General features: G+C 46.1%; 2 pseudogenes; both read right to left on the bottom strand.

Moving 5' to 3' along the window:
* Positions 1 to 794: 794 nt before the first annotated feature.
* On the bottom strand, positions 795 to 63752 carry LOC135536788 (cytoplasmic dynein 1 intermediate chain 1-like; annotated as a pseudogene).
* A 100-nt stretch (positions 63753 to 63852) lies between these two features.
* LOC135536790 (protein tyrosine phosphatase type IVA 3-like) lies at positions 63853 to 94880 on the bottom strand (annotated as a pseudogene).
* Between the last annotated feature and the right edge of the window lie 27116 nt (positions 94881 to 121996).

Raw genomic sequence — 121996 nt, 5'->3', positions numbered from 1 at the left:
ACCAATAACAAATAAATAACCCTGGTAAGAATAGTTGTTGCCCCGGGCAAATCGCCATTTACTTACTTTGATCTATGGAGCATAAGGTTGGAGTCCGTCTAATTCCAATGACTTGAATCTCACTGAAGCATGCATGCTGCTGTTGTTTTACGTCAGTAAATGATGGTTTGTTATCTGTAAATGTCTGTTATCAGGCTGTCAGTCCTGAAACGTTGCATCCATTGATGAGAGGGTGAGAAGGTTTCAGGCTGGCAGCTCCACGGCCCCCTCCTCTCCATCCCCGCGGTTGGCACGGATCTCGACGAGGGTGCGGGGCGAAGTGGCTCCAGTCCTCAGGGTGTGGCACTGCCAGCTACAGGAGACAAAACACGGTCAGTCACATATCAAATCAAATCTAATGTTATTGGTCACATACACATGGTTAGCAGATGTTATTGCGTAGCGTAGCAAAATGCTTATGCTTCTAGATCTGATGCAGCAATATCTAACAGGTAATATCTAACAAATTCCACAACGAAACCTAATACACACAATCTAGTAAAAGGGAATGGGACAAGAATATATAAGTATAAAATATATGGATGAGCATATATATGAAGAAAAAAACTGAAAACAATTGGATAGAAAACAACAGTAGGCTAACTAATGTATCACATTTCAGCAAAGAAGAATAAGAATCAAGGCACAACAACAAGGGCCACGAGTTCCATCTTGTTTCAGCAGCACCCATTCTCTCATCGTTCGAACCCTTTAAATGATGGACTTAATTATTTCACCTCTCCCACATCGTAGATTCAGACACGTCCCTCCGAAGTCACCCACGGCAACCTCTCTGCCTCCCGACGCCCATCTCACACGGTTCAGAGCACACGCCCTCGATCGTCACACTCGCTGTGGGCACCTTAAAAAGAAAAAGCGTCATATTATCTTACAACCACATACCAACAACAGATAGCTATGTAGAATATGATCAAATCCTATTCTGCATCATACACATCCAGACCAGGATAAAAGAAAGTTGTACAGTGGTAAACAATTAACTAATAAAAACCGTCATGGAGAAGAACGAGCTGGAGGAGACCGCCCAGAACAGAGTGTGATGGAGAGGAACGAGCTGGAGGAGACTGTCCAGAACATAGTGTGATGGAGAGGAACGAGCTGGAGGAGACCGCCCAGAACAGAGTGTGATGGAGAGGAACGAGCTGGAGGACACCACCCAGAACAGAGTGTGATGGAGAGGAACGAGCTGGAGGAGACCGCCCAGAACAGAGTGTGATGAGAGGAACGAGCTGGAGGAGACCGCCCAGACCCTAGTGTGATGGAGAGGAACGAGCTGGAGGAGACTGCCCAGAACAGGATGTGATGGAGAGGAACGAGCTGGAGGAGACTGCCCAGAACAGTGTGATGGACAGGAGTTGTCGATGACCTATACTCCCAAAGGAACGATGGGCCATTTGTAAGTAAAGTAACCAATGAGATTGTGTGACTCACCTCAGTGTCATTGATGAGGTTCCACAGGTCCAAACGACCCATCCCATCCACGGAGGCAAAGAGAGCCGGATGCACAGGGGACCAACTGACATCATAGACATAATCTGCATTATCCTCAAAGGAGTACAGTGGCTTGTTGTGCTGGAGAGAGACAGACACAGAAAGAACAACAAAATTCAAATTCTATTCTACGAGAATTTCATTCCCATTCTAATTCTACAGAGACAGACACAGAAAGAACAACAAATTCAAATTCTATTCTACGAGAATTCTATTCCATTCTAATTCTACAGAGACACCACAAAGAATGCTGCTACTGCTGCTGAGGGTTCTTTTGGGGCCTTAGGTGGCAGTTATAACTGTCTTGTAATTGCTAGTTTAAAATGTAGATCAGGGAACAGGGGCAACACCCTGAGTAGAGTAATGTGACTTGTCTTACCTTGATTGACCACAGTTTTACAGTCCAGTCAAAGGAGGACGTGATGAAGAGGTGTGAGAAGTCGAGCAGTGCCCACAGCGTTATGGCAGCTGATCCCAGTCACTGGGCCCTGGTGCCCCCTCAAAACATCTCAGCTATACCTGCTTTACTGCACACAACAACATAATAAGGCATTCACCTAAGTACATTCAATGAGCTTTAAGATAAAGCTATCATTCCAGGTACCGTAGGTTGGCTGGTCGAAGGACACACACATATTGCAAACATCTTGCGCTGTTTTCATCGGAAACATAAATAACATCAACTTCATGAGGTTGCATTCATTTGTAACAATAAAAAACATTGTAAAATATAGATAATGTGAGAGACTGACATTACACACATCCCCCAGTGTCGTGTGCTGTTTCTATGGAAACGTGAAGACACATTCATGTTATAAATAAGTGTCCCTGTTGAGCCTCAGCTCACTAACCTGCCGTGGCGGGAGGCAGAGTACACCATCCCTTCTCGCTTCCCACCACGTAGTTGTTAACATCTCCGGCAGGGAAGGCCATTCCTGTTACTGCTACGGGCTTGGACTTATTGTAGACCAGCTCCATACTCTCCTGTTAAATGCAGGCTCATAGTTTACCTCAATAAACATGGAACAAAGACAAATACTAGTCCTTTTCTTTATGGATAAAAAAATAATTTATTTAGATAAATTCTCTGAGGAGAATTAATAGGAGTTTATTGCGATACATATGTCTCAAATGGCACCCTATTCCCTTTAGAGTGCACTACTACCCAATGGACCCTGGACAAAAGTAGTGCACTACTACCCAATGGACCCTGGACAAAAGTAGTGCACTACTACCCAATGGACCCTGGTCAAAAGTAGTGCACTACTACCCAATGGATCCTGGTCAAAAGTAGTGCACTACTACCCAATGGACCCTGGTCAAAAGTAGTGCACTACTACCCAATGGACCCTGGTCAAAAGTAGTGCACTACTACCAATGGACCCTGGTCAAAAGTAGTGCACTACTACCCAATGGACCCTGGTCAAAAGTAGTGCACTACTACCCAATGGACCCTGGTCAAAAGTAGTGCACTACTACCCAATGGACCCTGGTCAAAAGTAGTGCACTACTACCCAATGGACCCAAAAGTAGTGCACTACTACCCAATGGACCCTGGACAAAAGTAGTGCACTACTACCCAATGGACCCTGGACAAATGTAGTGCACTACTACCCAATGGACCCTGGTCAAAAGTAGTGCACTATAACGGGAATAGGGGGTCATTTAGGAAGCAGCCTTATGCCCCTCTGCTCACCTGTGGCTGAGAGAGCATGTCTAGACTCCAGGAGCACATCTTCCCATCAGTAGACACTGTTATCAGGTTGTTGGCGTTCTGGGTACCCACCACATTCACACAGTACACTGGATGCTAGAGGAAAAAACAGTAGGTCGGTTCTTAGATATGTTACCACAAATCTAACGTTGTTCCCCAGACACTTCTTCCCAACGATTCTTATATGCAATTGGCCTGGGGACGAGGTTAACACAAATCTGTTTGACATCTTTTAGAATTTGTTTAAAAAAGAAAAGCCAAACAAACAAGCTTGAATCAGAGATCAGGGGGAGATCAGTGTCTGTTAGCTTACAGTGTGTGGAGGGAGGTGTCTGTTGCCTTACAGTGTGTGGAGGGAGGTGTCTGTTAACTTACAGTGTGTGGAAGGAGGTGTCTGTTAGTTTACAGTGTGTGGAGGGAGGTGTCTGTTAGTTTACAGTGTGTGGAGGGAGGTGTCTGTTAACTTACAGTGTGTGGAGGGAGGTGTCTGTTAGTTTATAGTGTGTGGAGGGAGGTGTCTGTTAACTTACAGTGTGTGGAGGGAGGTGTCTGCTAGTTTACAGTGTGTGGAGGGAGGTGTCTGTTAACTTAGTGTGTGGTGGGAGGTGTCTGTTAGTTTACAGTGTGTAGAGGGAGGTGTCTGTTAGTTTATAGTGTGTGGAGGGAGGTGTCTGTTAACTTACAGTGTGTGGAGGGAGGTGTCTGTTAACATACAGTGTATAGAGGGAGGTGTCTGTTAACTTACAGTGTGTAGAGGGAGGTGTCTGTTAGTTTACAGTGTGTGGAGGGAGGTGTCTGTTAGTTTACAGTGTGTGGAGGGAGGTGTCTGTTAGTTTACAGTGTGTGGAGGGAGGTGTCTGTTAGTTTACAGTGTGTAGAGGGAGGTGTCTGTTAGTTTACAGTGTGTAGAGGGAGGTGTCTGTTAGTTTACAGTGTGTGGAGGGAGGTGTCTGTTAGTTTACAGTGTGTGGAGGGAGGTGTCTGTTAGTTTACAGTGTGTGGAGGGAGGTGTCTGTTAGTTTACAGTGTGTGGAGGGAGGTGTCTGTTAGTTTACAGTGTGTGGAGGGAGGTGTCTGTTAGTTTACAGTGTGTGGAGGGAGGTGTCTGTTAGTTTACAGTGTGTAGAGGGAGGTGTCTGTTAACTTACAGTGTGTGGAGGGAGGTGTCTGTTAGTTTACAGTGTGTAGAGGGAGGTGTCTGTTAACTTACAGTGTGTAGAGGGAGGTATCTGTTAACTTACAGTGTGTGGACGGAGGTGTCTGTTAACTTACAGTGTGTGGAGGGAGGTGTCTGTTAACATACAGTGTGTGGAGGGAGGTGTCTGCTAGTTTACAGTGTGTCGAGAGAGGTGTCTGCTAGTTTACAGTGTGTGGAGGGAGGTGTCTGTTAGTTTACAGTGTGTGGAGGGAGGTGTCTGTTAGTTTACAGTGTGTGGAGGGAGGTGTCTGTTAGTTTACAGTGTGTAGAGGGAGGTGTAGATTAACTTACAGTGTGTAGAGGGAGGTGTCTGTTAACTTACAGTGTGTGGAGGGAGGTGTCTGTTAGTTTACAGTGTGTGGAGGGAGGTGTCTGTTAGTTTACAGTGTGTGGAGGGAGGTGTCTGTTAGTTTACAGTGTGTGGAGGGAGGTGTCTGTTAGTTTACAGTGTGTAGAGGGAGGTGTCTGTTAACTTACAGTGTGTAGAGGGAGGTGTCTGTTAACTTACAGTGTGTAGAGGGAGGTGTCTGTTAACTTACAGTGTGTGGACGGAGGTGTCTGTTAACTTACAGTGTGTGGAGGGAGGTGTCTGTTAGTTTACAGTGTGTAGAGGGAGGTGTCTGTTAACTTACAGTGTGTAGAGGGAGATGTCTGTTAACTTACAGTGTGTGGACGGAGGTGTCTGTTAGCTTACAGTGTGTAGAGGGAGGTGTCTGTTAACTTACAGTGTGTGGAGGGAGGTGTCTGTTAACATACAGTGTATAGAGGGAGGTGTCTGTTAACTTACAGTGTGTAGAGGGAGGTGTCTGTTAACTTACAGTGTGTAGAGGGAGGTGTCTGTTAACTTACAGTGTGTGGACGGAGGTGTCTGTTAACTTATAGTGTGTGGAGGGAGGTGTCTGCTAGTTTACAGTGTGTAGAGGGAGGTGTCTGTTAACTTACAGTGTGTAGAGGGAGGTGTCTGTTAACTTACAGTGTGTGGACGGAGGTGTCTGTTAGCTTACAGTGTGTAGAGGGAGGTGTCTGTTAACTTACAGTGTGTGGAGGGAGGTGTCTGTTAAATTACAGTGTGTGGAGGGAGGTGTCTGCTAGTTTACAGTGTGTCGAGGAGGTGTCTGCTAGTTTACAGTGTGTGGAGGGAGATGTCTGTTAGTTTACAGTGTGTAGAGGGAGGTGTCTGTTAACTTACAGTGTGTAGAGGGAGGTGTCTGTTAACTTACAGTGTGAGGAGGGAGGTGTCTGTTAGTTTACAGTGCGTGGAGGGAGGTGTCTGTTAACTTACAGTGTGTGGAGGGAGGTGTCTGTTAACTTACAGTGTGTGGAGGGAGGTGTCTGCTAGTTTACAGTGTGCCGAGGGAGGTGTCTGCTAGGTTACAGTGTGTAGAGGGAGGTGTCTGTTAGTTTACAGTGTGTAGAGGGAGGTGTCTGTTAACTTACAGTGTGTAGAGGGAGGTGTCTGTTAACTTACAGTGTGTGGAGGGAGGTGTCTGTTAGTTTACAGTGCGTGGAGGGAGGTGCCTGTTAGTTTACAGTGTGCCGAGGGAGGTGTCTGCTAACTTACAGTGTGTGGAGGGAGGTGTCTGTTAGTTTACAGTGCGTGGAGGGAGGTGTCTGTTAACTTACAGTGTGTGGAGGGAGGTGTCTGTTAACTTACAGTGTGTGGAGGGAGGTGTCTGCTAGTTTACAGTGTGCCGAGGGAGGTGTCTGTTAGTTTACAGTGTGGAGGGAGGTGTCTGCTAGTTTACAGTGTGCCGAGGGAGGTGTCTGCTAGTTTACAGTGTGTGGAGGGAGGTGTCTGTTTACAGTGTTAGGGAGGTGTCTGTTAGTTTACAGTGCGTGGAGGGAGGTGTCTGTTAACTTACAGTGTGTGGAGGGAGGTGTCTGTTAACTTACAGTGTGAGGAGGGAGGTGTCTGTTAACTTACAGTGTGTAGAGGAGGTGTCTGTTAGTTTATAGTGCGTGGAGGGAGGTGTCTGTTAACTTACAGTGTGTAGAGGGAGGTGTCTGTTAACTTACAGTGTGAGGAGGGAGGTGTCTGTTAGTTTATAGTGCGTGGAGGGAGGTGTCTGTTAACTTACAGTGTGTAGAGGGAGGTGTCTGTTAACTTACAGTGTGAGGAGGGAGGTGTCTGTTAGTTTACAGTGCGTGGACGGAGGTGTCTGTTAACTTACAGTGTGTGGAGGGAGGTGTCTGCTAGTTTACAGTGTGTAGAGGGAGGTGTCTGTTAACTTACAGTGTGTAGAGGGAGATGTCTGTTAACTTACAGTGTGTGGACGGAGGTGTCTGTTAGCTTACAGTGTGTAGAGGGAGGTGTCTGTTAACTTACAGTGTGTGGAGGGAGGTGTCTGTTAACATACAGTGTATAGAGGGAGGTGTCTGTTAACTTACAGTGTGTAGAGGGAGGTGTCTGTTAACTTACAGTGTGTAGAGGGAGGTGTCTGTTAACTTACAGTGTGTGGACGGAGGTGTCTGTTAACTTATAGTGTGTGGAGGGAGGTGTCTGCTAGTTTACAGTGTGTAGAGGGAGGTGTCTGTTAACTTACAGTGTGAGGAGGGAGGTGTCTGTTAACTGCGTGGAGGGAGTGTCTGTTAACTTACAGTGTGTAGGGGAGGTGTCTGTTAACTTACAGTGTGTGGAGGGGAGGTGTCTGTTAGTTTACAGTGCGTGGACGGAGGTGTCTGTTAACTTACAGTGTGTGGAGGGAGGTGTCTGCTAGTTTACAGTGTGTAGAGGAGGTGTCTGTTAACTTACAGTGTGTAGAGGAGATGTCTGTTAACTTACAGTGTGTGGACGGAGGTGTCTGTTAGCTTACAGTGTGTAGAGGGAGGTGTCTGTTAACTTACAGTGTGTGGAGGGAGGTGTCTGTTAACATACAGTGTATAGAGGGAGGTGTCTGTTAACTTACAGTGTGTAGAGGGAGGTGTCTGTTAACTTACAGTGTGTAGAGGGAGGTGTCTGTTAACTTACAGTGTGTGGACGGAGGTGTCTGTTAACTTATAGTGTGTGGAGGGAGGTGTCTGCTAGTTTACAGTGTGTAGAGGGAGGTGTCTGTTAACTTACAGTGTGTAGAGGGAGGTGTCTGTTAACTTACAGTGTGTGGACGGAGGTGTCTGTTAGCTTACAGTGTGTAGAGGGAGGTGTCTGTTAACTTACAGTGTGTGGAGGGAGGTGTCTGTTAAATTACAGTGTGTGGAGGGAGGTGTCTGCTAGTTTACAGTGTGTCGAGGGAGGTGTCTGCTAGTTTACAGTGTGTGGAGGGAGATGTCTGTTAGTTTACAGTGTGTAGAGGGAGGTGTCTGTTAACTTACAGTGTGTAGAGGGAGGTGTCTGTTAACTTACAGTGTGAGGAGGGAGGTGTCTGTTAGTTTACAGTGCGTGGAGGGAGGTGTCTGTTAACTTACAGTGTGTGGAGGGAGGTGTCTGTTAACTTACAGTGTGTGGAGGGAGGTGTCTGCTAGTTTACAGTGTGCCGAGGGAGGTGTCTGCTAGTTTACAGTGTGTAGAGGGAGGTGTCTGTTAGTTTACAGTGTGTAGAGGTGTCTGTTAACTTACAGTGTGTAGAGGGAGGTGTCTGTTAACTTACAGTGTGTGGAGGGAGGTGTCTGTTAGTTTACAGTGCGTGGAGGGAGGTGCCTGCTAGTTTACAGTGTGCCGAGGGAGGTGTCTGCTAGTTTACAGTGTGTGGAGGGAGGTGTCTGTTAGTTTACAGTGCGTGGAGGGAGGTGTCTGTTAACTTACAGTGTGTGGAGGGAGGTGTCTGTTAACTTACAGTGTGTGGAGGGAGGTGTCTGCTAGTTTACAGTGTGCCGAGGGAGGTGTCTGTTAGTTTACAGTGCGTGGAGGGAGGTGTCTGCTAGTTTACAGTGTGCCGACGGAGGTGTCTGCTAGTTTACAGTGTGTGGAGGGAGGTGTCTGTTAGTTTACAGTGTGTGGAGGGAGGTGTCTGTTAGTTTACAGTGCGTGGAGGGAGGTGTCTGTTAACTTACAGTGTGTGGAGGGAGGTGTCTGTTAACTTACAGTGTGAGGAGGGAGGTGTCTGTTAACTTACAGTGTGTAGAGGGAGGTGTCTGTTAGTTTATAGTGCGTGGAGGGAGGTGTCTGTTAACTTACAGTGTGTAGAGGGGAGGTGTCTGTTAACTTACAGTGTGAGGAGGGAGGTGTCTGTTAGTTTATAGTGCGTGGAGGGAGGTGTCTGTTAACTTACAGTGTGTAGAGGGAGGTGTCTGTTAACTTACAGTGTGAGGAGGGAGGTGTCTGTTAGTTTACAGTGCGTGGAGGGAGGTGTCTGTTAACTTACAGTGTGTAGAGGGAGGTGTCTGTTAACTTACAGTGTGTGGAGGGAGGTGTCTGTTAGTTTACAGTGTGTGGAGGGAGGTGTCTGTTAGTTTACAGTGTGTGGAGGGAGGTGTCTGTTAGTTTACAGTGTGTGGAGGGAGGTGTCTGTTAGTTTACAGTGTGTGGAGGGAGGTGTCTGTTAACTTACAGTGTGTGGACGGAGGTGTCTGTTAACTTACAGTGTGTGGAGGGAGGTGTCTGTTAACAGTGTGTGAGGGAGGTGTCTGTTAACTTACAGTGTGTAGACAGGGAGGTGTCTGTTAACTTACAGTGTGTTAGACAGGAGGTGTCTGTTAGTTTACAGTGTGTAGAGGGAGGTGTAGATTAACTTACAGTGTGTAGAGGGAGGTGTCTGTTAACTTACAGTGTGTGGAGGGAGGTGTCTGTTAGTTTACAGTGTGTGGAGGGAGGTGTCTGTTAGTTTACAGTGTGTGGAGGGAGGTGTCTGTTAGTTTACAGTGTGTGGAGGGAGGTGTCTGTTAGTTTACAGTGTGTAGGGGAGGTGTCTGTTAACTTACAGTGTGTAGAGGGAGGTGTCTGTTAACTTACAGTGTGTAGAGGGAGGTGTCTGTTAACTTACAGTGTGTGGACGGAGATGTCTGTTAACTTACAGTGTGTGGACGTGTGTGGTGTGTAGAGGGAGGTGTCTGTTAACTTACAGTGTGTGGAGGGAGGTGTCTGTTAACATACAGTGTATAGAGGGAGGTGTCTGTTAACTTACAGTGTGTAGAGGGAGGTGTCTGTTAACTTACAGTGTGTAGAGGAGGTGTCTGTTAACTTACAGTGTTACGGAGGTGTCTGTTAGTGTGTGGAGGGAGGTGTCTGTAGTTTACAGTGTGTAGGGAGGTGTCTGTTAACTTACAGTGTGTAGAGGGAGGTGTCTGTTAACTTACAGTGTGAGGAGGGAGGTGTCTGTTAGTTTACAGTGCGTGGACGGAGGTGTCTGTTAACTTACAGTGTGTGGAGGGAGGTGTCTGCTAGTTTACAGTGTGTAGAGGGAGGTGTCTGTGTGTAGAGGGAGATGTCTGTTAACTTACAGTGTGTGGACGGAGGTGTCTGTTAGCTTACAGTGTGTAGAGGGAGGTGTCTGTTAAATTACAGTGTGTGGAGGGAGGTGTCTGTTAACATACAGTGTATAGAGGGAGGTGTCTGTTAACTTACAGTGTGTAGAGGGAGGTGTCTGTTAACTTACAGTGTGTAGAGGGAGGTGTCTGTTAACTTACAGTGTGTGGACGGAGGTGTCTGTTAACTTATAGTGTGTGGAGGGAGGTGTCTGCTAGTTTACAGTGTGTAGAGGGAGGTGTCTGTTAACTTACAGTGTGTAGAGGGAGGTGTCTGTTAACTTACAGTGTGTGGACGGAGGTGTCTGTTAGCTTACAGTGTGTAGAGGGAGGTGTCTGTTAACTTACAGTGTGTGGAGGGAGGTGTCTGTTAAATTACAGTGTGTGGAGGGAGGTGTCTGCTAGTTTACAGTGTGTCGAGGGAGGTGTCTGCTAGTTTACAGTGTGTGGAGGGAGATGTCTGTTAGTTTACAGTGTGTAGAGGGAGGTGTCTGTTAACTTACAGTGTGTAGAGGGAGGTGTCTGTTAACTTACAGTGTGAGGAGGGAGGTGTCTGTTAGTTTACAGTGCGTGGAGGGAGGTGTCTGTTAACTTACAGTGTGTGGAGGGAGGTGTCTGTTAACTTACAGTGTGTGGAGGGAGGTGTCTGCTAGTTTACAGTGTGCCGAGGGAGGTGTCTGCTAGTTTACAGTGTGTAGAGGGAGGTGTCTGTTAGTTTACAGTGTGTAGAGGGAGGTGTCTGTTAACTTACAGTGTGTAGAGGGAGGTGTCTGTTAGTTTACAGTGCGTGGAGGGAGGTGCCTGCTAGTTTACAGTGTGCAGAGGGAGGTGTCTGCTAGTTTACAGTGTGTGGAGGGAGGTGTCTGTTAGTTTACAGTGCGTGGAGGGAGGTGTCTGTTAACTTACAGTGTGTGGAGGGAGGTGTCTGTTAACTTACAGTGTGTGGAGGGAGGTGTCTGCTAGTTTACAGTGTGCCGAGGGAGGTGTCTGTTAGTTTACAGTGCGTGGAGGGAGGTGTCTGCTAGTTTACAGTGTGCCGACGGAGGTGTCTGCTAGTTTACAGTGTGTGGAGGGAGGTGTCTGTTAGTTTACAGTGTGTGGAGGGAGGTGTCTGTTAGTTTACAGTGCGTGGAGGGAGGTGTCTGTTAACTTACAGTGTGTGGAGGGAGGTGTCTGTTAACTTACAGTGTGAGGAGGGAGGTGTCTGTTAACTTACAGTGTGTAGAGGGAGGTGTCTGTTAGTTTATAGTGCGTGGAGGGAGGTGTCTGTTAACTTACAGTGTGTAGAGGGAGGTGTCTGTTAACTTACAGTGTGAGGAGGGAGGTGTCTGTTAGTTTATAGTGCGTGGAGGGAGGTGTCTGTTAACTTACAGTGTGTAGAGGGAGGTGTCTGTTAACTTACAGTGTGAGGAGGGAGGTGTCTGTTAGTTTACAGTGCGTGGAGGGAGGTGTCTGTTAACTTACAGTGTGTAGAGGGAGGTGTCTGTTAACTTACAGTGTGTGGAGGGAGGTGTCTGTTAGTTTACAGTGTGTGGAGGGAGGTGTCTGTTAGTTTACAGTGTGTGGAGGGAGGTGTCTGTTAGTTTACAGTGTGTGGAGGGAGGTGTCTGTTAGTTTACAGTGTGTAGAGGGAGGTGTCTGTTAACTTACAGTGTGTGGAGGGAGGTGTCTGTTAGTTTACAGTGTGTAGAGGGAGGTGTCTGTTAACTTACAGTGTGTAGAGGGAGGTGTCTGTTAACTTACAGTGTGTGGACGGAGGTGTCTGTTAACTTACAGTGTGTGGAGGGAGGTGTCTGTTAACATACAGTGTGTGGAGGGAGGTGTCTGCTAGTTTACAGTGTGTCGAGAGAGGTGTCTGCTAGTTTACAGTGTGTGGAGGGAGGTGTCTGTTAGTTTACAGTGTGTGGAGGGAGGTGTCTGTTAGTTTACAGTGTGTGGAGGGAGGTGTCTGTTAGTTTACAGTGTGTAGAGGGAGGTGTAGATTAACTTACAGTGTGTAGAGGGAGGTGTCTGTTAACTTACAGTGTGTGGAGGGAGGTGTCTGTTAGTTTACAGTGTGGGAGGGAGGTGTCTGTTAGTTTACAGTGTGTGGAGGAGGTGTCTGTTAGTTTACAGTGTGTGGAGGGAGGTGTCTGTTAGTTTACAGTGTGTAGAGGGAGGTGTCTGTTAACTTACAGTGTGTAGAGGGAGGTGTCTGTTAACTTACAGTGTGTAGAGGGAGGTGTCTGTTAACTTACAGTGTGTGGACGGAGATGTCTGTTAACTTACAGTGTGTGGACGGAGGTGTCTGTTAGCTTACAGTGTGTAGAGGGAGGTGTCTGTTAACTTACAGTGTGTGGAGGGAGGTGTCTGTTAACATACAGTGTATAGAGGGAGGTGTCTGTTAACTTACAGTGTGTAGAGGGAGGTGTCTGTTAACTTACAGTGTGTAGAGGGAGGTGTCTGTTAACTTACAGTGTGTGGACGGAGGTGTCTGTTAACTTATAGTGTGTGGAGGGAGGTGTCTGCTAGTTTACAGTGTGTAGAGGGAGGTGTCTGTTAACTTACAGTGTGTAGAGGAGGTGTCTGTTAACTTACAGTGTGTGGACGGAGGTGTCTGTTAGCTTACAGTGTGTAGAGGGAGGTGTCTGTTAACTTACAGTGTGTGGAGGGAGGTGTCTGTTAAATTACAGTGTGTGGAGGGAGGTGTCTGCTAGTTTACAGTGTGTCGAGGGAGGTGTCTGCTAGTTTACAGTGTGTGGAGGGAGATGTCTGTTAGTTTACAGTGTGTAGAGGGAGGTGTCTGTTAACTTACAGTGTGTAGAGGGAGGTGTCTGTTAACTTACAGTGTGAGGAGGGAGGTGTCTGTTAGTTTACAGTGCGTGGAGGGAGGTGTCTGTTAACTTACAGTGTGTGGAGGGAGGTGTCTGTTAACTTACAGTGTGTGGAGGGAGGTGTCTGCTAGTTTGCAGTGTGCCGAGGGAGGTGTCTGCTAGGTTACAGTGTGTAGAGGGAGGTGTCACTTAGTTTACAGTGTGTAGAGGGAGGTGTCTGTTAACTTACAGTGTGTAGAGGGAGGTGTCTGTTAACTTACAGTGTGTGGAGGGAGGTGTCTGTTAGTTTACAGTGCGTGGAGGGAGGTGTATGTTAGTTTACAGTGCGTGGAGGGAGGTGTCTGTTAACTTACAGTGTGTGGAGGGAGGTGTCTGTTAACTTACAGTGTGTGGAGGGAGGTGTCTGCTAGTTTACAGTGTGCCGAGGGAGGTGTCTGTTAGTTTACAGTGCGTGGAGGGAGGTGTCTGCTAGTTTACAGTGTGCCGAGGGAGGTGTCTGCTAGTTTACAGTGTGTGGAGGGAGGTGTCTGTTAGTTTACAGTGTGTGGAGGGAGGTGTCTGTTAGTTTACAGTGCATGGAGGGAGGTGTCTGTTAACTTACAGTGTGTGGAGGGAGGTGTCTGTTAACTTACAGTGTGAGGAGGGAGGTGTCTGTTAACTTACAGTGTGTAGAGGGAGGTGTCTGTTAGTTTATAGTGCGTGGAGGGAGGTGTCTGTTAACTTACAGTGTGTAGAGGGAGGTGTCTGTTAACTTACAGTGTGAGGAGGGAGGTGTCTGTTAGTTTATAGTGCGTGGAGGGAGGTGTCTGTTAACTTACAGTGTGTAGAGGGAGGTGTCTGTTAACTTACAGTGTGAGGAGGGAGGTGTCTGTTAGTTTACAGTGCGTGGACGGAGGTGTCTGTTAACTTATAGTGTGTGGAGGGAGGTGTCTGCTAGTTTACAGTGTGTAGAGGGAGGTGTCTGTTAACTTACAGTGTGTAGAGGGAGGTGTCTGTTAACTTACAGTGTGTGGACGGAGGTGTCTGTTAGCTTACAGTGTGTAGAGGGAGGTGTCTGTTAACTTACAGTGTGTGGAGGGAGGTGTCTGTTAAATTACAGTGTGTGGAGGGAGGTGTCTGCTAGTTTACAGTGTGTCGAGGGAGGTGTCTGCTAGTTTACAGTGTGTGGAGGGAGATGTCTGTTAGTTTACAGTGTGTAGAGGGAGGTGTCTGTTAACTTACAGTGTGTAGAGGGAGGTGTCTGTTAACTTACAGTGTGAGGAGGGAGGTGTCTGTTAGTTTACAGTGCGTGGAGGGAGGTGTCTGTTAACTTACAGTGTGTGGAGGGAGGTGTCTGTTAACTTACAGTGTGTGGAGGGAGGTGTCTGCTAGTTTACAGTGTGCCGAGGGAGGTGTCTGCTAGTTTACAGTGTGTAGAGGGAGGTGTCTGTTAGTTTACAGTGTGTAGAGGGAGGTGTCTGTTAACTTACAGTGTGTAGAGGAGGTGTCTGTTAACTTACAGTGTGTGGAGGGAGGTGTCTGTTAGTTTACAGTGCGTGGAGGGAGGTGCCTGCTAGTTTACAGTGTGCCGAGGGAGGTGTCTGCTAGTTTACAGTGTGTGGAGGGAGGTGTCTGTTAGTTTACAGTGCGTGGAGGGAGGTGTCTGTTAACTTACAGTGTGGGAGGGAGGTGTCTGTTAACTTACAGTGTGTGGAGGGAGGTGTCTGCTAGTTTACAGTGTGCCGAGGGAGGTGTCTGTTAGTTTACAGTGCGTGGAGGGAGGTGTCTGCTAGTTTACAGTGTGCCGACGGAGGTGTCTGCTAGTTTACAGTGTGTGGAGGGAGGTGTCTGTTAGTTTACAGTGTGTGGAGGGAGGTGTCTGTTAGTTTACAGTGCGTGGAGGGAGGTGTCTGTTAACTTACAGTGTGTGGAGGGAGGTGTCTGTTAACTTACAGTGTGAGGAGGGAGGTGTCTGTTAACTTACAGTGTGTAGAGGGAGGTGTCTGTTAGTTTATAGTGCGTGGAGGGAGGTGTCTGTTAACTTACAGTGTGTAGAGGGAGGTGTCTGTTAACTTACAGTGTGAGGAGGGAGGTGTCTGTTAGTTTATAGTGCGTGGAGGGAGGTGTCTGTTAACTTACAGTGTGTAGAGGGAGGTGTCTGTTAACTTACAGTGTGAGGAGGGAGGTGTCTGTTAGTTTACAGTGCGTGGAGGGAGGTGTCTGTTAACTTACAGTGTGTAGAGGGAGGTGTCTGTTAACTTACAGTGTGTGGAGGGAGGTGTCTGTTAGTTTACAGTGTGTGGAGGGAGGTGTCTGTTAGTTTACAGTGTGTGGAGGGAGGTGTCTGTTAGTTTACAGTGTGTGGAGGGAGGTGTCTGTTAGTTTACAGTGTGTAGAGGGAGGTGTCTGTTAACTTACAGTGTGTGGAGGGAGGTGTCTGTTAGTTTACAGTGTGTAGAGGGAGGTGTCTGTTAACTTACAGTGTGTAGAGGGAGGTGTCTGTTAACTTACAGTGTGTGGACGGAGGTGTCTGTTAACTTACAGTGTGTGGAGGGAGGTGTCTGTTAACATACAGTGTGTGGAGGGAGGTGTCTGCTAGTTTACAGTGTGTCGAGAGAGGTGTCTGCTAGTTTACAGTGTGTGGAGGGAGGTGTCTGTTAGTTTACAGTGTGTGGAGGGAGGTGTCTGTTAGTTTACAGTGTGTGGAGGGAGGTGTCTGTTAGTTTACAGTGTGTAGAGGGAGGTGTAGATTAACTTACAGTGTGTAGAGGGAGGTGTCTGTTAACTTACAGTGTGTGGAGGGAGGTGTCTGTTAGTTTACAGTGTGTGGAGGGAGGTGTCTGTTAGTTTACAGTGTGTGGAGGGAGGTGTCTGTTAGTTTACAGTGTGTGGAGGGAGGTGTCTGTTAGTTTACAGTGTGTAGAGGGAGGTGTCTGTTAACTTACAGTGTGTAGAGGGAGGTGTCTGTTAACTTACAGTGTGTAGAGGGAGGTGTCTGTTAACTTACAGTGTGTGGACGGAGATGTCTGTTAACTTACAGTGTGTGGACGGAGGTGTCTGTTAGCTTACAGTGTGTAGAGGGAGGTGTCTGTTAACTTACAGTGTGTGGAGGGAGGTGTCTGTTAACATACAGTGTATAGAGGGAGGTGTCTGTTAACTTACAGTGTGTAGAGGGAGGTGTCTGTTAACTTACAGTGTGTAGAGGGAGGTGTCTGTTAACTTACAGTGTGTGGACGGAGGTGTCTGTTAACTTATAGTGTGTGGAGGGAGGTGTCTGCTAGTTTACAGTGTGTAGAGGGAGGTGTCTGTTAACTTACAGTGTGTAGAGGGAGGTGTCTGTTAACTTACAGTGTGTGGACGGAGGTGTCTGTTAGCTTACAGTGTGTAGAGGGAGGTGTCTGTTAACTTACAGTGTGTGGAGGGAGGTGTCTGTTAAATTACAGTGTGTGGAGGGAGGTGTCTGCTAGTTTACAGTGTGTCGAGGAGGTGTCTGCTAGTTTACAGTGTGTGGAGGGAGATGTCTGTTAGTTTACAGTGTGTAGAGGGAGGTGTCTGTTAACTTACAGTGTGTAGAGGGAGGTGTCTGTTAACTTACAGTGTGAGGAGGGAGGTGTCTGTTAGTTTACAGTGCGTGGAGGGAGGTGTCTGTTAACTTACAGTGTGTGGAGGGAGGTGTCTGTTAACTTACAGTGTGTGGAGGGAGGTGTCTGCTAGTTTGCAGTGTGCCGAGGAGGTGTCTGCTAGGTTACAGTGTGTAGAGGGAGGTGTCACTTAGTTTACAGTGTGTAGAGGAGGTGTCTGTTAACTTACAGTGTGTAGAGGGAGGTGTCTGTTAACTTACAGTGTGTGGAGGGAGGTGTCTGTTAGTTTACAGTGCGTGGAGGGAGGTGTATGTTAGTTTACAGTGCGTGGAGGGAGGTGTCTGTTAACTTACAGTGTGTGGAGGGAGGTGTCTGTTAACTTACAGTGTGTGGAGGGAGGTGTCTGCTAGTTTACAGTGTGCCGAGGGAGGTGTCTGTTAGTTTACAGTGCGTGGAGGGAGGTGTCTGCTAGTTTACAGTGTGCCGAGGGAGGTGTCTGCTAGTTTACAGTGTGTGGAGGGAGGTGTCTGTTAGTTTACAGTGTGTGGAGGGAGGTGTCTGTTAGTTTACAGTGCATGGAGGGAGGTGTCTGTTAACTTACAGTGTGTGGAGGGAGGTGTCTGTTAACTTACAGTGTGAGGAGGGAGGTGTCTGTTAACTTACAGTGTGTAGAGGGAGGTGTCTGTTAGTTTATAGTGCGTGGAGGGAGGTGTCTGTTAACTTACAGTGTGTAGAGGGAGGTGTCTGTTAACTTACAGTGTGAGGAGGGAGGTGTCTGTTAGTTTATAGTGCGTGGAGGGAGGTGTCTGTTAACTTACAGTGTGTAGAGGGAGGTGTCTGTTAACTTACAGTGTGAGGAGGGAGGTGTCTGTTAGTTTACAGTGCGTGGACGGAGGTGTCTGTTAACTTACAGTGTGTGGAGGGAGGTGTCTGCTAGTTTACAGTGTGTAGAGGGAGGTGTCTGTTAACTTACAGTGTGTAGAGGGAGATGTCTGTTAACTTACAGTGTGTGGACGGAGGTGTCTGTTAGCTTACAGTGTGTAGAGGGAGGTGTCTGTTAACTTACAGTGTGTGGAGGGAGGTGTCTGTTAACATACAGTGTGTAGAGGGAGGTGTCTGTTAACTTACAGTGTGTAGAGGGAGGTGTCTGTTAACTTACAGTGTGTAGAGGGAGGTGTCTGTTAACTTACAGTGTGTGGACGGAGGTGTCTGTTAACTTATAGTGTGTGGAGGGAGGTGTCTGCTAGTTTACAGTGTGTAGAGGGAGGTGTCTGTTAACTTACAGTGTGTAGAGGGAGGTGTCTGTTAACTTACAGTGTGTGGACGGAGGTGTCTGTTAGCTTACAGTGTGTAGAGGGAGGTGTCTGTTAACTTACAGTGTGTGGAGGGAGGTGTCTGTTAAATTACAGTGTGTGGAGGGAGGTGTCTGCTAGTTTACAGTGTGTCGAGGGAGGTGTCTGCTAGTTTACAGTGTGTGGAGGGAGATGTCTGTTAGTTTACAGTGTGTAGAGGGAGGTGTCTGTTAACTTACAGTGTGTAGAGGGAGGTGTCTGTTAACTTACAGTGTGAGGAGGGAGGTGTCTGTTAGTTTACAGTGCGTGGAGGGAGGTGTCTGTTAACTTACAGTGTGTGGAGGGAGGTGTCTGTTAACTTACAGTGTGTGGAGGGAGGTGTCTGCTAGTTTACAGTGTGCCGAGGGAGGTGTCTGCTAGTTTACAGTGTGTAGAGGGAGGTGTCTGTTAGTTTACAGTGTGTAGAGGGAGGTGTCTGTTAACTTACAGTGTGTAGAGGAGGTGTCTGTTAACTTACAGTGTGAGGAGGGAGGTGTCTGTTAGTTTACAGTACGTGGAGGGAGGTGTCTGTTAACTTACAGTGTGTGGAGGGAGGTGTCTGTTAACTTACAGTGTGTGGAGGGAGGTGTCTGCTAGTTTACAGTGTGCCGAGGGAGGTGTCTGCTAGGTTACAGTGTGGAGAGGGAGGTGTCTGTTAGTTTACAGTGTGTAGAGGGAGGTGTCTGTTAACTTACAGTGTGTAGAGGGAGGTGTCTGTTAACTTACAGTGTGTGGAGGGAGGTGTCTGTTAGTTTACAGTGCGTGGAGGGAGGTGCCTGCTAGTTTACAGTGTGCCGAGGGAGGTGTCTGCTAGTTTACAGTGTGTGGAGGGAGGTGTCTGTTAGTTTACAGTGTGTAGAGGGAGGTGTCTGTTAACTTACAGTGTGTAGAGGGAGGTGTCTGTTAACTTACAGTGTGAGGAGGGAGGTGTCTGTTAACTTACAGTGTGTGGACGGAGGTGTCTGTTAACTTATAGTGTGTGGAGGGAGGTGTCTGCTAGTTTACAGTGTGTAGAGGGAGGTGTCTGTTAACTTACAGTGTGAGGAGGGAGGTGTCTGTTAGTTTATAGTGCGTGGAGGGAGGTGTCTGTTAACTTACAGTGTGTAGAGGGAGGTGTCTGTTAACTTACAGTGTGAGGAGGGAGGTGTCTGTTAGTTTACAGTGCGTGGACGGAGGTGTCTGTTAACTTACAGTGTGTGGAGGGAGGTGTCTGCTAGTTTACAGTGTGTAGAGGGAGGTGTCTGTTAACTTACAGTGTGTAGAGGAGATGTCTGTTAACTTACAGTGTGTGGACGGAGGTGTCTGTTAGCTTACAGTGTGTAGAGGAGGTGTCTGTTAACTTACAGTGTGTGGAGGGAGGTGTCTGTTAACATACAGTGTATAGAGGGAGGTGTCTGTTAACTTACAGTGTGTAGAGGGAGGTGTCTGTTAACTTACAGTGTGTAGAGGGAGGTGTCTGTTAACTTACAGTGTGTGGACGGAGGTGTCTGTTAACTTATAGTGTGTGGAGGGGAGGTGTCTGCTAGTTTACAGTGTGTAGAGGGAGGTGTCTGTTAACTTACAGTGTGTAGAGGGAGGTGTCTGTTAACTTACAGTGTGTGGACGGAGGTGTCTGTTAGCTTACAGTGTGTAGAGGGAGGTGTCTGTTAACTTACAGTGTGTGGAGGGAGGTGTCTGTTAAATTACAGTGTGTGGAGGGAGGTGTCTGCTAGTTTACAGTGTGTCGAGGGAGGTGTCTGCTAGTTTACAGTGTGTGGAGGGAGATGTCTGTTAGTTTACAGTGTGTAGAGGAGGTGTCTGTTAACTTACAGTGTGAGGAGGGAGGTGTCTGTTAGTTTACAGTGCGTGGAGGGAGGTGTCTGTTAACTTACAGTGTGTGGAGGGAGGTGTCTGTTAACTTACAGTGTGTGGAGGGAGGTGTCTGCTAGTTTACAGTGTGCCGAGGGAGGTGTCTGCTAGGTTACAGTGTGTAGAGGGAGGTGTCTGTTAGTTTACAGTGTGTAGAGGAGGTGTCTGTTAACTTACAGTGTGTAGAGGGAGGTGTCTGTTAACTTACAGTGTGTGGAGGGAGGTGTCTGTTAGTTTACAGTGCGTGGAGGGAGGTGCCTGCTAGTTTACAGTGTGCCGAGGGAGGTGTCTGCTAGTTTACAGTGTGTGGAGGGAGGTGTCTGTTAGTTTACAGTGTGTAGAGGGAGGTGTCTGTTAACTTACAGTGTGTAGAGGGAGGTGTCTGTTAACTTACAGTGTGAGGAGGGAGGTGTCTGTTAACTTACAGTGTGTGGACGGAGGTGTCTGTTAACTTATAGTGTGTGGAGGGAGGTGTCTGCTAGTTTACAGTGTGTAGAGGGAGGTGTCTGTTAACTTACAGTGTGAGGAGGGAGGTGTCTGTTAGTTTATAGTGCGTGGAGGGAGGTGTCTGTTAACTTACAGTGTGTAGAGGAGGTGTCTGTTAACTTACAGTGTGAGGAGGGAGGTGTCTGTTAGTTTACAGTGCGTGGACGGAGGTGTCTGTTAACTTACAGTGTGTGGAGGGAGGTGTCTGCTAGTTTACAGTGTGTAGAGGGAGGTGTCTGTTAACTTACAGTGTGTAGAGGGAGATGTCTGTTAACTTACAGTGTGTGGACGGAGGTGTCTGTTAGCTTACAGTGTGTAGAGGGAGGTGTCTGTTAACTTACAGTGTGTGGAGGGAGGTGTCTGTTAACATACAGTGTATAGAGGGAGGTGTCTGTTAACTTACAGTGTGTAGAGGGAGGTGTCTGTTAACTTACAGTGTGTAGAGGGGAGGTGTCTGTTAACTTACAGTGTGTGGACGGAGGTGTCTGTTAACTTATAGTGTGTGGAGGGAGGTGTCTGCTAGTTTACAGTGTGTAGAGGGAGGTGTCTGTTAACTTACAGTGTGTAGAGGGAGGTGTCTGTTAACTTACAGTGTGTGGACGGAGGTGTCTGTTAGCTTACAGTGTGTAGAGGGAGGTGTCTGTTAACTTACAGTGTGTGGAGGGAGGTGTCTGTTAAATTACAGTGTGTGGAGGGAGGTGTCTGCTAGTTTACAGTGTGTCGAGGGAGGTGTCTGCTAGTTTACAGTGTGTGGAGGGAGATGTCTGTTAGTTTACAGTGTGTAGAGGGAGGTGTCTGTTAACTTACAGTGTGTAGAGGGAGGTGTCTGTTAACTTACAGTGTGAGGAGGGAGGTGTCTGTTAGTTTACAGTGCGTGGAGGGAGGTGTCTGTTAACTTACAGTGTGTGGAGGGAGGTGTCTGTTAACTTACAGTGTGTGGAGGGAGGTGTCTGCTAGTTTACAGTGTGCCGAGGGAGGTGTCTGCTAGTTTACAGTGTGTAGAGGGAGGTGTCTGTTAGTTTACAGTGTGTAGAGGGAGGTGTCTGTTAACTTACAGTGTGTAGAGGGAGGTGTCTGTTAACTTACAGTGTGTGGAGGGAGGTGTCTGTTAGTTTACAGTGCGTGGAGGGAGGTGCCTGCTAGTTTACAGTGTGCCGAGGGAGGTGTCTGCTAGTTTACAGTGTGTGGAGGGAGGTGTCTGTTAGTTTACAGTGCGTGGAGGGAGGTGTCTGTTAACTTACAGTGTGTGGAGGAGGTGTCTGTTAACTTACAGTGTGTGGAGGGAGGTGTCTGCTAGTTTACAGTGTGCCGAGGGAGGTGTCTGTTAGTTTACAGTGCGTGGAGGGAGGTGTCTGCTAGTTTACAGTGTGCCGACGGAGGTGTCTGCTAGTTTACAGTGTGTGGAGGGAGGTGTCTGTTAGTTTACAGTGTGTGGAGGGAGGTGTCTGTTAGTTTACAGTGCGTGGAGGGAGGTGTCTGTTAACTTACAGTGTGTGGAGGGAGGTGTCTGTTAACTTACAGTGTGAGGAGGGAGGTGTCTGTTAACTTACAGTGTGTAGAGGAGGTGTCTGTTAGTTTATAGTGCGTGGAGGGAGGTGTCTGTTAACTTACAGTGTGTAGAGGGAGGTGTCTGTTAACTTACAGTGTGAGGAGGGAGGTGTCTGTTAGTTTATAGTGCGTGGAGGGAGGTGTCTGTTAACTTACAGTGTGTAGAGGGAGGTGTCTGTTAACTTACAGTGTGAGGAGGGAGGTGTCTGTTAGTTTACAGTGCGTGGAGGGAGGTGTCTGTTAACTTACAGTGTGTAGAGGGAGGTGTCTGTTAACTTACAGTGTGTAGAGGGAGGTGTCTGTTAGTTTACAGTGTGTGGAGGGAGGTGTCTGTTAGTTTACAGTGTGTGGAGGGAGGTGTCTGTTAGTTTACAGTGTGTGGAGGGAGGTGTCTGTTAGTTTACAGTGTGTGGAGGGAGGTGTCTGTTAGTTTACAGTGTGTAGAGGGAGGTGTCTGTTAACTTACAGTGTGTGGAGGGAGGTGTCTGTTAGTTTACAGTGTGTAGAGGGAGGTGTCTGTTAACTTACAGTGTGTAGAGGGAGGTGTCTGTTAACTTACAGTGTGAGGAGGGAGGTGTCTGTTAGTTTACAGTGCGTGGACGGAGGTGTCTGTTAACTTACAGTGTGTGGAGGGAGGTGTCTGCTAGTTTACAGTGTGTAGAGGGAGGTGTCTGTTAACTTACAGTGTGTAGAGGGAGATGTCTGTTAACTTACAGTGTGTGGACGGAGGTGTCTGTTAGCTTACAGTGTGTAGAGGAGGTGTCTGTTAACTTACAGTGTGTGGAGGGAGGTGTCTGTTAACATACAGTGTATAGAGGGAGGTGTCTGTTAACTTACAGTGTGTAGAGGGAGGTGTCTGTTAACTTACAGTGTGTAGAGGGAGGTGTCTGTTAACTTACAGTGTGTGGACGGAGGTGTCTGTTAACTTATAGTGTGTGGAGGGAGGTGTCTGCTAGTTTACAGTGTGTAGAGGGAGGTGTCTGTTAACTTACAGTGTGTAGAGGGAGGTGTCTGTTAACTTACAGTGTGTGGACGGAGGTGTCTGTTAGCTTACAGTGTGTAGAGGGAGGTGTCTGTTAACTTACAGTGTGTGGAGGGAGGTGTCTGTTAAATTACAGTGTGTGGAGGGAGGTGTCTGCTAGTTTACAGTGTGTCGAGGGAGGTGTCTGCTAGTTTACAGTGTGTGGAGGGAGATGTCTGTTAGTTTACAGTGTGTAGAGGGAGGTGTCTGTTAACTTACAGTGTGAGGAGGGAGGTGTCTGTTAGTTTACAGTGCGTGGAGGGAGGTGTCTGTTAACTTACAGTGTGTGGAGGGAGGTGTCTGTTAACTTACAGTGTGTGGAGGGAGGTGTCTGCTAGTTTACAGTGTGCCGAGGGAGGTGTCTGCTAGGTTACAGTGTGTAGAGGGAGGTGTCTGTTAGTTTACAGTGTGTAGAGGGAGGTGTCTGTTAACTTACAGTGTGTAGAGGGAGGTGTCTGTTAACTTACAGTGTGTGGAGGGAGGTGTCTGTTAGTTTACAGTGCGTGGAGGGAGGTGCCTGCTAGTTTACAGTGTGCCGAGGGAGGTGTCTGCTAGTTTACAGTGTGTGGAGGGAGGTGTCTGTTAGTTTACAGTGTGTAGAGGGAGGTGTCTGTTAACTTACAGTGTGTAGAGGGAGGTGTCTGTTAACTTACAGTGTGAGGAGGGAGGTGTCTGTTAACTTACAGTGTGTGGACGGAGGTGTCTGTTAACTTATAGTGTGTGGAGGGAGGTGTCTGCTAGTTTACAGTGTGTAGAGGGAGGTGTCTGTTAACTTACAGTGTGAGGAGGGAGGTGTCTGTTAGTTTATAGTGCGTGGAGGGAGGTGTCTGTTAACTTACAGTGTGTAGAGGGAGGTGTCTGTTAACTTACAGTGTGAGGAGGGAGGTGTCTGTTAGTTTACAGTGCGTGGACGGAGGTGTCTGTTAACTTACAGTGTGTGGAGGGAGGTGTCTGCTAGTTTACAGTGTGTAGAGGGAGGTGTCTGTTAACTTACAGTGTGTAGAGGGAGATGTCTGTTAACTTACAGTGTGTGGACGGAGGTGTCTGTTAGCTTACAGTGTGTAGAGGGAGGTGTCTGTTAACTTACAGTGTGTGGAGGGAGGTGTCTGTTAACATACAGTGTATAGAGGGAGGTGTCTGTTAACTTACAGTGTGTAGAGGGAGGTGTCTGTTAACTTACAGTGTGTAGAGGGAGGTGTCTGTTAACTTACAGTGTGTGGACGGAGGTGTCTGTTAACTTATAGTGTGTGGAGGGAGGTGTCTGCTAGTTTACAGTGTGTAGAGGGAGGTGTCTGTTAACTTACAGTGTGTAGAGGGAGGTGTCTGTTAACTTACAGTGTGTGGACGGAGGTGTCTGTTAGCTTACAGTGTGTAGAGGGAGGTGTCTGTTAACTTACAGTGTGTGGAGGGAGGTGTCTGTTAAATTACAGTGTGTGGAGGGAGGTGTCTGCTAGTTTACAGTGTGTCGAGGGAGGTGTCTGCTAGTTTACAGTGTGTGGAGGGAGATGTCTGTTAGTTTACAGTGTGTAGAGGGAGGTGTCTGTTAACTTACAGTGTGTAGAGGGAGGTGTCTGTTAACTTACAGTGTGAGGAGGGAGGTGTCTGTTAGTTTACAGTGCGTGGAGGGAGGTGTCTGTTAACTTACAGTGTGTGGAGGGAGGTGTCTGTTAACTTACAGTGTGTGGAGGGAGGTGTCTGCTAGTTTACAGTGTGCCGAGGGAGGTGTCTGCTAGTTTACAGTGTGTAGAGGGAGGTGTCTGTTAGTTTACAGTGTGTAGAGGGAGGTGTCTGTTAACTTACAGTGTGTAGAGGGAGGTGTCTGTTAACTTACAGTGTGTGGAGGGAGGTGTCTGTTAGTTTACAGTGCGTGGAGGGAGGTGCCTGCTAGTTTACAGTGTGCCGAGGGAGGTGTCTGCTAGTTTACAGTGTGTGGAGGGAGGTGTCTGTTAGTTTACAGTGCGTGGAGGGAGGTGTCTGTTAACTTACAGTGTGTGGAGGGAGGTGTCTGTTAACTTACAGTGTGTGGAGGGAGGTGTCTGCTAGTTTACAGTGTGCCGAGGGAGGTGTCTGTTAGTTTACAGTGCGTGGAGGGAGGTGTCTGCTAGTTTACAGTGTGCCGACGGAGGTGTCTGCTAGTTTACAGTGTGTGGAGGGAGGTGTCTGTTAGTTTACAGTGTGTGGAGGGAGGTGTCTGTTAGTTTACAGTGCGTGGAGGGAGGTGTCTGTTAACTTACAGTGTGTGGAGGGAGGTGTCTGTTAACTTACAGTGTGAGGAGGGAGGTGTCTGTTAACTTACAGTGTGTAGAGGGAGGTGTCTGTTAGTTTATAGTGCGTGGAGGGAGGTGTCTGTTAACTTACAGTGTGTAGAGGGAGGTGTCTGTTAACTTACAGTGTGAGGAGGGAGGTGTCTGTTAGTTTATAGTGCGTGGAGGGAGGTGTCTGTTAACTTACAGTGTGTAGAGGGAGGTGTCTGTTAACTTACAGTGTGAGGAGGGAGGTGTCTGTTAGTTTACAGTGCGTGGAGGGAGGTGTCTGTTAACTTACAGTGTGTAGAGGGAGGTGTCTGTTAACTTACAGTGTGTAGAGGGAGGTGTCTGTTAGTTTACAGTGTGTGGAGGGAGGTGTCTGTTAGTTTACAGTGTGTGGAGGGAGGTGTCTGTTAGTTTACAGTGTGTGGAGGGAGGTGTCTGTTAGTTTACAGTGTGTGGAGGGAGGTGTCTGTTAGTTTACAGTGTGTAGAGGGAGGTGTCTGTTAACTTACAGTGTGTGGAGGGAGGTGTCTGTTAGTTTACAGTGTGTAGAGGGAGGTGTCTGTTAACTTACAGTGTGTAGAGGGAGGTGTCTGTTAACTTACAGTGTGTGGACGGAGGTGTCTGTTAACTTACAGTGTGTGGAGGGAGGTGTCTGTTAACATACAGTGTGTGGAGGGAGGTGTCTGCTAGTTTACAGTGTGTCGAGAGAGGTGTCTGCTAGTTTACAGTGTGTGGAGGGAGGTGTCTGTTAGTTTACAGTGTGTGGAGGGAGGTGTCTGTTAGTTTACAGTGTGTGGAGGGAGGTGTCTGTTAGTTTACAGTGTGTAGAGGGAGGTGTAGATTAACTTACAGTGTGTAGAGGGAGGTGTCTGTTAACTTACAGTGTGTGGAGGGAGTTGTCTGTTAGTTTACAGTGTGTGGAGGGAGGTGTCTGTTAGTTTACAGTGTGTGGAGGGAGGTGTCTGTTAGTTTACAGTGTGTGGAGGGAGGTGTCTGTTAGTTTACAGTGTGTAGAGGGAGGTGTCTGTTAACTTACAGTGTGTAGAGGGAGGTGTCTGTTAACTTACAGTGTGTAGAGGGAGGTGTCTGTTAACTTACAGTGTGTGGACGGAGGTGTCTGTTAACTTACAGTGTGTGGAGGGAGGTGTCTGCTAGTTTACAGTGTGTAGAGGGAGGTGTCTGTTAACTTACAGTGTGTAGAGGGAGATGTCTGTTAACTTACAGTGTGTGGATGGAGGTGTCTGTTAGCTTACAGTGTGTAGAGGGAGGTGTCTGTTAACTTACAGTGTGTGGAGGGAGGTGTCTGTTAACATACAGTGTATAGAGGGAGGTGTCTGTTAACTTACAGTGTGTAGAGGGAGGTGTCTGTTAACTTACAGTGTGTAGAGGGAGGTGTCTGTTAACTTACAGTGTGTGGACGGAGGTGTCTGTTAACTTATAGTGTGTGGAGGGAGGTGTCTGCTAGTTTACAGTGTGTAGAGGGAGGTGTCTGTTAACTTACAGTGTGTAGAGGGAGGTGTCTGTTAACTTACAGTGTGTGGACGGAGGTGTCTGTTAGCTTACAGTGTGTAGAGGGAGGTGTCTGTTAACTTACAGTGTGTGGAGGGAGGTGTCTGTTAAATTACAGTGTGTGGAGGGAGGTGTCTGCTAGTTTACAGTGTGTCGAGGGAGGTGTCTGCTAGTTTACAGTGTGTGGAGGGAGATGTCTGTTAGTTTACAGTGTGTAGAGGGAGGTGTCTGTTAACTTACAGTGTGTAGAGGGAGGTGTCTGTTAACTTACAGTGTGAGGAGGGAGGTGTCTGTTAGTTTACAGTGCGTGGAGGGAGGTGTCTGTTAACTTACAGTGTGTAGAGGGAGGTGTCTGTTAACTTACAGTGTGTGGAGGGAGGTGTCTGTTAGTTTACAGTGCGTGGAGGGAGGTGCCTGCTAGTTTACAGTGTGCCGAGGGAGGTGTCTGCTAGTTTACAGTGTGTGGAGGGAGGTGTCTGTTAGTTTACAGTGCGTGGAGGGAGGTGTCTGTTAACTTACAGTGTGTGGAGGGAGGTGTCTGTTAACTTACAGTGTGTGGAGGGAGGTGTCTGCTAGTTTACAGTGTGCCGAGGGAGGTGTCTGTTAGTTTACAGTGCGTGGAGGGAGGTGTCTGCTAGTTTACAGTGTGCCGAGGGAGGTGTCTGCTAGTTTACAGTGTGTGGAGGGAGGTGTCTGTTAGTTTACAGTGTGTGGAGGGAGTTGTCTGTTAGTTTACAGTGCATGGAGGGAGGTGTCTGTTAACTTACAGTGTGTGGAGGGAGGTGTCTGTTAACTTACAGTGTGAGGAGGGAGGTGTCTGTTAACTTACAGTGTGTAGAGGGAGGTGTCTGTTAGTTTATAGTGCGTGGAGGGAGGTGTCTGTTAACTTACAGTGTGTAGAGGGAGGTGTCTGTTAACTTACAGTGTGAGGAGGGAGGTGTCTGTTAGTTTATAGTGCGTGGAGGGAGGTGTCTGTTAACTTACAGTGTGTAGAGGGAGGTGTCTGTTAACTTACAGTGTGAGGAGGGAGGTGTCTGTTAGTTTACAGTGTGTGGACGGAGGTGTCTGTTAACTTACAGTGTGTGGAGGGAGGTGTCTGCTAGTTTACAGTGTGTAGAGGGAGGTGTCTGTTAACTTACAGTGTGTAGAGGGAGATGTCTGTTAACTTACAGTGTGTGGACGGAGGTGTCTGTTAGCTTACAGTGTGTAGAGGGAGGTGTCTGTTAACTTACAGTGTGTGGAGGGAGGTGTCTGTTAACTTACAGTGTGTGGACGGAGGTGTCTGTTAACTTATAGTGTGTGGAGGGAGGTGTCTGCTAGTTTACAGTGTGTAGAGGGAGGTGTCTGTTAACTTACAGTGTGTAGAGGGAGGTGTCTGTTAACTTACAGTGTGTGGACGGAGGTGTCTGTTAGCTTACAGTGTGTAGAGGGAGGTGTCTGTTAACTTACAGTGTGTGGAGGGAGGTGTCTGTTAAATTACAGTGTGTGGAGGGAGGTGTCTGCTAGTTTACAGTGTGTCGAGGGAGGTGTCTGCTAGTTTACAGTGTGTGGAGGGAGATGTCTGTTAGTTTACAGTGTGTAGAGGGAGGTGTCTGTTAACTTACAGTGTGTAGAGGGAGGTGTCTGTTAACTTACAGTGTGAGGAGGGAGGTGTCTGTTAGTTTACAGTGCGTGGAGGGAGGTGTCTGTTAACTTACAGTGTGTGGAGGGAGGTGTCTGTTAACTTACAGTGTGTGGAGGGAGGTGTCTGCTAGTTTACAGTGTGCCGAGGGAGGTGTCTGCTAGTTTACAGTGTGTAGAGGGAGGTGTCTGTTAGTTTACAGTGTGTAGAGGGAGGTGTCTGTTAACTTACAGTGTGTAGAGGGAGGTGTCTGTTAACTTACAGTGTGAGGAGGGAGGTGTCTGTTAGTTTACAGTGCGTGGAGGGAGGTGTCTGTTAACTTACAGTGTGTGGAGGGAGGTGTCTGTTAACTTACAGTGTGTGGAGGGAGGTGTCTGCTAGTTTACAGTGTGCCGAGGGAGGTGTCTGCTAGGTTACAGTGTGTAGAGGGAGGTGTCTGTTAGTTTACAGTGTGTAGAGGGAGGTGTCTGTTAACTTACAGTGTGTAGAGGGAGGTGTCTGTTAACTTACAGTGTGTGGAGGGAGGTGTCTGTTAGTTTACAGTGCGTGGAGGGAGGTGCCTGCTAGTTTACAGTGTGCCGAGGGAGGTGTCTGCTAGTTTACAGTGTGTGGAGGGAGGTGTCTGTTAGTTTACAGTGCGTGGAGGGAGGTGTCTGTTAACTTACAGTGTGTGGAGGGAGGTGTCTGTTAACTTACAGTGTGTGGAGGGAGGTGTCTGCTAGTTTACAGTGTGCCGAGGGAGGTGTCTGTTAGTTTACAGTGCGTGGAGGGAGGTGTCTGCTAGTTTACAGTGTGCCGAGGGAGGTGTCTGCTAGTTTACAGTGTGTGGAGGGAGGTGTCTGTTAGTTTACAGTGTGTGGAGGGAGGTGTCTGTTAGTTTACAGTGCGTGGAGGGAGGTGTCTGTTAACTTACAGTGTGTGGAGGGAGGTGTCTGTTAACTTACAGTGTGAGGAGGGAGGTGTCTGTTAACTTACAGTGTGTAGAGGGAGGTGTCTGTTAGTTTATAGTGCGTGGAGGGAGGTGTCTGTTAACTTACAGTGTGTAGAGGGAGGTGTCTGTTAACTTACAGTGTGAGGAGGGAGGTGTCTGTTAGTTTATAGTGCGTGGAGGGAGGTGTCTGTTAACTTACAGTGTATAGAGGGAGGTGTCTGTTAACTTACAGTGTGAGGAGGGAGGTGTCTGCTAGTTTACAGTGTGTAGAGGGAGGTGTCTGTTAACTTACAGTGTGTAGAGGGAGATGTCTGTTAACTTACAGTGTGTGGACGGAGGTGTCTGTTAGCTTACAGTGTGTAGAGGGAGGTGTCTGCTAGTTTACAGTGTGTAGAGGGAGGTGTCTGTTAACTTACAGTGTGTAGAGGGAGATGTCTGTTAACTTACAGTGTGTGGACGGAGGTGTCTGTTAGCTTACAGTGTGTAGAGGGAGGTGTCTGTTAACTTACAGTGTGTGGAGGGAGGTGTCTGTTAACATACAGTGTATAGAGGGAGGTGTCTGTTAACTTACAGTGTGTAGAGGGAGGTGTCTGTTAACTTACAGTGTGTAGAGGGAGGTGTCTGTTAACTTACAGTGTGTGGACGGAGGTGTCTGTTAACTTATAGTGTGTGGAGGGAGGTGTCTGCTAGTTTACAGTGTGTAGAGGGAGGTGTCTGTTAACTTACAGTGTGTAGAGGGAGGTGTCTGTTAACTTACAGTGTGTGGACGGAGGTGTCTGTTAGCTTACAGTGTGTAGAGGGAGGTGTCTGTTAACTTACAGTGTGTGGAGGGAGGTGTCTGTTAAATTACAGTGTGTGGAGGGAGGTGTCTGCTAGTTTACAGTGTGTCGAGGGAGGTGTCTGCTAGTTTACAGTGTGTGGAGGGAGATGTCTGTTAGTTTACAGTGTGTAGAGGGAGGTGTCTGTTAACTTACAGTGTGTAGAGGGAGGTGTCTGTTAACTTACAGTGTGAGGAGGGAGGTGTCTGTTAGTTTACAGTGCGTGGAGGGAGGTGTCTGTTAACTTACAGTGTGTGGAGGGAGGTGTCTGTTAACTTACAGTGTGTGGAGGGAGGTGTCTGCTAGTTTACAGTGTGCCGAGGGAGGTGTCTGCTAGTTTACAGTGTGTAGAGGGAGGTGTCTGTTAGTTTACAGTGTGTAGAGGGAGGTGTCTGTTAACTTACAGTGTGTAGAGGGAGGTGTCTGTTAACTTACAGTGTGTGGAGGGAGGTGTCTGTTAGTTTACAGTGCGTGGAGGGAGGTGCCTGCTAGTTTACAGTGTGCCGAGGGAGGTGTCTGCTAGTTTACAGTGTGTGGAGGGAGGTGTCTGTTAGTTTACAGTGTGTGGAGGGAGGTGTCTGTTAACTTACAGTGTGTGGAGGGAGGTGTCTGTTAACTTACAGTGTGTGGAGGGAGGTGTCTGCTAGTTTACAGTGTGCCGAGGGAGGTGTCTGTTAGTTTACAGTGCGTGGAGGGAGGTGTCTGCTAGTTTACAGTGTGCCGACGGAGGTGTCTGCTAGTTTACAGTGTGTGGAGGGAGGTGTCTGTTAGTTTACAGTGTGTGGAGGGAGGTGTCTGTTAGTTTACAGTGCGTGGAGGGAGGTGTCTGTTAACTTACAGTGTGTGGAGGGAGGTGTCTGTTAACTTACAGTTTGAGGAGGGAGGTGTCTGTTAACTTACAGTGTGTAGAGGGAGGTGTCTGTTAACTTACAGTGTGTAGAGGGAGGTGTCTGTTAACTTACAGTGTGAGGAGGGAGGTGTCTGTTAGTTTACAGTGCGTGGAGGGAGGTGTCTGTTAACTTACAGTGTGTAGAGGGAGGTGTCTGTTAACTTACAGTGTGTAGAGGGAGGTGTCTGTTAACTTACAGTGTGTTGAGGGAGGTGTCTGTTAACTTACAGTGTGTAGAGGGAGGTGTCTGTTAACTTACAGTGTGTAGAGGGAGGTGTCTGTTAACTTACAGTGTGAGGAGGGAGGTGTCTGTTAGTTTATAGTGCGTGGAGGGAGGTGTCTGTTAACTTACAGTGTGTGGAGGGAGGTGTCTGTTAGTTTACAGTGCGTGGAGGGAGGTGTCTGCTAGTTTACAGTGTGCCGAGGGAGGTGTCTGCTAGTTTACAGTGTGTGGAGGGAGGTGTCTGTTAGTTTACAGTGCGTGGAGGGAGGTGTCTGTTAACTTACAGTGTGTAGAGGGAGGTGTCTGTTAACTTACAGTGTGTGGAGGAGGTGTCTGTTAGTTTACAGTGCGTGGAGGGAGGTGTCTGTTAACTTACAGTGTGTAGAGGAGGTGTCTGTTAACTTACAGTGTGTGGAGGGAGGTGTCTGTTAGTTTACAGTGTGTGGAGGGAGGTGTCTGCTAGTTTACAGTGTGTGGAGGGAGGTGTCTGTTAGTTTACAGTGCGTGGAGGGAGGTGTCTGTTAGTTTACAGTGTGTGGAGGGAGGTGTCTGCTAGTTTACAGTGTGTAGAGGGAGGTGTCTGTTAGTTTACAGTGCGTGGAGGGAGGTGTCTGTTAACTTACAGTGTGTGGAGGGAGGTGTCTGCTAGTTTACAGTGCGTGGAGGGAGTGTCTGTTAGTTTACAGTGCGTGGAGGGAGGTGTCTGTTAACTTACAGTGTGGAGGGAGGTGTCTGCTAGTTTACAGTGTGTAGAGGGAGGTGTCTGTTAGTTTACAGTGCGTGGAGGGAGGTGTCTGTTAACTTACAGTGTGTGGAGGGAGGTGTCTGTTAACTTACAGTGTGTGGAGGGAGGTGTCTGTTAACTTACAGTGTGTGGAGGGAGGTGTCTGTTAACTTACAGTGTGTGGAGGGAGGTGTCTGTTAACTTACAGTGTGTGGAGGGAGGTGTCTATTAACTTACAGTGTGAGGAGGGAGGTGTCTGTTAGTTTACAGTGTGTAGAGGGAGGTGTCTGTTAACTTACAGTGTGAGGAGGGAGGTGTCTGTTAACTTACAGTGTGTAGAGGGAGGTGTCTGTTAACTTACAGTGTGTAGAGGGAGGTGTCTGTTAACTTACAGTGTGAGGAGGGAGGTGTCTGTTAGTTTACAGTGTGTGGAGGGAGGTGTCTGTTAACTTACAGTGTGTGGAGGGAGGTGTCTGTTAACTTACAGTGTGTGGAGGGAGGTGTCTGTTAACTTACAGTGTGTGGAGGGAGGTGTCTGTTAACTTACAGTGTGAGGAGGGAGGTGTCTGTTAACTTACAGTGTGTGGAGGGAGGTGTCTGTTAACTTACAGTGTGAGGAGGGAGGTGTCTGTTAGTTTACAGTGTGTGGAGGGAGGTGTCTGTTAACTTACAGTGTGAGGAGGGAGGTGTCTGTTAGTTTACAGTGCGTGGAGGGAGGTGTCTGTTAACTTACAGTGTGTGGAGGGAGGTGTCTGTTAACTTACAGTGCGTGGAGGGAGGTGTCTTAACTTACAGTGCGTGGAGGGAGGTGTCTGTTAACTTACAGTGTGTGGAGGGAGGTGTCTGTTAGTTTACAGTGCGTGGAGGGAGGTGTCTGTTAGTTTACAGTGTGTGGAGGGAGGTGTCTGTTAACTTACAGTGTGAGGAGGGAGGTGTCTGTTAACTTACAGTGCGTGGAGGGAGGTGTCTGTTAACTTACAGTGTGTAGAGGGAGGTGTCTGTTAACTTACAGTGTGAGGAGGGAGGTGTCTGTTAGTTTACAGTGTGTGGAGGGAGGTGTCTGTTAACTTACAGTGTGAGGAGGTGTCTGTTAACTTACAGTGTGTGTCTGTTAACTTACAGTGTGTGGAGGGAGGTGTCTGTTAACTTACAGTGTGTGGAGGGAGGTGTCTGTTAACTTACAGTGTGTAGAGGGAGGTGTCTGTTAACTTACAGTGTGTAGAGGGAGGTGTCTGTTAGTTTACAGTGTGTGGAGGGAGGTGTCTGTTAACTTACAGTGTGTAGAGGGAGGTGTCTGTTAACTTACAGTGTGAGGAGGGAGGTGTCTGTTAACTTACAGTGTGAGGAGGGAGGTGTCTGTTAACTTACATTGTGAGGAGGGAGGTGTCTGTTAACTTACATTGTGAGGAGGGAGGTGTCTGTTAACTTACAGTGTGTGCCGCAGCAGACAGAGGGGTCCTCTGGACGGGGGTCCTCCTGTGACTACGGTTATCCCACAACACAATCTGTCCTGAGTACGTTCCCCCCACCACCAGGTTAGGATGGAACTGAGCAAAGCCCACAGACATCACTGACGACTGAGACAGAGAGAGACAGAGAGAGAGAGAGAGAGAGAGAGAGAGAGAGAGAGAGAGAGAAAGAGAGAGAAAGAGAGAGGGGGAGAGAGACAGAGAGAGAAAAAGAGAGGGGGAGAGAGACAGAGAGAGAAATGCTCTAACCACTAGGTTACTGGGACTTAAAGACACAGTCAGACTGCTACTAATACTGGGACTTAAAGACACAGTCAGACTGCTACTACAATGCTCTAACCACTAGGTTACTGGGACTTAAAGACACAGTCAGACTGCTACTACAACGCTCTAACCACTAGGTTACTGGGACTTAAAGACACAGTCAGTCTGCTACTACAACGCTCTAACCACTAGGTTACTGGGACTTAAAGACACAGTCAGACTGCTACTAATACTGGGACTTAAAGACACAGTCAGTCTGCTACTACAACGCTCTAACCACTAGGTTACTGGGACTTAAAGACACAGTCAGACTGCTACTACAACGCTCTAACCACTAGGTTACTGGGACTTAAAGACACAGTCAGACTGCTACTAATACTGGGACTTAAACACACAGTCAGACTGCTGCTAATACTGGGACTTAAAGACACAGTCAGACTGCTACTAATACTGGGTGTTAGAGCCGATTTGGACATATTTGCGTAAAAGACTGAACATATGGAGCTCCATGTATATTTGTGTAAATATATTAAATATTAATGTAAATGATGAAATATTAGGTACGTACCATTATGATTTATATTTACCTGATTTGAGATATATTCATTTGTTGTTTGTGTAACTCAGTTTTTGTCCCCCCCTCTTGCCTATTCATTGTATTGTGGTAAGTGTGTTAGGATAAAGGCAGGAAGTTGGGCCTTCGGGAGGGGGAGTCCTTGCTAGATGTGGGAGCGGTATAGTTTTTTGACCATACATCCATCCATACATACATACAGGTCATAATATGTATTTTCCATATCAAGTATTCTCTGCTTTAAGTTGATTGGAGAATAATTTATTTGTTAGACATAAGAAGAATAAACATTTTTGTTGCACCATATCCCTGGATGTCATCGAATGTTTGGCCGTTTGGGAAACCTTGAGTGTGGACTGTATGCGTACCAAACAACCCCGCTTCAGGCTTGGGCAGTGGCTATGGTAAAGGCGAAAGGAAGCCACTACAATCAAGTCAAAAAACTCCGTGAAGGATTACTATCGGAAGGAAATCTCCGGTTCGGACACACGCTGGATATTGTTGTATTTGTAATTGCATTCGGATCGCAAGGACAGCTCGCTTGGAAGGATTTGAACCCCTAGAATTCGCCAGCCGTGAGTAACCACTGCGAATGAATGAGCTGCCCTGTTCAATGCGATCGTTTGATCATGCATATTATGGAAGCGCAAACGTGCTTTTAATTGGAATGTTTGATCAACTTGGGAATGGAATTCAAAACACAGCGTTGTGAAAACAATTAAGAAGTTTAAATTTGGGTAACACTGAGATCCTACGCACAATGTAGCTTAATCTTATGTCTAATATTTGGCCTCACGTGTAAATGCAATGCAACGAATGCAATCTAAGGATCTAAAGCCAACTGTGTGTTTAAACTTCATTAAAGGGACAACTGATAATGGGATGAAATGTTTAAAACGCATATAAAATGCCGAACTTGCACATGTGCAATTCAAAATGGGTCAATATGCTGAAATGGAGGACTGTTTTAAAGCATTAAAGGAGGTCTAAAGGGGCATTACGTTTAACAATCAAAAACCAACAACTGTGTCATTGTAAATTGAGTGAACTAAAAGTGAATGATGGAGGATGAAATCCCAAATAAGACTCCACTGGAGAGGGCAGAGGAGCATCTAAATTCACTCTATGCAGCCCGGAGAGGCAAACTTGGAGTGTGTACACGTAAAATGAATGAAATAAAAGCCCTTCTTGTTGATGGAGGAAACATTGAAACTGTGGATGAGAGTCTTGAAGCATGTCATGCTGTTCTCAATGACTTTAAGAATGCTCATGATTCTGTGCTAGAGCTGGTCACAGAGGAGGAACACGAACAGGAGAGCATTAACTATTATCAACCAAGAATGAGAACTAATGAACATTTCCTGAAAGAGGTGGAAATATGGAAAAAAGCTGAAATTGAGCCACAAACGCTCATTGAACCACATGACAGCATTTCCAATGTGTCAAAAACATCAAGTAAAACAAAGTATTCTAAGACTGCTTCCTCAGTGTCCTCCGCACGCCTAAAAGCTGAGGCAGAACGAGCAGCTCTACTAGCTCGCCAAGCATCATTACAGGACAAGCATGCATTGGAACTGCAGAAAGCTCAACTGGAACAACAGAAAGCTCAACTGAATGTTAGGATGGAAAAAATGGCACTGGAAACGGACATAGCAGCATATAATGCCAAACTGAAGGTCCTGGAGAGTGACTCAACTTCTCAATCCCATGTTGTGGCAGCCCATTTTCTAAGCCAAGAAGATGGAATGAACTCTTACTTTGAGAACCAGGAACCCGAGGTCTATAAGGAACCTGAACCATCACCTGTTGAGTTTGCTGCATTAGGTGCAGTTCCAAAGACCCCACTACAAAGAGTTTTACAACCGACCACAAAGCCATCAAAACCTATTCAGAAAACAGTCATAAACCACACCCTTCAGCAGCCAACATCAAGGTCTAGCAATCAACACGGAATCAACACTGCGGGTATCAGCCATGATAACCTCTCTACTGTCATGCAAAGGCAGAATGAAATTGCTGACCTCCTTGTACTACAGCACAAACAGGCCACACTCCCTGTTAGGGAGATACCTATGTTTGACGGTGATCCTCTAAACTTTAGGCCATTTATGCGTGCATTTGAGCATGGTATAGAAGATAAGACCAGCAGTCACCAGGATAGGCTCTATTACCTGGAACAGTACACCTCTGGTCAGCCCAAGGATCTGGTCCGTAGTTGTCTGCATATGGAAGCCAGAAGAGGCTATGCAGAGGCTAAGAGGTTGTTAAAGGAACACTTTGGCAATGAAATCAAAGTCACCACTGCTTACATGGAAAAAGCTTGGAACTGGATAAACATCAAACTGGATGATGGAAAGGGACTGGGTGGCTATGCACTCTATCTTAGAGGATGCTGTAACGCTATGCAAGACTTACAGAACATGGAAGAGCTTAATCTTCCCTCCAACATAAAGTTGATCATGTCAAAACTTCCCTACAAACTAAGGGAAAAATGGAGGTCTACGGCATGTGACATTTTAGAGAGAAGCCACCTGAGGGCCCAGTTCAGTGACCTTGTGACGTTCATGGAAAAACAGGCCAAAATACTGCAGGATCCTTTGTACGGAGATATCCAAGATCCCCTGATCAACAAAAGGTTTTTTAAAACCAAAACAGAAGCTGACTTTAAGCAGCAGTTCAAGTCCAAGAGTAGGGGAAGCAGCTTTGCCACTGCAGTAGCTGTAGTGGCAGATTGTGACCCTGAAAAACCTCTAAAAGAACAAACATTCAAAGTCAAGAAACCAGGCACCTACCCTTCTGATTCTCCCAGTATCTCATGTGTATTTTGCGCTGGTGAGCATTTCCTGGTCGACTGCCAACAGGTGAAGGCACAGCCACACGAAGCCAAGGTTGAGTTTCTGAGATCAAAAGGCCTTTGTTTTGGCTGTTTGATGAGAGGACACTTAAGCAAAGAATGTAAAAGAAGGATGACCTGTCAGAAATGTCAAAGAAAGCACCCCACGATCCTGCACATTGAAGGAAGAGAGAGATTTAGATCTCTGAAGGCCGATACGAGGGGTGTAGCAGTAAAGCGGGAGGAGACTGTCAGCAGTGCTCTTGTTTCACTGGAAGCTGGTGAAGATACCGGGGCCGGTACAGATTGTGCACTTGCGATTGTGCCAGTTCAAGTAAAGATGGCAAATGGAAGCAGGTCTACGTTAACCTATGCATTTCTCGATTCTGGTAGCTCAGCAACATTTTGTACGGAGAGACTCATGAGGCAGTTGCAAGCTAAAGGCAGTGAGACTGAAATTCTGCTACGCACAATGGGGCAGGAGAGTCCTACCAAGAGCTTTGAGATATCTGGATTAGAGATTGGCAATGTGGAAGGTGACACATTTCTTGCATTACCAAAGGTCTACACCCAAAATAAGATCCCAGTGACAAGAGAAAATATTCCCACTCAGAAAGATCTCAAAAGGTGGCCATACCTGAAAGAGGTTCAGTTGAAGGAAATTGACGCCGACGTCGAACTCCTGATTGGCGTAAATGCTCCAAAGGCAATGGAACCCTGGAAAATCATAAATAGTCAAGGCAACGGACCGTATGCAGTGAAAACCCTCTTTGGATGGGTGATGAACGGTCCTCTTAACAATTGTACCATGGCAGAAGAATCTGGACATCCTACGGTGATGGCCAATCGTATCTCAATGGCCGACCTGGGGGTTCTTCTTGTAAATCAGTACAACCATGACTTCCCTGAGAGAGGGTATGAAGAGAAAAGTGAGATGTCAGCTGAGGATCGTAGGTTTATGGAGATCGTATCAAGCTCCATAACCCTCAAAGACCATCACTACTACTTACCGTTGCCCTTTCGCAAAAAAGATGTAGTCCTGCCAAACAATCGTGACATGACAAAGCAGCGGGCTCTAAATATTATCAGGAAGTTCAAGAAGGACAAAGGTTACGCTGCAGAGTACAAAGGCTTCATGGAACAGATGATAACAAAAGGTTACGCCGAGAAGGTACCACAAGAACAGCTCCTCAGAGAGAAAGGCAAGGTATGGTACATACCACACCATGGCGTTCACCATAAGCGCAAAGGAACGATACGAGTAGTGTTTGACTGTTCATCATCCTATAAAGGTACATCTCTTAACAGTGAACTCCTTCAAGGCCCTGACCTGGCAAACACGCTTATAGGAGTCTTGCTAAGATTTCGGCAAGAGCACATTGCCATGATGGCAGACATCGAAGGAATGTTCCATCAAGTACGTGTCCATGAAGATTACTTAGACTTCCTGCGATTCCTATGGTGGCCGGACGGTGATACTAACAAAAGATTGGAGGAGTACAGAATGAAGGTTCATCTTTTCGGTGCTATATCCTCTCCAAGTTGTGCAAACTTTGCACTGCGAAAGACTGCAGAAGACAACTGTGAGAGGTACAATGAAGAGGTGATTCAAACAGTCAAGTCCAACTTCTATGTTGATGACTGCCTCAAGTCAGTGGCCACAGAAGAACAAGCCATAGCACTCACAAAAAACCTCAGGGTTGTGTGCTCTCAGGGTGGGTTCAAATTGACCAAGTGGGTCAGCAACAGCCGCACTGTGCTGGCTTCTATCCCTGATGAATACAAAGCCAAGCAGATAAAGGAATTGGACCTGGACAGAGAAAAGCTGCCTGTTGAAAGAGCACTTGGAATCCGATGGAACATTGAAAGAGATGCATTTACCTTCCGGGTCACTGTCAAGAACAGACCCCTTACAAGAAGAGGTATTCTCTCAACTGTCAGCTCTATTTATGATCCATTAGGTTTCCTCGCCCCATTTGTATTAAAGGCAAAGCAAATTCTTCAAGTGCTCTGCAAGCTAAAGTGTGGATGGGACGAAGTCATCCCTGAAGAACACTCTATTTCATGGCAGAGATGGCTCTCAGAGCTGGACCAGCTCTCCAGATTCCAGATAGACAGGTGTATGAAGCCTGAGAACTTTGGTCAAGTCATGACGGCACAGCTGCATCACTTCGGTGATGCAAGTGAACAAGGTTATGGCACGGCAAGCTACCTTAGGTTCACAAACGGTACGGAAAAGGTTCACATTGCATTCATTCTGGGGAAATCAAGGGTGACTCCACTCAAGCAGATGACAATCCCCAGACTGGAACTTGCTGCAGCAACATTGGCAGTGCGAGTGGACAGGATGTTAAGGTTGGAGCTCCAGATTGAACCTGAGGAGTCAACTTTTTGGACTGACAGCCAGTCTGTGCTAAAATACATCCGCAATGATACCAAAAGATTCCATACCTTTGTGGCTAATAGGGTTGCTATGATCCGTGACCTATCAAAAGCAAAACAGTGGAGGTATTTGAACTCCAAACACAACCCAGCCGATGATGCCTCAAGAGGATTACATGTTGAAATGTTCCTGAACTCAAAGAGATGGCGCAAGGGACCAGAATTCCTGGAGAAACCAGAAACTCAATGGCCGAAAGTCCCCGAGGAGCTTAACTCCATCCCTCCGGATGATCCAGAGGTGAGGGAAGACGTAATCGTAAACAGTACAAGTGTGGAAGAAAAGAGTCCAACCAGCAAACTGATTGAGTACTATTCAACATGGAACAGCTTGAAGAAAGCAGTTGCCTGGATGCTGAAACTGAAGAAACGTCTTCTACAGTTAAGCCAGAAAAGGAAAATTCTCTCTCAAACTGATCCAGATCAGAGTCTGACAAACTCACTGAAGGAACAAATTGACAAGTTCAAACTGACGTTTGGAAAAGAAAGTCTGTCTGTGGATGACCTAGATGAAGCAGAAAAGGTCATCATCCGATTTGAACAACGACAGCACTTTAAACAAGAAATTGCACTAGTTGTGAAAGGAAAACAATGTGCCAAGAGAAGTGGCTCAATCTGTAAGCTTGATCCAATTGTTGACAATGGCATTCTGAGAGTAGGAGGAAGGTTAAGCAAAGCTGCTATGCCTACGGAACTAAAGAATCCTATGATACTTCCAAAAGACTCCTACATCTCTAGACTGATCTTACTCCATATCCATGAGCAGGTTGGCCACTCTGGGAGAGGTCACATGCTTTCTAGACTTCGCCAGCGATATTGGATACCCTGTGCCAACTCTTTAGCAAGGAAGATCCTTAAGAGCTGTGTCTTTTGCAGGCGGATGCAAGCTAGAGCTGGAGAACAGAAGATGGCCGACCTTCCACAAGATCGGGTGTCACCTGATTTGCCGCCTTTCACCCATGTGGGCATAGATTACTTCGGCCCCATAGAGGTGAAGCGAGGCCGCGTTCATGTGAAGCGGTATGGTGTGATCTTTACTTGCCTTGTGAGTCGAGCTGTCCATCTAGAAGTTGCTAGTTATCTGGATACTGATTCCTGCATCAATGCCCTGCGCAGGTTTATCTGTCGAAGGGGCCCAGTAACAAGTAACAGAACAGACAATGGCACCAACTTTGTTGGAACACACAGAGAGCTAGAAGAAGCTATGAAAGAGCTGGATCACAGCAAGATTCAAAATGAATTACTGAAGGAAGGAGTGACATGGTCATTCAACCCTCCCTCTGGAGCCCACCATGGGGGTATGGGAGAGGTTGATCCGACTGGTGAAAAAGATCCTCTATTCAGTCCTTAAAGAGCAAGTACTGGATGATGAGGCTTTGCAGACCGCCTTGTGTGAAGTTGAGGCGATTATGAACGACAGACCAATCACTACTGTAACAAATGACCCTAATGATCTAGAACCCCTGACTCCGAACCATCGGCTTCATCTGAAAGCTAAGCCAGTCCTGCCACCAGGACTATTCCAGAGAAGCGACCTATACACAAGAAGGAGATGGAAGCAAGTACAATATATCACTGACCTCTTCTGGAAGAGATGGATCAGGGAGTATCTTCCACTTATGCAGGAGCGGAACAAGTGGAACAAAACGAAGAGAAACTTCAGTCCTGGTGACCTCGTGGTCATCGTCGATGACACCGCCCCAAGGAACTCCTGGCTAATGGGGCGTGTGGTGGAGGCCTTGCCAGGGGCCAAAGGTCTTGTCCGGAGCGTCATGGTTAAGACTAAGACCAATATCTTACAGAGACCTATCAATAAACTCTGTCTGCTCCTTGAGGCGACTGAGTGAAACACACACACACACACAGTGCTCCATCTTAGAATCACGTGCACCTCTGATTCTTGATGTCGTACTCTTACATTCTTTGATGTCATACATTTTTGGACATCAAACTCTTGACATTTTTGGAAGTTGAACACCTTTACACTTCAACTCAGACTGAGATCTATGGACTATTTTTCTATATGGCACCTTGTATACTTGTATATAGCTATCAACTGTAATAGTGCTCTGGTATAGAATGTTGTGTATTGGCTCTACGTTTGAATATTAAGTAATTGTTGTGCATTCAGTGCAGTCAACAATTAGGGGCCGGTATGTTAGAGCCGATTTGGACATATTTGCGTAAAAGACTGAACATATGGAGCTCCATGTATATTTGTGTAAATATATTAAATATTAATGTAAATGATGAAATATTAGGTACGTACCATTATGATTTATATTTACCTGATTTGAGATATATTCATTTGTTGTTTGTGTAACTCAGTTTTTGTCCCCCCCTCTTGCCTATTCATTGTATTGTGGTAAGTGTGTTAGGATAAAGGCAGGAAGTTGGGCCTTCGGGAGGGGGAGTCCTTGCTAGATGCGGGAGCGGTATAGTTTTTTGACCATACATCCATACATACATACATACATACAGGTCATAATATGTATTTTCCATATCAAGTATTCTCTGCTTTAAGTTGATTGGAGAATAATTTATTTGTTAGACATAAGAAGAATAAACATTTTTGTTGCACCATATCCCTGGATGTCATCGAATGTTTGGCCGTTTGGGAAACCTTGAGTGTGGACTGTATGCGTACCAAACAACCCCGCTTCAGGCTTGGGCAGTGGCTATGGTAAAGGCGAAAGGAAGCCACTACACTGGGACTTAAAGACACAGTCAGACTGCTACTAATACTGGGACTTAAAGACACAGTCAGACTGCTACTACAACGCTCTAACCACTAGGTTACTGGGACTTAAAGACACAGTCAGACTGCTACTAATACTGGGACTTAAAGACACAGTCAGACTGCTACTAATACTGGGACTTAAAGACACAGTCAGACTGCTACTACAACGCTCTAACCACTAGGTTACTGGGACTTAAAGACACAGTTAGACTGCTACTAATACTGGGACTTAAAGACACAGTCAGACTGCTACTAATACTGGAACTTAAAGACACAGTCAGACTGCTACTACAATGCTCTAACCACTAGGTTACTGGGACTTAAAGACACAGTCAGACTGCTACTAATACTGGGACTTAAAGACACAGTCAGACTGCTACTACAACGCTCTAACCACTAGGTTACTGGGACTTAAAGACAGTCAGACTGCTACTACAACGCTCTAACCACTAGGTTACTGGGACTTAAAGACACAGTCAGTCTGCTACTACAACGCTCTAACCACTAGGTTACTGGGACTTAAAGACACAGTCAGACTGCTACTACAACGCTCTAACCACTAGGTTACTGGGACTTAAAGACACAGTCAGACTGCTACTACAACGCTCTAACCACTAGGTTACTGGGACTTAAAGACACAGTCAGTCTGCTACTACAACGCTCTAACCACTAGGTTACTGGGACTTAAAGACACAGTCAGACTGCTACTACAACGCTCTAACCACTAGGTTACTGGGACTTAAAGACAGAGTCAGACTGCTACTACAACGCTCTAACCACTAGGTTACTGGGACTTAAAGACACAGTCAGTCTGCTACTACAACGCTCTAACCACTAGGTTACTGGGACTTAAAGACACAGTCAGACTGCTACTAATACTGGGACTTAAAGACACAGTCAGACTGCTACTAATACTGGGACTTAAAGACACAGTCAGACTGCTACTAATACTGGGACTTAAAGACACAGTCAGACTGCTACTAATACTGGGACTTAAAGACACAGTCAGTCTGCTACTAATACTGGGACTTAAAGACACAGTCAGACTGCTACTAATACTGGGACTTAAAGACACAGTCAGACTGCTACTACAATGCTCTAACCACTAGGTTACTGGGACTTAAAGACACAGTCAGACTGCTACTAATACTGGGACTTAAAGACACAGTCAGACTGCTACTAATACTGGGACTTAAAGACACAGTCAGACTGCTACTACAATGCTCTAACCACTAGGTTACTGGGACTTAAAGACACAGTCAGACTGCTACTACAATGCTCTAACCACTAGGTTACTGGGACTTAAAGACACAGTCAGACTGCTACTACAACGCTCTAACCACTAGGTTACTGGGACTTAAAGACACAGTCAGACTGCTACTACAACGCTCTAACCACTAGGTTACTGGGACTTAAAGACACAGTTAGACTGCTACTACAATGCTCTAACCACTAGGTTACTGGGACTTAAAGACACAGTCAGACTGCTACTACAACGCTCTAACCACTACCACTGCCATTATATCGTGTGATATTAAACAATATATTCCCTTCCATTATGTTTTTAACTTGTGGTTCTGAATGTTAGCAAGTAAAATGACTTCAATGTTGTGTAATGCAATGTCATCCATCCTCTCTCAAGCATCAGTCATACGTCACATCAGATCAACAAACAGCTGCTGACCTGGCAGTGAAATGTATACTCTGGAGTGGTCTTCTTGAACTTCATGTTCCACACCAGCGCTATCCCATCAGGCTCGTGTGGAGCATCCTCATTGCTGTTGTAAGAGGCCACCATCAGTTCAGGGTACTGCAAAGACACAATATAGTATAGAACAGGACTGGATTGTTACTTCAACCAAGTCTTCTTCTTCTGTCTTGACCATAGAAATGGAATGAACAGAACGGGCTTGGAACCTCTGACCATGACTGTAAACTCAGGGGTGCACTCAAAGTGGCATTCATTCTAGTTCTGTGGTCTTGACATAGACAAATAAAGGAAATGAAGGAAGTAGATGCATCAGATAGGTTCTAAACTGGGAGAAAGTTCCATTGTACCTGTGGGGACCAGTCTAAGCAGGTGACTACTCGGTGTTTGGACCAGTGATCGTCATGGAACACACGGTTGAAAGACAGATTGGATCCACCTTGCATGTCCCTGATAAGACAGAAAGGGAAATGGGAAAGATGTTCGCTCCAGTTCTACTCTGATTCTACTCCGGCACTACTCCAGTTCTACTCCGGTTCTACTCCAGTTATACTCCAGTTCTATTACAGTGCTACTCCAGTGCTACTTCAGTTATACTCCAGTTTTATTACAGGGCTACTCCTGTGCCACTCCAGTGCTACTCCAGTTCTAATCCAGTTCTATTACAGTGCTACTCCAGTTATACTCCAGTTTTATTACAGGGCTACTCCAGTTATACTCCAGTTCTACTTCAGTTCTATTACAGTGCTACTCCAGTGCCACTCCAGTGCTACTCCAGTTCTACTTCAGTTATACTCCAGTTATACTCCAGTTCTAATCCAGTTTTATTACAGGGCTACTCCTGTGCTACTCCAGTTCTAATACAGTTCTATTACAGTGCTACTCCAGTGCTACTCCAGTTCTAATACAGTTATATTACAGTGCTACTCCTGTGCTACTCCAGTTCTAATACAGTTATATTACAGTGCTACTCCAGTGCCACTCCAGTGCTACTCCAGTTCTACTTCAGTTATACTCCAGTTATACTCCAGTTCTAATCCAGTTCTAATCCAGTTTTATTACAGGGCTACTCCTGTGCTACTCCAGTTCTAATACAGTTCTATTACAGTGCTACTCCAGTGCTACTCCAGTTCTAATACAGTTATATTACAGTGCTACTCCTGTGCTACTCCAGTTCTAATACAGTTATATTACAGTGCTACTCCAGTTCTACTTCAGTTCTACTCCAGTTCTATTACAGTGCTACTCCAGTGCTACTCCAGTGCTACTCCAGTTCTATTACAGTGCTTCTCCAGTGCTACTCCAGTTCTACTCCAGTGCTACTCCAGTTATACTCCAGTTATATTACAGTGCTACTCCAGTTCTACTCCAGTGCTACTCCAGGTATATTACAGTGCTACTCCAGTTCTATTACAGTGCTACTCCAGTGCCACTCCAGTGCTAATCCAGTTCTATTCCAGTTCTACTCCAGTGCCAATCCAGTGCTAATCCAGTTCTATTCCAGTTATACTCCAGTGCTACTCCAGTTATATTACAGTGCTACTCTGGTTCTATTACAGTGCTACTCCAGTGCCACTCCAGTGCTAATCCAGTTCTATTCCAGTTCTACTCCAGTGCCAATCCAGTTCTATTCCAGTACTACTCCAGTGCCACTCCAGTTATACTCCAGTTATACTCCAGTTCTATTACAGTGCTACTCCAGTGCTACTCCAGTTCTATTACAGTGCTACTCCAGTGCCACTCCAGTGCTACTCCAGTTCTAAAACAGTTCTATTACAGTGCTACTCCAGTACCACTCCAGTACCACTCCAGTGCTACTCCAGTTCTACTTCAGTTATACTCCAGTTCTATTACAGTGCTACTCCAGTTCTACTTCAGTTATATTACAGTGCTACTCCAGTTCTACTCCAGTGCTACTCCAGTTCTATTACAGTGCTACTCCAGTTATACTCCAGTTATATTACAGTGCTACTCTAGTGCTACTCCAGTTCTACTCCAGTGCTACTCCAGTTCTATTACAGTGCTACTCCAGTGCCAGTCCAGTGCTAATCCAGTTCTATTCCAGTTCTACTCCAGTGCCAATCCAGTTATATTCCAGTTCTACTCCAGTGCCACTCCAGTTCTATTACAGTGCTACTCCAGTTCTATTACAGTGCTACTCCAGTGCCACTCCAGTGCTACTCCAGTTCTAATACAGTTCTATTACAGTTCTATTACAGTGCTACTCCAGTACCACTCCAGTGCTACTCCAGTTCTACTTCAGTTATACTCCAGTTCTATTACAGTGCTACTCCAGTGCTACTCCAGTTCTACTTCAGTTCTACTTCAGTTATATTACAGTGCTACTCCAGTTATACTCCAGTTCTATTACATTGCTACTCCAGTGCTACTCCAGTTATACTCCAGTTATATTACAGTGCTACTCCAGTGCTACTCCAGTTATACTCCAGTTATATTACAGTGCTACTCCAGTTATATTACAGTGCTACTCCAGTTATACTCCAGTTCTATTACAGTGTTACTCCAGTTATACTCCAGTTATACTCCAGTTCTATTACAGTGCTACTCCAGTGCTACTCCAGTTCTATTACAGTGCTACTCCAGTGCTACTCCAGTTCTAATACAGTTATATTACAGTGCTACTCCTGTGCTACTCCAGTTCTAATACAGTTATATTACAGTGCTACTCCAGTGCTACTCCAGTTATACTCAAGTTATTCTCCAGTTCTATTACAGTGCTACTCCAGTGCTACTCCAGTGCTACTCCAGTTCTATTACAGTGCTTTTCCAGTGCTACTCCAGTTCTACTCCAGTTATATTACAGTGCTACTCCAGTGCTACTCCAGTTATATTACAGTGCTACTCCAGTTCTATTACAGTGCTACTCCAGTGCTAATCCAGTTCTATTCCAGTTCTACTCCAGTGCCACTCCAGTGCTAATCCAGTTCTATTCCAGTTCTACTCCAGTGCCACTCCAGTTATACTCCAGTTCTATTACAGTGCTACTCCAGTACCACTCCAGTGCTACTCCAGTTCTACTTCAGTTATACTCCAGTTCTATTACAGTGCTACTCCAGTGCTACTCCAGTGCTACTCCAGTTATATTACAGTGCTACTCCAGTGCTACTCCAGTTATATTACAGTGCTACTCCAGTTCTATTACAGTGCTACTCCAGTTATACTCCAGTTATATTACAGTGCTACTCCAGTGCTATTCCAGTTCTACTCCAGTGCTAATCCAGTTCTATTCCAGTTCTACTCCAGTGCTATTCCAGTTCTACTCCAGTGCTAATCCAGTTCTATTCCAGTTCTACTCCAGTGCTAATCCAGTTCTATGACAGTTCTACTCCAGTTATACTCCAGTTCTACTCCAGTTCTATTACAGTTCTACTCCAGTGCTACTCCAGTTCTATTACAGTGCTACTCCAGTGCCACTCCAGTGCCACTCCAGTGCTACTCCAGTGCTAATCCAGTTCTATTACAGTTCTACTCCAGTTCTATTACAGTGCCACTCCAGTGCTACTCCAGTGTAATGTGTACTTATTCCTCCCATAACATCCATCCACAGGGAACATGGTGTGCATCCTAAATGGCCCTATTCCTTGGATATCCTGCAATAACTGGGACATTTCAGTTTTTAATTGTTTTATTAATGGAAATTCAGTACAAAGCGGTGATGAGCTGATGAGCCCTATGGACCTTGGTCAAACGTAGTGCACTACATAGGGATCAGGGTGCCATTTGGGACATGCCCATGCTCAACGTTCTCACCCTTCTTTGTCCTCCAGGTCCCGGCCGCTGTAGTCGAAGAAGATGTCTCCCTCCTCGGCCAGCGCCCGCTCCACCACAGAGACCGACCGCTCAAAGAACACCAGGAAGTCCTCTGAGTGGAGAATCTGTTCCCTCTCCTCCTCCGTCAGCTCTCTGGGATGGGCTGAGGGATCACACACATTGTGATAGCAGTGTTGAGAATATATGTTGGTTGTATATGTTTAGCTGCCCAACAAGTCACCTCAGAGGTTGCGAGTGCTTTTCCTAACAGCAGTGTGTTAGAGAACATAAAGTCACTATTACCCTCTTTACAGTCCTCTGCCTCTCCTTCCTCCTCCGGCTGGTCAGTCTGAGGGGAAGCTTTAGGCTCACTGCTCTCCTCATCCTCTTCTTCTTCTGGGAAGAAAGACGTGTTTTATGTTCTACACGACAGGTGGTTGTGGAGGGGAGAACGGCTCATAATAACGTCCAGAACGGAGTGAATGGAATGGTGTCAAACACCTGGAAACCATGGAAACCATGTGTCTGATGTATTTGATACCATTCCACTGATTCCACTCCAGTCATTACAACGAGCCCCGTCCTCCCCAATTAAGGTTCCACCAACCTCCTGTGTTACACACATACATACAACATAGGCTTCAACATTCTTTCACTCTGTGGGGAGAGAGCAAATTGAAAATATCAACCATACCCATTCATACTAAGCAACCTAGAGCTCTACATTAAAAGTATACATTTCAAGATTCAACTTCAAGAGTCTACTTCAAGAGTCTACTTCAAGAGTCAACTTCAAGCGTCAACTTCAAGAGTCAATTTCAAGTGTCAACTTCAAGCGTCAACTTCAAGAGTCTACTTCAAGAGTCAACTTCAAGCGTCAACTTCAAGAGTCTACTTCAAGAGTCTACTTCAAGAGTCTACTTCAAGAGTCAATTTCAAGTGTCAACTTCAAGCGTCAACTTCAAAAGTCAACTCAAGAGTCAACTTCAGGAGTCAACTCAAATTCAAGAGTCAATTCAACATCCAACTCAATATTCATTACCTTCAGATTGATGTGCTGCTGAAGGAGTCTGGGTCTCCTTAGTGTAGGTCACAAGCTCTTTGGGAACGAAGTCAATCTGTACTATTTTTGACGCTCCAAGTCTGTGCATCCTGCGCCTGAAAGATGGAATAAATGGTTTAGAAGACATAGACATTGACTGTGTAAGTCCTATGGGCTCTGGTCAAAAGTAGTGCACTATATAGGCAATAGGGTGCCATTTGGGAGCAGAATCAAGAGGAAAGACATACCCCAGCTCAGAGTCTGCCTGCAGCTGGAGAGCAGAGGGGTCCGTGTCCCACTGCAGGGTCCTAAACACAGCAGCAGGGGGCGCCAAAACAACACAAATTAGTCCATACATCAACTCAAGGAACATCATTTTTAGAACATATGAATTCATGCATGACAGTGTGTACACAAAACAAACATTAAACAAAACACAGGATGGATCCCAAATGCCACCCTATTTTCTATGTAGTAGTGCACAAATGTTGACCAGGGCTCATAGGACTCATAGGGCATATGGGGAATAGGGTGGCATTTGGGACAGAGACACATTCACAGTTCCACTGCCTCAATAGAAGTTAAATTCACAGTTCCACTGCTGTCACTGATATCATATAATCAACTGATGTCACATAATCAACTGATGTCACATAATCAACTGATGTCACATAATCAACTGATGTCACATAATCAACTGATGTCACTGATGTCACATAATCAACTGATGTCACATAATCAACTGATGTCACATAATCAACTGATGTCACATAATCAACTGATCTCACATAATCAACTGATCTCACATAATCAACTGATGTCACATAATCAACTGATGTCACATAATCAACTGATGTCACATAATCAACTGATGTCACATAATCAACTGATCTCACATAATCAACTGATATCACATAATCAACTGATGTCACATAATCAACTGATGTCACATAATCAACTGATGTCACATAATCAACTGATGTCACATAATCAACTGATGTCACATAATCAACTGATCTCACATAATCAACTGATCTCACATAATCAACTGATCTCACAATATCAACTGATGTCACATAATCAACTGATGTCACATAATCAACTGATGTCACATAATCAACTGATCTCACATAATCAACTGATGTCACATAATCAACTGATCTCACATAATCAACTGATCTCACATAATCAACTGATGTCACATAATCAACTGATGTCACTGATGTCACATAATCAACTGATCTCACATAATCAACTGATGTCACATAATCAACTAATGTCACATAATCAACTGATGTCACATAATCAACTGATGTCACATAATCAACTGATCTCACATAATCAACTGATGTCACATAATCAACTGATGTCACATAATCAACTGATCTCACATAATCAACTGATCTCACATAATCAACTGATGTCACATAATCAACTGATGTCACATAATCAACTGATCTCACATAATCAACTGATCTCACATAATCAACTGATGTCACATAATCAACTGATCTCACATAATCAACTGATCTCACATAATCAACTGATCTCACATAATCAACTGATGTCACAATATCAACTGATGTCACATAATCAACTGATGTCACTGATGTCACATAATCAACTGATGTCACTGATGTCACATAATCAACTGATGTCACTGCACGACGACACTGAAGTCTCCCTAAACAGAAACATCGTCTCCATAATCAGTAGTACATCGACTCTGGTTCTTACCTGTATCTGATGTCCCATTACAGGATGAAAAGAGAAGGGATAAACATCAGATACTCTGTGCCACTGTGCACATATACATCCCAAATGGCACCCCTTTCCCAACATAGTGAACTACTTTTGACCAGAAGTCCTATGGGCCCTTGTCAAAAGTAGTGCACTATATTATTTGCTGTGGGGAATAGAGTGCCATTTGGGACACAAGAATTTCCACAGTTCTCATGTTCAATGTCATATGTTCATGATGTTAGCTACATTGATAGATTAACAGTTAGGAATTGTTAGAACCAAAGAGAGAAGCTTCTAGCATACAATATACCTTGTTGTTGTCGTAGAGAATGCCAATACCAATTCTTTCCAGCTGTACATCCATGTGTCCATGTGTTCATATAGACAATCATGGAACAGTACTAAAATACCTTCTGCTTGTTTGTAGCAGTGAACATTTTCCATGACATCAATACTACATCTGTGTGTGTGTGTGTGTGTGTGTGTGTGTGTGTGTGTGTGTGTGTGTGTGTGTGTGTGTGTGTGTGTGTGTGTGTGTGTGTGTGTGTGTGTGTGTGTGTCGGTGTGTCGGTGTGTGTGTGTGTCGGTGTGTGTGTGTGTGTGTGTGTGTGTCGGTGTGTGTGTGTGTGTGTGTGTGTGTGTGTGTGTGTGTGTGTGTGTGTGTGTGTGTGTCGGTGTGTCGGTGTGTGTGTGTGTGTGTGTGTGTGTGTGTGTCGGTGTGTGTGTGTGTGTGTGTCGGTGTGTGTGTGTGTGTGTGTGTGTGTGTGTCGGTGTGTGTGTGTGTGTGTGTGTGTGTGCGTGTGTGTGTCGGTGTGTGTCGGTGTGTGTGTGTGTGTGTGTATCGGTGTGTGTGTGTGTGTGTGTATCGGTGTGTGTATCGGTGTGTGTGTGTGTCGGTGTGTGTGTGTGTGTGTGTGTGTGCGTGTATCGGTGTGTGATAGAGTAAAGAGCATGTTCCATACCTTCCCACTGTCCCCCCATCTACGGACTCCTGGCTGCCAGCATCACTGGTGGTGCTCACTGATTGTGAAGAGGGAGACATAGGGGTTGGGACTAAATAATGAAAATAACAGGTATCCCATGTTAAGAGCTGCAGAGGCTGCACTGGTGGCCAGCAGTCAGACCCCCACAGCCAAACCAGAAGGGTTCCAAATCAACAGGATGGATTGAAATGGTTCAACGCAAAGGAAGAAGAATTCACAAGAAAAGAGGGAAAGAAATCGTCAAACGTACTTCCTGACAGACACCCAACTGGTTGGTGACATAATAACGACCGACCGCCAGACTAGTGTGAAATCTTTCAATAGGTTGACACATCATATCAAACTAACCATCTGAACCGAATACATAGATTCATACCTGCAGTCGTCTCTTCAAATACATCTTCAGTTAAACAGCTGGCATCAAAGCCATGAATATATAACCCTACCAATCAAATCACTGGATTTCTATAACTAAGCTTTTGGCAATGACACAATGGAATTTTAATGTGTTTATACCAGAAAGGAAAAATTTGAGTCAATTAATAATGTAAATGATTTGTTTGAATATATGATATAGTGTAAACTGAAGATCATTTCATGACCTGATTATTTTGTATGGAGACCATTACCACAAGATACACTCAATAAACAAAGACGGGCCAGTTTCCCATACACAGATTAAACCTAGTACAGGTCTGAAAGACATTCTCACTGGAATGGAGAATTATTGTTAGGGTAGAATGATCTCTGAAAGGTCAGTAGGATGGTAGGGTAGGATGATCTCAGAAAGGTCAGTAGGATGGTAGGGTAGGATGATCTCAGAAAGGTCAGTAGGATGGTAGAGTAGGATGATCTCAGAAAGGTCAGTAGGATGGTAGAGTAGGATGATCTCAGAAAGGTCAGTAGTATGGTAGGGTAGGATGATCTCAGAAAGGTCAGTAGGATGGTAGGGTAGAATGATCTCAGAAAGGTCAGTAGGATGGTAGGGTAGGATGATCTCAGAAAGGTCAGTAGGATGGTAGAGTAGGATGATCTCAGAAAGGTCAGTAGGATGGTAGGGTAGGTGTACCTCAGAAAGTTCAGTAGGATGGTAGGGTAGGATGATCTCAGAAAGGTCAGTAGGATGGTAGGGTAGATGGTCTCTGAAAGGTCAGTAGGATGGTAGGGTAGATGGATCTCAGACAGGTCAGTAGGATGGTAGGGTAGGATGATCTCAGAAAGGTCAGTAGGATGGTAGGGTAGATGGTCTCTGAAAGGTCAGTAGGATGGTAGGGTAGATGGATCTCAGACAGGTCAGTAGTATGGCAGGGTAGGATGATCTCTGAAAGGTCAGTAGTATGGTAGGGTATGATGATCTCAGAAAGGTCAGTAGTATGGTAGGATAGGTGGATCTCAGAAAGGTCAGTAGTATGGTAGGGTAGGATGATCTCTGAAAGGTCAGTAGTATGGTAGGGTATGATGATCTCAGAAAGGTCAGTAGTATGGTAGGATAGGTGGATCTCAGAAAGGTCAGTATGATGGTAGGGTAGGATGGTCTCTGAAAGGTCAGTAGGATGGTAGGGTAGGATGATCTCAGAAAGGTCAGTAGGATGGTAGGGTAGGATGGTCTCAGAAAGGTCAGTAGGATGGTAGGGTAGGATGATCTCAGAAAGGTCAGTAGGATGGTAGGGTAGGATGATCTCAGAAAGGTCAGTAGGATGGTAGGGTAGGATGATCTCAGAAAGGTCAGTAGGATGGTAGGGTAGGATGGTCTCAGAAAGGTCAGTAGGATGGTAGGGTAGGATGGTCTCAGAAAGGTCAGTAGGATGGTAGGGTAGGATGGTCTCAGAAAGGTCAGTAGGATGGTAGGGTAGGATGATCTCAGAAAGGTCAGTAGGATGGTAGGGTAGGATGATCTCAGAAAGGTCAGTAGGATGGTAGGGTAGAATGATCTCAGAAAGGTCAGTAGGATGGTAGGGTAGGATGATCACTGAAAGGTCAGTATGATGGTAGGGTAGGATGGTCTCTGAAAGGTCAGTAGGATGGTAGGGTAGGATGATCTCTGAAAGGTCAGTAGGAGTGCAGGATAGGATGGTCTCAGAAAGCAACAAGGATATGACTGGTATACCTAATGGTGGTTCTGGTGAGATCCCAATACTCTGCAGCAGCGCCTCCGTCTCTCTTCGTTTGCGGTCCAAGTCAGAATCTTCAGAGACATTCTCTGTTTTCTGCTGCAGACTCTCAGACTGAACAGGTGTTGGGGAGAACTTCAGTATCACTGTCTCTGTCCCAAATAGCACCCTATCCCCTACGTGGTGCACTGGCCAAAAGTAGTGCAATATCTAGGGAATAGGGTGTTATTTGAAGTGCATTATATAAGGAATATGGTGTCATTTGAAGTGCATTATATAGGGAATAGGGTGCCATTTGAAGTGCACTATATAGGGAATAGTGTGCCATTTGAAGTGCATTATATAGGGAATAGAGTGCATTTTGAAGTGCACTATATAGGGAATAGGGTGTCATTTGGATCGGAGCCAGTGTAGTTCCACAAAGACTTCAGAAACACTACCAACCCAAATCAGACTTCTTATAACCTGTTGTAGAAATGCTCTATTCATCCTCATTTGAGATGCTGAACTAAACCAAAGAAGTTCACATCACTTTCAAATGAATAGAGATTTCTCCTCACCTCTTTCTTTTTCCTCTCCTCCTCCTTTCTCTTCTTCTCCTCTCGTATTTGAGCGAGCCTCTGTTTCTTTCGCTCCAGCTCAGCTTTCAGGTCGCTTTTGTCAGACATCTTCGTCCTACTAGACAGATAAGAAATCAGCAATCTGCCTGTTGATACATACAACACAGTTAGCCTGGTTCATTCTGTATGTTGATACAACACAGTTAGCCTGGTTCATTCTGCCTGTTGATACATACAGCACAGTTAGCCTGGTTCATTCTGTATGTTGATACAGCACAGTTAGCCTGGTTCATTCTGCCTGTTGATACATACAGCACAGTTAGCCTGGTTCATTCTGTATGTTGATACATACAACACAGTTAGCCTGGTTCATTCTGTATGTTGATACAGCACAGTTAGCCTGGTTCATTCTGTATGTTGATACATACAACACAGTTAGCCTGGTTCATTCTGCATGTTGATACATACAACACAGTTAGCCTGGTTCATTCTGTATGTTGATACAGCACAGTTAGCCTGGTTCATTCTGTATGTTGATACATACAACACAGTTAGCCTGGTTCATTCTGTATGTTGATACATACAGCACAGTTAGCCTGGTTCATTCTGCCTGTTGATACATATAACACAGTTAGCCTGGTTCATTCTGTATGTTGATACATACAACACAGTTAGCCTGGTTCATTCTGTATGTTGATACATACAGTACAGTTAGCCTGGTTCATTCTGCCTGTTGATACATACAACACAGTTAGCCTGGTTCATTCTGCCTGTTGATACATACAGTACAGTTAGCCTGGTTCATTCTGCCTGTTGATACATACAACACAGTTAGCCTGGTTCATTCTGTATGTTGATACAGCACAGTTAGCCTGGTTCATTCTGTATGTTGATACAGCACAGTTAGCCTGGTTCATTCTGTATGTTGATACATACAGCACAGTTAGCCTGGTTCATTCTGTATGTTGATACATACAGCACAGTTAGCCTGGTTCATTCTGTATGTTGATACATACAGCACAGTTAGCCTGGTTCATTCTGTATGTTGATACATACAACACAGTTAGCCTGGTTCATTCTGCATGTTGATACAGCACAGTTAGCCTGGTTCATTCTGTATGCTGATACATACAGCACAGTTAGCCTGGTTCATTCTGCCTGTTGATACATACAACACAGTTAGCCTGGTTCATTCTGCCTGTTGATACATACAACACAGTTAGCCTGGTTCATTCTGTATGTTGATACATACAACACAGTTAGCCTGGTTCATTCTGCCTGTTGATACATACAACACAGTTAGCCTGGTTCATTCTGTATGTTGATACATACAACACAGTTAGCCTGGTTCATTCTGTATGTTGATACATACAGCATAGTTAGCCTGGTTCATTCTGCCTGTTGATACAGCACAGTTAGCCTGGTTCATTCTGTATGTTGATACATACAACACAGTTAGCCTGGTTCATTCTGTATGTTGATACATACAACACAGTTAGCCTGGTTCATTCTGCCTGTTGATACAGCACAGTTAGCCTGGTTCATTCTGCCTGTTGATACATACAACACAGTTAGCCTGGTTCATTCTGCCTGTTGATACAGCACAGTTAGCCTGGTTCATTCTGCCTGTTGATACATACAACACAGTTAGCCTGGTTCATTCTGTATGTTGATACATACAACACAGTTAGCCTGGTTCATTCTGTATGTTGATACATACAACACAGTTAGCCTGGTTCATTCTGTATGTTGATACATACAACACAGTTAGCCTGGTTCATTCTGTATGTTGATACATACAACACAGTTAGCCTGGTTCATTCTGTATGTTGATACAGCACAGTTAGCCTGGTTCATTCTGCCTGTTGATACATACAACACAGTTAGCCTGGTTCATTCTGCCTGTTGATACATACAGCACAGTTAGCCTGGTTCATTCTGTATGTTGATACAGCACAGTTAGCCTGGTTCATTCTGCCTGTTGATACATACAGCACAGTTAGCCTGGTTCATTCTGCCTGTTGATACATACAACACAGTTAGCCTGGTTCATTCTGCATGTTGATACATACAACACAGTTAGCCTGGTTCATTCTGTATGTTGATACATACAGCACAGTTAGCCTGGTTCATTCTGCCTGTTGATACATACAACACAGTTAGCCTGGTTCATTCTGCATGTTGATACATACAACACAGTTAGCCTGGTTCATTCTGTATGTTGATACATACAACACAGTTAGCCTGGTTCATTCTGCATGTTGATACATACAACACAGTTAGCCTGGTTCATTCTGCATGTTGATACATACAACACAGTTAGCCTGGTTCATTCTGCCTGTTGATACATACAACACAGTTAGCCTGGTTCATTCTGCATGTTGATACATACAGAACAGTTAGCCTGGTTCATTCTGCCTGTTGATACATACTGCACAGTTAGCCTGGTTCATTCTGCATGTTGATACATACAACACAGTTAGCCTGGTTCATTCTGCATGTTGATACATACAACACAGTTAGCCTGGTTAATTCTGCCTGTTGATACATACAGCACAGTTAGCCTGGTTCATTCTGCATGTTGATACATACAACACAGTTAGCCTGGTTAATTCTGCCTGTTGATACATACAGCACAGTTAGCCTGGTTCATTCTGTATGTTGATACATACAACATAGTTAGCCTGGTTAATTCTGCATGTTGATACATATGACACAGTTAGCCTGGTTCATTCTGCCTGTTGATACATACAACACAGTATGACCACTAGAAAATTCACCAATTCTCTCTGAGAACTGCTAGCCTGAGTGCCAGTCTGTTTGTGCTAACATGCCAACTCCTTGTCCTTCCTTGTCATGTATGTTTGGCTTGACAATGAGCAAATGAGTTGGGACCAGGCTACAGAAGGAGACAACAGACCTGGGACTAGGCTACAAAAGGAGACAACAGATCTGGGACCAGGCTACAAAAGGAGACAACAGATCTGGGACCAGGCTATAGGAGACAACAGACCTGGGACCAGGCTACAGAAGGAGACAACAGACCTGGGACCGGGCTACAGAAGGAGACAACAGACCTGGGACCAGGCTACAGAAGGAGACAACAGACCTGGGACCAGGCCACAGAAGGAGACAACAGACCTGGGACCAGGCTATAGAAGGAGACAACAGACCTGGGACCAGGCTACAGAAGGAGACAACAGACCTGGGACCAGGCTACAGAAGGAGACAACAGACCTGGGACCAAGCTACAGAAGGAGACAACAGACCTGGGACTAGGCTATAGAAGGAGACAACAGACCTGGGACCAGGCTATAGAAGGAGACAACAGACCCGGGACCAGGCTATAGAAGGAGACAACAGACCTGGTACCAGGCTATAGAAGGAGACAACAGACCTGGGACCAGGCTACAGAAGGAGACAACAGACCTGGGACCAGGCTACAGAAGGAGACAACAGACCTGGGACCAGGCTATAGAAGGAGACAACAGACCTGGGACTAGGCTACAGAAGGAGACAACAGACCTGGGACCAGGCTATAGAAGGAGACAACAGACCTGGGACCAGGCTATAGAAGGAGACAACAGACCTGGGACCAGGCTACAGAAGGAGACAACAGACCTGGGACCAGGCTATAGAAGGAGACAACAGACCTGAGACCAGGCTACAGAAGGAGACAACAGACCTGGGACCAGGCTATAGAAGGAGACAACAGACCTGGGACCAGGCTACAGAAGGAGACAACAGACCTGGGACCAGGCTATAGAAGGAGACAACAGACCTGGGACCAGGCTATAGAAGGAGACAACAGATCTGGGGCCAGGCTATAGGAGACAACAGACCTGGGACCAGGCTATAGAAGGAGACAACAGACCTGGGACCAGGCTACAGAAGGAGACAACAGACCCGGGACCAGGCTATAGAAGGAGACAACAGACCTGGGACCAGGCTATAGGAGACAACAGACCTGGGACCAGGCTACAGAAGGAGACAACAGACCTGGGACCAGGCTATAGAAGGAGACAACAGACCTGGGACCAGGCTATAGGAGACAACAGACCTGGGACCAGGCTACAGAAGGAGACAACAGACCTGGGACCAGGCTATAGAAGGAGACAACAGACCTGGGACCAGGCTACAGAAGGAGACAACAGACCTGGGACCAGGCTATAGAAGGAGACAACAGACCTGGGACCAGGCTACAGAAGGAGACAACAGACCTGGGACCAGGCTATAGAAGGAGACAACAGACCTGGGACCAGGCTATAGAAGGAGACAACAGACCTGGGACCAGGCTACAGAAGGAGACAACAGACCTGAGACCAGGCTACAGAAGGAGACAACAGACCTGGGACCAGGCTATAGAACGAGACAACAGACCTGGGACCAGGCTACAGAAGGAGACAACAGACCTGGGACCAGGCTACAGAAGGAGACAACAGACCTGGGACCAGGCTACAGAAGGAGACAACAGACCCGGGACCAGGCTATAGAAGGAGACAACAGACCTGGGACCAGGCTACAGAAGGAGACAACAGACCTGGGACCAGGCTACAGAAGGAGACAACAGACCTGGGACCAGGCTATAGAACTGCACGGGAAAACGGAATTATCATAATTTAAAATGTTTTATATTTTTATTGAACCTTTATGTAACTACGCAAGTCAGTTAGGAACATATTATTATTTAATATATATTTTGATTTGTTTAACACTTTTTTTGTTAATTAATACATGTTTCCATATGTGTTATTTCATAGTGTTGATGTCGGCAGGGTAGCCTAGTGGTTAGAGTTAAATAAAGGTAAAATAAAAATAAAATGTCTTTACTATTATTTTACAATGTAGAAAATGGTAAAAAAATAAAGAAAAACCCTTGAATGAGTAGGTGTCCAAACTTTGACTGGTGCTGTCGGTTCAGAAAGCTGTCTGGTAGACAAGATGAACAATACCCTTTCTAGCACTAAATATAGGTGTTCTACAAAACCCTTCAGTACTACCATTACAGATGATTACACATCAATCCATGGGTCATGCACAGCATCATGTCCACCTACGTCTCTCTTTATGTAGTGTTGTGTTGTCTCTCTTTATGTAGTGTTGTGTTGTCTCTCTTTATGTAGTGTTGTGTTGTCTCTCTTTATGTAGTGTTGTGTTGTCTCTCTTGTCGTGATGTGTGTTGTGTTGTCTCTCTTTATGTAGTGTTGTGTTGTCTCTCTTGTCCTGATGTAGTGTTGTTGTCTCTCTTGTCGTGATGTGTGTTGTGTTGTCTCTCTTGTCCTGATGTAGTGTTGTGTTGTCTCTCTTTATGTAGTGTTGTGTTGTCTCTCTTGTCGTGATGTAGTGTTGTCTCTCTTGTCGTGATGTGTGTTGTGTTGTCTCTTGTCGTGATGTAGTGTTGTCTCTCTTGTCGTGATGTGTGTTGTGTTGTCTCTCTTGTCGTGATGTGTGTTGTGTTGTCTCTCTTGTCGTGATGTGTGTTGTGTTGTCTCTCTTGTCCTGATGTAGTGTTGTGTTGTCTCTCTTTATGTAGTGTTGTGTTATCTCTCTTGTCGTGATGTAGTGTTGTGTTGTCTCTCTTTATGTAGTGTTGTGTTATCTCTCTTGTCGTGATGTAGTGTTGTGTTGTCTCTCTTGTCGTGATGTGTGTTGTGTTGTCTCTCTTGTCGTGATGTAGTGTTGTGTTGTCTCTCTTGTCGTGATGTGTGTTGTGTTGTCTCTCTTGTCGTGATGTGTGTTGTGTTGTCTCTCTTGTCGTGATGTGTGTTGTGTTGTCTCTCTTGTCGTGATGTGTGTTGTGTTGTCTCTCTTGTCGTGATATGTGTTGTGTTGTCTCTCTTGTCGTGATGTAGTGTTGTGTTGTCTCTCTTGTCGTGATGTGTGTTGTGTTGTCTCTCTTGTCGTGATGTGTGTTGTGTTGTCTCTCTTGTCGTGATGTGTGTTGTGTTGTCTCTCTTGTCGTGATGTGTGTTGTGTTGTCTCTCTTGTCGTGATGTAGTGTTGTGTTGTCTCTCTTGTCGTGATGTGTGTTGTGTTGTCTCTCCTGTCGTGATGTGTGTTGTGTTGTCTCTCTTGTCCTGATGTAGTGTTGTGTTGTCTCTCTTGTCGTGATGTGTGTTGTGTTGTCTCTCTTGTCGTGATGTGTGTTGTGTTGTCTCTCTTGTCGTGATGTGTGTTGTGTTGTCTCTCTTGTCGTGATGTGTGTTGTGTTGTCTCTCTTGTCGTGATGTAGTGTTGTGTTGTCTCTCTTGTCGTGATGTGTGTTGTGTTGTCTCTCCTGTCGTGATGTGTGTTGTGGTGTCTCTCTTGTCCTGATGTAGTGTTGTGTTGTCTCTCTTGTCGTGATGTGTGTTGTGTTGTCTCTCTTGTCGTGATGTGTGTTGTGTTGTCTCTCTTGTCGTGATGTAGTGTTGTGTTGTCTCTCTTGTCGTGATGTGTGTTGTGTTGTCTCTCTTGTCGTGATGCAGTGTTGTGTTGTCTCTCTTGTCGTGATGTGTGTTGTGTTGTCTCTCTTGTCGTGATGTGTGTTGTGTTGTCTCTCTTGTCGTCATGTGTGTTGTTGTCTCTCTTGTCGTGATGTAGTGTTGTGTTGTCTCTCTTGTCGTGATGTAGTGTTGTGTTGTCTCTCTTGTCCTGATGTAGTGTTGTGTTGTCTATCTTGTCGTGATGTGTGTTGTGTTGTCTCTCTTGTCGTGATGTAGTGTTGTGTTGTCTCTCTTGTCGTGATGTGTGTTGTGTTGTCTCTCTTGTCGTGATGTGGTGTTGTGTTGTCTCTCTTGTCGTGATGTGTGTTGTGTTGTCTCTCTTGTCGTGATGTGTGTTGTGTTGTCTCTCTTGTCGTGATGTAGTGTTGTGTTGTCTCTCTTGTCGTGATGTAGTGTTGTGTTGTCTCTCTTGTCGTGATGTGTGTTGTGTTGTCTCTCTTGTCGTGATGTGTGTTGTGTTGTCTCTCTTGTCGTGATGTGTGTTGTGTTGTCTCTCGTCTTGATGTAGTGTTGTGTTGTCTCTCTTGTCGTGATGTGTGTTGTGTTGTCTCTCTTGTCGTGATGTGTGTTGTGTTGTCTCTCTTGTCGTGATGTAGTGTTGTGTTGTCTCTCTTGTCGTGATGTGTGTTGTGTTGTCTCTCTTGTCGTGATGTGTGTTGTGTTGTCTCTTGTCGTGATGTAGTGTTGTCTCTCTTGTCGTGATGTGTGTTGTGTTGTCTCTCTTGTCGTGATGTAGTGTTGTGTTGTCTCTCTTGTCGTGATGTGTGTTGTGTTGTCTCTCTTGTCGTGATGTAGTGTTGTGTTGTCTCTCTTGTCGTGATGTGTGTTGTGTTGTCTCTCTTGTCGTGATGTAGTGTTGTGTTGTCTCTCTTGTCGTGATGTGTGTTGTGTTGTCTCTCTTGTCGTGATGTAGTGTTGTGTTGTCTCTCTTGTCGTGATGTAGTGTTGTGTTGTCTCTCTTGTCGTGATGTGTGTTGTGTTGTCTCTCTTGTCGTGATGTGTGTTGTGTTGTCTCTCTTGTCGTGATGTAGTGTTGTGTTGTCTCTCTTGTCGTGATGTGTGTTGTGTTGTCTCTCTTGTCGTGATGTGTGTTGTGTTGCCTCTCTTGTCGTGATGTGTGTTGTGTTGTCTCTCTCTTGTCGTGATGTGTGTTGTGTTGCCTCTCTTGTCGTGATGTGTGTTGTGTCCTATAATCATATGTGATTTATTTGACATGTTTAATCCCAGCCGCCGTCCCCGCAGGAGGCCTTTTGCCTTTTGGGAGGCCGTCATTGTAAATAAAAATGTGTTCTTAACTGACTTGCCTGGTTAAATAAAATAAATAAATATAGGTTTAATCTCTGTATCAGTGTCATGTCCACCTATAGGTTTAATCTCTGTATCCACCTATAGGTTTAATCTCTGTATCCACCTATAGGTTTAATCTCTGTATCCACCTATAGGTTTAATCTCTGTATCAGTATCCACCTATAGGTTTAATCTCTGTATCCACCTATAGGTTTAATCTCTTTATCAGTATCCACCTATAGGTTTAATCTCTGTATCAGTATCCACCTATAGGTTTAATCTCTGTATCAGTATCCACCTATAGGTTTAATCTCTTTATCAGTATCCACCTATAGGTTTAATCTCTGTATCAGTATCCACCTATAGGTTTAATCTCTTTATCAGTATCCACCTATAGGTTTAATCTCTTTATCAGTATCCACCTATAGGTTTAATCTCTGTATCAGTATCCACCTATAGGTTTAATCTCTGTATCAGTATCCACCTATAGGTTTAATCTCTTTATTAGTATCCACCTATAGGTTTAATCTCTGTATCAGTATCATGTCCACCTATAGATTTAATCTCTGTATCAGTATCCACCTATAGGGTTAATCTCTGTATCAGTATCCACCTATAGGTTTAATCTCTGTATCAGTATCCACCTATAGGTTTAATCTCTGTATCAGTATCCACCTATAGGTTTAATCTCTGTACCAGTATCATGTTCACCTATAGGTTTAATCTCTGTATCAGTATCCACCTATAGGTTTAATCTCTGTATCAGTATCCACCTATAGGTTTAATCTCTGTATCAGTATCCACCTATAGGTTTAATCTCTGTATCAGTATCCACCTATAGGTTTAATCTCTGTATCAGTATCCACCTATAGGTTTAATCTCTGTATCAGTGTCCACCTATAGGTTTAATCTCTGTATCAGTGTCATTGTGTATCTATCAATGCCGGAAACACAAACTAAGGTATGGGCGAATGTTTGGGATGTTCAATTCGACATGAAATTGTGTGATTGGACTGACAAAGCATAGTGAGAATGGAACATCATTTATTCTAATTATATGGATGGAACTATTTACAGCACTAGGAGCCAAGGAGATGCAACTTCCGAAGATGCAGTTATTATTACATTGGAAAGTGGCAAGTACATTTTGAAAGCAAATTATACATTTGATACTAAATGAACAGCGTACTGTAACCTACCAGCTCGAGGTCCGGCGCGCTATTGACTGTGCAAAAGCATGCTCGTGCGGCAGGGTCGATTTCCGCGTTTATAAACCCAGGGTCGTTACAGTACAAATATTTTCTTTACCTGAACGATCAGTAAGTAGGTGCTATTAAATTATGAAAATGAGAAGTGGGAAAGTAATGCAAAACATAAATAAAATGACAAAACACTATGAGACAAAGAAAAAACTTTATTTTAAATCTTGATGGATGACCGAGCAGACGGAGGCATGCAAAACAAAACCAGCAGAAATGAGGATTGTAGCCTATGGCATGATGGTAGAGAAATTATGATATCATGCATTACAAATACTGTACATCATACAGGATGACAGTGTGGACTAGCCTATAACAAATACCAATTAAATAATAAAAACGAAAAAGCAATGGCCCTGGATGCCATGGTGAGGCTTATTACGCTGTAAATACATTGAACATGTTTTGCTACATTTGCAGCACATTGAAAACATTTCATTTCTAGATTGTTCTCCCCATCACCAGTAAAACCATGCATTATCCAGTTAAAATCGTGGTGCGCCTAGGTTTTCACACAATGACCAGAACACATTTTGAACCGTTAGATAGACTTGGCCTACATTGGGTGCCGGCTAATAAGGATGCTCATGCAAGACAAAGATGCACTTTAACTCGCCTACCGTCTGCACTGTGCCTTGCGTTTATCTCGGGTCCTTTCCGGAATTAGCTATATCGGACGTGCCACAGGCAAAAAGACCTGCGTGATTTATATAGACAATATCACCACGGACAAGACGTTTATATCATACAACAAAGGACATAGAATTTGCCGCTCGCGCTCTGCCCTCTTTCTCAATTTTAATTAGATTCTGTCCGGAAGTAGCCTGTATATCATACGTCATTGTTGTACAAACAGGAATGTTTGAGATAATAAGGTGATGACTTAATCTACAATATAGATGATACATGTGCCATATTATAATCTCAAATTAACAATATGGTAATTGAAGAGAAAACGATAAATCTATTTCAGAAATTGCAAAAACTCTAATTCAGGCCAACAATGCCACTACTAATAATGTGTGAATAACTACACACGGCCACTAGATGGCGGCATTGAGCTTGTTTTCACAACCAGGCAAAAGTGGTTGTTTAAAATGATTCGATCTCCCACAAGTCAACTCCTGAATAAAGCACAAAACAGGCCAGCTTACTTTAAACAATTACTTTATTTCTTGTACTTCATTAACTGTGAACAATCTGAAGTGGGTTACTTCCAAGGCAGCAGATAAATGTGACAGCTTTCTTCCTAGGATACGAGTCATCCCTTCAGTACCTGTCCTTAACTGAGACTGCGTCTTGCACCCTATTCCCCATTTAGTGCACTACTTTTGACCAGAGCCCATAGGACTATAGTCAAAAGTGTGCTATATAGTAGTGCACTATAAAAGGGGAATAGGGTGCTATTTCAGAGGCAGGATGAGAGACATTTATATCCACACTGACAGATACAGAGCCAGGACGTTATTTCTGAGCAGACGGTTCAGTTGGCCGTTTTTCATCCCAGAGACGACTACGGGGCACCGCCATGTTTACGTTCCCAAAGCATAGTACGCGTCCCAGATGGCACCCTACTCCCTATATAGTGCACAACTTTTGACCGGAGCCCATAGGATCAGTGCAAGTCCATGTTTTTGTGTATATTTCAAGGCATTGTAGCCCATAGACCTCCGGTCAAAAGTAGTGCACTATATAGGGAATAGGGTGCCATCTGGGACATAGACAGTGTTGCCTACCAAGCCCACCCAGGCTCAGCTGACTCCTACATGATACACTGAGATCCTTCATGTTGTACAACAGAAGCAGCCAGTGGTGAAGAATCCTAATCCCAGAGTATTTCATATCACAATGTAAAAAATATTGCTATTTAAAAAAAACGGCGACTCAGCACAAAACATTGTCCTATTTTAAGTCCCATCCCGCATCCCCATATCCTCAAAAAAATAAGGAGACAAGGACATGATTCTAACAAGTGTTAACTTACATGCATTATGAAAACGGAGCAAGGAGCAAGATGGCTGAGCTCTGTGGATGGCATTTCAATTTAACAAAGACGTTAAACTGGATTTCCTTGAAACATTGAGATAAAAACACACAGACAGCATAAAATCTGTTATTTTTCATGATTATTTCATTCATGTCATCATGGCTAGCAGGGGTTTTCAGTTAACATGGTGTATGGTGATGCAGACCTGTTGTGACAGCTAGTGGTGGGTCGGTGTGTTTCATTGACAGTGCTTTGGGTTGGGTCAGTGCTACCTAGCAGCAGGGAGGAAAGAGGAACGATCAGGCCTGGGACCAAGCTGACAGTGTTGCTGCTGGTTGAGGGGTTGGTCTGGTGGTCAATGGCGCTGTGTGTGTATGTCACAGTATGTTACAATCAGTGCAAAATAGTTTGTCAGTGTGTGTGTGTGTGTGTGTGTGTGTGTGTGTGTGTGTGTGTGTGTGTACTTGATGGAAATAGGGCTTGTTTGTTTTTCCTCTCTATGAGTTCAATTGGCCGGCAGGTGGGGGACGAACGTGTTCATTCAAAGACATCAGAGAGGAGATGGTCTCTAACAGCCCTGAGAGTGAGAAGCAGAAGAATCCCAACAGAACAGTGGCAACTAACTGTCCCCATGGAGACAGACAACAGGTGAAGTCCTAAATGCATCTTAGCAGGGGTGGAGGTCGGTCCAATATTAAAGATCATGTAGTCGTTCTATATGGGTCAGAACAAGCGGGCTGCGGGGCCACACTCCATCACATCACACAGCACTTGTTCTTGTGTTTGTGAGGGTCTTTGAAGCGTAGTCGCTGTCTGGAGCGGTATTTCTCCAGGTAGGTCAGCTGCTTGCTGTTGATCGCTCCCCTGCGCTTCCTGAGGAGACAGAGACAGACAGGTCTACGGTTACTCCCTACAGGAACCTCTGTCCCAATTGGCACCCTGTTCACTATTTCTGACCAGTGTCCACTCTGGTTAAAAGCAGTGCAACATTTAGGGACTAGGGGCCCACAGGGCTCTGGTTAAAAGCAGTGCAACATTTAGGGACTAGGGCCCCACAGGGCTCTGGTTAAAAGCAGTGCAACATTTGGGGACTAGGGGCCATTTATATGTGAAGCTAAACAGCTTGACACTGTAGCCACACACACACACACACACACACACACACACACACACACACACACACACACACCTTTGCTTTATATAAGGGCCCTCATGTAAAGAGACAATTATAATTCACTTAGGGGATGATTTTTCCAGATCCACACGAAGCCGATTTATTCCTGGACTAAAAAGCACTTTCAATTCAGATTGTCCATTGAGCATCATGGTCCGGGAGGGTAGTAGGCTTGATGTTTTCCCAGAGAACCTGACCCATGATGTAGAGCTGATGAGTGTCAGAAGAATCCAGAGGTGTGCAGAGCCCTGGCGGAGTGAGAGACACTCCCGACTCAAACCAAATAATCCCCCTCAGTACAGAGCGGTTCAATCCCTTTCTCCCTCCTCATGATGTCCCATAATCCCCCTCAGTACAGAGCGGTTCAATCCCTTTCTCCCTCCTCATGATGTCCCATAATCCTCCTCAGTACAGAGCAGTTCAATCCCTTTCTCCCTCCTCATGATGTCCCATAATCCCCCTCAGTACAGAGCGGTTCAATCCCTTTCTCCCTCCTCATGATGTCCCATAATCCCCCTCAGTACAGAGCGGTTCAATCCCTTTCTCCCTCCTCATGATGTCCCATAATCCCCCTCAGTACAGAGCGGTTCAATCCCTTTCTCCCTCCTCATGATGTCCCATAATCCCCCTCAGTACAGAGCGGTTCAATCCCTTTCTCCCTCCTCATGATGTCCCATAATCCTCCTCAGTACAGAGCGGTTCAATCCCTTTCTCCCTCCTCATGATGTCCCATAATCCCCCTCAGTACAGAGCGGTTCAATCCTAATGAACTGAATCTAGAGGTGAGGTGTACATACTGCCTGATGAACTGAATCTGGAGGTGAGGTGTACATACTGCCTGATGAACTGAATCTAGAGGTGAGGTGTACATACTGCCTGATGAACTGAACTGAGCTGGAGGTGAGGTGTACATACTACCTGATGAACTGAACTGAATCTGGAGGTGAGGTGTACATACTGCCTGATGAACTGAACTGAATCTAGAGGTGAGGTGTACATACTGCCTGATGAACTGAATCTAGAGGTGAGGTGTACATACTGCCTGATGAACTGAATCTAGAGGTGAGGTGTACATACTGCCTGATGAACTGAATCTGGAGGTGAGGTGTACATACTGCCTGATGAACTGAACTGAATCTGGAGGTGAGGTGTACATACTGCCTGATGAACTGAACTGAGCTGGAGGTGAGGTGTACATACTGCCTGATGAATTGAACTGAATCTGGAGGTGAGGTGTACATACTGCCTGATGAACTGAACTGAGCTGGAGGTGAGGTGTACATACTGCCTGATGAACTGAACTGAATCTGGAGGTGAGGTGTACATATGGCCTGATGAACTGAATCTGGAGGTGAGGTGTACATACTGCCTGATGAACTGAATCTAGAGGTGAGGTGAACATACTGCCTGATGAACTGAATCTGGAGGTGAGGTGTACATACTGCCTGATGAACTGAATCTAGAGGTGAGGTGTACATACTGCCTGATGAACTGAATCTAGAGGTGAGGTGTACATACTGCCTGATGAACTGAACTGAATCTGGAGGTGAGGTGTACATACTGCCTGATGAACTGAATCTAGAGGTGAGGTGTACATACTGCCTGATGAACTGAATCTGGAGGTGAGGTGTACATACTGCCTGATGAACTGAATCTAGAGGTGAGGTGTACATACTGCCTGATGAACTGAACTGAATCTGGAGGTGAGGTGTACATACTGCCTGATGAACTGAATCTAGAGGTGAGGTGTACATACTGCCTGATGAACTGAATCTAGAGGTGAGGTGTACATACTGCCTGATGAACTGAACTGAGCTGGAGGTGAGGTGTACATACTGCCTGATGAACTGAAGCTAGAGGTGAGGTGTACATACTACCTGATGAACTGAATCTAGAGGTGAGGTGTACATACTACCTGATGAACTGAACTGAATCTGGGAGGTGAGGTGTACATACTACCTGATGAACTGAATCTAGAGGTGAGGTGTACATACTACCTGATGAACTGAACTGAATCTGGAGGTGAGGTGTACATACTGCCTGATGAACTGAACTGAGCTGGAGGTGAGGTGAACATACTGCCTGATGAACTGAACTGAATCTAGAGGTGAGGTGTACATACTGCCTGATGAACTGAACTGAGCTGGAGGTGAGGTGTACATACTGCCTGATGAACTGAAATGAATCTGGAGGTGAGGTGTACATACTGCCTGATGAACTGAATCTAGAGGTGAGGTGTACATACTGCCTGATGAACTGAATCTAGAGGTGAGGTGAACATACTGCCTAATGAACTGAATCTAGAGGTGAGGTGTACATACTGCCTGATGAACTGAATCTAGAGGTGAGGTGTACATACTGCCTGATGAACTGAACTGAATCTAGAGGTGAGGTGTACATACTGCCTGATGAACTGAACTGAATCTAGAGGTGAGGTGTACATACTGCCTGATGAACTGAACTGAATCTAGAGGTGAGGTGTACATACTGCCTGATGAACTGAACTGAATCTAGAGGTGAGGTGTACATACTGCCTGATGAACTGAATCTAGAGGTGAGGTGTACATACTGCCTGATGAACTGAATCTAGAGGTGAGGTGTACATACTGCCTGATGAACTGAATCTGGAGGTGAGGTGTACATACTGCCTAATGAACTGAATCTAGAGGTGAGGTGTACATACTGCCTGATGAACTGAATCTAGAGGTGAGGTGTACATACTGCCTGATGAACTGAATCTGGAGGTGAGGTGTACATATGGCCTGATGAACTGAATCTAGAGGTGAGGTGTACATACTGCCTGATGAACTGAATCTAGAGGTGAGGTGTACATACTGCCTGATGAACTGAATCTAGAGGTGAGGTGTACATACTGCCTGATGAACTGAACTGAATCTGGAGGTGAGGTGTACATACTGCCTGATGAAATGAATCTAGAGGTGAGGTGTACATACTGCCTGATGAACTGAATCTGGAGGTGAGGTGTACATACTGCCTAATGAACTGAATCTAGAGGTGAGGTGTACATACTGCCTGATGAACTGAATCTAGAGGTGAGGTGAACATACTGCCTGATGAACTGAATCTGGAGGTGAGGTGTACATACTGCCTGATGAACTGAATCTAGAGGTGAGGTGTACATACTGCCTAATGAACTGAATCTAGAGGTGAGGTGTACATACTGCCTGATGAACTGAATCTAGAGGTGAGGTGTACATACTGCCTGATGAACTGAATCTAGAGGTGAGGTGTACATACTGCCTGATGAACTGAATCTGGAGGTGAGGTGTACATACTGCCTGATGAACTGAACTGAGCTGGAGGTGAGGTGTACATACTGCCTGATGAACTGAATCTAGAGGTGAGGTGTACATACTGCCTGATGAACTGAATCTAGAGGTGAGGTGTACATACTGCCTGATGAACTGAACTGAATCTGGAGGTGAGGTGTACATACTGCCTGATGAACTGAACTGAATCTGGAGGTGAGGTGTACATATGGCCTGATGAACTGAATCTGGAGGTGAGGTGTACATACTGCCTGATGAACTGAATCTAGAGGTGAGGTGAACATACTGCCTGATGAACTGAATCTAGAGGTGAGGTGTACATACTACCTGATGAACTGAACTGAATCTGGAGGTGAGGTGTACATACGGCCTGATGAACTGAACTGAGCTGGAGGTGAGGTGAACATACTGCCTGATGAACTGAACTGAATCTAGAGGTGAGGTGTACATACTGCCTGATGAACTGAACTGAGCTGGAGGTGAGGTGTACATACTGCCTGATGAACTGAAATGAATCTAGAGGTGAGGTGTACATACTGCCTGATGAACTGAATCTAGAGGTGAGGTGTACATACTGCCTGATGAACTGAATCTAGAGGTGAGGTGTACATACTGCCTGATGAACTGAACTGAATCTGGAGGTGAGGTGTACATACTGCCTGATGAACTGAATCTAGAGGTGAGGTGTACATACTGCCTGATGAACTGAATCTAGGTGAGGTGAACATACTGCCTGATGAACTGAATCTGGAGGTGAGGTGTACATACTGCCTGATGAACTGAATCTGGAGGTGAGGTGTACATACTGCCTGATGAACTGAATCTGGAGGTGAGGTGTACATACTGCCTGATGAACTGAATCTAGAGGTGAGGTGTACATACTGCCTGATGAACTGAATCTAGAGGTGAGGTGTACATACTGCCTGATGAACTGAATCTAGAGGTGAGGTGTACATACTGCCTGATGAACTGAACTGCCTCCTCATACTTCATCCCGCCCTCGATCAGAGCCAGAGCCACCAGCACAGGAGCCCTGGAGGGAGAAACACAAAGAAACAGCCTTTACATGCTGCTACTAATACTGGGACTTAAAGACACAGTCAGACTGCTACTAATACTGGGACTTAAAGACACAGTCAGACTGCTACTAATACTGGGACTTAAAGACACAGTCAGACTGCTACTAATACTGGGACTTAAAGACACAGTCAGACTGCTACTATTACTGGGACTTAAAGACACAGTCAGACTGCTACTAATACTGGGACTTAAAGACACAGTCAGACTGCTACTAATACTGGGACTTAAAGACACAGTCAGACTGCTACTAATACTGGGACTTAAAGACACAGTCAGACTGCTACTAATACTGGGACTTAAAGACACAGTCAGACTGCTGCTAATACTGGGACTTAAAGACACAGTCAGACTGCTACTAATACCGGGACTTAAAGAGACAGTCAGACTGCTACTAATACTGGGACTTAAAGACACAGTCAGACTGCTACTAATACTGGGACTTAAAGACACAGTCAGACTGCTACTAATACTGGGACTTAAAGACACAGTCAGAACCTTATGGGCCCTGGTCAAAAGTAGTGCACTTAATAGGGAATATAGCGCCATTTGGGACGTTAGATACAGCATTCACATATTAAGACGGGGAATTTAAGACTTCCACTAGTGTCCTTCCTGTTATGCCCCCAGCACCGTCTCTCTCCATGTTGTCACAACACAGACAGTTCCCAGGGAATGGAGTTCATTCTGGTTTGGACAAAGAAAAGCCCTGCAGCGCGTTAAGAGCTGGAACTAGTTGTGCTGTATTTGGCCACTAATATTTACAGGTAACAAATCATTAGGAAAAGCTGTCGCCCACTTTCCCCTTTTCTAGCCTTATATGGGTTGTTGCTGTGGTTACGGTAAGTCAGTGTGGAAATAAAGAGCTGAAGAGCATAACACCACGAACACAAACACGGGACTTCTAGGAATCAGTGAAACAGATGAGGTGCCTGCCTGCATGGACATGAGACATTCAAACATATTCATCTGTCTAACTCTACCCTGTCAAGCCATATCAGCCCCCAGACCACTGAGATGTTGCAGAGGTTACCAGCTGAAAGCCAAAGACTCCCCAGCTGATTAACAGGACAACAAACAGTTCAGAGTAAAGTAAACATTGGCGCCCTGTCAAAAACCACAGATGGGTCCCAGAGGACGTCTCCAGTACGTCAGAGATAGACGGTGCTTCACCCACCCAGGGAGGGGAGGCTGGGTGGCTCCTTCAGCTAACACAGGAGGGGAGGGAGAGAAGAGCCTGGGGAGGGCAGGGTGGCTCCTTCAGCTAACACAGGAGGGGAGGGAGAGAAGAGCCTGGGGAGGCCAGGGAGCTGGGTGGCTCCTTCAGCTAACACAGGAGGGGAGGGAGAGAAGAGCCTGGGGAGGGCAGGGTGGCTCCTTCAGCTAACACAGGAGGGGAGGGAGAGAAGAGCCTGGGGAGGGCAGGGTGGCTCCTTCAGCTAACACAGGAGGGGAGGGAGAGAAGAGCCTGGGGAGGGCAGGGTGGCTCCTTCAGCTAACACAGGAGGGGAGGGAGAGAAGAGCCTGGGGAGGGCAGGGTGGCTCCTTCAGCTAACACAGGAGGGGAGGGAGAGAAGAGCCTGGGGAGGGCAGGGTGGCTCCTTCAGCTAACACAGGAGGGGAGGGAGAGAAGAGCCTGGGGAGGGCAGGGTGGCTCCTTCAGCTAACACAGGAGGGGAGGGAGAGAAGAGCCTGGGGAGGGCAGGGTGGCTCCTTCAGCTAACACAGGAGGGGAGGGAGAGAAGAGCCTGGGGAGGGCAGGGTGGCTCCTTCAGCTAACACAGGAGGGGAGGGAGAGAAGAGCCTGGGGAGGGCAGGGTGGCTCCTTCAGCTAACACAGGAGGGGAGGGAGAGAAGAGCCTGGGGAGGGCAGGGTGGCTCCTTCAGCTAACACAGGAGGGGAGGGAGAGAAGAGCCTGGGGAGGCCAGGGTGGCTCCTTCAGCTAACACAGGAGGGGAGGGAGAGAAGAGCCTGGGGAGGCCAGGGAGCTGGGTGTGCTCCTTCAGCTAACACAGGAGGGGAGGGAGAGAAGAGCCTGGGGAGGCCAGGGAGCTGGGTGGCTCCTTCAGCTAACACAGGAGGGGAGGGAGGGAAGAGCCTGGGGAGGCCAGGGAGCTGGGTGGCTCCTTCAGCTAACACAGGAGGGGAGGGAGGGAAGAGCCTGGGGAGGCCAGGGAGCTGGGTGGCTCCTTCAGCTAACACAGGAGGGGAGGGAGAGAAGAGCCTGGGGAGGCCAGGGTGGCTCCTTCAGCTAACACAGGAGGGGAGGGAGAGAAGAGCCTGGGGAGGCCAGGGTGGCTCCTTCAGCTAACACAGGAGGGGAGGGAGAGAAGAGCCTGGGGAGGCCAGGGAGCTGGGTGGCTCCTTCAGCTAACACAGGAGGGGAGGGAGGGAAGAGCCTGGGGAGGCCAGGGAGCTGGGTGGCTCCTTCAGCTAACACAGGAGGGGAGGGAGAGAAGAGCCTGGGGAGGCCAGGGAGCTGGGTGGCTCCTTCAGCTAACACAGGAGGGGGAATGGAAGAGGCTGGGGAAGTCAGTGGATTGCGGAGGGGGGGGGGGGGGGCTCCTTCAGCTTACCCAGGAGGGGAGGGAGACAGGGGCTCCTTCAGCTTCCTACCAATGAGCTCAACCATTATTAGTACCAAAGTCCTGGTTTAACCTCGTTTAATGGCTCCCTATTGCCCACAGGGCTCTGGTCAAAAGTAGTGCACTATGTATAGAATAGGGTACCATTTGAGACATTTTCTCCTCTACTAGCTTGCTAATATACTCCATCGGTACAGATGTGACTCGTTGTCTCTCCTCTGCCATAGAGGACACCTGAAGGAACACCAGACAGGACAGGGCTAAAATGAGCCTGGTAACCAGATCAGTTTGTGCTTCTATTTAGTCAACTCCTCTGTTATGTTGGTTGGCATGCCAACCATAAGAACTAATGTAAGGCAAGGCCAACCGTAAGAACTAAATGTACGGCACGGCCAACCGTAAGAACTAATGTAAGGCACGGCCAACCGTAAGAACTAATGTACGACACAGCCAACCATAAGAACTAATGTAGGGCACGGTCAACCATAAGAACTAATGTAGGGCACGGCCAACCATAAGAACTAATGTAGGGCACGGCCAACCATAAGAACTAATGTAGGGCACGGCCAACCATAAGAACTAATGTAGGGCACGGCCAACCATAAGAACTAATGTAGGGCACGGCCAACCATAAGAACTAATGTAGGGCACGGCCAACCATAAGAACTAATGTAAGGCACGGCCAACCGTAAGAACTAATGTAAGGCACGGCCAACCGTAAGAACTAATGTAAGGCACGGCCAACCATAAGAACTAATGTAAGGCACGGCCAACCATAAGAACTAATGTACGGCACGGCCAACCATAAGAACTAATGTAGGGCACGGCCAACCATAAGAACTAATGTAGGGCACGGCCAACCATAAGAACTAATGTAGGGCACGGCCAACCATAAGAACTAATGTAGGGCACGGCCAACCATAAGAACTAATGTAGGGCACGGCCAACCATAAGAACTAATGTAGGGCACGGCCAACCGTAAGAACTAATGTAAGGCACGGCCAACCATAAGAACTAATGTAGGGCACGGCCAACCATAAGAACTAATGTAGGGCACGGCCAACCATAAGAACTAATGTAGGGCACGGCCAACCATAAGAACTAATGTACGGCACGGCCAACCATAAGAACTAATGTAAGGCACGGCCAACCATAAGAACTAATGTAGGGCACGGCCAACCATAAGAACTAATGTAGGCACGGCCAACCATAAGAACTAATGTAGGGCACGGCCAACCATAAGAACTAATGTACGGCACGGCCAACCATAAGAACTAATGTACGGCACGGCCAACCATAAGAACTAATGTAGGGCACGGCCAACCATAAGAACTAATGTAGGGCACGGCCAACCATAAGAACTAATGTAGGGCACGGCCAACCATAAGAACTAATGTACGGCACGGCCAACCGTAAGAACTAATGTACGGCACGGCCAACCATAAGAACTAATGTAGGGCACGGCCAACCATAAGAACTAATGTAGGGCACGGCCAACCATAAGAACTAATGTAGGGCACGGCCAACCATAAGAACTAATGTAAGGCACGGCCAACCATAAGAACTAATGTACGGCACGGCCAACCGTAAGAACTAATGTAAGGCACGGCCAACCGTAAGAACTAATGTACGGCACGGCCAACCGTAAGAACTAATGTAAGGCACGGCCAACCATAAGAACTAATGTACGGCACGGCCAACCGTAAGAACTAATGTACGGCACGGCCAACGGGAGTCCAGAGGCTCAACTACAGAACATACATTACAAGTCTGGGCATGGCCAACCAGAATACAGCTAACTGGCATTTCACAAGACAACTGGCTACATCCCAAATGGCACCCTATTCCCTATATAGTGCACTACTTTTGACCAGGGTTCTGGTGAGCTAACTAGTAGAGATCCAATCTGAGAGGATACACTTAGACACACAATAGAAATAAACGCTGCTTCAACGTTTTTCAGACCTCAACCTCTGTGCTTTGAATAATAAACGGTGGATTAGTTGTGAAGGAGTGGCCCTTGGCTAACAGTTGACTTTGGCTTGGTTCTGTCTGCATGCTGAGAGAGGGCCCTGGCCAGGCTGTAGGAGAAGGGGAGAGACTGGTGGCTGCTGGGACAGTGGCCGTCACAGTGGGTGGAGGACACTGCAGCTGTGTGATCTTGGTTCAACTGTCTCACCCAATCAGAACCATAAGACAGAAGAGTTTTAATGATCCGTACCGTCCCAGCCCGGCAACACAGTGCACCGCCACGCAGCAGCCAGGGTCCTCACGGAACCTAGTCTTCAGCAGGTTCAGCCAATCATCTACGATCTTAGTGGGAGGAGGGGCACCGTCGTCAAAGGCCCAGTCCTGGAAAATACAAAATACATTCACATTAGAAAACAATGGAACTGTCCACACAATGTGGAAATTGGTCTTCGGGATCACATCATAAATAGTACAGTTCTGTCTCTCTGACAGAAACAGCTGATTAGCATTGGCACTCTGAGGGAGCCCATTGTTACGAGACCAAGCAGCTCTACACTGCACCCCTACCTACTTCAAACTGAGGAACCAGACAAAGCAGAATCCCCTACTGAGGGTGAATGTATTAAAAGAGTTTGTGAAGCGCTGCATGTCTGAAACAACTGGTTCCAAGCCGCTGCACACTGTGAAATGAGACATCTGTACCCACGTAACAGGGAGGAACGCAGAGTGTACCAACCTCAGTCATCTAAACATGACTCGCAACATGAACCAACTGTCCCCACAGACAACACACTGTGTCCTTCCTACACTATTTCACTGTTCCTGCCATCTCAACAAACACCTCCCATCCAAACAGTGGGAACATTCAGTCAGCGACTGGTGGTATCTGAGGGCCTAGATTCATCTCAAATGGTACCCTAATTCCCTATATAGTGCACTACAATAGGGCTCTGGTCAAAGGTAGTGCACAATGTAGGCAATAGGGTGCCATTTGGGACACATAACATGTTCCATCAGCACCCACAACATCAGGAAAGCCTTCTGTCAACACAGACAACACTATAAGGGGTTTGTTTATAGTTGGTGCAGAACCACAACAGAGAACAGATGTGTGGTCACCTCTTCTTCACTGAGTGAACTGTGGTGAACTGTTTGTTTTCAACATTTAATTGGTTTGGCTAGTGTACATTAAAATCAGTCGGTTGGATACAATGTATTGTTCTGGCCATGTTGGGCTACCATCCTCTATAATGACAAACACTCCTTCATTGAAGGATTAGACAGTGATGGTAGATTAACCAAGACATCCAGCACCTGGTCAGATACAGACCTAATGCACCATACAGCATCAAGGATGCTCAAACCAGCTGTTTGACTCCTCCATTGGACAGATGAAGGCTTAAAGCGGAAACCATGCGTGTCTAGGAGGGATCAGTCACACTAGAGACCCATCAGACACTATCACATCCGGCCGTGATTGGGAGTCCTATAGGGCGGCGCACAACTGTCCCAGCGTCGTCCGGGTTTGGCCGGTGTAGGCCGTCATTGTAAATAAGAATTTGTTCTTAACTGGCAAACACACACACAGAGAGAGAGAGTCATCTCTTATCTTCTAGTGGAGTGGGACTTCCAACACCACAATACCTGCTCCCAGGGACAAACATCTTGTGTGTTTGACAACAATGTGTTACCAAGACAACAACTCCCTTCAAAAGCCCTTGGGGGCTCAGCTGAGCCAGGGGATCACAGGCCTGGCTGGGAAAGATGTTATGATGACATCACTATTTCACACTGCCATGAATAGAAGGGTGCAACTGGGACTTTCTCTCTCAAAAAACAAAACAATGCTGGGGTTAAGGGTCGTTCCACATGGACACTGCAGGCTGCATCCCAAACGAGTCATAGGACCCAGAGCCCAGGGTCAGGACCACACCAGGGGTCGGGGACCACACCAGGGCTCGGGACCACACCAGGGCTCGGGACCACACCAGGGCTCGGGACCACACCAGGGGTCGGGGACCACACCAGGGGTCGGGACCACACCAGGGGTCGGGACCACACCAGGGGTCGGGGACCACACCAGGGGTCGGGGACCACACCAGGGGTCGGGGACCACACCAGGGGTCGGGGACCACACCAGGGGTCGGGGACCACACCAGGGGTCGGGGACCACACCAGGGGTCGGGGACCACACCAGGGGCCGGGACCACACCAGGGGCCGGGATACTCATTAGTATCGTGACAAGGAAACAAAACATCAAGCGGCTGGAACGTTTTGGGAAAACAGACATAATGTTGGAAACATCATTATGTCGTCATCCAGAGTCACATGGCTTTTCAAACTACAGCCACAACAACCTGCAGGTTAAAGGATCAACGAGTTTGGTCTGCTTCGAGTTTACATTTTTGCCAAGGAAAAAAATGTGCGATACTGTTAAGGTCACAGCCCTACCAGAACCTAGAGGATTCTGGTGCAAAGTAATGCAACATATAGGATATTAGGGCGCCATTTTGGACGCACACAGGATCTATTCTACCAGTAACACACACAGCAGGACCCATTCTACCAGTAACACACACAGCAGGACCCATTCTACCAGTAACACACACAGCAGGACCCATTCTACCAGTAACACACACAGCAGGACCCATTCTACCAGTAACACACACAGCAGGACCCATTCTACCAGTAACACACACAGCAGGACCCATTCTACCAGTAACACACACAGCAGGACCCATTCTACCAGTAACACACACAGCAGGACCCATTCTACCAGTAACACACACAGCAGGATCCATTCTACCAGTAACACACACAGCAGGACCCATTCTACCAGTAACACACACAGCAGGACCCATTCTACCAGTAACACACACAGCAGGACCCATTCTACCAGTAACACACACAGCAGGACCCATTCTACCAGTAACACACACAGAAGGACCCATTCTACCAGTAACACACACAGCAGGACCCATTCTACCAGTAACACACACAGCAGGACCCATTCTACCAGTAACACACACAGCAGGACCCATTCTACCAGTAACACACACAGCAGGACCCATTCTACCAGTAACACACACAGCAGGATCCATTCTACCAGTAACACACACAGCAGGACCCATTCTACCAGTAACACACACAGCAGGACCCATTCTACCAGTAACACACACAGCAGGACCCATTCTACCAGTAACACACACAGAAGGACCCATTCTACCAGTAACACACACAGCAGGACCCATTCTACCAGTAACACAGGCAAAACCCACAACAGGATCCATTCTACCAGTAACACACAGGCAAAATCCACAACATGATCCATTCTACCAGTAACACACACAGGCAAAACCCACAACAGGATCCATTCTACCAGTAACACAGGCAAAACCCACAACAGGATCCATTCTACCAGTAACACACAGGCAAAACCCACAACAGGATCCATTCTACTCTCTGTTCAATGTTCCAGGAAGGACAGGGATCCTGTACATGGCAAGGCCTGACCCTAACCTCACATGAAATGCCTTGAATTGCTCTGCATCCTGTTGTGGATATCTAAAGAAGTTGTGGGCATCAAGATATGGAGAAGTCACCACAACACCGAAGATACAGAAATGTCCATTTTACATGTCTGTTCTGACGCCACAGAACTCCATAATGGGTGAACCTGTTGTGACAACCTTGAGAGTAAATCTCTCCCTAATAGAATCTTCGACTGTAGAGAGGATGTGGTTAAAAATAACATTTACATCTACTAAGAGGTGAACAGAGCCGCCTGGTATGTCAACAGTAAGCTATTCATGTCGTGAAGCTCATTCCAAGTCCAACCAACGCAGCCCAGAGCTTGAGACAAGAGCTTGGAGGAGGAGGAGGCAGTGTTCTAATTGTGGCCCGAAGAACGTCTTGGGCCGTTTCTCGGAACCCCCAGAACAGACCCCGTCACCATGGTATCCTTCTTCCTCTGCAACTTGACTCTCATACGACAACCAGCGAGACGTTTGGCAGAGTGTAGGTCTCAAATCTGGCAGCCTATTCCCTTCATAGTACAGTGCACTACTTATGATTAGGGCCCATACAGCTCTGCACAAAAGTAGTGCACTATATGGACACAATAGGGTGCCATTTTGGGCCACTTCCTGAATGAGTCCACAGTCCCTTTATATCAGCCAGCTGAATGTTATCACATGCTACAGAGGATGGTCTATGTTAAGTCAGTCACAAGGTGGATGGACGCACCTCTGGTACTTACCACTGTTATATATGGCCTCCAAATATACCCACACCATTACTGATACACTGGTAAGACTAAAGAAACCTGCAAAAGCAGAGACCGAGGGAGTAACATTTCTCCATATAATGCCAATAAATAACCTCTTTGAGCAACGAAGGCATCACCAGCCATGTCAGACAGAACAGCACATTACACAGCGTGCTGAATGAGACAGACAACATGGTTTTCATCTGGAGTTCAGGGAGATGTGGAGGGGAACAGGGAACTGGGTTTCACCTGCCAGCCAGTCTCTCTCAGCTGGTGGCTAATCTTCTGCTCTCTGCTGTGTTCCTATTGAAGAGGAAGCACTGAGCCAGTCAGTCAGCAAGTGTACACGGGTACGTCCCAAATGGCACCCTATTCCCTACATAGTGCACTACCTTTGACCAGAGCCGGACTTAGTCAGCCAGGATACAAGGCTCTCTCTCACACAGGGAAGAGCAGAGAGAGGACTCAGTCAGCCAGGATACAAGGCTCTCTCTCACACAGGGAAGAGGAGAGGACTCAGTCAGCCAGGATACAAGGCTCTCTCTCACACAGGGAAGAGCAGAGAGAGGACTCAGTCAGCCAGGATACAAGGCTCTCTCTCACACAGGGAAGAGCAGAGAGAGGACTCAGTCAGCCAGGATACAAGGCTCTCTCTCACACAGGGAAGAGCAGAGAGAGGACTCAGTCAGCCAGGATACAAGACTCTTTCTCACACAGGGAAGAGCAGAGAGAGGACTCAGTCAGCCAGGATACAAGGCTCTCTCTCACACAGAGAAGAGCAGAGAGAGGACTCAGTCAGCCAGGATACAAGGCTCTCTCTCACACAGGGAAGAGCAGAGAGAGGACTCAGTCAGCCAGGATACAAGGCTCTCTCTCACACAGGGAAGAGCAGAGAGAGGACTCAGTCAGCCAGGATACAAGGCTCTCTCTCACACAGGGAAGAGCAGAGAGAGGACTCAGTCAGCCAGGATACAAGGCTCTCTCTCACACAGGGAAGAGCAGAGAGAGGACTCAGTCAGCCAGGATACAAGGCTCTCTCTCACACAGGGAAGAGCAGAGAGAGGACTCAGTCAGCCAGGATACAAGGCTCTCTCTCACACAGGGAAGAGCAGAGAGAGGACTCAGTCAGCCAGGATACAAGGCTCTCTCTCACACAGGGAAGAGCAGAGAGAGGACTCAGTCAGCCAGGATACAAGGCTCTCTCTCACACAGGGAAGAGGAGAGGACTCAGTCAAACAGGATACAAGGCTCTCTCTCACACAGGGAAGAGCAGAGAGAGGACTCAGTCAGCCAGGATACAAGGCTCTCTCTCACACAGGGAAGAGCAGAGAGAGGACTCAGTCAGCCAGGATACAAGGCTCTCTCTCACACAGGGAAGAGGAGAGGACTCAGTCAGCCAGGATACAAGGCTCTCTCTCACACAGGGAAGAGCAGAGAGAGGACTCAGTCAGCCAGGATACAAGGCTCTCTCTCACACAGGGAAGAGCAGAGAGAGGACTCAGTCAGCCAGGATACAAGGCTCTCTCTCACACAGGGAAGAGCAGAGAGAGGACTCAGTCAGCCAGGATACAAGGCTCTCTCACACAGGGAAGAGCAGAGAGAGACTCAGTCAGCCAGGATACAAGGCTCTCTCTCACACAGGGAAGAGCAGAGAGAGGACTCAGTCAGCCAGGATACAAGGCTCTCTCTCACACAGGGAAGAGCAGAGAGGACTCAGTTGGCCAGGATACAAGGCTCTCTCTCACACAGGGAAGAGCAGAGAGAGGACTCAGTCAGCCAGGATACAAGGCTCTCTCTCACACAGGGAAGAGCAGAGAGAGGACTCAGTCAGCCAGGATACAAGGCTCTCTCTCACACAGGGAAGAGCAGAGAGAGGACTCAGTCAGCCAGGATACAAGGCTCTCTCTCACACAGGGAAGAGCAGAGAGAGGACTCAGTCAGCCAGGATACAAGGCTCTCTCTCATACAGGGAAGAGCAGAGAGAGGACTCAGTCAGCCAGGATACAAGGCTCTCTCTCACACAGGGAAGAGCAGAGAGAGGACTCAGTCAGCCAGGATACAAGGCTCTCTCTCACACAGGGAAGAGCAGAGAGAGGACTCAGTCAGCCAGGATACAAGGCTCTCTCTCACACAGGGAAGAGCAGAGAGAGGACTCAGTCAGCCAGGATACAAGGCTCTCTCTCACACAGGGAAGAGCAGAGAGAGGACTCAGTCAGCCAGGATACAAGGCTCTCTCTCACACAGGGAAGAGCAGAGAGAGGACTCAGTCAGCCAGGATACAAGGCTCTCTCTCACACAGGGAAGAGCAGAGAGAGGACTCAGTCAGCCAGGATACAAGGCTCTCTCTCACACAGGGAAGAGCAGAGAGAGGACTCAGTCAGCCAGGATACAAGGCTCTCTCTCACACAGGGAAGAGCAGAGAGAGGACTCAGTCAGCCAGGATACAAGGCTCTCTCTCACACAGGGAAGAGGAGAGGACTCAGTCAGCCAGGATACAAGGCTCTCTCTCACACAGGGAAGAGCCGAGAGAGGACTCAGTCAGCCAGGATACAAGGCTCTCTCTCACACAGGGAAGAGCAGAGAGAGGACTCTGTCAGCCAGGATACAAGGCTCTCTCACACAGGGAAGAGCAGAGAGAGGACTCTGTGTGACTGTGTCACTCTGATAACACAACAGACAGAGGGTGGTTAAGGGCCTTATGTAACCCAGGCCTCTAGTTATCTCTACATCCCTACATTCTTCTCATCTGATGCTACCCCTTCTCTGAGAGGGTACTCGCTCTCTGTTCCCAACAACGTTATTAACTCAGAGGGAGAGAAAGGAGAGAGAGAGAGAGAGCGCGAGAGAGAGACAGAGAGAGAGAAAGGAGAGAGAGAAAGGAGAGTGAAGAAAAAGAAAGACCAGGTGAGAGGAGAGGATGTTGGGAGACAAGAGAGGAGTAAACCATGAGGTAAACCCTGACGCTGAGCCAGATGTGTGTGTGTGTGTGTGTGTGTGTGTGTGTGTGTGTGTGTGTGTGTGTTCGGGGCAGGAGGTAGTGTTTCCTCTACTCCAACACATGTGCAGCAGGGTGAGATCATGAATAACATCCTCCACATGGCAGAGAGAGGAAACAGGGTCAGTAGGAACATACTGGAGAATTTTTTTGAAACAGAGCGAGTAGACTAGTCTCAATGGACCAGTTGAGGTACCAGTAGACTAGTCTCAATGGACCAGTTGAGGTACCAGTAGACTAGTCTCAATGGACCAGTTGAGGTACCAGTAGACTAGTCTCAATGGATCAGTTGAGGTACCAGTAGACTAGTCTCAATGGATCAGTTGAGGTACCAGTAGACTAGTCTCAATGGACCAGTTCAGACACCAGTAGACTAGTCTCAATGGACCAGTTGAGGTACCAGTAGACTATTCTCAATGGACCAGTTGAGGTACCAGTAGACTAGTCTCAATGGACCAGTTGAGGTACCAGTAGACTAGTCTCAATGGACCAGTTGAGGTACCAGTAGACTAGTCTCAATGGACCAGTTCAGACACCAGTAGACTAGTCTCAATGGACCAGGTCAGACAGCAGTAGACTAGTCTCAATGGACCAGTTCAGACAGCAGTAGACTAGTCTCAATGGACCAGTTGAGGTACCAGTAGACTAGTCTCAATGGACCAGTTGAGGTACCAGTAGACTAGTCTCAATGGACCAGTTCAGACACCAGTAGACTAGTCTCAATGGACCAGGTCAGACAGCAGTAGACTAGTCTCAATGGACCAGTTCAGACAGCAGTAGACTAGTCTCAATGGACCAGTTCAGACACCAGTAGACTAGTCTCAATGGACCAGTTCAGACACCAGTAGACTAGTCTCAATGGACCAGTTCAGACACCAGTAGACTAGTCTCAATGGACCAGGTCAGACAGCAGTAGACTAGTCTCAATGGACCAGTTCAGACAGCAGTAGACTAGTCTCAATGGACCAGTTCAGACACCAGTAGACTAGTCTCAATGGACCAGTTCAGGCAGCAGTAGACTAGTCTCAATGGACCAGTTCAGACAGCAGTAGACTAGTCTCAATGGACCAGTTCAGGTAGCAGTAGACTAGTCTCAATGGACCAGTTCAGACAGTAGCAGGCCACGTTTCACCTCATTTTGTACCTCCTGAACACCACCAGGGTCGTATTCATTAATGCACAGCGTACCAGAACTTTTGGCACCGTAGCAAAACGTCTTGCAACAGAAAAAAAAAAAAAAAGCTTTTCTCATTGGACAAATTCAGGTCGGTCCCCATTCGTTTCAGCCTGTTTTGCATCCGTTTGGTTCCGAGTGAATAGAACCCTAGTGAGAGAGTGTAGAGAAGAGGGATCCTATGTGTGTGTGTGTGTGTGTGTGTATCTTTGCGCACCATGACTGTGATGCCATCCTTCTCCAGAGGAGTCTTGTCGTAGGTGACCTCACACACCCGCACCACTGTTGTTGCACCATACTGCTTCAGGTCCTGGAAAAGGGAGAGGTAACTTCATCAAAACCATTCATGAGTCGGAGGTGTGACAATGACAGTTGTAATAACAGTTAGATTGATTTGGTAACCGCCCTGTCACATGACAGCTAGTTACAGTGGTAATACCAATCAGACCGAGTAGGATTAAGTTTTCCCTAGATGCTGATCTTCCATCAGTTCTGGGTTTTCCCTGAGAGGCTCACACTCTGTTCTTAGAACCAAGTTTTCAGGGTTAGCCAATCACAGATTGTCAACCAATTTAAATATTAATTGTCATCAAATTCCATTCATTGTGACATTTCCATTTTCACCTAACATGAATATTGATGAAGATTAGCCCTGGGCTAAGAGCGTGCAGTGTGAACCCAGAGGAGTAATCTGATTTTAGATCAGTTACCTAGGTACCACTTCTAACTCAGCAGGATTAGACGACCGAGAGCCAGAACAGTCTGGAAGATTCCTCTCCGTCTCACCTTGATGAAGGTGATAAGAGTTGTGTTAGTGGTGTTGTGTGGAAGGTTCCTCTCTGTCTCGCCTCGATGAAGGTGATAAGAGTGGTGTTAGTGGTGTTGTGTGGAAGGTTCCTCTCTGTCTCACCTCGATGAAGGTGTCGAGGTGGCGTTGGTGGGGTTGTGTGTGATGAGGAACCTCATGTTCTTGTAGGAGACCTCGACGGGGGGAGCCGGACGGTTCATTCTGGACACACTGAGGATCCCACTCTCAGGAGAAGACGCCACGACGTCGACCCAGACCCAGGGGCCCGCACCCACCCTGACAGAGGAGCACCCAGCCCACCAGCTACACTACACTGTCCTGACACAGCAGGCAGGAAGCCAGGCAGGAAGCCAAGAAAGCAGGTCACCCCTGCTAGTCTCTCTGAGGCTGAGGAACAAACCCCAGCAACAACACCCCACCTCAGAAGGACTTTACAAGGTCCTCTCAAGTCTCTCCTGTCCAGGGTGTCGTGGGGTGCTGGGAATAGAGTGGGGGTTGGACAGGGTGAAGAGTAAGGTGCCGGGGGGGGGGGTGAAGAGGTAGCTGTCCGTTAGCTTGCGCTGCCCTTGGCCACCGACACTCACTACCCCATCTGGTGAGTTAGTGGGCCTGCCGTCCGTCGGTCAGTCTACAGTCAGAGTGGGGGTGTCTGGGTCTGGGTGGAGAGGGCAACCTGGCTGTGGGCATTCAGGGGTGGGAGGTGCAGCAGGGCAACAGGGCCATCCTCCCCCCGGGGGGCCTGGGCTCAAGCGCTGAGATGTTGGGCGTGGCAGTAGTCACCGCTCCCCTGCAAGAACTCCATCAACGACTGGCCGGCCTGAGTGCAGCGCTGCAGAGAGAGGAGAGAGTCAGTGGGACTAACAGTCAAACCACACACACACACACAGAGGAGAGAGTCAGTGGGACTAACAGTCAAACCACACACACACACACAGAGGAGAGAGTCAGTGGGACTAACAGTCAAACCACACACACACACACACACAGAGGAGAGAGTCAGTGGGACTAACAGTCAAACCACACACACACACAGAGGAGAGAGTCAGAGGGACTAACAGTCAAACCACACACACACAGAGGAGAGAGTCAGTGGGACTAACAGTCAAACCACACACACACACAGAGGAGAGAGTCAGTGGGACTAACAGTCAAACCACACACACACACACACACACACACACACACACACACACACACACACACACACACACACACACACACACACACACACACAGAGGAGAGAGTCAGTGGGACTAACAGTCAAACCACACACACACACAGAGAGACAGAGGAGAGAGTCAGTGGGACTAACAGTCAAAACACACACACACACAGAGAGACAGAGGAGAGAGTCAGTGGGACTAACAGTCAAACCACACACACACAGAGGAGAGAGTCAGTGGGACTAACAGTCAAACCACACACACAGAGGAGAGAGTCAGTGGGACTAACAGTCAAACCACACACACAGGAGAGAGTCAGTGGGACTAACAGTCAAACCACACACACACACACACACAGAGGAGAGAGTCAGTGGGACTAACAGTCAAACCACACACACACACAGAGGAGAGAGTCAGTGGGACAAACAGTCAAACCACACACACACACACACAGAGGAGAGAGTCAGTGGGACTAACAGTCAAACCACACACACACACACACACACACAGAGGAGAGAGTCAGTGGGACTAACAGTCAAACCACACACACACACACAGGAGAGAGTCAGTGGGACTAACAGTCAAACCACACACACACAGAGGAGAGACAGAGGAGAGAGTCAGTGGGACTAACAGTCAAACCACACACACACACAGAGGAGAGAGTCAGTGGGACTAACAGTCAAACCACACACACACACACACACACACACACACACACACACACACACACACACACACACACACACACACACACACACACACACACACACAGGAGAGAGTCAGTGGGACTAACAGTCAAACCACACACACACACAGAGAGACAGAGGAGAGAGTCAGTGGGACTAACAGTCAAAACACACACACACACAGAGAGACAGAGGAGAGAGTCAGTGGGACTAACAGTCAAACCACACACACACAGAGGAGAGAGTCAGTGGGACTAACAGTCAAACCACACACACAGAGGAGAGAGTCAGTGGGACTAACAGTCAAACCACACACACAGGAGAGAGTCAGTGGGACTAACAGTCAAACCACACACACACACACACAGAGGAGAGAGTCAGTGGGACTAACAGTCAAACCACACACACACACAGAGGAGAGAGTCAGTGGGACAAACAGTCAAACCACACACACACACACACACAGGAGAGAGTCAGTGGGACTAACAGTCAAACCACACACACACACACACAGAGGAGAGAGTCAGTGGGACTAACAGTCAAACCACACACACACACACAGGAGAGAGTCAGTGGGACTAACAGTCAAACCACACACACACAGAGGAGAGACAGAGGAGAGAGTCAGTGGGACTAACAGTCAAACCACACACACACACAGAGGAGAGAGTCAGTGGGACTAACAGTCAAACCACACACACACACACACACACACACACACACACACACACACACACACAGAGGAGAGAGTCAGTGGGACTAACAGTCAAACCACACACACACACACAGAGAGGAGAGAGTCAGTGGGACTAACAGTCAAACCACACACACACACACAGAGGAGAGAGTCAGTGGGACTAACAGTCAAACCACACACACAGGAGAGAGTCAGTGGGACTAACAGTCAAACCACACACACAGAGACAGAGGAGAGAGTCAGTGGGACTAACAGTCAAACCACACACACACACACACACAGAGGAGAGAGTCAGTGGGACTAACAGTCAAACCACACACACACACACACACAGAGGAGAGAGTCAGTGGGACTAACAGTCAAACCACACACACACACACACAGAGGAGAGAGTCAGTGGGACTAACAGTCAAACCACACACACAGAGACAGAGGAGAGAGTCAGTGGGACTAACAGTCAAACCACACACACAGAGACAGAGGAGAGAGTCAGTGGGACTAACAGTCAAACCACACACAGAGACAGAGGAGAGAGTCAGTGGGACTAACAGTCAAACCACACACACAGAGACAGAGGAGAGAGTCAGTGGGACTAACAGTCAAACCACACACACACAGAGAGACAGAGGAGAGAGTCAGTGGGACTAACAGTCAAACCACACACAGTTAGTTGGGGAGAGAAAGTCAGTGGGACTAACAGTCAAACCACACACAGTTAGTTGGGGAGAGAAAGTCAGTGGGACTAACAGTCAAACCACACACAGTTAGTTGGGGAGAGAAAGTCAGTGGGACTAACAGTCAAACCACACACAGTTAGTTGGGGAGAGAAAGTCAGTGGGACTAACAGTCAAACCACACACAGTTAGTTGGGGAGAGAAAGTCAGTGGGACTAACAGTCAAACCACACACACAGAGGAGAGAGTCAGTGGGACTAACAGTCAAATCACACACACAGAGGAGAGAGTCAGTGGGACTAACAGTCAAACCACACACAGTTAGTTGGGGAGAGAGTCAGTGGGACTAACAGTCAAACCACACACAGAGAGACAGAGGAGAGAGTCAGTGGGACTAACAGTCAAACCACACACAGTTAGTTGGGGAGAGAAAGTCAGTGGGACTAACAGTCAAACCACACACAGTTAGTTGGGGAGAGAAAGTCAGTGGGACTAACAGTCAAACCACACACAGTTAGTTGGGGAGAGAAAGTCAGTGGGACTAACAGTCAAACCACACACAGTTAGTTGGGGAGAGAAAGTCAGTGGGACTAACAGTCAAACCACACACAGTTAGTTGGGGAGAGAAAGTCAGTGGGACTAACAGTCAAACCACACACAGTTAGTTGGGGAGAGAAAGTCAGTGGGACTAACAGTCAAACCACACACAGTTAGTTGGGGAGAGAAAGTCAGTGGGACTAACAGTCAAACCACACACAGTTAGTTGGGGAGAGAAAGTCAGTGGGACTAACAGTCAAACCACACAGTTAGTTGGGGAGAGAAAGTCAGTGGGACTAACAGTCAAACCACACACAGTTAGTTGGGGAGAGAAAGTCAGTGGGACTAACAGTCAAACCACACACAGTTAGTTGGGGAGAGAAAGTCAGTGGGACTAACAGTCAAACCACACACAGTTAGTTGGGGAGAGAAAGTCAGTGGGACTAACAGTCAAACCACACACAGTTAGTTGGGGAGAGAAAGTCAGTGGGACTAACAGTCAAACCACACACAGTTAGTTGGGGAGAGAAAGTCAGTGGGACTAACAGTCAAACCACACAGTTAGTTGGGGAGAGAAAGTCAGTGGGACTAACAGTCAAACCACACAGTTAGTTGGGGAGAGAAAGTCAGAGGGACTAACAGTCAAACCACACAGTTAGTTGGGGAGAGAAAGTCAGTGGGACTAACAGTCAAACCACACAGTTAGTTGGGGAGAGAAAGTCAGTGGGACTAACAGTCAAACCACACACAGTTAGTTGGGGAGAGAAAGTCAGTGGGACTAACAGTCAAACCACACACAGTTAGTTGGGGAGAGAAAGTCAGTGGGACTAACAGTCAAACCACACACAGTTAGTTGGGGAGAGAAAGTCAGTGGGACTAACAGTCAAACCACACACAGTTAGTTGGGGAGAGAAAGTCAGTGGGACTAACAGTCAAACCACACAGTTAGTTGGGGAGAGAAAAGTCAGTGGGACTAACAGTCAAACCACACAGTTAGTTGGGGAGAGAAAGTCAGTGGGACTAACAGTCAAACCACACACAGTTAGTTGGGAGAGAAAGTCAGTGGGACTAACAGTCAAACCACACACAGTTAGTTGGGGAGAGAAAGTCAGTGGGACTAACAGTCAAACCACACACAGTTAGTTGGGGAGAGAAAGTCAGTGGGACTAACAGTCAAACCACACACAGTTAGTTGGGGAGAGAAAGTCAGTGGGACTAACAGTCAAACCACACAGTTAGTTGGGGAGAGAAAGTCAGTGGGACTAACAGTCAAACCACACAGTTAGTTGGGGAGAGAGAGTCAGAGGGACTAACAGTCAAACCACACAGTTAGTTGGGGAGAGAAAGTCAGTGGGACTAACAGTCAAACCACACAGTTAGTTGGGGAGAGAAAGTCAGTGGGACTAACAGTCAAACCACACAGTTAGTTGGGGAGAGAAAGTCAGTGGGACTAACAGTCAAACCACACAGTTAGTTGGGGAGAGAAAGTCAGTGGGACTAACAGTCAAACCACACAGTTAGTTGGGGAGAGAAAGTCAGTGGGACTAACAGTCAAACCACACAGTTAGTTGGGGAGAGAAAGTCAGTGGGACTAACAGTCAAACCACACAGTTAGTTGGGGAGAGAGAGTCAGAGGGACTAACAGTCAAACCACACAGTTAGTTGGGGAGAGAAAGTCAGTGGGACTAACAGTCAAACCACACAGTTAGTTGGGGAGAGAAAGTCAGTGGGACTAACAGTCAAACCACACAGTTAGTTGGGGAGAGAAAGTCAGTGGGACTAACAGTCAAACCACACAGTTAGTTGGGGAGAGAAAGTCAGTGGGACTAACAGTCAAACCACACAGTTAGTTGGGGAGAGAAAGTCAGTGGGACTAACAGTCAAACCACACAGTTAGTTGGGGAGAGAAAGTCAGTGGGACTAACAGTCAAACCACACAGTTAGTTGGGGAGAGAGAGTCAGTGGGACTAACAGTCAAACCACACAGTTAGTTGGGGAGAGAAAGTCGACCTATTCTCCATTATCCCCAGTCAGTCAGTTCAGGACATCATTTCCTGTTTTCAAGCTGGGCTGAAGATCATTTGGTAAACTTTCATTCTATCAAACTACACACACAGGGTAAGGAGAGGACAGACAGATAAAAGACAGGCCAAGACAGGGCCTAAAACTAACTTGTTTGTATAGCAGCCACTGTGGCAGGTCGATACAAAAAAATCTACCAGCCAATCAGATTGTTTACCAGTCAAAAATGTGCTGCCATAATTACACAAAGAAACTGCCATGCTTAGTAATGTTTCTAAAACAATAAATGTATTACTAGTAAGAAGTTATTGGTTATATTTCTCAATGTAATTTACTATTCTGTGACCTAAGTATTTTTAACATAAATATCAGACAAAAAATGTTTAGCTGCCCTTTTAAGGTTACCTTGGTAACAGGGCCACTCAAGTTATCGCATGTGCCTGTGTCACTAGTAGAGAGCCAACGAGGTCTCTTTTTGCTAGCAGTGGGAGGAAACTCAAACATTGAAAAAGTAACCTAGCTTGTGAACAAAACAATGAAAATTAACAAGAAATCACTGTAGGATACTTGAGTAAATTAGACCAACTTTTATGCCTGTGCCCATTGCTTCTAAAAACAAATATTTCCGCACTCACAGCCCCCCAGACAGGCAGTGTTGCTGCCTGATATCTGAATCCTAATGTTATAGCTTTCTTTGTGCATTAACAGATACGAAACAAAATGGCATTAATACTTTGAAAACAGCTACTGCAGCTTTTATTTAGCTATAAATCACAACTCACTTGGGCCAATGCTTGACTATTTTTATGAAATACCCACTGTAGGGCCTGGAGTACTGCCACGCACTAACGTCGCTGGTGAATTATACATTCTTACCTGCCAACGGCAAAATCTACCCACGTTCAGCAGGTGGCGGGTGTAAATTTTAGGCCCTGGGCCTCGGTGAGGATAACTGATACCCTAGAACTGCCAATTCCACAAATAGCCCCATACGTTAAACACACACAGCGCCATACGCTAAACACACACAGCGCCATACGCTAACCACACGCAGCGCCATACGCTAACCACACGCAGCGCCATACGCTAACCACACGCAGCGCCATACGCTATCCACACATAGACCCATGTGTTAAACATACTGCATACTTCGAGATGGTAGGACACAAACGGAAAACACTGTGCAGTAGGGACACTTCTCCAGTTATTTCTCCTATTTTAGCACTGTAGGGACACTTCTCCAGTTATTTCTCCTATTTTAGCACTGTAGGGACACTTCTCCAGTTATTTCTCCTATTTTAGCGCTGTAGGGACACTTCTCCAGTTATTTCTGCTACTTCAGCGCTGTAGGGACACTTCTCCAGTTATTTCTCCTATTTTAGCGCTGTAGGGACACTTCTTCAGTTATTTCTGCTACGTCAGCGCTGTAGGGACACTTCTCCAGTTATTTCTCCTATTTTAGCGCTGTTGGGACACTTCTCCAGTTATCCTGCTATTTCAGCACTGTAGGGTAAATTCTCCAGCTATTTCTGCTACTTCAGCGCTGTAGGGACACTTCTCCAGTTATGTCTCCTATTTTAGCGCTGTAGGGTAAATTCTCCAGTTATTTCTCCTATTTTAGCTCTGTAGGGGGGCCCCACAAGGGTGCGTTCTGAGCCCTCTCCTGTACTCCCTGTTCACCCACGACTGCGTGGCCACGCACGCCTCCAACTCAATCATCAAGTTTGCGGACGACACAACAGTGGTAGTCTTGATTACCAACAACGACGAGACGGCCTACAGGGAGGAGGTGAGGGCCCTCGGAGTGTGGTGTCAGGAAAATAACCTCACACTCAACGTCAACAAAACTAAGGAGATGATTGTGGACTTCAGGAAACAGCAGAGGGAACACCCCCCTATCCACATCGATGGAACAGTAGTGGAGAGAGTAGCAAGTTTTAAGTTCCTTGGCATACACATCACAGACAAACTGAATTGGTCCACTCACACAGACAGCATCGTGAAGAAGGCGCAGCAGCGCCTCTTCAACCTCAGGAGGCTGAAGAAATTCGGCTTGTCACCAAAAGCACTCACAAACTTCTACAGATGCACAATCGATAGCATCCTGGCGGGCTGTATCACCGCCCGGTACGGAAACTGCTCCGCCCTCAACCGTAAGGCTCTCCAGAGGGTAGTGAGGTCTGCACAACGCATCATCGGGGGCAAACTACCTGCCCTCCAGGACACCTACACCACCCGATGTTACAGGAAGGCCATAAAGATCATCAAGGACATCAACCACCCGAGCCACTGCCTGTTCACCCCGCTATCATCCAGAAGGCGAGGTCAGTACAGGTGCATCAAAGCTGGGACCGAGAGACTGAAAAACAGCTTCTATCTCAAGGCCATCAGACTGTTAAACAGCCACCACTAACATTGAGTGGCTGCTGCCAACACACTGACACTGACTCAACTCCAGCCACTTTAATAATGGGAATTGATGGGAAATTATGTAAATATATCACTAGCCACTTTAAACAATGCTACCTTATATAATGTTACTTACCCTACATTATTCATCTCATATGCATACGTATATACTGTACTCTATATCATCGACTGCATCCTTATGTAATACATGTATCACTAGCCACTAACTATGCCACTTTGTTTACATACTCATCTCATATGTATATACTGTACTCGATACCATCTACTGTATCTTGCCTATGCTGCTCTGTACCATCACTCATTCATATATCCTTATGTACATATTCTTTATCCCCTTACACTGTGTATAAGACAGTAGTTTAGGAATTGTTAGTTAGATTACTTGTTGGTTATTACTGCATTGTCGGAACTAGAAGCACAAGCATTTCGCTACACTCGCATTAACATCTGCTAACCATGTGTATGTGACAAATAAAATTTGATTTGATTTAGGGTAAATTCTCCAGTTATTTCTCCTATTTTAGCGCTGTAGTGACACTTCTCCAGCTATTTCTGCTACTTCAGTGCTGTAGGGACACTTCTCCAGATATTTCTGATACTTCAGTGCTGTAGGGACACTTCTCCAGCTATTTCTGCTACTTCAGCGCTGTAGGGACACTTCTCCAGCTATTTCTGCTACTTCAGCGCTGTAGGGACACTTCTCCAGATATTTCTGCTACTTCAGTGCTGTAGGGACACTTCTCCAGCTATTTCTGCTACTTCAGTGCTGTAGGGACACTTCTCCAGCTATTTCTGCTACTTCAGCGCTGTAGGGACACTTCTCCAGCTATTTCTGCTACTTCAGCGCTGTAGGGACACTTCTCCAGTTATTCCTACAGTTATACCACAATTCACAATCTTGATCAGGATGATACTAATAGTGTTGTTTTACCTGTAGAGACATACTGTAACCTGGTAGTGTTGTTTTACCTGTAGAGACATACTGTAACCTGGTAGTGTTGTTTTACCTGTAGAGACATACTGTAACCTGGTAGTGTTGTTTTACCTGTAGAGACATACTGTAACCTAGCAGTGTTATCTGTCGTAATGTTATAGGTTGTAGCCTACCGTTTAAATGTAACAAGGATGAGGTCGGAGCCTACCGTTTAAATGTAATAAGGATGAGGTCGTAGCCTACCGTTTAAATAAGGATGATGTTGTAGCCTACCGTTTAAATGTAATAAGGATGAGGTTGCTGCCTACCGTTTAAATGTAATAAGGATGATGTTGCAGCCTACCGTTTAAATAAGGATGAGGTCGCTGCCTACCGTTTAAATGTAATAAGGATGAGGTCGCAGCCTACCGTTTAAATGTAATAAGGATGAGGTCGCAGCCTACCGTTTAAATGTAATAAGGATGAGGTCGCTGCCTACCGTTTAAATGTAATAAGGATGAGGTCGCAGCCTACCGGTTAAATGTAATAAGGATGAGGTCGCAGCCTACCGTTTAAATGTAATAAGGATGAGGTCGCAGCCTACCGTTTAAATGTAATAAGGATGAGGTCGCAGCCTACCGTTTAAATGTAATAAGGATGAGGTCGCAGCCTACCGTTTAAATGTAATAAGGATGAGGTCGCAGCCTACCGTTTAAATGTAATAAGGATGAGGTCGCAGCCTACCGTTTAAATGTAATAAGGATGAGGTCGCAGCCTACCGGTTAAATGTAATAAGGATGAGGTCGCAGCCTACCGGTTAAATGTAATAAGGATGGGGTTGTAGCCTACCGTTTAAATGTAATAAGGATGAGGTCGCTGCCTACCGTTTAAAAGTAATAAGGATGAGGTCGCAGCCTACCGTTTAAATGTAATAAGGATGAGGTCGCAGCCTACCGTTTAAAAGTAATAAGGATGAGGTCGCAGCCTACCGTTTAAATGTAATAAGGATGAGGTCGCAGCCTACCGGTTAAATGTAATAAGGATGAGGTCGCAGCCTACCGTTTAAATGTAATAAGGATGAGGTCGCAGCCTACCGTTTAAATGTAATAAGGATGAGGTCGCAGCCTACCGGTTAAATGTAATAAGGATGAGGTCGCAGCCTACCGGTTAAATGTAATAAGGATGAGGTCGTAGCCTACCGTTTAAATGTAATAAGGATGAGGTTGCTGCCTAATTGAGGTAACGCGGACACACTGACAGTAATTCGATACAATCTATGGGAGCTTCAGCTTTACAGTTATTACTACACCATCTCCTTACCAAAATAACTTCCCTCACTACCTCCTAACTGAACACATAGTAGCCAACTGTGAAGTAGAAAATACAACTGTTGAAGTCAACTGTGTGTGAAAGTAGAAGTCCAGAGTAAAACTAGCACTCAGAGAAGCCACCGTATGGTACTGCTCACCTGAGACAACTTCTTTGACAGGAAAACATCCTCAAATAGACAAGAGAAACAACAAGCAGTCTTCTTTAGATTCCTTCCTCGCAGCTAAAGCCCAAGAAGCATTTCATTCCTCTGTCACCACCAGTTTGATCAAGCTCATCAAACCCCAGGTCCTCCAAGGAGTCTCTCCAACCTGTTACTCTGCAGAGCTTCCCCTTCACACACTGAGCGTCCATCCACACTGCACACACCCGTGAGAAAGCTTATAGTAATCTAGGCAAATAAACCTTCACCACGCCTCTCCTACTGTGGTCCCTCCCACAGTCTCTCTCTCTCTCTCTCTCTCTCTCTCTCTCTCTCTCTCCATCTCTGTTCTGAACCAGTTGAGGCTGCCCAGGTTTGTCATATGACACTGACAGCACTCAACTGTTAATGTCACAAACAAATGCATTGAATGCTCTAGGAGGCACAGAGAGTTAGCCCATAACCTAACCAACTTCACTATATTTAACAGTCACCCCCAGGAGTCAGAACAACCCATAACCTATCCAACTTCACTATATTTAACAGTCACCCCAGGAATCAGAACCCATAAACCTAACCAACTTCACTATATTTAACAGTCACCCCCAGGAGTCAGAACAACCCATAACCTATCCAACTTCACTATATTTAACAGTCACCCCCAGGAATCAGAACCCATAAACCTAACCAACTTCACTATATTTAACAGTCACCCCCAGGAGTCAGAACAACCCATAACCTATCCAACTTCACTATATTTAACAGTCACCCCCAGGAATCAGAACCCATAAACCTAACCAACTTCACTATATTTAACAGTCACCCCCAGGAGTCAGAACAACCCATAACCTATCCAACTTCACTATATTTAACAGTCACCCCCAGGAATCAGAACCCATAAACCTAACCAACTTCACTATATTTAACAGTCACCCCCAGGAGTCAGAACAACCCATAACCTATCCAACTTCACTATATTTAACAGTCACCCCCAGGAATCAGAACCCATAAACCTAACCAACTTCACTATATTTAACAGTCACCCCCAGGAGTCAGAACAACCCATAACCTAACCAACTTCACTATATTTAACAGTCACCCCCAGGAGTCAGAACAACCCATAACCTAACCAACTTCACTATATTTAACAGTCACCCCCAGGAGTCAGAACAACCCATAACCTAACCAACTTCACTATATTTAACAGTCACCACCATCTACTCTGTTCTCTCCCCTTTCCCTTAACTGCTAGTAGACAGAAACATGTACCACCATGGGACATCTCTTCGGCTGTCAATCAAACCCATAGTGGCGCTAGCTAGCTGACAGAACTGTGGCGGCTGAACAAAGGGGCTTGACGGGCTATTTCTGTGTAGCTGCCAGCACGCCAGCCAAGGACTTTAATGGAGCCCACAGGTCAGCCATTCCTATAAGAGCATTAACTGTGGCTCTAGTCCCAAATGGAACCCTACTCAAAAGTTGTGCACTATATAAGGGAATGGGGTGCCATTTGGGACTCAGACAGTGTGACTGTGGGTCAGGTGGGGAATGAAAGGACTACATCTACTGACTGGCTCATAAATATCATCACACATGAGTCAGACTTCTATCTGCAGCAATGAAGCAGTGTTATTGATGGGCTGTTTCATTGTCATTGCTGCAGTGTGTGAGCGGAGCTGAGCGGTCGGAAATCTCGCTCGTCGCTCACGGGCGCTCCATGTCCTTTCTACCCGCTCCGCTAGAAAACGCTCCTCACTCACGGGCGCTCCATGTCCTTTCTACCCGCTCCGCTAGAAAACGCTCCTCACTCACGGGCGCTCGCTCCATGTCCTTTCTACCCGCTCCGCTAGAAAACGCTCCTCACTCACGGGCGCTCGTTCCATGTCCTTTCTACCCGCTCCGCTAGAAAACGCTCCTCGCTCACAGGACATTTAAAAAAACGCAGCTCCAAATGCGTTCTATTCATTATTTATTTTGTATTTTATTTTTTAAACCAACACCCATCTATTTGTGACTACATGGATCGACCATTTGCTTTTTAACTATTGAAACCAAACCATATAATTTGAATGAAAATAATTTAAACATGTAAAATGTGACTAAGAAGCGCTCATCATTTGAAAACAGGCCACGTGTCGTATTAAACGGCATTTAAACAGTGTAAATAGGTCAGTAGCCAGACATGTAGCCTAAGACGGAACAACAATGTATTATTTAAGCTATATTATTAGACTATTATCACAAGGCTATGGCCTACAAATAAATCCATTGTGGAGCATTAGTGAGTGTGACACACTAGGTTGGTAGAGGCAGGGACATTTAGTTGTGTTAAATCATTGTAGTCTAGAAATTGCACATATAGGCTGTGACTTAGAATTAAATACAAATGACACAAATAATATCTTATAAGGCTCAATCTACAGTGCCTTGGAATTAATTTTTTGAAACTGTAGTAAGTACCCAATCATGCATTTAGTTAAGGTGATTTTTCAGATTCCACAAGGATTCATTAGTTGTGGACACTACATCACACTCCCTCCACTGCTCTCGGTCCTCCTCATCTTTGTAAGTCACCTTGGTTTAGTACCCGTGTGTTTTATCATTTTCTTTATGAAAATATTTAGTGAACTCCATGACAGTAGCTAAAGCAAGGGGCTACAGCAGCACACAAGTAGGCTACAAATGCATGCTGGGCCAGGCAGGCCCTGAGCTGGTGAAGCGAGCGTTACTGGAGCGTTACTGGAGCGTTACTGGAGCGATACATTACATTACATTACATTTAAGTCATTTAGCAGACGCTCTTATCCAGAGCGACTTACAAATTGGTGAATTCACCTTCTGACATCCAGTGGAGCGTTACTGGAGCGATACTGGAGCGATACTGGAGCGGGTGAAAGGCCGACGCTCCAGCCTTTGAGAAAGTTGCTCCGCCTCTTCGCTCCGCCTCTTCGCTCCAGCTCCACTCACATACTCTGCATTACCACTTTAGGTGTGTTATTTGTCACGAATAGTCCAGACTGTTGGAGTACTAACAATAGTCGTTGGCTCAGGCTAGCTAGCTACATCACCAGTATACCATGCTCCAGTCCAGGATCAGGCTAGCTAGCTACATCACCAGTATACCGTGCTCCAGTCCAGGATCAGGCTACATAGCTACCTACATCACCAGTATACCGTGCTCCAGTCCAGGATCAGGCTACATCACCAGTATACCGTGCTCCAGTCCAGGATCAGGCTACATCACCAGTATACCGTGCTCCAGTCCAGGATCAGGCTACATCACCAGTATACCGTGCTCCAGTCCAGGATCAGGCTACATCACCAGTATACCGTGCTCCAGTCCAGGATCAGGCTACATCACCAGTATACCGTGCTCCAGTCCAGGATCAGGCTACATCACCAGTATACCGTGCTCCAGTCCAGGATCAGGCTACATCACCAGTATACCGTGCTCCAGTCCAGGATCAGGCTACATCACCAGTATACCGTGCTCCAGTCCAGGATCAGGCTACATCACCAGTATTCCGTGCTCCAGTCCAGGATCAGGCTAGCTAGCTACATCACCAGTATTCCGTGCTCCAGTCCAGGATCAGGCTAGCTAGCTACATCACCAGTATACCGTGCTCCAGTCCAGGATCAGGCTACATCACCAGTATACCGTGCTCCAGTCCAGGATCAGGCTAGCTAGCTACATCACCAGTATACCATGCTCCAGTCCAGGATCAGGCTACATCACCAGTATACCATGCTCCAGTCCAGGATCAGGCTAGCTAGCTACATCACCAGTATTCCTTGCTCCAGTCCAGGATCAGGCTAGCTAGCTACATCACCAGTATTCCGTGCTCCAGTCCAGGATCAGGCTAGCTAGCTACATCACCAGTATACCGTGCTCCAGTCCAGGATCAGGCTACATCACCAGTATACCATGCTCCAGTCCAGGATCATGCTACATCACCAGTATACCGTGCTCCAGTCCAGGATCAGGCTAGCTAGCTACATCACCAGTATTCCGTGCTCCAGTCCAGGATCAGGCTAGCTAGCTACATCACCAGTATTCCGTGCTCCAGTCCAGGATCAGGCTAGCTAGCTACATCACCAGTATACCATGCTCCAGTCCAGGATCAGGCTACATCACCAGTATACCATGCTCCAGTCCAGGATGAGGCTAGCTAACTACCTACATCACCAGTATACCATGCTCCAGTCCAGGATCAGGCTAGCTAGCTACATTACCAGTATTCCGTGCTCCAGTCCAGGATCAGGCTAGCTAGCTACATCACCAGTATACCATGCTCCAGTCCAGGATCAGGCTAGCTAGCTACTTCACCAGTATACCATACTCCAGTCCAGGATCAGGCTAGCTAGCTACATCACCAGTATACCGTGTTCCAGTCCAGGATCAGGCTAGCTATCTACATCACCAGTATACCATGATCCAGTCCAGGATCAGGCTAGCTAGCTACATCACCAGTATACCGTGCTCCAGTCCAGGATCAGGCTACATCACCAGTATACCGTGCTCCAGTCCAGGATCAGGCTAGCTAGCTACATCACCAGTATACCGTGCTCCAGTCCAGGATCAGGCTAGCTAGCTACATCACCAGTATACCGTGCTCCAGTCCAGGATCAGGCTACATCACCAGTATACCGTGCTCCAGTCCAGGATCAGGCTACATCACCAGTATACCGTGCTCCAGTCCAGGATCAGGCTAGCTAGCTACATCACCAGTATTCCGTGCTCCAGTCCAGGATCAGGCTAGCTAGCTACATCACCAGTATTCCGTGCTCCAGTCCAGGATCAGGCTAGCTAGCTACATCACCAGTATACCGTGCTCCAGTCCAGGATCAGGCTACATCACCAGTATACCGTGCTCCAGTCCAGGATCAGGCTAGCTAGCTACATCACCAGTATTCCGTGCTCCAGTCCAGGATCAGGCTAGCTAGCTACATCACCAGTATACCGTGCTCCAGTCCAGGATCAGGCTACATCACCAGTATACCATGCTCCAGTCCAGGATCATGCTACATCACCAGTATACCGTGCTCCAGTCCAGGATCAGGCTAGCTAGCTACATCACCAGTATTCCGTGCTCCAGTCCAGGATCAGGCTAGCTAGCTACATCACCAGTATTCCGTGCTCCAGTCCAGGATCAGGCTAGCTAGCTACATCACCAGTATACCATGCTCCAGTCCAGGATCAGGCTACATCACCAGTATACCATGCTCCAGTCCAGGATCAGGCTAGCTAGCTACATCACCAGTATTCCGTGCTCCAGTCCAGGATCAGGCTAGCTAGCTACATCACCAGTATACCATGATCCAGTCCAGGATCAGGCTAGCTAGCTACATCACCAGTATACCATGATCCAGTCCAGGATCAGGCTAGCTAGCTACATCACCAGTATACCATGCTCCAGTCCAGGATCAGGCTAGCTAGCTACATCACCAGTATACCATGCTCCAGTCCAGGATCAGGCTAGCTAGCTACATCACCAGTATACCATGCTCCAGTCCAGGATCAGGCTAGCTAGCTACATCACCAGTATTCCGTGCTCCAGTCCAGGATCAGGCTAGCTAGCTACTTCACCAGTATACCATGATCCAGTCCAGGATCAGGCTAGCTAGCTACATCACCAGTATACCATGCTCCAGTCCAGGATCAGGCTAGCTAGCTACATCACCAGTATACCATGCTCCAGTCCAGGATCAGGCTAGCTAGCTACATCACCAGTATTCCGTGCTCCAGTCCAGGATCAGGCTAGCTAGCTACTTCACCAGTATACCATGCTCCAGTCCAGGATCAGGCTAGCTAGCTACATCACCAGTATACCATGCTCCAGTCCAGGATCAGGCTAGCTAGCTACATCACCAGTATACCATGCTCCAGTCCAGGATCAGGCTAGCTAGCTACTTCACCAGTATACCATGCTCCAGTCCAGGATCACTGTTCCAATAACAGCCTTACTGTAGCCTAGCCAAACACCACTCCTTTATCTCATGTTGTTATGTGTCTATTCCAGTCTCACCTGAACACAGTAGCCTATAATATCTATCAGGGCTGTTGTTGTTCTAAATAGGAGGGAGATTTACAGGGCCTCCTGTGGAGTAAAACCATTTCAGCCTATCAAGAGGTAGGAAGCCCTGCTGAGTAGCTGAAACTGGGCCAAAGGTTGCTTACCAAATAGCACCCTATCTACTATGACGGGCCCTGGTCAAAAGTAGTGCACTATAAAGGCACTAGGGTGTCATTTGGGATACAGACCAAGTCTGAGCCTTGCCAGAAGACCAGATATTATGTATATGATTACTGATATGGAGTCACACACACAGACTCTCATCAGCCCAAACACGAGACCCAAACCTTAGAGACCAGTTAGATGTTTGTAGCAGGGACAGAGCGGCAAGCTATGGTCCTTCCTCCTTTGAGGAGCAGGTACACAGGGTTTTAAACCCAGAGTACCGAGCAGCTTCAGGAGGTGCAGACCAAACGGACCAGACCTGGATTTGAGGTTTGGGAAGTCAATTGGTTGGTTTGTAAGTCTTCAGCTTCCATTAAAACTAGCACTTGATAACTGACTAAATGAATCAGGATACTATAGACAACAGCAACACATGGCAGACAACCGAACAACAATTCCTCACAGCCTATCTTCTCTCTCTCCGCCATGGCTCATCTCTCCACTCTCCTTAATGGCTTCTCACCTGTACACACAGTCTAATCCTTCATACACAGGGCCAGTGTGTTACAAAACTAGACTAACAGCTCTGTCTCTGCATAGGCCTAAATATAGTGCCCAGTGATCCAGGAGGAGGGCAAGCCTTTATCTGTTTGTTGTTGGCTTTATACTTGGGTTATGAAGTCATGCCGTGGCTCAGTAAAGGATGTAGCTTGGCCAAGCTTATTAGCTACTACATTGACTGTCAACCACAACAAGCTGGGATTTAAAAAAAACTATTAAGCTTAGCAGTTTGAGGGCTCAAATAGACCTCAAGGTTGACTTCGTAAACACAAGATTTATCATAAAATGCTATTTAGGCCTAGGTATTGTAGGTCCACTACTGTAGAGTCAGTGATGCACAACTCAAACTGCCGTATCAACCAGATATCCACAACAACTCGAGGGCACGGCGGTGAGGCTAGACTTCTCCACTGTTGTTGTCACGCAGACTGATGAGATGACTGGTAAACATGTCCACACGGTATCCTAGCAGCCAGGCCACAGAGGCCAGAGCATCATTCTGAGAAATCTTCAGAAGGCTTGAGCTGTCCTCTGAGGACGTTAATTGGATGATTATGTGGCAGGAATTGACGATCACATGACTCCACTGGGTAGACAACAGAGGTCACAGAGAGCATAACAGGTCAATCAAATGTATATATAAAGCCCATTTTACATCAGCCGATGGCACAATGTGCTGTACAGAAACCCAGACTAAAACCCCAAACAGCAAGCAATGCAGGTGTAGAAGCACAGTGGCTAGGAAATTTCTAAAAAGGCCAAAAACTAGGAAGAAACCTAGAGAGGAACCAGGCTACGAAGGTGGCCAGTCCTCTTCTAGCTGTTCCGGGTGGAGATTATTACTATTATTTACATTTACATTTACATTTAAGTCATTTAGCAGACGCTCTTACTGTTGTACATGACCAAGATGTTCAAACGTTCATAGATGACCAGCAGGGTCAAATAATAATAATCACAGGGTGCAACAAGTCAGCACCTCAGGAGTAAATGTCAGTTGGCTTTTCATAGCCGTTCATTCAGAGTTAGAGACATTAGGTGCGTTTAGAGAGAGAGTCAAACACTGATGACTTGTTGTGAACAACATGAAAGACATTGAGTGACATGCTACTGTATTGATACAGCTCATGATGCAGGCTATACGGTACGGACCCCTAGTTCTAATGATCAGTCTCTACATCAATCACCGTGGTGAAGGAACTAACTAGGTTTGGGAATTGCCAGGGACCTCACGATACGGAGGTGCCAATTCTATATGGATTGCGATTCGATACTGAGATTTTTATTCAGATTCATGCTCACCATACAGTACCAGGTCAAAAGTTTGGACACACCTACTCATTCAAGTGTTTTTCTTTATTTGTACTATTTTCTACATTGTATAATAATAGTGAAGAAGACATCACAACTATTAAATTACACATATGGAATCATGTAGTAACCAAAACATATTTTATATGTGAGATTCTTCAAAGTAGCCACCCTTTGCCTTGACGACAGCTTTGCACTCTCTCGGCATTCGCTCAACCATTTTGATATTCTATTACAGACACCTAAATGAATACTTTTAAATGATATAATGGGAGCTAAACATATTTTTTTTTAAACGCTAGAGGCGTCACTACAGACCCTGGTTGGATTCCAGGCTGTGTCACAACCGGCCGTGATTGGGAGTACCATATGGCGGCGCACAATTGTCCCAGCGTCGATCGGGTTTGGCAAATGAGAATTTGTTCTTAACTGACTTGCCAAGTTAAATAAAAGGTCACTTTTTTTATACAAAAAATAAATAAACGTCCCTTTTTCAGGACCCTGTCGTTCAAAAGATAATTAGTAAAAATCCAAATAACTTCACAGATCTTCATTGTAAAGGGTTTAAACACAGTTTCCCATGCTTGTTCAATAAACCATAAACAATTAATGAACATGCACCTGTGGAACGGTCGTTTAGACACTAACAGCTTACAGACGGTAGGCAATTAAGGTCACAGTTATGAAAACTTAGGACACTAAAGAGGCCTTTCTACTGACTGAAAAACACCAAAAGAAAGACGTGCCTTAGGCATGCTGCAAGGAGGCATGAGGACTGCAGATGTGGCCATGGCAATAAATTGCAATGTCCGTACTGTGAGACACCTAAAACAGCGCTACAGGGAGACAGGACAGACAGCTAATTGTCCTCGCAGTGGCAGACCACATGTAACAACACCTGCACAGGATCGGTACATCCGAACATCACACCTGCAGGACAGGTACAGGATGGCAACAACAACTGACCGAGTTACACCAGGAATGCACAATCCCTCCATCAGTGCTCAGACTGTCCGCAATAGGCTGAGAGAGCCTGGACTGAGGGCTTGTAGGCCTGTTGTAAGGCAGGTCCTCACCAGACATCACCGACAACATCTAACTAAGTAGGTCTAACTATTGTAAAGTGGCTGTTCCACTGGATGTCAGAAGGTGAATTCACCAATTTGTAAGTCGCTCTGGATAAGAGCGTCTGCTAAATGACTTAAATGTAATGTAAATGTAAAATCATTAGGTACATTCCACCAAAAGGTTTTGTGGCGAAAATAAACGTCAGGGTTTGGGGGGGTCCCCCCAACAAATAATAATCCAAGGGGAAATCATTCAGGTAAGGTGAGAGGGATATCACAGCATGTAGGACAAGGGCTAAGCCCCAAATGGCACTCTGGTAGCCTAGTGGTTAGAGCGCTGGACTAGTAACCAAAAGGTTGCAAGATCGAATCCCTGAGCTGACAAGGTAAAAATCAGTCATTCTGCCCATGAACAAGGCAGTTTACCCACTGTTCCTAGGCTGTCATTGAAAATAAGAATTTGTTTTTAACAGACTTGCCAAGTTAAATAAAAGGTAAATAAAAAAAAGTAGTGCAACTATATAGGGAATAGGGTCCCCATAGGTCTCTGGTTAAAAGTTGTGCACTATATAGGGAATAGGGTCCCCATAGGGCTCTGGTCAAAAGTAGTGTACTATATAGGGAATAGGGTCCCCATAGGGCTCTGGTCAAAAGTAGTGCACTATATAGGGAATAGGGTCCCCATAGGGCTCTGGTCAAAAGTAGTGTACTATATAGGGAATAGGGTCCCCATAGGGCTCTGGTCAAAAGTAGTGCACTATATAGGGAATAGGGTCCCCATAGGTCTCTGGTCAAAAGTAGTGTACTATATAGGGAATAGGGTCCCCATAGGGCTCTGGTCAAAAGTAGTGTACTATATAGGGAATAGGGTCCCCATAGGGCTCTGGTTAAAAGTTGTGCAACTATATAGGGAATAGGGTCCCCATAGGGCTCTGGTTAAAAGTTGTGCACTATATAGGGAATAGGGTCCCCATAGGGCTCTGGTTAAAAATTGTGCACTATATAGGGAATAGGGTCCCCATAGGTCTCTGGTCAAAAGTAGTGCATTATATAGGAAATAGGGTGTGATTTGGGACATACACAAGGCATCAAAGTCGATAGTTGGGTTGGAATTCTGTAGCAGTCTGTCGGCATTACAGGCGTTCCCCCAGGTGGGTCAAGCCTTGGTAAGAACAGAACAGGTCTGCTGCGTTTGACAGCATGGGAGATGTGTGTTGGACACCAGCATTGTTGTGACACTACACTCCAGAGTGTCTTCACAGTGAGTACTGTAGTCAGGGCCCTCGCAGACACCTGCTGTCTATATTTAACACCACCAGCTGTTATCTAATAAATTTAGCCTGGGCTGGCTGCAACCAAGAGTAGCCAGGCAACGTTGGATAACTCCGGGAGCTAGCTGGGGTCGCTTGTTTTGAAACCCGAGACCCCTCCTCTGGTCCAAAAACAAAGTCAAACAGGAAGAAGATTGCAGATTTTAAAAAAGACACTGAACATAAAATGGAGCAGCATTGATACGTTTCAGAGGAGGCCATTTTAGAATTCGTCTGGCGTCCTGGTGATGGGAGTGTCTTCTGGAGTACACTACCACACCTTGTTATGTCATTATATTTGGTTGTTAATAAGGTCGATGTACTGCCCATGTATCACTCCATTTGTTACACTTTAACGCTGAACATTTAGGCTGGACTACACATCTAGGGTAATGAATGGTACAAGACATGGAATAGCTACATTAGGCTGGACTACACATCTAGGGTAATGAATGGTACAAGACATGGAATAGCTACATTAGGCTGGACTACACGTCTAGGGTAATGAATGGTACAAGACATGGAATAGCTACATTAGGCTGGACTACACGTCTAGGGTAATGAATGGTACAAGACATGAAATAGCTACATTAGGCTGGACTACACGTCTAGGGTAATGAATGGTACAAGACATGGAATAGCTACATTAGGCTGGACTACACGTCTAGGGTAATGAATGGTACAAGACATGAAATAGCTACATTAGGCTGGACTACACATCTAGGGTAATGAATGGTACAAGACATGGAATAGCTACATTAGGCTGGACTACACATCTAGGGTAATGAATGGTACAAGACCTGGAATAGCTACATTAGGCTGGACTACACATCTAGGGTAATGAATGGTACAAGACATGGAATAGCTACATTAGGCTGGACTACACAACTAGGGTAATGAATGGTACAAGACATGGAATAGCTACATTAGGCTGGACTACACATCTAGGGTAATGAATGGTACAAGACATGGAATAGCTACATTAGGCTGGACTACACATCTAGGGTAATGAATGGTACAAGACATGGAATAGCTACATTAGGCTGGACTACACATCTAGGGTAATGAATGGTACAAGACATGGAATAGCTACATTAGGCTGGACTACACAACTAGGGTAATGAATGGTACAAGACATGGAATAGCTACATTAGGCTGGACTACACATCTAGGGTAATGAATGGTACAAGACATGGAATAGCTACATTAGTCTGGACTACACGTCTAGGGTAATGAATGGTACAAGGCATGGAATAGCTACATTAGGCTGGACTACACGTCTAGGGTAATGAATGGTACAAGACATGGAATAGCTACATTAGGCTGGACTACACGTCTAGGGTAATGAATGGTACAAGACATGGAATAGCTACATTAGGCTGGACTACACGTCTAGGGTAATGAATGGTACAAGACATGGAATAGCTACATTAGTCTGGACTACACATCTAGGGTAATGAATGGTACAAGACATGGAATAGGCTTAATGATAGCAAATATTAAAAATTTCAGTTTGCCCATCTAATCCCCCCCCCCCCCCCCGGCTGCCGATAGCCCTTTCATGTGGTCACGGGAGTGCATTGCGCAACTGTAAAGGTCAAACTGACAAAAACAAACAGAATGACGCACCCTGGGATACCCTACACCCTGGAGAAGGCGGAGCCTGGAAGACAACGGTGTTACACAACATCTTGGCAACCTAGCTTTGGGTGGAAAGGCTATATACACCACAGCAGTACCATTTACATCAATGGGCATGCCTGGTTTGTGGTATCAAAAAATAAAAATAAATAAAAATAATAATATATATATATATATTTTGGAGAGCCTCATTTCAAACCAGGGGCTTCCTGAATTTGCCAACACAAAGGTAACATACATATGCAATGTTAACTAGGCCTGCTCTCGTTCAATTAGAATGGGGGCTGTTCTCATGTAATTGATCAGTCACGACTAACCCATAAGAAACCACTTTGCTGACCAATTAGATATGTGCTTTCTCTCTCCGTGCATAAAGTATCTCTTTGATTGCCAGGTTCTCTGACTACAGGGTTAAATCAAGCCCTCTAAGAAATATTATGTAACCTCGATTCTTAGAAAGTCAAAGGAAACTAATCCATTAGAAACTTCTCTGTTAGAAAGGCACGGGTTATGGAAGGTCAGATTGCACAATTACTGTACAATCGCAGAGCAAAAGACTAGAAGGACAGGGACTTTGTTATATCGGTAGGTCATTGATTCAAACAGAGAGAGAGAGAGAGCCCTGAGACTCTGATATATCCCAACATGATAAAAACTGTGATAGCTGGCAAAGCAAAACCTCCTTTCGAGATGAAGGGCTATTCGTGACCTCATGGGAATCCTTTGTTGGACGTCAGAAATCAAGGTCAAGTGCATGTATAAACAGCCAGCCTGTCAGACCCCAAGGAGTCAGAGATCTCTGTCACTATAGTGACTCCTAAAGGGATAGTACAGCTGGTATGCATCCTGCCAGGTCACACCCCTGCAGGCACATGTGATCATACATAAACCCCCCCCCCCCCCCCCCCACAAAACCTGGCTCTTTTTAGATTTGACATCAAATCCATTATTAATGTTTACATACAGTTTTACTAATTTCTTATGTAGATACTGTATTCTACTGTATTTAGTCAATGCCACTCTGACATTGCTCGTCCTAATATTTATATATTTCTTAATTCCATTATTTTACTTTTAGATGTGTGTGTATTGTTTTGAATTGTTAGATACTACTGCACTGTCAGAGCTAGGAACACCAGCATTTCGCTACGCCCGCAATAACATCGGCTAAATATGTGGATGTGACCAATAAAATGTGATTTTACTGTACCCCACTCACCATTGCTACCCTCTTGGCCAGGTCTCCCTTGTAAAAGAGGTCTTCTGACCTTAATGGGACTTCCTGGCTGGATAAAGGCTAAATAAATACGTTTTAAAAGACCCACCCAGGGTTACCTGAAGACGTGTGTACACAGTGTAACCTTGGAATCACCTCAGTGAGTGCGGTCATCAAATATCTAGCTAATGCGTTCAGCTGAGTGGACTAGATGAACTGCTCTGTATGGAAAGTGGACATAAGTATGAGTAATATAATCACTGAGATAACATGAGCTCATCCTTTTTTCCCCTTGGTTGGCTCACATGGTCAGAGGAGGCAACCAACCAGAGAGATTCATTATCTTTATGACATCATCACTGTTGTTATTGCTGCCAATAGGCCCTCTCCACCTGTGGCATCTGCAAGCCTCGGTGAGCAACTACAGTCTGGTAAAAAGTAGGCCCACAAGGCTTCTGGCTCTGGGGACTTGTGTGTGTCATACACATCTATAAAAAGGCCATAGGGGATAGGATGGATTGTTCCCGGAAAGCTACGTGCTTGATGTGGCTTCTACACAAAACCCCACTCCAATACTGTTTTCTCTAAGAGCGGGGATTCCTGCGGAGGACATACCAGCTTCCAAAAATAGGATGAATGGCTTTTCCCCCAACAGAGCCCACTCCAGAGACCAATGTCAGCCAGAGTGGCACACTGGTTAATTTAGCTGAACTAAGGGTAACCCACAGAAAGCTGCACTCTCATGTAGAGAAACAGGAACAGATTGCTCTACTATCTCTGCACTGTCTGATGTACTTGCTCAACTCTGAGCCAGTCACAGATCTATGGTTTAGACATGGGGTAGGCTACGTCCCAAATGGCACTCTATTCCCTTTAACTTTTGACCTTTTAACGTCTCAGATCAAACACACACACACACACACACACACACACACACACACCCAAAACAGGTCAAATGTTTTACAACACCTACTCAGTAAAGTGTTATTCTTTCATTTTTACTATTTTCTACATTGTAGAATAATAGTGAAGACATCACAACTATGAAATAACACATATGGAATGATGTAGTAACCAAAAAAGTGCTCAAATAAATCTAAATCTATTTTATATTTGAGATTCTTCAAATAACCACATTTTGCCTCGATGACAACTTTGCACACTCATGGCATTCTCTCAACCAGCTTCATGAGGTAGTCACCTGAAATCCATTTAAATTAATAAGTGTGCCTTCTTAAAAGTCAATTTGTGGAATTTCTTTCCTTCTTAATGTATTAGAGCCAATCAGTTGTGTTGTGACAAGGTATACAGAATATAGAATATAGAGGTCGGCCGATGAAACGGAATGGACAAGATTAATTAGGGCCGATTTTAAGTTATCAGCATTTTTGGTCACTGCGTGGCAAGCTGACTACCTGCTATGAGGAGACAGCGAGGCAGGCTGACTACCTGTTATGAGGAGACTGTGTGGCAGGCTGACTACCTGTTATGAGGAGACTGTGTGGCAGGCTGACTACCTGTTATGAGGAGACTGTGTGGCAGGCTGACTACCTGTTATGAGGAGACTGCGTGGCAGGCTGACTACCTGTTATGAGGAGACAGCGAGGCAGGCTGACTACCTGTTATGAGGAGACTGCGTGGCAGGCTGACTACCTGTTATGAGGAGACTGCGTGGCAGGCTGACTACCTGCTATGAGGAGACTGTGTGGCAGGCTGACTACCTGTTATGAGGAGACTGCGTGGCAGGCTGACTACCTGTTATGAGGAGACTGCGTGGCAGGCTGACTACCTGTTATGAGAGTGCAGCAAGGAGCCAAGGTAAGGTGCTAACTAGCATTAAACGTATCTTATAAAAAAAACAATCAATCTTAACATAATCACTAGTTAAACTAGTAATATCATCAACCATGTGTAGTTATCTAGCTTGTCCCGCGTTGCATTTAATCGATGCGGTGCTTGTCAATATATCATTGAATCCCAACCTACTTTGCCAAACAGGTGATTTAACAAGCGCATTCGCGAAAAAAAGCACTGTTGTTGCACCAATGTGTACCTTAGCATAAACATCAACGCCTTTCTTAAAATCAATACACAAGTATATAGATTTTATATAACCTGCATATTTAGTTAAGAAATTCATGTTAGCAGGCAATATTAACTTGGGAAATTGTGTCACTTCTCTTGCGTTCTGTGCCACAGAGTCAGGGTATATGCAGCAGTTTGGGCCGCCTGGCTCGTTGCGAACTGTGTGAAGACTATTTTTTCCTAACAAAGACAGCCAACTTTGCCAAACGAGGGATGATTTAACAAAAGCGCATTTGTGAAAAAGCACAATCGTTGCACAGATGTACCTAACCATAAACATCAATGCCCTTCTTAAAATCAATACACAGAAGTATATTTCTTTAAACCTGCATATTAAGTTAAAAGAAATTCATGTTAGCAGGCAATATTAAACTAGGGAAATTGTGTCACTTCTCTTGCGTTCATTGCACGCAGAGTCATGGTATATGCAGCAGTTTGGGCCGCCTGGCTCGTTGCGAACTAATTTGCTAGAATTTTACGTAATTATGACACAACATTGAAGGTTGTGCAAAGTAACAGCAATATTTAGACATATGGATGCCACCCGTTAGATAAAATACGGAACGGTTCTGTATTTCACTGAAAGAATAAATGTTTTGTTTTCTAAATGATAGGTCATTAATATGGTCAAATCCGGAAACTAAGGCTCGCATTTCTGTGTGTTATTATATTATAATTAAGTCTATGATTTGATAGGGCAGTCTGACTGAGCGGTAGTAGGCAGCAGCAGACTTGTAAGCATTCATTCAAACAGCACTGCACTGTTTATGACGCCAAGCCTCCAGTTTATGACGTATCAACTCCAGAAATTAAGCTGGCAATACTATGTACATATTAGAACATTCAATAGTCAAAGGTATATGAAATACAAATGGTATAGAGAAATAGTCCTATAATAACTACAACCTAAAACTTACCTGGGAATATTGAAGATTCATGTTAAAAGGAACCACCAGCTTTCAAATGTTCTCATGTTCTGAGTAAGGAACTTAAACATTAGCTTTTTTACATGGCACATATTGCACTTTTACTTTCTTCTACAACACTTTGTTTTTGCATTATTTAAACCAAATTGAACAAGTTTCATTATTTATTTGATACTAAATTGATTTTATTGATGTATTATATTAAGTTAAAATGAGTGTTCATTGTTCATTCAGTATTGTTGTAATTGTCATTATTACAAATATATATATTTGTAAAAAATATTTTAAATTCTTTAAAAAATATATATTTTTAAAATCGTCTTTTTTGGTCCTCCAATAATCGGTATTGAAAAAAAATAATAATAATAAAAAAAGTTTAAAAAAAACAATCGGTCAACCTCTAGAATATAGCCATATATGTCCATATTATGGCAAGAACAGCTCAAATAAGCAAACAGAAATGACTGTCAATCATTACTTTAAGACATGAAGGTCAGTCAACATAGAAATGTCAAAAACTTTAAAAGTTTCTTCAAGTGCAGTCGCAAAAACAATCAATCACTATGATGAAACTGGCTCTCATGAGGACCGCTACAGGAATGGAAAACCCAGAGTTACCTCTTATCCTGCAGAGCAAGTTCATTAGAGTTTTCCAGCCTCAGAAATTGCAGCCCAAATAAATGCTTCAGAGTACAAGCAACAGACACGTCCCAACATCAACTGTTCAGAGGAGACTGTGTGAATCAGGCCTTCATGGTCAAATTGCTGCAAAGAAACCACAACTAAAGGACACCAATAAGAAGAAGAGACTTGCTTGGGCCAAGAAATACGAGCAATGGACATGGACCGGTGGAAATCTGTTCTTTGGTCTGAAGACCGAAATTGGAGATTTTTGGTTCCAACCACCGTGTCTTTGTGAGACGCCGTGTGGGTGAACTGATGATCTCCGCATGTGTATTTCCCACCGTGAAGCATGGAGGAGGAGGTGTTATGGTGTGGGGTGCTTTGCTGGTGATACTGTCTGTGATTTATTTAGAATTCAAGGCACACTTAACCAGCATGGCTACCATAGCATTCTGCAGTGATACTCCATCCCATCTGGTTTGGGCTTAGTGGGACTATCATTTGTTTTTCAACAGAACAATGACCCAAAACACCTCCAGGCTGTGTAAGGGCTATTTTACCAAGGATGATAGTGATGAGTGCTGCATCAGATGACCTGGCCTCCACAATCCACCGACCTCAACCAAATTGAGATGGTTTGAGATGAGTCGGACCGCAGAGTGAAACAAAAGCAGCCAACAAGTGCTCAGCATATGTGGGAACTCTCAAAACTGTTGGAAAAGCATCTAGGTAAAGCTGGTTAAGAGAATGCCAAGAGGCAAAAGGGTGGCTATTTGAAGAATCTCAAATAAACAATTCAAAATATATTTCATAACACTTTTTTGGTTACTACGTGATTCCATGTGTTATTTCATAGTTTTGATGGTCACTATTATTCTACAATGTAGAAAATAGTAAAAATAAAAAAAACCCTGGAATGAGAAAGTGTTCTAAAACCAGTAGTGCACATATAGGGAAAAGAGTGCCATTTGGGACACAGGCATGGCACAAATATTGGAAGAGGGTTAAACCTACCAGTGAATCTTAAGAACCTCAGCAAAATGGTATTTCTAACATGATAAGGCTGAATTTATTTCCTGGAAATACTTGGCTATATAGTAGGCAGAAGTTGCTAGGAGCAACACGGCCCAGTAGGAAGATGTTGCTAGGAGCAACACAGCCCAGTAGGAAGATGTTGCTAGGAGCAACACGGTCTGTAGCTTTCAAATCCCCATGGTAAATATATCATCACGGGGACATGTTGAGCTTGACACATGGGTTTGATCAAGGCAACAAATACACATGCACACTTGACTAATCCTTGCACAATAGCTTTCAAGCATCTTCATTCCAACTTCCTTTTTTTATTGCACTTCCTGTTATGTGCAGGAAGCCAGCTGCTGCTGCAAGTGAACTCTTTCATCCAGGCCACAACAGATCACATGAGGACTGGTGGCTCTGAATGGTGGACCTGCTGTAAGCCACAACTGAGACATACAGGATTGGTGTTTCAGATATAAATAGGAGCCACAGCGTGTGGAACACCGGAACTGAATACCTCTTAATGCCCTGCTAGACATGAGGATTTCATACTGCATTACTGACCCCGCTGGGCTCATGGTGTAAATGTCTTGTTCCTCTATCTTTAGAGAGTTGCCTCTCGTATTGAGTTGTCCTGGATTCAGATCAGACACCTCGTTGTTGCTGATGGATTGGACATTAGGCTACAGCACTACAGGGGTTCACAAGATCCATGGTGCAGCCAGCCTGCCTTTAGCCCGGTCCCACATCTGTTTGTGCTCTAGCCAGCTCCATTGATGCCATTGTCAAGCCAAACATGACCATGAGTGACAAGGGTTTGGCATGATGGCACAAACAGACTGGCACTCAGGCTACCGGCCTTCCACCTGGGATTTCCTTTTCAACGTCAACGTTAAGCAACTACTTCTCATCTTCAGCCTTGCTACCAATTACCTCAGACAACATCTAACAATGAACTTCTGTTTGGCATTCTGAATTCCACTCCGAATTGAAAGTCATGGGGAATTAGGCTACTGAAAGATTAGGGCCAAATATATAGTACACATGTCCTGGGTTATTTAACACTGCGTAGAACTAGGGGACTAGCAGTACACATGCCCTGGGTTATTTAACACTGCGTAGAACTAGGGGACTAGCAGTACACATGCCCTGGGTTATTTAACACTGCGTAGAACTAGGGGACTAGCAGTACACATGCCCTGGGTTATTTAACACTGCGTAGAACTAGGGGACTAGCAGTACACATGCCCTGGGTTATTTAACACTGCGTAGAACTAGGGGACTAGCAGTACACATGCCCTGGGTTATTTAACACTGCATAGAACTAGGGGACTAGCAGTACACATGCCCTGGGTTATTTAACACTGCGTAGAACTAGGGGACTAGCAGTACACATACCCTAGGGTTGTTACTATTACTAGGATTGGTAGGGCTGTTACTATGACTAGGGCTGTTACTATGACTAGGGCTGTTACTATGACTAGGGCTGTTACTATGACTAGGGCTGTTACTATGACTAGGGCTGTTACTATGACTAGGGTTGTTACTATTACTAGGATTGGTAGGGCTGTTACTATGACTAGGGCTGTTACTATGACTAGGGTTGGTAGGGCTGTTACTATGACTAGGGCTGTTACTATGACTAGGGCTGTTACTATGCCTAGGGCTGTTACTATGACTAGGGCTGTTACTATGACTAGGGCTGTTACTATGACTAGGGCTGTTACTATGACTAGGGCTGTTACTATGACTAGGGTTGGTAGGGCTGTTACTATGACTAGGGCTGTTACTATGACTAGGGCTGTTACTATGACTAGGGTTGGTAGGGCTGTTACTATGACTAGGGCTGTTACTATGACTAGGGCTGTTACTATGACTAGGGCTGTTACTATGACTAGGGCTGTTACTATGACTAGGGCTGTTACTATGACTAGGGCTGTTACTATGACTAGGGCTGTTACTATGACTAGGGCTGTTACTATGACTAGGGCTGTTACTATGACTAGGGTTGGTAGGGCTGTTACTATGACTAGGGCTGTTACTATGACTAGGGCTGTTACTATGACTAGGGCTGTTACTATGACTAGGGCTGTTACTATGACTAGGGCTGTTACTATGACTAGGGCTGTTACTATGACTAGGGCTGTTACTATGACTAGGGCTGTTACTATGACTAGGGTTGGTAGGGCTGTTACTATGACTAGGGCTGTTACTATGACTAGGGCTGTTACTATGACTAGGGTTGGTAGGGCTGTTACTATGACTAGGGCTGTTACTATGACTAGGGCTGTTACTATGACTAGGGCTGTTACTATGACTAGGGCTGTTACTATGACTAGGGCTGTTACTATGACTAGGGTTGGTAGGGCTGTTACTATGACTAGGGCTGTTACTATGACTAGGGCTGTTACTATGACTAGGGCTGTTACTATGACTAGGGTTGGTAGGGCTGTTACTATGACTAGGGCTGTTACTATGACTAGGGCTGTTACTATGACTAGGGTTGGTAGGGCTGTTACTATGACTAGGGTTGGTACTATGACTAGGGCTGTTACTATGACTAGGGCTGTTACTATGACTAGGGTTGGTAGGGCTGTTACTATGACTAGGGTTGGTACTATGACTAGGGCTGTTACTATGACTAGGGCTGTTACTATGACTAGGGCTGTTACTATGACTAGGGCTGTTACTATGACTAGGGCTGTTACTATGACTAGGGCTGTTACTATTACTAGGGTTGGTAGGGCTGTTACTATGACTAGGGCTGTTACTATGACTAGGGCTGTTACTATGACTAGGGTTGGTAGGGCTGTTACTATGACTAGGGCTGTTACTATGACTAGGGTTGGTAGGGCTGGTACTATGACTAGGGTTGGTACTATGACTAGGATTGGTAGGGCTGTTACTATGACTAGGGTTGGTAGGGCTGTTACTATGACTAGGGTTGGTAGAGCTGTTACTATGACTAGGGCTGTTACTATGACTAGGGTTGGTAGGGCTGTTACTATGACTAGGGTTGGTACTATGACTAGGATTGTGTCTTTGGCTCCTCGACAACGAAAGAAAGTTGAGAACATGAGATAAATACTGGTTTCAATGGCATATAAGGAAGTGTTTATGAAAGAATCCCCATAACATTCCTATGCTAGTAACTAAGACATGCCTCATAAAATACCCAAAAACGTCCAGGTTTCAAACAATTACGTTGATGGTTAAATAGTTTCTAACTGTTGACTGCCAACGCTTAGATTGCAAGATTGGTGAAGTTGTGCAAATGGCAACTTCAGAAGGAACAGTGCCTCAGGTATTCAGTTTTCAAATCTATTTTCAGTTTTCAAATCTTGGTGCCGTGGCAGATTGGGCACCGCTTGAAGGCCATATGGCCTTGCCCCTAAAATCACTCAATTCAAGGCCTGGGCCTGTCATTTACAGTAGATTGCAGTAATCACATGTCACACGGGTTCAAATTTGCTAGCATTTTCCCACTACAATGACAAAAACACCAGTCCAATCCATCTTACCTTTTCAGAGAAAAACAAACCTGCCAAAGACTGTTTAAAAAATCCTAACTCAAGTCAAGTGTCACTTTAGTTCCTCTTCCAGTAATCTCGAACTGCTGGAGTGTCTCTGATAATACATAGGGCCTATGACCTACAATACAGGTAGGTCAAACAGCCCCTCGCGCCATCAAATGTGGAAACTCGAGACAGAAATGGAAGTTGAGCGATCCTGGTACTAGTTAGCCTAGTTCTCTGGAGGGGAGAACGTGAGGTGATACTGGTACTAGTTATCCTAGTTCTCTGGAGGGGAGAACGTGAGGTGATACTGGTACTAGTTATCCTAGTTCTCTGGAGGGGAGAACGTGAGGTGATCCTGGTACTAGTTATCCTAGTTCTCTGGAGGGGAGAACGTGAGGTGATCCTGGTACTAGTTATCCTAGTTCTCTGGAGGGGAGAACGTGAGGTGATCCTGGTACTAGTTATCCTAGTTCTCTGGAGGGGAGAACGTGAGGTGATCCTGGTACTAGTTATCCTAGTTCTCTGGAGGGGAGAACGTGAGGTGATCCTGGTACTAGTTATCCTAGTTCTCTGGAGGGGAGAACGTGAGGTGATACTGGTACTAGTTATCCTAGTTCTCTGGAGGGAGAACGTGAGGTGATCCTGGTACTAGTTATCCTAGTTCTCTGGAGGGGAGAACGTGAGGTGATCCTGGTACTAGTTATCCTAGTTCTCTGAAGGGGAGAACGTGAGGTGATCCTGGTACTAGTTATCCTAGTTCTCTGAAGGGGAGAACGTGAGGTGATCCTGGTACTAGTTATCCTAGTTCTCTGGAGGGGAGAACGTGAGGTGATCCTGGTACTAGTTATCCTAGTCCTCTGGAGGGGAGAACGTGAGGTGATCCTGGTACTAGTTAGCCTAGTTCTCTTGAGGGGAGAACGTGAGGTGATCCTGGTACTAGTTAGCCTAGTTCTCTGGAGGGGAGAACGTGAGGTGATCCTGGTACTAGTTAGCCTAGTTCTCTGGAGGGGAGAACGTGAGGTGATCCTGGTACTAGTTAGCCTAGTTCTCTGGAGGGGAGAACGTGAGGTGATCCTGGTACTAGTTAGCCTAGTTCTCTTGAGGGGAGAACGTGAGGTGATCCTGGTACTAGTTAGCCTAGTTCTCTGGAGGGGAGAACGTGAGGTGATCCTGGTACTAGTTAGCCTAGTTCTCTGGAGGGGAGAACGTGAGGTGATCCTGGTACTAGTTAGCCTAGTTCTCTGGAGGGGAGAACGTGAGGTGATCCTGGTACTAGTTAGCCTAGTTCTCTGGAGGGGAGACCGTGAGGTGATCCTGGTACTAGTTAGCCTAGTTCTCTGGAGGGGAGACCGTGAGGTGATCCTGGTACTAGTTAGCCTAGTTCTCTGGAGGGGAGAACGTGAGGTGATCCTGGTACTAGTTAGCCGAGTTCTCTGGAGGGGAGAACGTGAAGTGATCCTGGTACTAGTTAGCCTAGTTCTCTGGAGTGGAGAACGTGAGGTGATCCTGGTACTAGTTAGCCTAGTTCTCTGGAGGGGAGAACGTGAGGTGATCCTGGTACTAGTTAGCCTAGTTCTCTGGAGGGGAAAACGTGAGGTGATCCTGGTACTAGTTAGCCTAGTTCTCTGGAGGGGAGAACGTGAGGTGATACTGGTACTAGTTAGCCTAGTTCTCTGGAGGGGAGAACGTGAGGTGATCCTGGTACTAGTTAGCCTAGTTCTCTTGAGGGGAGAACGTGAGGTGATCCTGGTACTAGTTAGCCTAGTTCTCTGGAGTGGAGAACGTGAGGTGATCCTGGTACTAGTTAGCCTAGTTCTCTGGAGGGGAGAATGTGAGGTGATCCTGGTACTAGTTAGCCTAGTTCTCTGGAGGGGAGAACGTGAGGTGATCCTGGTACTAGTTAGCCTAGTTCTCTGGAGGGGAGAACGTGAGGTGATCCTGGTACTAGTTAGCCTAGTTCTCTGGAGGGGAGAACGTGAGGTGATCCTGGTACTAGTTAGCCGAGTTCTCTGGAGGGGAGAACGTGAGGTGATCCTGGTACTAGTTAGCCTAGTTCTCTTGAGGGGAGAACGTGAGGTGATCCTGGTACTAGTTAGCCTAGTTCTCTGGAGGGGAGAACGTGAGGTGATCCTGGTACTAGTTAGCCTAGTTCTCTGGAGGGGAGAACGTGAAGTGATCCTGGTACTAGTTAGCCTAGTTCTCTGGAGGGGAGAACGTGAGGTGATCCTGGTACTAGTTAGCCTAGTTCTCTGGAGGGGAGAACGTGAGGTCAGCAGCAAAGCAACACTTGGGTTTTTACCCGTCTAAGAAAGCTGACAACCGTACCATGGTCTTGTTTCCATGTGCCAGTTTTCAAGATTAGATATCAGGTTAAGAGAGGCCGGCATTCGCGTGCTCATCTGACAGCTCTACAGTGTTGGCAGTCAGAACAGGCACCAGCAGGCACTGGCACTTTCCACCCTTAAGGACTCCAGAGGTGATCTTAAATATAGCTTCACTGCCTCAAAGCCTTCCATAAACACAGGCAAATATGCCAGTGCTCGGAGCTCTTTGCAGATGACAAATACAATTGCTTCACACCCCCTCCCCCCTCATCCCTCTCTCTGACAACACATCACAAAATTCCAAAAATATCACATCTGATTTAGCCAAGTGTGGCAGAAGGTGGGATCCCCCACAGGAAGCATATCCCTTCATTGTATCTCTGTGGTGCCTGTCTATGCCATGGGGTCCTCTGAGGCTTGGCTGACACTAGCCAGCAGAGTACACACACACAGTGGCTGAGTCTCAAACACCACCCAATTCCCTACATACTTCACTGCTTTTGACCAAAGCCCTATAAGCAGTGCACTATGTAGATAACAGGGTGCCATTTAGGACACAAAAAAATCACAGCCGTCCATCAGCAGACAAGCGAGCACACACTCCCTAGAGTAAGGGCTCACTGGCACTTCATAAATCAAGATGAGGAGTGTCTGGAGAATCCCCTCCCCAGAGTGTCATTAAAAAGGCCATGTCAGATGGAATATATCAGATAAGGGTGAGAGAACCAGATGAAAGAGGAGCCAGGTCAAGAAGACCTCTGTGAGCAACAGCAACATTTAAATGAGTTAGTATGACTCTGGAGTTTTCTGGAGATAATGCACGCCATGCTAACTAGCCTAAACTGTGCAGCTGCCTGCAGGCTTGAAGGAACCTCCTGAATTTCAGAGGCCTGCGTTGAGTCTTTCCTCATGGGTTGGTTGAACTTCTTCAGTCACTTGCTTGGGAATCTCTTGCACTAAGTTAATTAATCCTGCAGAAGATTACATCATACACTGGGAGACAAAGCTAGAGAAGGAGAAATACATCAAGCTCAAGCAGGAGAAAAATACATCAAGTTCACGCAGGAGAAAAAAAAATACATCAAGCTACTGTAGGGAGAAAAATACAACAAGCTGCTGTAGGGAGAAAAATACATCAAGCTACTGTAGGGAGAAAAATACAACAAGCTGCTGTAGGGAGAAAAATACAACAAGCTGCTGTAGGGAGAAAAATACAACAAGCTGCTGTAGGGAGAAAAATACAACAAGCTGCTGTAGGGAGAAAAATACAACAAGCTGCTGTAGGGAGAAAAATACAACAAAGAAACATGTCCAACACGTCTCCACAATGAAAAGCCTTAAATTGCTGAGGATTTTCCTAAATACCAATTGACTGACTTACCCTGTTCACAATTCATGAAGGACATCTATATCCACACAGCACAATGAGACATACAGCTCTGTAATTCATGAAGGACAACTATATCCACACAGCACAATGAGACGTACAGCTCTGTAATTCATGAAGGACAACTATATCCACACAGCACAATGAGACATACAGCTATGTAATTCATGAAGGACAACTATATCCACAGAGCACAATGAGACATACAGCTCTGTAATTCATGAAGGACAACTATATCCACACAGCACAATGAGACATACAGCTCTAATTCATGAAGGACAACTATATCCACACAGCACAATGAGATGTACAGCTCTGTAATTCATGAAGGACAACTATATCCACACAGCACAATGAGACATACAGCTATGTAATTCATGAAGGACAACTATATCCACACAGCACAATGAGAAGTACAGCTCTGTAATTCATGAAGGACAACTATATCCACACAGCACAATGAGACATACAGCTATGTAATTCATGAAGGACAACTATATCCACACAGCACAATGAGACGTACAGCTCTGTAATTCATGAAGGACAACTATATCCACAGAGCACAATGAGACGTACAGCTCTGTAATTCATGAAGGACATTATATCCACACAGCACAATGAGATGTACAGCTCTGTAATTCATGAAATACATCTATATCCACACAGCACAATGAAACGTACAGCTCTGTAATTCATGAAGGACAACTATATCCACACAGCACAATGAGACGTACAGCTCTGTAATTCATGAAGGACAACTATATCCACACAGCACAATGAGACGTACAGCTCTGTAATTCTAAGAGGACGCATCGGTGCAATACCTGCCATTACTTTGCCATGAGGCTAAACATTCTACAAAAGTCAAAGACCAAATCATTACAGAACAAAAACGGAAAAGCAGAAAGCTCTGCCTTACAGTTTTGCACTGTAACAAGCAGAAATAACAAGAATAGTTTCAAACTTAAACTTAAGGGAGATCTCACCTTTCAGAGTGGTCGATCTTAAACTTAAGGGAGATCTCACCTTTCAGAGTGGTCGATCTTAAACTTAAGGGAGATCTCACCTTTCAGAGTGGTCGATCTTAAACTTAAGGGAGATCTCACCTTTCAGAGTGGTCGATCTTAAACTTAAGGGAGATCTCACCTTTCAGAGTGGTCGATCCAAATGGGTCAGGAGCCTATTTGCACTTCCAGAAAAAGTTCCCTTTTAAAACAATGTGCTTCCTGCTTGCCTCTCTTTTTGAGAGTGTACATGCGTACCAGTGGGCTTGCCTGGGCTGTGATGTCTGTGCCCAATTAGTGCTCTAAAATGCCAATATGAGAAAAGGGGAGGCCTGCTCCTTAGGGAATGCTAACATAACCATTTATTAGACTCCCATACGAGTCCCAAAGCTCCACCAGTTGTATTCTGTCCCTTTATGCTTCTTTAACAGCAGTTGGTTGGCTGGTTGGCTGGGAGCCAGGTCCTGCATGCAGAAGGCCAGGGGGAAGTCAGATGGAGGGCCAATTAACAAATGGCACCCTATTAACTATATAGTGCACTACTTTGACCAAGACCTATGGGCCCTAGTCCTGGTCAAAAGTAGTGCACTAAATAGGTAATAGGGTGCCATTTGAGCTGTAGCTGTGAAACTTGGCTCTGGGCAACATGGCTGGTTCTGCTATGAACCTGGGGCGTTATTACCAGCCACCCACAAAGTAACAGGTTCTCTCACTACTCACTAGAGTGACCTGGGGGGGTATTACCAGCCACCCACAAAGTAACAGGTTCTCTCACTACTCACTAGAGTGACCTGGGTGGGTATTACCAGCCACCCACAGAGTAACAGGTTCTCTCACTACTGCCAAGAGTGACCTGGGGGGGTATTACCAGCCACCCACAAAGTAACAGGTTCTCTCACTACTGCCAAGAGTGACCTGGGGGGGTACTACCAGCCAGCCACAAAGTAACAGGTTCTCTCACTACTGCCAAGAGTGACCTGGGGGGGTACTACCAGCCAGCCACAAAGTAACAGGTTCTCTCACTACTGCCAAGAGTGACCTGGGGGGGTATTACCAGCCACCCACAAAGTAACAGGTTCCCTCACTACTGCCAAGAGTGACCTGGGGGGGTATTACCAGCCACCCACAAAGTAACAGGTTCTCTCACTACTGCCAAGAGTGACCTGGGGGGGTATTACCAGCCACCCACAAAGTA

The sequence above is a fragment of the Oncorhynchus masou genome, unplaced genomic scaffold (genome assembly GCF_036934945.1).
Source record: "Oncorhynchus masou masou isolate Uvic2021 unplaced genomic scaffold, UVic_Omas_1.1 unplaced_scaffold_664, whole genome shotgun sequence".
NCBI classification, from domain to species: Eukaryota; Metazoa; Chordata; class Actinopteri; order Salmoniformes; family Salmonidae; genus Oncorhynchus; species Oncorhynchus masou.
This window is presented reverse-complemented; position numbering and strand designations above follow the sequence as displayed.